This window comes from Staurois parvus, unplaced genomic scaffold (genome assembly GCF_062004578.1).
Source record: "Staurois parvus isolate SC_StPar_1 unplaced genomic scaffold, SC_StPar_1.0 ptg000154l, whole genome shotgun sequence".
Taxonomy (NCBI): domain Eukaryota; kingdom Metazoa; phylum Chordata; class Amphibia; order Anura; family Ranidae; genus Staurois; species Staurois parvus.
In genome coordinates, this window is record NW_028317950.1 from 7,407,469 (window position 1) to 7,551,647 (window position 144,179).

The 144,179-nt window shown below is 43.0% G+C and overlaps 2 protein-coding genes across 2 annotated transcripts in view; one reads left to right on the forward strand and one right to left on the reverse strand.

Annotated features, from left to right (window-relative positions):
• Positions 1 to 3,658: 3,658 nt before the first annotated feature.
• On the reverse strand, positions 3,659 to 94,638 carry LOC149463463 (metabotropic glutamate receptor 6-like). Its single transcript, XM_089674998.1, has 10 exons — positions 93,509 to 94,638; positions 25,588 to 25,804; positions 25,299 to 25,434; positions 23,314 to 23,468; positions 23,092 to 23,232; positions 19,407 to 19,607; positions 19,117 to 19,256; positions 17,837 to 18,772; positions 17,282 to 17,541; positions 3,659 to 4,057 (listed from the first exon to the last, which is right to left on the reverse strand). The coding sequence occupies exons 1-9, from the start codon at positions 94,118 to 94,120 to the stop codon at positions 17,293 to 17,295; spliced, it is 2,787 nt and encodes a 928-aa protein (XP_089531124.1). The 5' UTR covers positions 94,121 to 94,638; the 3' UTR covers positions 3,659 to 4,057; positions 17,282 to 17,292.
• Positions 94,639 to 120,091: 25,453 nt separating this feature from the next.
• ABT1 (activator of basal transcription 1) overlaps positions 120,092 to 144,179 on the forward strand; it is a 25,624-nt gene continuing 1,536 nt past the window's right edge. Inside the window, exons 1-4 of the mRNA XM_089675000.1 lie at positions 120,092 to 120,153; positions 126,357 to 126,761; positions 133,795 to 133,970; positions 144,088 to 144,179. The exon at positions 144,088 to 144,179 is cut by the window's right edge and continues 1,536 nt beyond it. Coding sequence (XP_089531126.1) covers positions 126,365 to 126,761; positions 133,795 to 133,970; positions 144,088 to 144,179 — 665 coding nt within the window. The 5' untranslated portion in view covers positions 120,092 to 120,153; positions 126,357 to 126,364. The remainder of the gene's footprint in view (positions 120,154 to 126,356; positions 126,762 to 133,794; positions 133,971 to 144,087) is intronic.

The window sequence follows — 144,179 nt, forward strand, 5'->3', positions numbered from 1 at the left end:
GGGAGGTTGACCCAACCGGGAACACTCACAACAGTGTAGAGACGGCGGTATGAAGACTCAGTACTGCCGACAGCGCCTGTCATGAGAATCAAAGTGTGGCCTGGCTGGTCTAACCCAAAGAAGAAGCTTCCTAAGAAGGTAGACGTAGTCCCTGCTCTCTCCCTACTCCACTGGAACCTTTCCCTATCACTAGTGCTGTCCCTGACAGACGGGGTACCTGTCCCTACACTAGCCACTCGCATAAAGCACCCAAACCCAGGTCAGAGTCTTAAACAGACTCTGCTTGACCCAAGATGGGGAACATGGGGCAAGAGCATCCAACCGGATCGCTGTCCCATGTGACTGAGGAAGTCATAGAGAAACCCATTTTCCCTCCACTACAGTCCAGTGCCACCTGTAGTGGAGAAGATAGACTGCACCTGCCTAAACTCGTCCAGTCCAGCAGGTTTCAGGTACCGCCTCCAAAGCTAGTGCTAAGGAGCTGGCAATCAAAATTGTTGCTATGTGGAGACCAGCTCAAGCAGCTGCATAGCATGAAGGAAAGGGTTTTCTCTATTGTATGGCCTCTTATCCCCTAGGGTATGTGCCCCTCAGTAGCCTGGTCCTGTTTTGTTATAACGTGGGAGAAGGAACTACTCTGGGTCCAGTGCAGACAGAACAGCAGGATTCAGGTCTGGAGTGGGAGCACTTTCCCCACTAGAAGAAAGGGGATGCATTAGTCCTAAACCCTGGAGTGGACATGACCATGGACCTTATAAAAAGTGGAACAACACTGCATCTGAGCACCACAACCCAAAAATGTTATTGAATTTATTTATAATTTTCAAAGTAAACTCTCCTATCCATCCATGTCACCAAGCTTTATTTTGCTGAGAAATCACTTTGATAAACACCCCCTACCATTTCTGACTGCGGGCATCTTGTAAAGGGCAGATGACTCATGCTTTTTCTTCTTGGAATCCATCTGCCCTTAGCTTAGACATACAGGCAGGAGAGTGCTTAGCTGAGAAAACCCCTTTTCCCTTCCTGAAGATTCCTGGGGTGTATGACATTTGCCTAGGCCTGGACACCCGGAAGTAACTGGAGAAATGTGAAAAAATGTTTAAAACAAGTAAATATGATATACTTTCCTATCTATTTACTAATGCTAGCAGCAATGTCGATTGAGAGAGTGAAGTTCCACTTTAAGTAAGCACAACAGCAACACCTCCTAATTAGCATTAGTGGGACTTTTGGGAAAGTGGGTAGTTGACATGGATGTGTATCAGGGGATGGGGTGAAAAGTGTTTTTAAAAAAATCCATTTAATTCATGTGTGTGGGTTCTGCTTTGAGCACTAGGACTTGGAACTGGTTCACAATTCAGTTTCAGAGTGAATTGTTTTACTGTAGGGCCCCAGATGTAGGGTTCGGCCACATAGAGTGGGTTCCTATAAGCAAGAAGTCTTGAATGAAGTCACCAACGAAAGCAGTGTAGCAGAAAAAGCTAGCAAAAACTGATTTTTTCAACAGGGCTGAAAAGTGTTGCCCTATGACACCAGCAAAGAACTGAGGCATGCTGGGTGGAAGGAGAATGGGGTTATACTGGGGTTAGCTGAAGAAGTTTTTTGTTCACCAGTGTCCCATCCTCCTGTGGGCTGGACTGTATTAGCTTTCCTATATCTCTCAATGAATGATAAAGAAACCTTTTTTATGCACTTGATCAGGGTGGTCCATGTTTCCCTACCTCAGACACCATTAAAGCTCAGAGGACTTCCTAAAATCTGTCCAGTATATGACTTTGCTAAACTCTTATGGGAACCAGCCCCAAATTACATTACAAGCACGTATCAGTTGAAACTCATACATCTATTATATACCCACTACAAACTCAGCTCATTTAAACTAAACTATGGGACACTATGGGTTTAAGTTCTCTGGTCAGTTATCTATACAGCAGGTTTGTTTTGAATGTATCCATTTTTCTATCAAGACCTCTTTGCTCCAACCCAACCCATCCCTTTCCACCATTTCACTCACTAATGGTAACGGTTTCCATTTTGTTAATTGTGATAGCAATGATATCTTTGTTAGAAGTGGTTTACCTTGACAGTTGTGTCACATGAATAGGATCACAAATTGTATAATTCATACTTCCTTAGACACATGCATCTTTCTGAATCCAATGCACTTGAATTAATCCTTTAAATACATTTAACCAAAAGGTGCAGGCTTCGGGGCCATCATCCCAATTATTCATATCAACAGGTCACTCAGCTGCATCAAGAGTGCAGCCAGCAATGGGTTAAGATACCTGTGCACATTTGATCCGGGTCAGTGAATTATCAAATAGTGAATTCATGAACAGAATGACAGCCTAGAGCCTGCATTTCAAAAACAAGTCAGCAACGGCAATTCCATATTTTTATCCTTACAGAAAACTTTTAAAGAGGAACTGCTGGCAAGAAAAGCTCCCATTTGTTTGGGTACATACTCCTTAAAATATGATTCATTGAAACATTGCTAGTGTAAACTTTTGAAAATTATTGGGACTGGGACATCATAGAATGTGAGCCTCTTTTGCATTCTTCTGTGCTGTCAGCCTAACAGATGTCAGGCACTGGGGGCCTGAAAGGAGTACCTTATATCCCATGATGTATTGTCTAGGTAACATACAAGAGATTGAAAGCAGATTGAACACCTCCAAAGTTTTGTCACTCTCCTGACAGTTAAACAGTGTTGTGAAATTCAAACGAATTACTGAATGGAATTGCAAATATTTTGCCAGTTATTATATATAATGTATGTGTTTCAATTGGGAATTGAATAGTTTGGCTTGCATTCTACCTGAAAGTTTTATAGAATATATCATGTTGTAGTTCAGGATCTTAACACCAACATTTTTCTCCCATCACACCTAAGATATGTCATTAAGCAATTCAGAATGTATGGTAAGAAAGTCATATACAAATGTATTAGGATTTTAGCACTATGTTTACATTGTGAAGGCTAAATCTTCTTTTAGAGTGTTAGTGGGGAACCACTAATGTCCTAAAACAGCCCAGCTTACCGTAGTGGAACAGGGGATAGGAGACGGTATGACAGTATGTGATACCATATACAACTTTGGCAGTAAAAAAATAAAAGCATGTGGTGGCACAAGGGCAAGTGCTGATGAATATGGTACTAGGCAAGAATATAGCACCAGAAGAGTTAAGTTCTGCTGTGCATAATTCACTCAGTAAAAGAGGAGAGTGTTGTTGGGTTTGAAGAAAGTACACAATCTATTGGCTAATGAGAAAAATGAGAATATAGCACCTAAACGTCTGGTGGGCACAATTCACTTCTAGTGATGCTAGCCCTGACTGTGCTGAGAGGATGCCTCAGGGGTCCTGCACGGGTCTGTCAAGTGTAAGCACAGGAAGGAAAAGGGTAATAAATTCATTCAAAAATGTCTCTGGTTTATGGTTTTCAGTTGCTGCGCAGAACTTTCTATGTAAGGAGAATGGATGATGCTCTGAATTCTGGAAGTTGAGTGGTTAAATGATAGATTCTATCAAGGTAAAAGATGATGGGTAGAATTTTAGAATGCAATGCATGCACACAACTGTGGGGTAAGAAATGCAGGGAATTCTGTCAGAAGAGAGGTGTGATCCATGGTTTTCAAGTAATAAAATCAGCAGGATTTAGGTAAAATGTATTAGGGGTTAAATGATGGAATCAGAGAGGCAAATGATGAATTATGTTGAACAGTGGTGGAATAAATGCTGTGTCGATTTCTGCCAAGAGCAGGGTTAACTAATCTGCCATGCAGGATTCAAAAAGAAGACTTCTGTTGGAGATCAGTTACAATGTTCTTTGAACGATTCTGTTAAGAAATGAGTCAGGTAAGATACTCTCAGATGAGTTTTTTGAGGTTTTTGTGCATTTTGTCATGTTGACAATTCCCCCTCTGTGTGCTTCCAATATGCCTCGGTAAAGAACAAACACGCCGACATTCACTTCCAGTGGTGCAGCCCAGGGACATCCTGAAGTATAAAACTGTTTGCAAAAGAACCAGAGGTGCGTGACCCATCAAACCTGTTGGTGGAGATACAGTAGCAATGTCATCACATTTCTACTTATTGCATATTTACAGTTTATTTACATCTGTTTTCAATAATTAAATATGTGCACAAATCAGTTGGTTTTGCTCCCAAGAACAAAGCACTGATTATTTTGACTCGGTAATTCCAGCGCTTATACCAAGGAAGGATAGAGCAATATGTTCAACAACAAGTTATGTATGGATTTTAAGGGGTTAAAATATTGTAAAAGCCTGGAAACTGAACTTTAAGTTTACGTTATGGTAAGACTGTCCTTTTTAGAAATAATGCAACAGCAAACATTTAAACATGTTAGAGTTACATCAAAAATGGCTGCCTTGTAACTTAACAACAACAAGCAACATATGCTTTATACGCACTGAAAATGCACTAGAATACGCTAGATGCTAGAATGGATCACATTTGAGTCTAGAGGAAAAGCAAAGAATGTCATCTCCAATGACAGAGGTCACAACACACAAGCCTTTCCTGTTCTCATAGGTGCTTGCTCCTTTTCCCTTGATCTCAGACATGGCTTCCACTTCAACTTCAAATATTTATCAGAGTGTGAATAGGGCTGTGAGTGCTTTCATACTATTTCCCCAGTCACAGGTAGTGAGCAGGAGTAGGACCATCTTGTCGAGGCTTTTTCAGCAAAGAAGCCACGGTTGCTAGGCAACTGGTAAAAGAGCGCTTAGGAAATTGGAATTTTTCCATACTCTTGTAGACCAGCAAAAGCCTGAATGTGGTCTTTGTAAAAAATTTGTGTGCCACGTGGGACTAGCTCTGGAATCTTGAATTGGGATTTTGTATCTAATTAGTGAAATTACACAGATTTATGACAAACGCCTGTATTAACTCATCGCAGTTCAATTTCCATGCAGAAGCGGGTTGAATTCAGGCAAGTCTGTGCACCTGCACTTGCAGTATTCACTGTATATTTGCTGTACTGTACTGTACATCTGCTGCTGTACTATATTCACTGTACATTTGCTGGATGGAGAATGCGAGTGGAGTAATGTGCAAGAACGTTTTGGAAAATGTAGAGCAGAAGACCGATGTATCAATAAGAAATCATAAAATTTGCCAACTCAGAAAGGCAAGTGTAAATTTGCAAAAACTTTTGCACAACAAACAGAGCACAATGACACTGTGCACAATGTAAGGATAATTTTAAATATCATTATATTAAATGTAAATGTGCACTCTGAAAGGATGATACCCCACAGCACGTCTTCAAATGACCACTGATGAGTCAGCATGGAAGGAATCCTTCATTATAGTGAGCTCACTGTGCTAGCTTGCACCTAGCTACTGATGTCATTGCTGTCAGAGCACTGAAAGAGGGATGTTATACCCTGAAACATGTTGGGTTGACCTCAATAACTAGGTGAAAACGAGCACAGAGAGATCACTAGTGCAGATGTTTTCAAAAGATCGTGGGATCTAAGGCATTCCTTTCATACATGCTTGTCATAAGTTTGGGTTTCCCCTCATCATATTTAGTGATCACATCATTATGGTTTACATTTTAAAGTGTGTGTGTGTAACCAAAATGTTTTTCAATTATGGATAGAGTAAAAGAAGAAAATCCTGGTCAAGTTTTTATAATTGCTGCCTGTGTCTCTACAGTTTCATCTTTTCTCATTTTCCTGGTGTAGCACCCTCCTAGATAGGTGCTAGGATAAGTAGATTATAGTTGGTTCCTCTGCTTAACAGGAGAACTGTTAGGAAAATCTAATTAGACTTTCTGCTAAACAGAGAGCTGCAATTGTTAGTAGTGCTTGACCAGTGTGTTCAAGTGCTGCTAGTTCTGCCTCTGACTTCCTCTGTTTATAAGTAACCTAGGAAAGTTCTGCATGTATAGGTGTATAGGTGGAACTCATGCACAACACAGTATGAATATTAATGCCACTCCAGCCAATCCCAGGGAGTGCAGCCCTGAGAAATTCTGAGAGAGGGTATTTGTTCTTGGGGCATACTGAGCCCTGGGTCTTTCCTGAAGAGGATTGTACCAGCCTGGGGGAAGGCATGCTGCCTCCAAAGGCTCCTGTTGCCATTTGGCCTCAGGTGGGCCACCGAAGGGCCTGAAGTAAGAGAGTGACAATGGTTCTTCAGTAAGCTGACTGAGGGGAGCTGTCTGCCAAAGATCTGTCAGGTATCTCTGGAGGGTATCGCTTGGACAATTGGAAGGAGGCTACCATTCTGTCTGTGAGCCTTTTGAGTAAAGACACTGAGGGATCCTGAGGACTCTGTGTGCTTTAGAGTCAGCACAGATCTGAAACAAGGCAAAGCTGGATGGAGTTCTGAAGAGCACTGTCCGTTTAATCCCTTCCTGACATTGGGGCTTTTCTTCAGGCTGCTACTTAAGAAATTTTTGTCCTTGTAATGTACATGTAAGATTTATTGTAACGGACATGTAAGATTTGAGTGGAAATATGGTATCATAGCCATGACAGGTTGAGAAGATTAGATTATGTCAGGCCTTTTCATTGCAAAGGTGTGTGCAGGAACAGTCTGGTCATTAAGGATGTACATTGAGCCCCCTGGGCAGTAGGAAAATGAATAGAAGGTACAAACAAATGATCTGGGATCAGATGTGTATTATACACAATTCCTCAATAGGCCTTACAGACTCAATCATCATTTAGCATTAATTAGTCTAAAGCCAGGTTCCTGGAGGTGACAACTTTTGTGTGTCAATCAGGTTATCACCTTCTGGGAAAGCCAGTGACAGCAGACAGACTGTCTGCCTTTTGTAGAAAGTTCTATAAGTAATATTCACATCAAAGAAGTATGTTTAATCTCTTATAAAAGCCAAAATATTAGTTGGAGAGATATGAACAAGCTTCCTTTGTGCAGACCATTCTGTACGCTACATTTACATATAAGAATGATATTTGTGGCTTGGGGAGGAAGCCAGGGAAATGCATGGAATGGTTAGATGACGCGGGGGTGCGACAGTCGGATGGTGTTTGGTACTGTTGCGATCGGGCTGACGCGCTGGTGTCAGAAATCCAATCCCCGACTTGGTGTTCAGGCCAGTCTTGGCCCAATTGAACTTGGGCAGGTCCATGCACAGTACCTCTTGTGGGCAGGTCAGGACCACCTCCCCCAGAGTCAATTGGCCGAAGACTAATATCCCGCCCATGTCCAAATCGCAATAAATTGAACGCACGGACATTTGGACAGGGTGATCCGTACGGAGCTGGTTCGATTGACCAATGGATTGCTAAGTTTCTGGCTTGCTCCAGCCGCAGGGTAAAGTGTTATTCTGTCTTTTTATTCCCTTTTATTTTATAGTAATTAGTCATTTGTGTGTCTTCTTATATCTTTGTATTTGCTGTAACCTTTTATCTTTTGTACATATTTTATGCACTGCCCACTTTGGGAAATTAAATCTTAAAATTAATTAGTGAACTTCTGTGTATTTAAGCACGTGCTCATATCTTCGGAGAGACTAGATCAGAGAGACTAGATTGGAGAGATTAGATTGGGTTATATTGTATTGTATTTTAGTGCCTTTAAAACGCTCGGTTAAGCTCATTGCCAATCTGTATGCAACTGCACTGTGAGTGGGCAGATTGCACGCAGATTGCAAAGGTAACAGATCTGCCAGACGGAGATCTGTATGTGTGTGGTGTCTCAACAGACCATTCTGCGGATAAACTGTTGGGTGGTGGCAGGCTACCTTTATGGTGCGTCTGGTGTGGGGGTGTGTGGACAGTGGAAGGGTTATCAACACCGGGGTTCAAGCTAGGATAGCTGAAGGGACCTTTAGAAGGGTGTGTGATTACTAAGCTGGTCCTCAACTCTAATCAGGGCATCAGGTTGTATGTAAGATCGTATCTGCCAGTGTGTGGCCGACCAGCTGGATTGGAGTGGAGTCTCCATCTGGTGGTGGCCAGAGGTAGTGCGGGCTGTGAAAAGGTATCACGGCTGATCTTATATACGGTTTGAGATATTTAAGTGTAAATCCTTTATTATCCCCTCTTTACCACCCTGTCGCGGCCGCACGCGTGCGTCACGGTTAGCTAGTCGCTGTGGGCGTGGCGTGTAGTGGACACGTGACAGGGTGATCGTTTTTAACGGAATCCTTGACAGTTGGCGGCAGCGTGCGGGATCTGCTTAGTACATTAGTGCATGGTTTATTCATTTAACCCGTGTACTAAAGGTTGGAAGCTCGGTAGAAGTGACTGACCTACAGAAGCTCACTCAGTGCATAATAATTGTTTTGTAGAAGACATACTTGGCTATTTGCGCCCCCCCCCCTTCTTTTTTGTGCAGACCATTCTGTACGCTACATTTACATATAAGAATGATATTTGTGGCTTGGGGAGGAAGCCAGGGAAATGCATGGAATGGTTAGATGACGCGGGGGTGCGACAGTCGGATGGTGTTTGGTACTGTTGCGATCGGGCTGACGCGCTGGTGTCAGAAATCCAATCCCCGACTTGGTGTTCAGGCCAGTCTTGGCCCAATTGAACCAGCTCCGTACGGATCACCCTGTCCAAATGTCCGTGCGTTCAATTTATTGCGATTTGGACATGGGCGGGATATTAGTCTTCGGCCAATTGACTCTGGGGGAGGTGGTCCTGACCTGCCCACAAGAGGTACTGTGCATGGACCTGCCCAAGTTCAATTGGGCCAAGACTGGCCTGAACACCAAGTCGGGGATTGGATTTCTGACACCAGCGCGTCAGCCCGATCGCAACAGTACCAAACACCATCCGACTGTCGCACCCCCGCGTCATCTAACCATTCCATGCATTTCCCTGGCTTCCTCCCCAAGCCACAAATATCATTCTTATATGTAAATGTAGCGTACAGAATGGTCTGCACAAAGGAAGCTTGTTCATATCTCTCCAACTAATATTTTGGCTTTTATAAGAGATTAAACATACTTCTTTGATGTGAATATTACTTATAGAACTTTCTACAAAAGGCAGACAGTCTGTCTGCTGTCACTGGCTTTCCCAGAAGGTGATAACCTGATTGACACACAAAAGTTGTCACCTCCAGGAACCTGGCTTTAGACTAATTAATGCTAAATGATGATTGAGTCTGTAAGGCCTATTGAGGAATTGTGTATAATACACATCTGATCCCAGATCATTTGTTTGTACCTTCTATTCATTTTCCTACTGCCCAGGGGGCTCAATGTACATCCTTAATGACCAGACTGTTCCTGCACACACCTTTGCAATGAAAAGGCCTGACATAATCTAATCTTCTCAACCTGTCATGGCTATGATACCATATTTCCACTCAAATCTTACATGTCCGTTACAATAAATCTTACATGTACATTACAGTCCTCAACTGTAATTAGTGAAGAGGATATTGGAAGAACATTCTTCAGACAGGCTGGGAAAGAGTTGGGTCATGGAACATTAAGAAAAAGTTTGCTAATTACAAGCCCTATAAGGTGGAACCATATCTGGATCTGGAGTATCCATGTATGCTGTGATCTTGGAGCTGTTTCTTATGGGTATGTGAGCACAGTGTGACCTGTGTGTGAGCAGTATCATCCTATGTGTCCACATTGAGCTTGTCAACCCTGCAGCCTTAGACCAGACCTAGATGACCCCATAGAGGATACATCTTTTTTGCGCATTTATTATGCGCTTCTGGTAAGTGCATAGTTTTACTGGTTCTCGTCACTTGAAGTTACCAGCACGGAGCACAGATCACCGTATTATATGGACCTACGTTACAGTTGTTGAATGAACTATCTGTCACTCAACTTTATGCTCTTGTCATATTTAAGCGTCACCATAAGACGTACCTATCACATCACCATATATGCGTGCCTCAGCAGCGCTCACTCTTTATTTATATTTAATATTGCTATTGTGTACTATATGTTATTATTCAGCGCTGCATATTTACTACTATATATTGTCTTTTAGAGGTGCAGAGGTTTACCTTTTATATGCTGGCTGCTTATATGTTTTTTGTGCAATTACCTCCATTTATTTTGTAATTAGTTCTACTCCTGGAGTATACTACTAAATTCCCCATCCCTACCCAAGTTATCCAATAATAAAACAAAAAAAACAACAACCCATAGACTGATTATTGGAGACAACAAGTGAAAGTGTGTGTGCACCTGGCTGTGAAACTTTCTTATGCCTGGCTGAGGGGCGAAGTTAGGGAAGACCTGGACATCGCTATAGCGGCTCCTACAGGGGTAAACGCTACATGTGAGGGCTCATTTCAGGATATTCCTTGAAAATACAGCAGCGGTAGCTACCAGTAACAGCCACGAAAAGTGCACTAGAAACTGTCAAGTGTTACACTATAGATTGAGGGATGGCAATCAGAGTAGAAGAGTATTATGCCTTGGGGAATATCTACTCTACAGTAGCCAGTGCAGAAGTATTTCCAGGAGTTGGCATATAAAGAGTTAATGCAGCGTGACGGAAGCGGCGCGCTGGAAAGGTCTGCCTGGGAAGAGGTAGGGTTACCGCTGATATGCATGTTACTATCTGCGTTACAGCATGGACTGTTAATGTCAGTGAAAGTATTACAGCATGGCTTGCTAATACTGAAGTTACTGGTGGCGGGGAAAGAGTTAGTGTCTGTCTGTCTGGTGTGAATGATGCTATCTGCATTACAGCACAGCTTGTCAATGACAGAAAAAGTGTTACACCACGGATAACATGGAGGCGACAGGTAGTGGTGAAAGAGTTAACTAGGGGGGCTGGAGTATGAGCACCAATAACACCTGTTGGGAGGCAGGGAAGGGAGCCGCCGGTATGTGTGTTGCGATCTGCGTTACAGCATGGTCTAATATTGGTGGAAAAGTTACAGCATGGCATGTTAATTCTGAAGTGATCAATGGCGAGGAAGTTGACTTGGAGCGCAGGATAGAGCATGCTCAGAGAGTCTTCCCAACAGAAATCATGAACGCTCGTAAGCCAGCCTATCATGAACAGTGGGCAGAGCAGGGGCCTGTGGTTAGCCAGTCTGGAGAGAGGGGCGGAGAGTGGTCACTGTTTCCAGATGTAGCGGAGGAGAAACCACAAGGAGTGAGTAGCAAGATGGCATATGCAGACATAAGCTTCAGCATCGGAGCTACTTTGGCTAGTGGTGGGCAATGGGAAAGGCTGACGAAGCTGCTGATTAGGATGCTGACAGACACCAAAGTGCGGCTGCTACCCCATGGGAGTTTGGTGCTGTGCAGCAAGGATGACACTGAATACTTTAATCTGTTATGTGGTGGATGCCATGGTGTCACTGTTAAGCTGCGTGCCTCGGGTCAGTGTGGTCATTGTGGCGAGATGTTCATGAAGCTTGTACACAGTGATAGTCAGCCAGTGGTCCTGCTGGTGAACTGGGAGACAGGTTACTGTGCAGAAGTACAGATTATCTACAGCTCACACAGCAGACAGTAGTGTGGTGGGGTCATCGCTGGGGCAAGGACCAGTGTTATACGCCCAGACCACAGTCTGTAAAATCAAGGAGGCATGCATTTTCACCATGTGGGGCATCCAACCAGCCTGGGGTGGTCAACAAACTACAACCACCAAGGCAGCCAAAAAGAGAAACCAGATCCTTTGTTACTGGAAACTTTGAGAAGATCCTGTGTTACTGGACACTTTGAAACGATCCTTTGTTACTGCTTAAAGGGGCAGATGTTCCTGACACCACAGGGAGCGGTGTTGTTGCAGGTGTCGGGTGAGCTAAGCTCCCATTTCTCTGCTTGACACCTGGACTTTGGTTAGCATAGCCTGGGCCTCAACTTTGAAAAAAAGGACTTTAAGATTGTTTGCTGGGTCTATTTCCACTACATGCTTAGGTAGCCAGATTAGTCTACCTCTGTTTTCTTTCAGGGCTCTGAGAATCGATGTGTCAAGAGTTTGCCCTTAGGGAGCAGTTCCTGTGGATTTTCTGCTATGAGAATGTTTAGCGTAGATTCTGTAGTTGCTTATACTGGAAGGGTCACCTCTTTAGAGAGGATTCTTCCATGCTTAGGTTGCAGATAGGATGTATAACCAGTGTGTATATACAGGTGAAACTCAAAAAATTTGAATATCATGCAAAAGTTCATTTATTTCAGTAATGAAACTTAAAAGGGGAAACTAATATATGAGATAGACTCATTACATGCAAAGCAAGATAGTTCAAGCCATGATTTGTCATAATTGTGATGAATATGGCTTACAGCTCATGAAAACCCCAAATCCACAATCTCAGAAAATTAGAATATTACATGCAATCAATAAAACAAGGATTGTACATAGAACAATATCGGACCTCTGAAAAGTATAAGCATGCATATGTACTCAGTACTTGGTTTGGGCCCCATTTGCAGCAATTACTGCCTCAATGCAGTGTGGCATGGAAACTATCAGCCTGTGGCACTGCTGAGGTGTTATGGAAGACCAGGATGCTTTAATAGCGGCCTTCAGCTCTTCTGCATTGTTCGGTGTCATGTCTCTCATCTTTCTCTTGGAAATGCCCCATAGATTCTCTATGGGGTTCAGGTCAGGTGAGTTTGCTGGCCAATCAAGCACAGTAATCCCACGGTCATTGAACCAGGTTTTGGTGCTTTTGGCAGTGTGGGCAGGTGCCAAGTCCTGCTGGAAAAAGAAGTCAGAATCCCCATAAAGCTCATCTGCGGAAGGAAGCATGAAGTGCTCCAAAATCTTGTGGTAGACGGCTGCGTTGACCCTGGACTTAATGAAGCACAGTGGACCAACACCAGCAGATAGCATGGCTCCCCAAATCAACACAGACTGTGGAAACTTCACACTGGACTTCAAGCATCTTGCAGTGTGTGCCTCTCCATTCTTCCTCCATACTCTGGGTCTTTGGTTTCCAAAAGAGATGCAAAAGTTGCTCTCATCAGAAAAGAGGACTTTGGACCACTGAGCAAAAGACCAGGTCTGTTTTTCTTTAGCCCAGGTAAGACGCTTCTGACGTTGTTTGTTGTTCAGGAGCGCCTTGACAAGAGGAATACGACATTTGAAGCCCATGTCCAGGATCCGTCTGTGTGTGGTGGCTCTTGATGCACTGACTCCAGCCTCAGTCCACTCCTTGTGAAAGTCCCCAACACTTTTGAATGGCCTTTTCCTGACAATCTTCTCCAGGCTGCGGTCATCCCTGCTGCTTGTGCACCTTTTTCTTCCACACTTTTCCCTTCAACATAACTTTCTATTAATGTGCTTTGATACAGCACTTTGGGAACATCCAACTTCTTTTGCAATTACCTTTTGAGGAGGGTGTCAATGATGGTTTTCTGCACAACTGTCAGGTCAGCAGTCTTTCCCATGATTGTGATTCCTACTGAATCATACTGAGAGACCATTTAAAGGCTCAGGAACCCTTTGCAGGTGTTATGGCTTAATTAGCTGATTAGAGTGGGACACTTTGAGCCAAGAATATTGCACCTTTTCACAATATTCTAATTTTCTGAGATTGTGGATTTGGGGTTTTCATGAGCTGTAAGCCATAATCATCACAATGGTGACAAATCACGGCTTGAACTATCTTGCTTTGCATGTAATGAGTCTATCTCATATATTAGTTTCACCTTTTATGTTGCATTACTAAAATAAATGAACTTTTGCACGATATTCTAATTTTTCAAGTTTCACCTGTATATGGTTCTTTTTTCTTTTCCTGCAGGACTTCAAAGAACTACTACCTTGGCTGAGGCACTCTACTGTACTACAATGTATATTTCTGAATAATGCTTTAGGTATTGCTAGCTAGCTTAGGATGTAGCTAGGTATGAGGTTGTTTATTTCACTTCACCAATTATTTACATTTTTGGTGGGGGGTGCACAATCAGTTGCACTTGGTAGGGCTCTACCAAAAAAAACAAAAACCTGTGTATATACTTGTACAGCAGCTACCATATTTTTCACCACTAATTAATTTGTATTTACTGGCCACATTGCCCCTTTACATTTGGTATTTCCCTTTTCCCCCTCCAAGTTTGTGGAATACTCCAACTAGGCTTTTTGTAAAAATGTTTTAACACATTACTACAGCGGCTCCTATGGGGGTAAGCGCCACAATGGTGACAACTGTCACTGCGACAGAAAGTGATGGGTGATCAATAATTTTACAGTTGCCACAAAAACTGGAGATGAGGAGAATCTTCAATGAGTACTTTATAAAGATTTACTTTTAATTCCTGCTTTGTCTCTGGGACATGAAATAAAGGGAAATTTTAACCAATGTAACACAGATAACCAGATATACACTGGCAAAGGTTTTAACACTTTCCTATTCTATCCAAAACTAGAAAAAAAATGCCTACACTAATGTTCTAAAGCAGACTAAATACCCACAATATAAAACTACTAGCTAGTTTTTTTTTGCAAAAGAGACATGCAAGACCTTTTTTTCTAGAAAAAAAAAGTTTTCACTGGATCATAGCAGTTTTTTATCCTCTAGGTAAATTGCATGACACGTGCAGGAGCAACATAATCAGTGGCTGCCCAATGGCTGATGAAGGTCATGGGACCCAGGAAGCAACTGCCTAAGGCATGACAGGGGAAGTATCAGAGACTAGTGCCTAAACCCGTCATTGTTAGAGGAGAACACAGTATGAGGTAAGTATGCCATAATTGCACATTATGACAACAGCCAACTCTCACACAGAGGACATCCCTTTTGCTTTAATGAAGTGCCCATTTTCAGTGATTTACTGTATCTTCCATCTGATATGAGGACTAGCTAACTACATTTTTTATACAAATGAGCAATTTTTGTGACTGAATCTTTTGGAAAAGCTATATTGACTTTTTTTGCCGAGAATCTTTTCAGCATATGCAATGGGGAATATCAGCATTTATTATGAAGACAAAGATGAATTCAAATACTAGCATGTGGCAACTCTCTTTTAAAAGGAAGAAGAACAATGATGATAAATGTACTGTGTAAAACAGGTGAATGATTCCTTGACATATGTATTGTGAATTCAGTGGATAGCAGATGCTCAACCTTTCAAAAATAGTCTGCTTATGATATCGTACACAAAGGAACAAAGAGAATCAGTGTCAAGAACTTTACCCGCTTTCCAGTCTTGAAATCAAATGCAGAAAACTGCAAATTCACAAAACTGAGACAGATCTAGGACAGCCTCTCCTCTGGCCACAGAACATGAAGCTGTGAATATTGTCACTGGTGCACTAGTTTATAGTATGTCCACATTAATGCTCTTTTATCAGTTTATAAGCATTAGGATTGCATGTAATCTACAGTATATTAGTTGTATGCTTTTTGCATAGAACAAATCTGGTGAATTGGAATTTAATTTCAAAGAGAGGGAAACTTCGATGCCTTTACTCTTGCAGCAACATTCATTTTCGAATATAGTATTGGATGTGAACAAGGTCTTATGCCACATGGTAAAAAATTGTAAATTCAAGAAAAAAAAAAAAAAAAAGAATTTACAATTTTTTACCATGAAAAAAGTACACAGAAAAGAACACAGTTTGAGGGGCCTACATGCCTCAGACAATCGGTCATATAAAGAAGTAGGGTTGAATTCACAACTGTGGTGGTAATGCACAGGTAGGGAAGAATTATATTTATATGCACATTTATGCAGTAAAATTCATGAGTTTTACTCCAGGAAGGCGAATGAGTGTGAACAGGCCCTTAAAAAACCATTGGGGCTGGTATGACCCCCTCTAGTTCGTATGTCATAGTTTTCAATCCTGGAGGCAGGCATTTACATATATGGCTCCCTCTAGCTCCCACTGGCTTTAAGGACCCATTCACCAGTGCCATCTTAGTAGCATCATAGGCCCCTGGGAAAAGTAATGCACTGGGGCCCCTACCAGGGAGACTGTGACATAGCAAACAGTGTTTGTGGCTAAATAATTGCGTTCAGTTAACACAGATCGGTAGCTATCACTCACTATGCTCATTTAGAAAAGGTAGGGGGCGGTAAACAGGGCATATGTGCTGGCCCCTTCCCCTGCTCTCCATCCTGAAGATCCCCCTGTGTGCCTGGAACTGCTGGCAGTAGAGGAGGGAAGCAGGCAGCGCTGCAGGGAGGGGGAATCAGTGCAGCAGGTGAGAGAAATTACTGGAACCAAACTTCTGTTTCTCACCCTGCAGCAACTGAAAGCCAGCAAGAGAGAGGAGGAGATCCTGGCTTTCAGCTGCTACAGTGATAACCAAACAGAAGATTGTTTTCAGTTATTTCCTCCACCCACCACACTTATCACTTGCTCTGCCCACCTACGATTCCCCTGCTCAGGGGGGCGGAAGTGCAGGAGCCCCCAAGGCACCTCGGTATAAGCATTTCAGCATGGGTGGAAACACACACACGTAAATGCGCTTGTACTGTTTCCTTTTAAAAACATACTAAACATTAGCGCATATATGTGGACTGGCCACACAGGAAAAAACTGGAATTTTATTTGCAATGCATTTTCATGCAGTAAAATTTGTGTGGTTTACTGCAAGAAAAAAACAAGTCTAAAGTATTCTGGCGTCTGGTTTAGAAGATCAGTCTTTTTTAGCAGCACACCCAGCTTTGGAGAATAAGACAGAATTGGCCTGGACATCCAGCCAAAGCTTTTTTTTCTCTTTTGTTTTAAACGGTATTTGAATAAGTTAGAAACATTGTCAGGTTTTTACTGCTTTCCCTCGTTTCTTGTGTGGTAACTGGGGCAGGAAGAGGGCAGAAATCAACTCAATGGAGACAAAGGTAGCAATAATAACCAGACAGAGGCTCTTACCCTTACCTCTAAGGCACTCAAGGCTATGGGATCTTGATGGTGAGTTATGAAATGCTGTGTAAATATCTGTGGATAGTAAATTGCTCTGAATTTGAAGCCAAATTCAATGTATAGATAGATGACTAAATACAAGCTGCACCAAAAGGGTCTGTGCTGCTGCATGAACCAATTGTATATAAGCTGACTTTTTGTAAGCAAGCATTTGAAGTAGATATAAGAAGCTAGAAAGTGACAGAATACCTGGCTCTACCAGAAAAGAATTCAGATTCCCTTATGATGATAGGTTTGCCTACTAATATTTATACCAAGAATTTCATTCCAATCCTAATAGCATCCTATTATTTTTTCAAAACTATTACATACAACTTTTATTTATTGATTGGCCTGTCAGGAACCATGACATTTTGTACTGGCAAAATGACACTCGGAGATTCAAGAATGAAAAGGATGGGCACCTGTGGTCTACTACATATAAAACATTAAGACTATCTTATTTCCATAAATACCTTGGATTTAATCACTTGCTCTCAGGCAGGCTCTTCTCAGGTGGTTTACTTTCCCCGTTTTGCCGCTCACTGTTTTTCTGGGACAGGCGGGTGGACATAGTGGCTGCTGTCGCCACAGCCTTGAAGCTTCGCTTGCGCTTCTGCACATTTTGCTCAGGGTGGAGGAGTATGATGTAAACCTTGGGCACGTAGAGCATTCCAAGAGAGACAGAAGCACTCAGGCTCATCGATACTGTCAAGGTGGTGGTCTGGATATAGATCTAAGTGGGTGAGGTAAAAGAAGACAGTTTGACTTCACTGCTGAATGAAGAACAATGTGAAATGACTCCAAACAATGAAAACACACTGGATAATGGCTCATGAATTCGACATGACCTGCAGAATGAAGATGGATTTCAAACAAGGGTTTTTTTCCACAGAACACAGTTAATGAGCACAGGCAGTAACTGAATTGGTCATATGACATGATGAAGTTCCATTTCATAGTGCAAAATGAGTTGTTGGCAGGAATGAGTGTAAAAAAAAAAAAGGTGAAGACCAGGTAATTCTCTTCACCTTTTCAGCAGACTGTGCGGTGCCAAAAAAAATGGGTACAAAGGCCAGCCAGACAATACAAGTTGTGTACATAGTGAAACCGATTGGTTTGGCCTCATTGAAGTTCTCAGGCACTCCACGGGCCTTCACTGCATATACAGTACAGGTGACCATGAGAAGAATGGAGTACATTAAGCAGCAGACTAAGGACAAATCAGACATGTCGCATTTCAGCACCCCCCTAGCTAGCTCGGGGTTGGGTGTTCGCTGTTCCTCAAAATCAATCACACTGTGTGGAGGCAGGACTGCTAGCCAGGTGGCTGTGCCCACCAGCTGTACAGAAATGAGGCTGAAGGTGATAACAAGCTGTGAGGCTTGACTAATGAACCGAGGAGGAGACACTGAGCGCTTTCCCTGCTCAAAGATGCGGTAGATCCTGTTGGTTTTGGTCAGGAGGGCGGCGTAGGAAATACACATGCCAAGACCAAGGAAAAGCCGCCGGAGAGCACAAACTGCAATTCCAGGTTCTGCCATCATCAGGAACGTAATGGCATACATTAAAAAGATTCCAGTGAGCAAAACATAACTTAGCTCTCGTCCAGAGGCCCGTACAATTGGAGTATCATTAAAACGTATCAGGGTGCCGACCACAAAAAGGGTACTGAGTATACCCAAGATTGACAAAAAGAGAGGCAGTATGGCCCATGCTGAATGCCACTCCAGTTTTACAATTGGTGTTGGGCGACAAGCAGTCCGGTTGAGATTGGGCCGCATGTCAAAGGGACAAGCCTGACAGTTGAAGTCATCCAGCTGGAACTGGTACCCATCACACAGTTCACAGTGCCAGCAACATGGCACCCCCTTTACCATCTTCTTTCTTTCTCCAGGTTGACAGGGAAGGCTGCATACAGATGATGGAATTTCATTCTGTCCACCATACCACTGCATCTCCTCAATCTGTAGCAGGAAAATTTAAAAAATAACATTAGTATTAAGCACACATGGATAAAGAACAGCACATTATTGCTGCATATACATACATTTGAAAAAATTAGTTTAGTTATAACAAAGTTTTTTGATGTCTTATACAGTGTCCCAATGACAGGTCAGTGGTGAGGACAGGTGCGAGAAAAGGGAAAGGGGAAAACCTAGGAATGTAAAGAAAGAAAAACAAATTGTATGTTTTATTTAACTTGTAGAACATGGACAATTCAGTTAACTGAACGGAATATACTGTATATCAGCTATAATAGCTAAGACTTAACATGAATTATCATTTCATCTAACAGGGCCATTCTTACATTAAGTCGTAGGTACTCTGTCCACTGTCCAATCACTCTGTAGGATGGAGCAGAAGCATTGGTCATCTGATATTGGAATATGTCATATCGTCCTGGGGCATCTCCATTTTCATTGAACATGACAGGAGTTCCAGCACTTCCTAATCAATAAGAAAAAAGTCTATGGTATTTACCAAATTTCAGCACAGCGCTTCATAGTTTAAAACAAAGGAAGCTTTAATTAGAAGATAAAAGGTGTATTAAAAAGCACTCCCTGTTTAGGCTGGGATCATTGACAGAATTGCTCTTACCATTGAAGTTCACTCTACGTATATACTGTAATAGCAGTCGCCCATCCATAGGATCCATCTTATCACAGACCCCAATGCTTCCCTGGCAGAGATCACTATGCATGCTGTGTAAGGCATGAGCCATTGAATACACTGCATCAATTACAAACTGTACTTTTCCCTCTTGTTCATACGTGGAGTCTCTGCTAATCCTTTCCTCCCCTGTAATACAAAAATGTAGGTTAGCATGGCCTAATACAGGCATTGCATAGCCATTAAAAAAACCATTAGACCACACTCCAAAGACATAATGGTAGGTTAATTGGATCCTATCTAAATTGGCTCAAATATGTGTATGTATGAATGTGAGTTAGGTACCTTAGACTGTAAGCTCTTTGAGGGCTAGGGACTGATGTGAATGTACAATATATATATATATATATATTTATATATATATATATGTAAAGTGCTGCGTAAATTGACGGTGCTATATAAGCACTTGTAATAAATAAAATAAATATTTAGATCTAAACAAAACCTATCATGTAAAACAGTGCTGTGCAATGTTATACATTTTTATTCCATCCAGTGGCAAAAATTTTCATCACAGTTGCCTAATTATGCTAGTTATACCTGCTAAATCAGCATTCCTGGTACCACACTGAAAAATGTTGCTTTTAGGCAGAAGTGGACAGGAATCTTGTTTGATACTAATGGCATATAGAATATCAATGCATGCATCTTCAAGTACAATGGAAGTTGTGGTCCCGTGAAACTGGAATTATTAGATCATGTGGTCACATGTGCACATCAAACTCGGGTATATGGGTAATTTAGAGAGATGTGTCATCATATTTAGGGCTGAGGTGTGTAACATATGCAGCAGCAAGGGTTTTGTGGAAAGTGCTGAATATAAATCCCATGCTAAGACTGTACCTTTAGGCAAGGAAGCAAGCAACTGGACAAGCAGAAAGGCAATACCTACCAAAACTCTACTAAATGGCAGCTTATTGCTAAAATTATTTTTTTCAAGACAGGTTTACTATTAAGGGTTACTCTAGATAAACTTACAATTTTACATACAAAATTTAGCACAGAAATACATGCAAGGAGCCCTGGCTATCTGTCACAACTAATTTAATATAATTCAGTAACAAACAACCTGAACTTGATCAGTTTTATGTTTATTACATAATCTGGGGTTTCCAGGAAATGAATCATCTACATTTGCTACTAAAACACATCAAACACACATTTAAGAAGCATCAAAAACCACAACATTTAAAAATTAACCCAACCAAGCACATTATATACAGTTGTGTTCAAAATAATAGCAGTGTGTTGAAAAAAGTGAATAAAGCTCAAAATCCTTCTAATAGCTTTTATTTCCATACACACAAATGCATTGGTAACACTACACATTCTATTCCAAATCAAAACATGAAGAAAAATAGATCAAATTTGTATTGTTCCTCTAAAAAAATTGAAGAAAAGTGAATACTAGACTGTTCAAAAAAATAGCAGTGTTTGTATTCTTCTTTACAAACTCAAACATTCACTATATAAACCGAAAAATGTTTGAAGATTTTGCTTTCCTTTGAATCACTTAATTAATATTTAGTTGTATAAGCACTGTTTCTGAGAACTGCTGTACATCTGTGTTGCATGGAGTCAACCAACTTCTGGCCCCTGTGATCAGGTATTCCAGCCCAGGATGATTGGACTACATTCCACAGTTCTTCTCTATTTCTTGGTTTTGCCTCAGAAACTGCATTTTAGATGTCACCCCACAAGTTTTCTATTGGATTAAGATCCGGGGATTGGACTGGCCACTCCATAACGTCAATCTTGTTGGTCTGAAACCAAGATGTTGCACGTTTACTGGTGTGTTTGGTGTCGTTGTCTTGTTGGAACACCCATTTCAAGGGCATTTCCTCTTCAGCATAAGGCAGCATGACCTCTTCAAGTATTCTGATGTATTCAAGCTGATCCATGATCCCTGGTATGCGATAAATAGGCCCAACACCGTAGTATGAGAAACATCCCCATATCATGATGCTTGTGCAACCATGCTTCACTGTCTTCACAGTGTACTGTGGCTTGAATTCAGTGTTTGGGGGTCGTCTGACAAACTGTCTCCGGCCACTAGACCCAAAAAGAACAATCTTACTTTCATCAGTCCACAAAATGTTGCGCCATTTCTCTTTAGGCCAGTCAATGTGCTCTTTGGCAAATTGTAACCTCTTCAGCACGTCTTTTTTTCAACAGTGGGACTTTGCGGGGGCTTCTTGCAGATAGCTTGGCTTCACATAGGCATCTTCTCATTGTAACAGTACTCACAGGTAACTTTATACCTTCTTTGATCTTCCTGGAGCTGATTGTTGGCTGAGTCCTTGCCATTTTGGCTATTCTTCTATCCATTCGAATGGTAGTTTTTCGCTTTCTTCCACGTCTTTCAGGTTTTGGTTGCCATTTTAAAGCATTTGCGATCATTTTAGCTGAGCAGCCTATCATTTTCTGCACTTCTTTATATGTTTTCCCCTCTCCAATCAACTTTTTAATCAAGGTAGGCTGTTCTTCTGAACAATGTCTGGAATGACCCATTTTCCTCAGAATTCCAGAGAGAAATGCACTGTAACCAGCATGTACAACATTTGCTGCCTTCCTTCCTTAAATAATTGCCACCTGTTTTTCAAAGAATGAATGACCTCACTAATAGAACTCCACACTGCTATTATTTTGAACATGCTCCTTTCAATTAGTCATTCAATTACACAGAATCAGCAGCATGCATGTCATGACTGTTGGATCTGTTGGATTTCTATTACTCTACTACACCTGCTAGTAAATTATTTGAAATGTAGAAATATAATTTCTACCAAAAACAGTGATTGATCATTGATCAGGCTAGTGATGTCTGACTGCTATTATTTTGAACACAACTGTGTGTATATATATATATATATATATATATATATATATATATATATATACACACACACACAGTATATATTAGGAATACACTGATACCGAGTATTTTCATGTAACTCGTGAAAAAACTCTGGATGCAAATTGCACCACACAGATTAGCATGCGATTTGAACAGGAATGTGATCCCTGTCCAAATAGCATGCAGTTTCCCCACTGCTCCTGTGTGAACCCCGGCTTGTCATAGCCCGAGTCCACACAGGAGTGGTGCGGGAAACCTTCCTGCAGGCATCCATGCGGAGTCTCAGTAGTAGGAAAGGAGAAAGTTGCAGGGATTTCCATGTGACGGTGCTGACCAATCAAAAGTCCTTTAGCCCGAACTGTCATCGCTGCAAGGAGATTTCAAATCCCCTCCGCTTTCTCTCCTACTACTGAGACTCAGCAAGGAATGCCTGCAGGGAGGTTTCCCGCACCGCTCCTGTGTGAACTCGGGCTATGACAAGCCTGGGTTCACACAGGAGCAGTGGGGAAACCGCATGCAATTTGGGCAGGAATCATATTCCTGTTCAAATCGCATGATATTCTTTGCGGCGCAATTTGGGTCCATTAATGCAAATTGCACTGCACAGTATTGGTAATTGGTATTGGCAAGTACTTGACCGAAACTATTGGTACTCATACTCACCGTTAAAAAAACGGTATTGGTGCATTGCTAATATATTTGCAGTGCTAGAAGCACTAGTCAGTTTACTGTCTTCTGTACATATTGTAAACATACCGGTGCACTTTCTCCTGGAATCTTCTTGTGAGGATGCAGATCTGGTCAGTTTGCACTTAAAATCATCTTCCCAAAATTCTGCAAACCAAATATTGCGCCGGTTGTTTTCCAGTGTCCGGCTGATAAAATACTGGTCAAACCCTAAATTGTAGATAGATACAGTTGTAACTTGTTGAGAACTACAGCACTGACCAACAAAATGTTTACAACAAACCTACTCACCATCAATGGAGGCTCTTTTTGGCAAGATAGTTACAGCACCTTCTGCAACTTCTTCCAGCCCCAAAACAGGGGATGTCTTGGATCCCCAGCTGTCAGACCCCACCCACAAGAAATGTCCTGTTTGGTTGTTTCGTTGTGCTGCATCTAAAACTCGCCTACCAGCAGGAAGAAAATTTGCAGTCAGGAGACCTTACACATATAACAAACAGTGGTTTAGATACAATCACTTGATGAAATCATCACAAACAATTTTGAGTTAAAAAATCATGTAACACTCCCAGCCTCAACAGCCATTTTGAAAATCAGTGTTAATAATTAACTAATGAACATTCCTATATCCATAAGTGGGAGAGAGATTTATGGGAGGAATTGTCTTTGAAGGTTTGGCAAATCTTATTGTCCCATGCGCTAAAAGTTCGATTTGCACCTGCTATATGGAAAACCTATATAAAATATTTTATTACTGCTCCACTCCATACACCCAACTGTCAGTGATCATTGTTGGCGATGTAAGAAAGAGCAAGGCTCTCTTTACAACGTATATTGGCAATGTCCCTGCATTAAATGCTAAGTTTACTTTTCTTTTCTACAGTATATTCCAGCTCCCATATATACCAATATACCTTAATGTACCTCTGTTGCAAACAACTAAAAGCTTTCTTTGGTTTTGTGAACAAGGTCTTACCTTAGTCCTTGCTGTATTTTTTTAGATGCTTCATCAATTTCTGGTATGCAAATTTGGGTCAGGTAGGGGCTCTGAGGAAGAGGGGATTCCCTCCTCGAAATGCGTCAGAACATTTGTGAGCATCCTCTTGCATGTGGAACTCGCGCAGTATTCCAGACCATGGACTCATGTCGGATATGATATGCCTGTGTCTATTTGGCATTTGTGAGTATATATCTGCAACTTTTTATAAATAAAGTTTGTATTGATATAATGAGCAAGGCTGGTGTGCGCCTTTCTTTTTCTTGTTTTACAGACCTAAAATTAACTAGTTCCATTAATTGTTAATGGCACCCCAAACACAGAAGCAAACATACACTTTGCCACATGAAAAAACGGGTGATATACGCAACAAAAAGCACACTAAAAACATGCAACTCGCACTACACCAAGTTGTTCCATGAGCTACTTTGCTGCATCCAGGTGACCACTGGTGGCCATCTTGGGTCAGCAGAGACTTTATAAGTCCTTGCCCCCCCCCCCCAGGTTTTGGCATGCTTTCGCGTTGTGGGTAAAGTAGGGAAAGAGCACTTGTCTTTGAAGGAGAGTATTAGCGGCAGGGAAAGGTTCCTGACTAGCAAGGACAGGCTATGGACATGCAATCTTTCTATGGAAGCCTTCCTTTTGGGACTTGACCAGCCAGGCCCCATTCCACCCTCTGAAAGCAGAAGTGCATCTTTACCTGTTGCATCTCTGCATTGAACAGAACTGCGAGTTTTACCCAAAGTGGTGCTATCTTGCTGGGGTTGTTTGTAGTTGAGCATACCCTGCAATTCAAGTTTTGAGCTATCTGCAATTCTGTGTCATAACTGCTGCCGCACCACGGTGCACCCTCCCACATGTGTACATTCTGTAATGTTGTATATGTACTTTAGATGTACTACGCACTAGGTTACCCTAAGCTAAGTCAGTCTACAGTATTGCATTTACATTGTCTGTAAGATGTGGAAGAATGCTTAGTAGCTTTCTTGGTACTGTTTCCAAATTAACTCCTGGACCTTACCTTGTGCTACGAAGTGCTGTACAAGATATTGTATGATGAGAAATTAATAAAAATTGATTTTTATAAAACTAATGTATCTGTTCATTGAAAATTACTTTCAGAGTTTCACTGTAACTAAGATAATTAAAAGGTGAGTTTTCAAGAAGAAAAGCAATGTTTACTTTGAATGGCACATAGAAAGATACAAAGAAACCAAATATTAAATGTTGGAATGAATATCTGAACTGAAAAAAAGAAAAATTTGCAAAGTTTTCTCACTTGATGTCATCCTCATTGGCAAAAATTATGATGCCACGAGCATTGGGAGTCTCTAGTAACCTTCTTATCACCTTATCGAACTCTCCAGGACGTGGCTCTCGAGGGATCTTAATAGACTGGGCAATACACACTCCTCCTACAAAATGAGAGTAACACAATAGACAGCACATACATATTCAAGATGATTGGTCACAACAATGTCTAAACTTATGTCATGTGTACTACAGATTTTAAATCAATAAAAATAAAATACTATTATTTTTTGTTATGGCTGAAATACAAAACCCACCAGCTTCCCGAGAAATTTGTACAAAAGCTTCAACTCCACTCTCTCCATAGTTGCCCTCAGATGCCAGCGTGGACACATAATTCCATCCAAGAGCTTTGACGATATCCACCATGGCCTGCGCCTGGTAGGAATCTGGTGGCACCACACGAGAAAAGAAGTCATACCGGTTGTTGTCACTGAGTTCCGGGGCTGTTGAGGCATAACTTATCTGAGGAATCTAAAAGGCATAAAGGTTGACAATTAGTTTATATAATCAGATATTGAAACACTTTCATGCTACAACAATCAATTGGTGACAGTAAATGCACACAGAAAATATTGGAGGAACGACTACACCTGACAATAATTTATCTAGCTCTCTTTATCCCAGGATATGAAGGCAAGAACCATCAGGGCCCATAGGCTGCACCTTCTACCAGGGGGACACCGGCAGCACTAAGGGGGGACCAGGGGAGAACAGGGGGGCCCTGCACTAGCACGAAGGGAAACCTGGACAGGGACGGCAGCATTTACTAGAATCCATCCCCTATATTTTCCTCCTGCAGCAGCTGAATGCTGACAGGAGGGAGAGGAAGAGAAGCAGGCTTTCAGCTACTGCAGGAGGAAAATATAGGGGATCTGCTCTAGTAAATGCCATTGACAAGAAAGGCTTGCAATCTGCACATCACCTTCTCATGCTCAGCGGATAGATCGCGATCAACGGGTTGCCTATCCTCGCTGTACAGTATTGACTCAAATTCCATAGAACAAGTATTAAAGGCACATGAAAAACAATGGGGTGGATTTACTAAAGGCAAACAGACTATACACTTTGCAAGTGTCATTTTTGTCAGAGCTAAGTAAATGGCAAAGCTCTGCTGATTTCCATCATCCAATTATGTGCAAGCAAAAATGCTGTTTTTTCCTTGCACCTGATTGGGTATTCTTTACAAAGTGACACTTTACCACATTTACTAAGCTATGGGGAAAACAAGGGCAACTGCGCTGCACTTGCAGGGTGCAACTGCACTTGGAAAGTGCACTGTCTATTTGCCTTTACGAAATCCACCCCAGTGTATTTGTTACACGGTCATATCAAGAAGGCCCTGCTGTTCCAAAACGGTAAGTGTCAGTTAGCTAAAACAGTGATGTCATAAGAGGACCATTACAATAATACTGCTGAAGAGGGAATAGGCCAAAAAATGCGGAGGGGCAGGGTCCTATTTCATGCATAGGTAGTGGAAGAACTGGGGAAGATAGTAAAGTAAAGGGGAAAGGAGAAATCAAAGAAGCAGGGAGAAGACATGAAAGGAGTGGAAGAAGAAGCAGTGCGGAGGCTAGGTATAAGGAGGAGAGGAAAAGGAGGGAAAAGGAGAAGGGGTAACCCAGAAGCCATCTACATAGGCATGGGAATTACCATAGGTTCCTGTTACAACTCCAGAAGACTCACCAACTCTCTAAGTTTTCCACATGGTATAATGAGCAGTTAGACAATAACTTTAAACACCTAAACAATTACATATTTTCTGAAAGCAGAGGTGGTAGTTACAATGGTTTATGTCTCAAAATATTTATACACATCTGCAGTCACTCTTGTTCACAGGGCGACAAGTTTGCTTTTACATTTTTTTATTATATTTAAATTAATTTAACACTTTTTTTTACATTTAACTTTATTGCTAAAATATGGGGGGGGGGGGGGGGGTTAGTGGGCAGTGTGGGGACGGCACAGTGCAGTATAAGTAATCGGGTGACTTTGACTTTAAAGCAGACTGGAACAATTTTACTGAAAAACTGGGAGCCAACTGAATAAAATTTTAATCAGTTGAAGTCTAAGTAATTTCTAGACAGCCAAGGAAGGCAAATGGTTGATGGTACAAAAGACTTGAGCTGCTTATACTGAACTTTCTTTGATATAAACTATATTGCCAAAAGTATTAGGAAACCTGCCTTTACATGCACATGAACTTTAATGGCATCCCAGTCTTAGTCCGCAGGGTTCAATATTGAGTTGGCCCCGCCCTTTGCAGCTATAACAGCTTTAACTCTTCTGGGAAGGCTGTCCACAAGGTTTAGGAGGGTGTCTATGGGAATGTTTGATCATTCTTCCAGAAGCACATTTGTTCTGTCAGGCACTGATGTTGGATGAGAAGGCCTGGCTTGCAGTCTGTGTAGGCCAGTCAAGTTTCTCCACCCCAAACTTGCTTATCCATGTCTTTATAGACCTTGCTTTGTGCACTGGTGCGCATTCATGCTGGAACAGGAAGGGGCCATCCCCAAACTGTTCCTACAATGTTGGGAGCATGAAATTGTCCAAAATGTCTTGGTATGCTGACTCCTTAACAGTTGCCTTCACTGGAACATAATCCCCCTCCACCAAACTTTACACTTGGCACAATGCAGTCAGCAAGTGCCGTTCTCCTGGCAACCGCCAAACCCAGAAATGTCCATCGGATTGCCAGACAGAGAAGCGTGATTCGTTACTCCAGAGAACACGTCTTCACTGCTCTAGAATCCAGTGGTGGCGTGCTTTACACCACTGCATCCGACGCTTTGCATTGCACTTGGTGATGTAAGGCTTGGATGCAGCTGCCCGGCCATGGAATCCCATTCCATGAAGCTCTCTATGCACTGTTGTTGTGCTAATCTGAAGGACACACGAAGTTTGGAGGTCTTTAGCTATTGACTCTGCAGACATTTGGCAACTTCTGCACACTGTGCGCTTCAGCATGCGCTGACCCCGCTCTGTCATTTTACGTGGCCTACCACCTCGTGGCATAAGTTGCTGTTGTTCCCAGTTGATTCCACTTTGTTAGAATACCACTAACAGTTGACCGTGGAATATTTAGTAGCAGGGAAATGTCACGGATGGACTTATTGCACAGGTGGCAACCTATCACTGTACCATGCTTGAATTCCCTGAGCTCCTGAGAGCGACCCATTCTTTCACAAATGTTTGTAGAAGCAGTCTGCATGCCTAGGTACTTGATTTTATACACCTGTGGCCATGAAGGTGATTGGAACACCTGAATCCAATGATTTAGAGGGCTGGCCCAATACTTTTGGCAATATAGTGTACGTCTTAACCAATGATTGCATCTTACATCCTTGCCCACACAGAATTCTCTGTCAGTTATACACAGCTATGTCTGTATTGGATTATCAGTTCTACAAGCCAACAGAGAGGATCTCTAAACTACATAAATCCTAGCTGCAAACATTTTGGAACATGTGAACTTTGTATTTGCAATCAAGTACCCTAAGGCTACGTTCACACTAGCCTTGTTTGCAAGCGGCAGACAGGCATTTGGGAAGCGTTTTTACCGCTTCCCAAACGCCTGGGAAAATTCTGCACATTGCAGCACATGGTGCTGTTCACACAGGAGTGTTAGCGTCGCGGCGAAATGGATGCCTCTGGTTGAGTCAGGAGGAGTTGAAGCCTCCTATTCAAGTCTATGGTGCCATTCCGCAAACGTCTGGCTGGCGTTTGCGACGCGGTAACACCATTCAAACTTCATTATAGGCGTTTGTGGGGGCGTTTTTAACGCTTTGCAACCGCTGCTAAACCACGCATGCGGCGTTTGCGGAGCGTTAAGAAACGCTTCAAAAATGCCAGACCAACGCTTGTCAAACGCTATAGGGGCGTTTGACAAGAGTTGGAAAAACAGTCAAGTGTGAACGAGCCCTAACAATGGGACATAGCATTAGCCAAACAAAAAGCATGGAACATACACCAATCAGCCATAAAATTATGGCCACCCACCTAATACTGAGTAGGTGCCCTTTTGCCATCAAAACAGCTCTGTCCCATCAAAGCATGGACTCCACTAGACTTCTGAAGGTATGCTTTTGTATCTGGCACCAAACAGTCTGTAAGAGGTCCTTTAAAGTGATTGTAATGGCTACATTTTTTTTTTGTTAAAATAAAAAAGATGTTATACTTACCTGCTTTGTGCAGTTGGTATTGCACAGAGCAGACCCTTACCTCCTCTACTGGAGTCCCCCCACTGGTGCTGTCCACTGCTTCTTCCTCTGGGTGCCAATTCAGCAAGCGTAGTCCTAAGGGTGCCCCAGTGCGGGCATGCTCTCAATCCTGGCTGTGTGAGTCCATAGACACACACAGTGCTGGTAAGTCTCACCCCCCTCTCACTCCTCACAAGAGTTTGGCTTATGGTTCCTGCTGCTGATTGTGTCTCCTGTGAGACCTGGAAGAGGAGAGAGTGGGGCTTCATCCAGGGACAGTGCTGGATCACATGATGTTTAGGGATGGGGGAAGGGGGAGGGGGGGAACAAGTAGTGGGGAGTTATTTACCTTAATGCAGAGAATGCATAAAGGTAAAAATCTTTTTGACTTTAAAACAACTTTAAGCCTCTGCTAGCTTGCCTTAGTCCATCCTGGTGCCATCTCTTCCCCAGGTAAGCGATGCACATGTACTCGACCATCCACATGATGTAAAAGAAAACATTCACTTGCTCATATTTCACTTTAAACACATCAACTTTATGGCAATATGTTCACTTGCTGCCTAATATATCCCATCCACTTTCAGATGCCATTGTAACAAGATAATTCATGTTATTCCTGTTAACCTGTAAGTGGTCATAATCTTATGGCTGATTGCTGTTCATGGAGGGTACTGTGGTGGAACAGGTTTGCAGGGGGGTACAATGGCCAAATAGATGTTCAGGGGATACAAAGATGGAACAGGTGTGCAGAAGGGTACGATGGAGGAAAATGTGTGCAAGGGGTTCAGTGTTGGAATAGATGTACATGGGGTGTCAGGGATGCGGGTGTGACCAGAGATGTGTGTACTGACACAGGGAAACACAGGCTCCAGATATGGTATAAACAAGACAATTTATTAAGACTAACAATACAAACATAAACGCAGTGTACCAAACCCCAAGCTAACACAAATACATACAACAAGGTGAAACAAACCCAAACCTAAACTGATACAGATACACAGGTACATACACATATAGAGCACAACGTAGTCAGGCAGGCCGGGTGGATAACTATCGGGCAGGTAGGTACAGGAGGAGCAGGCGGAGAGAATGGTCAGGGTCACAAGCCAGGGATCAAAACAGGAGAAGTCAGCAGAGGTCAGGATCAGGCAGGGTCCGCAACAAGTCAGGCAGGAACAGGAACGCAGGTTACAAGATACAGGGGCCCATGGAAAAACACACACCAAGACCCAGACTGCAGGTCTGGCCATCCCTTAAATACACCTGCAATCAGCCCCAGGTGATGGCTAATTGCCGAAGTGAACCTTTGGTTGTTGAGAGCACCTGCTGCAGCCCACAAGGCAGGCGAGTCCCACCACTATTGGCAAGTCCATTCCTGACAGTACCCACCCCCCTCAAGGAGTGGCCTCAGGACGCTCCAAACAGTCCTAGCTGGGCAAAATGTTCCACCACCCGGGTCCGGTGACTGGCGGGATATCAAAGACTGGCACATCGGGCTGGGCACTGGACGGAGGCACTTCGGGCTGGGCACCGGACGGAGGCACTTCGGGCTGGGCACCGGACAGAGGCACTTCGGGCTGGGCACCGGACAGAGGCACTTTGGGCTGGGCGCCGGACGGAGGCACATCAGGCTGGATGCCGGATCACCAGGCAGAGCAGCGGGCACCGGGCCACCAGGCAGGGCAGCAGGCACCGGGCCACCAGGCAGGGCAGCGGGCCCCCAGGCAGGGCGGCGGGCACCGGGCCACCAGGCGGAGCAGCGGGCACCGGGCAACCAGGCAGGGCGGCAGGCACTGGGCCCCCAGGCGGAGCGGCAGGCACCGGGCCCCCAGGCGGAGCGGCGGGCACCGGGCCCCCAGGCGGAGCGGCGGGCACCGGGCCCCCAGGCGGAGCGGCGGACACCGGGCCACCAGGCAGAGCAGCAGGCACCGGGCCACCAGGCGGAGCAGCAGGCACCAGGCCCCCAGGCAGGGCGGCGGGCACCGGGCCACCAGGCGGAGCAGCGGGCCCCCAGGCAGGGCGGCGGGCACCGGGCCACCAGGCAGAGCAGCAGGCACCGGGCCCCCAGGCGGAGCGGCGGGCACCGGGCAACCAGGCAGGGCGGCAGGCACCGGGCCATCTGGCTCGACAGCGGGCATCGGGTCACCAGGTACAACAGCGGGCACCGGGTCAGACATTGGATCGTCTTGCTCGACCGCGGGCACCAGGTCATCTGGCTCAACAGCGGGCATCGGGTCACCAGGCACGACAGCGGGCATCGGGTCACCAGGCATCAGGTCATCTGGCTCGACAGTGGGCACAGAGTCATCTGGCAAGGCAGTGGGCACCGAGTCACCAGGCGTGACAGCTGGCTCTGAGTCAACTGGCACGACAGCGGGCATCGGGTCACCAGGTATGACAGCGGGCACTGGGTCATCAGGCATTGGATCGTCTGGCTCGACAGCAGGCATCGAGTCATCAGGCACGACAGCGGGCATAGGGTCACCAGGCATGACAGTGGGCACTGGGTCATCAGGCATTGGATCGTCTGGCAAGACTGCGGGCAGCGAGTCATCTGGCAAGACCGCGGGCACCGAGTCATCTGGCAAGACCGTGGGGTCCGAGTCATCTGGCAAGACCGTGGGCTCCGAGTCATCTGGCAAGACCGCGGGCTCCGAGTCATCTGGCAAGACCGCGGGCCCCGAGTCACCAGGCACAACAGCGGGCTCTGAGTCAACCGGCCCGACAGTGGGCTCTGAGTCAACCGGCGAAACAGCGGGCACCGAGTCGTCTGGCAAGACTGCGGGCACCAGGTCAACTGGCAAGACTGCGGGCACCGAGTCGTCTGGCAAGACTGCGGGCACCGAGTCGTCTGGCAAGACTGCGGGCACCAAGTCAACTGGCGGAACAGCGGGCATCAAGTCGTGTGGCAAGACTGCGGGCACAGAGTCAACTGGCGGAACAGCGGGCACCGAGTCGTCTGGCAAGACTGCGGGCACCGAGTCGTCTGGCAAGACTGCGGGCACTGAGTCGTCTGGCAAGACTGCGGGCACCGAGTCGTCTGGCAAGACTGCGGGCACCGAGTCGTCTGGCAAGATTGCGGGCACCGAGTCGTCTGGCATAATCGGATCATCAGGCTGGATCAGTTCATCAGGCTGGGTAGAGACATCAGGCTGGGTAGAGACATCAGGCTGGGTAGAGACATCAGGCTGGGTAAAGACATCAGGCTGGGTAGAGACATCAGGCTGAATTGTGGGCGCCGAGGCACCAGGTTGCACCACGGAAGGCGGGTTCTCAGATGGGAGGCTGACCGGTTTGGATACTGGCAGGATTGTATTGGTTGGAAAGAACTTTCGCCTTTTCCTGGTTTTAGTTACCGGAGCACTGTAAGTAAGCGCAGGTTTGTAAACGGATGGAGCAGCTAAAGACAGAGAAGAGCTGGAGGATGGAACAGAGGAGGGAGCAGTTGCTACAGAGGACTTCTTTACAGGGTTGAAAAAAGGATAGGTGCAGCGAGTGGGAGCAGGGGACTGGTATGTGGTAGTTAGCAGAATATACTGGGCCGTCACTGGGGGTGCTGTCGGGGATGCAGGAAGAGTGCCTTGAGCAGAGGAATGATGTTGCAAGCCGACTGAAGCTGGGTGTAACAAATCTGTCCATGTCTGCAGTACTGGTTTAACAAAACTCAGCTTGCACATAGCCTGTCTGATCAAAGACTGCACTGCATTTATGCAATCCATAAGCACATGTGATGGACATGCTGCATAGTGCTCACTGAAACAATCTGGATCATCCTCCAACAACCATACCAGTGATTCCACTTGATCCACACTAAATGGGGGAAAAAAGTCATTCCTGCTTTCAGGGGTACAGGACCGAGCCAACTCAGCACAAACCTGGATCAATGGCTGCACCTCAGAAAACTCTGTGCCCTGATCTACTAGACAATGAGCGATCCTTATACACTCTAGCAGTTGATCCCGGGTATACTCCTTCAGAGTCTGATAAGCATAATCCCTGTCATCAAACACTAGCAGAGATAAATACACCACCTCATCAAGATCCATCCTTCCCAGCAACAATAAGCCAAGATGGCCTCCCTGTGCAGCCACTTCTGGTCAGGTTTTTGGCCTTGGTGTAATGTCAGGGATGCAGGTGTGACCAGAAGTGTGTGGACTGACACAAGGAAACGCAAGCTTCAGATATGGTATAAATAAGACAATTTATTAAAGACTAACAATACAAACATAAACGCAGTGCACCAAACCCCAAGTTAACACAAATACATACAACAAGGTGAAACAAACCCAAACCTAAACTGATACAGATACACAGGTACATACACATATAGAGCACAACGTAATCAGGCAGGCCAGGTCGATAATTATTGGGCAGGTAGGTACAGGAGGAACAGGTGGAGAGAATGGTCAGGGTCACAAGCCAGGGATCAAAACAGGAGAAGTCAGCAGAGGTCAGGATCAGACAGGGTCCGCAACAAGTCAGGCAGGAACAGGAATGCAGGTTACAAGATACAGGGGCCCATGGAAAAACACACACCAAGGCCTAGACTGCAGGTCTGGCCATCCCTTAAATACACCTGCAATCGGCCCCAGGTGATGGCTAATTGCCGAAGTGAACCTCTGGTTGTTGAGAGCACCCGCTGGCCAGCCCTGGTACTGCAGCCCACAAGGCAGGTGAGTCCCACCACTATTGGCAAGTCCATTCCTGACATGGGGGATACAGTTGTGGAATATGCGTGCAGGTTGGGTTACAGTTGCAGGGACATGTGGGCAGGGAGGGTACAGTGGTGGAGCAGGTGTGCTGGGAGGTACAGGGATGTAACAGAAGTATGGGGGATAGAGTGGTGGCAGAGGTATATAGTGGTGCAGTGATAGGGCTGCAGCAGTGGTACAAGTGTTTTGGCAGAGCGATGGTGAACAAGGGATGCAGAAGTGAGGGGTGGAGAGGAGATGTCTGGCTTCCAGGGGCACCACCCCACCCTAGGCTGTCGAGTTCACAACTTAACCAATGGCCCACCCATTACCTGATATTAACGAAAAGGAATCGCAGGCAGAATCTAAGGACATCAGTTTGTGGAAAAAGACTTCTTGCACACCCATACATTTTCCCACTCTCTTCCTCCCTGCAGCAGTTGTGTTTCTGAAGCTGTAGCATTGGGGTCTAGTTGCCTCAGGGCTGATCTAAGCCCTGAAGGTGCAGAAATCAGAGCTGATCTCACATCTAAAGGTGCAGGAGTTGAAGTTGATTTGAGTTGTGAAGATGCGTGATTTATGACTGACATTAAGTATGAGGATTTAGGAATTGGGGCTGATCTGAGGTGTTAAGGTGCAGGAAATGGAGATGATTGAAGGTCTAAAGGTGGATGAATTGATGTTGATCTGAGGGGAGAAAGTGCAGGAATTGGGATTGACCTAAAGTGTGAAGGCACAGGAATTGAGGCTGATCTGATGTGTGAAGGTGCATGAATTGGAACCAATCTGAGGTCTGAAAGTGCACGAATTGGGACTGACCTAAAGTATGAAAGTTCAGGAATTGAAAATCTGAAGCTGCATGAATTGGGTTGGAACTGATCTGAGGTCTAAGGCTGCAGGGATTGAAGCGGATCTGAGGTCTAGAGGTTTAGCAATTGGAGCTTATCTGAGATTTAAAGGTGCAGGAATTTTTGCTGGTCTGAGTTTTGAAGGGGCAGGAATTGGGACTGACCTAAAGTAAGAAGGTGCAGGAATTGGGGCCGTTCTGAGGTGTGAAGGTGTAGGAATTGGGGCTCTCCTGGCCTGAAGTCTGAAGGTGCCAGAATAAGGTCTGATCTGATAGGCGAAGGTTCAGGAACTGGGTCTAATCTGAGGTCTGAAGGTGCAGAATTGGAGCTGATCTGAAGTCTAAAGGTGCAGAAATTGGAGATGATTTGAGGTGTGAAGGTTAAGAAGTTGGGGCTGATCTGAGGTCTAAAGGTGTAGGAACTGGAGCTGATCTTTGGTCCAAAGGTGCTGGAATTGGAGCTGATATGAGGTCAAGAGGTGAAGAAATTGGAGCATATCGAAGATCTAAAGTGCAGGAATTGGGTCTGATCTGACGTGTGAAGGTTCAGGAATTGAGACTGATTTGAGGTCTGAAGCTACAGAAATTGGAGCTGATCTGAGATAGTCTGTGTTCTGATTGACAAATGTCCCATCCTTGTCTGCCATTTTAGCCTAAGCTCTGTCACATGCCCTGCTCTCTGAACTCATGAGGTTGGATACTTTCTCCTAGGAAACAGTGTTGGAGATGACATCTGCATGTTGCTATGTGAGAAACCATTGTGTTAACAGGGCATTTTTTGCTTTCATCTGGTACATCCACTTGAGCAGTGAATGATCCATAACCAAGCAGAATTTCTTGCTCAAGAGGTAGTTACATAAGGACTTAGAAACGCACTTAATGATCAGGTACTCATGCTCCCTGATGGTGTAATTATTTTCTGCAGGGTTTAGTTTTCAGGTTAGGTAAACCACAGGGTGTTCTTCCCCATCCACCACTTGAGAAAGGACTGTGATGAAGCCAGCTGTCTGAACCACAAGTTCTCCTTTGAAGTCAGAAGCATCATACCAGTTCCTTATACTGTATAGTGCAACTTTCAGCTACTAAAATGCCCACTATTGTGAATGCTCTCCCTGTGTTAGGTCTGTCAAGGGGGCCACAATGGTGGTAAAATTAAAGATGAACCTCCTATAGATGTTGACCATATTCAGGAAGCTTTACACATTTTGGTCACTGGCTGTGGCTACTCCTTGATAGCTCGCAACTTGCAAATTTTTGGTTTAATAAGACCCTGCCAATGACATACCCCAAATACTGGTTATAGCACAGTTATTTAGATTGTCTGTCCAAATCCAATTGGCTTGAAAGGTTGCAGAGGTCCTTTGCAAACCAAACAGCATATGGACATACTGCTACACACCCTATAGAGTGGCATAAGTGTTTTTTCTTTGATGCTGTTTGTGAAGAGGAACTGCCAGTGACCCTTGGTAAAATACAAAGTGGATGTGAAGTAGCCTAGTCCTAGAATCTCTAATGATTCATCTACACAGGCCATGGAATTGGCATTAAAATTTGACAACTTATTCCGTTTCCTAATTGCAGAAGTGGATCAAGCTGTCAGATTTGGAAAAAATCACAAAAAGGCTAGGCCACTCACTCTTGCACTCCTCTAATATCGCCAGATCCAGCACTTTCTGTGTGTCCTCTCCTATTGCTTGTCTCCGAACTTCCAGTATTCAATAAGGCTTTAACCAAACACTTTGGCTTTGACCAAGCCTGGAGATCCGTGACTATGTTGTGTTTAATCACAGAGATGCATCCAGGAAGATTTGACAATACCTTCTTGGTTTTGTTGCAAGAATTCTTTTGCTTCTTCTTTTAAGATAAAGTGTCATCCATTTTAACTTCTGACACCAAACAACTGGATGACACAAGCTCTCTTTCCTTCAAAGGTGTGATTTTATTTACATGGTAAATGTGTTATGGCATCTGCTTACTTGGCTAGAGCACTTTTTGGTTTACTTCACTAATTGTTAAAGGATCTCAAACAGGCCTTGCCACTGAGACAGAAATTTACTTTCCATTGTTGGCTCCAACACCAAGATGCTGTCTCTGTTCTCCAAAATAAATGGTTCTTGCCAACCAATTGAAAATCCTGGTTTGAGCCACCTGTGCTCTTTGCATATACTAATGAACAACAGGCATGACTACTGAGATTTGGTTCTGAAACTGAGAGACATGTTAAATCACACTCCTGTGGGGGCATTGCTTTTTGATCCAGGGTCTTTTACAATATCCAGTAGGTTGTACCGTAGTATGATGAAAATGACGACTGGACACCTCAAAACTATGTGAGAAGACAGAGTGACAGGGCAGATTTGTTTCAAAATTCACGTCAGCAGTGACTTTTTTGCAGCCAAAACATATAACCCCAGGAATGCATCTCCAAGCCCAATAGTACACAGCTTTCCAAGCAGGGTCATAAACCTCACTTAGCTCAGACCTGTTAACAGCTAAACATTTAAAGTATAACTAAATTTAAAACTTTTTTTTTAAAATTTTGGATAGAATAAGGGAGGGTTGTAACCCCCGTCAGGCATTTTTTTTGCCAATTGTGTCTCATTGGGGAGATTTCCCTTCACTTTCTGTCCCATAATCAAAACAGGAAGTGAAAAGAAATCGTTCCAAAGTGAGGGAATCCCTTGCTGAAAAAATGAACACCGCTCGAAGCTGGTCTTCACCTATCCCACCTCCACTGCAAACTAGCAGGTGCTGACCCCGTTCATTGCAGACATCACGATGTGAGGAAAAGAGTCCAGGTGACTGCACATCTGTAAAATCACCTTTATTATGTCATAATCCACATAGACACTCCACAATATGATACACGAGGGAAGATAACACAACAGCTAATGCGTTTCACATGTGTACATTTCCCTTTTGTGTTTCTATGTGCTTTTTATGCTGGTTACGTTTTATAGGTGTGATCTCTATCAGGATTTTGGTGAGTGAGACACAGCTAATTTAATTGATTCATGGTGGCTGTGTCTCATGCCTAATTTGGGGCACAGACATCAACAAAAACATGGCATATGTTCTAATCCCTCCGTCCAAAAAAAAAGAAAACGTTTTGTGTTTAGTTTTATTTAAAATATTTAGCTATTGTAGCACAGACCCCAGACCAGGCTGGCAGTATGAAGCCGGGTTCCATTCCCTGATAGGCACATGGCACCAAGGCACACAGTAGTTCACAGTCACTCAAGTCAGAAAACAGGTTGTGAATGTCTTTTTTTCAGTTTATTAGCTGGTTTTACGTGGATAGAAGTAAGGGTGAACTTTGGGATACTGCAAAAGGAACTAGCACAAATGCAACAGAAGACACTAAAGCTGATCTGCTCCTTCAGGGTGTAACCACCCTCTTGAATGTGAAGGATAAATGAACTTCAGTGTAGGTACCCCTCAACAGAAGTATAGTCCTGAGTCAAATTGTAATGAGCTTTCTCAAAGGTGGCAAAGAAAGTCTGTAGGATCCACAAGACTAGTACTCGCAGTGCCCCAGGTGCTGTATAACCTCCTGTAGTATCAGCAAGTTTCAGTATTTGGTGCCTGCAGTCTAAATCCCCCATAGACCTTCCCACACTGCTTTGGGATACTCTGGGCAGAGGCCCCCAAGCAATAACTAAAGCTAGGACCCCAAAGGGATTTCTTCAGTGCTGTAGCTGGCAACCTAGGGGTGCCTCAGGCCAGGGTGCCTCCCACAGGAACAAGAAGGTGCTGTTCCAAGTCCTAGCCTACTTATACCCTACCGGTTAATCATTTTCCTGACCAGGGATTGGCTGAGAATGCATGGATATGCAGGTTAGGGTCAGACTCTCCCATAATTCAGTGGAATACAGGGGAAAGTAGTTGAGCCTGTAGCAGCAGAACCCAGAACAACCAAAAGCAAAATGACCACTACTCCCCTTACTATAGGGAAGCCAAAAACTAAATTTACCTAGACACTAGCAGCCTAACTAGAAGGGTAACTACACACAAAGATGAGGGAATAGTTTTACAATTGACTGCCTAATCGCTTGTTAAGTGTTGCTGTCTTAACCATAAATCTCTAGCAATAAGAACAAAATCATCCCGGCAAACAAGGCTTATGTCAAAAAATATATATTGGATTACTGAAAAATTTGATTATCGAAAGATAACATTACAGTTTCACATAACGTTTTAAAGGATAGGTTCATCTTTGGAACCTGTTACATGTTCCACCCGTTTTTGAGGTGGAACATATACCATGCTCCCATAGCCACAGCCATGCGCAACCCCCCCCCCCTCTCCCCATACTATCTGTCAGATTTGAAAACACATGGCAGCGTCACTAACTCACAGTGTTCTGTGAATGAGTGCCTACAAGTCCCGACAGCCTTAGCGGCTGTGGGCTAGTAGTTTTCAATGAACTACCATGGCGCTGTCAGTATATCTGCTTGCTCGTACATCCCGTACGGCAAGCAGAGATTCTGACAGGCCTGCAGGAGACCTGCATGGCATCAGCCATCTACTGATCGCTGATGCAATGCTTTACAGGCTCCTTTTGACAAAAATTATAAATGCACATTTTTTTACCTGCAAAAAAATGTACATTTATTGTTTTTGTCCAAAAGGTGAACTTATCCTTTAACGCACATTGCTCAATACTCATAGTGTACATCACATAACAATAACTTAAAAACAAATGTCACTAAGTAGATGTCAATTAAATTATATATTGTGCAATGGCGTGTACAAATGGATGCTTATCCCTAACAATTGTCTTATAAGCCGATATTGCAGGATAAATATGCCCTGGGGCCCATATAGCAGCCACTCAACTAATTGAAGATAAAGAGTCAAGAGTGGGGACCTCCAACCATAAGAGAAAAACACCATAGTATTGCTCAAAACAAAAGTCCGACTTCAAGTATATTGGCTGATAGGCAAGGCAGAAGGAACAATTACTGTGATGATGAAGTCATACTGTGATAGACAGTCTCTCAATGTAAACTCCAAAGTTAGTGGTATCCAGACCATGAATTCGCCATTTACTTCAAATAGCTTAGTAGCAAGGTCGAATTACTAATACAATGAATGGTTGAATATCACCAGGCCCACTAGCGAGAAGCAGCCAGCATATGTTAGTAGTGGAATTGTAAGCCAGGGGATGGGGAGGGTGCAAAGAGAAGCAAAGCAGTTCAATAATAATCTACAGGCATTGAAGCCGAAAGTAACAAGCGTTGTAATGTATAGGCTGAGCAGTGTGGCTAGAAACAGTTTAATTGCAATATGTAGACTTGTAAAGAAAATATATAGCATAAACCAGATCATTTAGATAAGCACAATGACTCAACCCGTATGTCAATCCATCTGGTGAGCAGGACCAAATGTGTCCCTAGTGTGTACTGACAGCAGGTCTGTTCTGTGTAGCTATGTCCAAGGATAGTTGCTCCATCTCATCCAGAGTCATGCTGTACAATCAGTGTAAAGGTCTTATCACGTTTCAGCACCCTCCAGGTATTCCCCTCATTAGCCCACCAGTGGACGTATTCCAGCTCGTAATACTTGGAGCTATAGCCTGCCCACCACTCTCACTCCTCATGGTCCGCCACCATGGTATTGTCATGTGACGCTCTGGCTTTTACATAAGCGAAAGACAGAGCGTCATGTGACGTCACATCACCATGCCTGAATACCATGGCTACATATGGTATAATAAAAATTTTAATGCAGTGTTTTTCAATTGGGGTGTCGTGGCACCCTGGGGTGCCACCAAGAGTTCTAAGGGGTGCAGTGGCAATAGCCAGATGTTAACTTCTGTATATAGAGCAGAGGCAGAGAGCCCTGTCTGCACCTTCTGTCAGCTCTCTCCTCCTCTCTGTACTATTGCAAAATAGAAAACTGTGCTGGTTGCCCGACCGTGTTCTATGCTAAGGACATTTCCGGCAGCCCGTACAGCTTTCTGTTTTGCCAGCAATAGTACAGAGAGGAGGAGAAAGCTAGGAGGAGGTGCAGGCAGGGTGCCAGCCTCCACTCTATACACAAGAGTTAACAGTGTTCTCCTTCCACTCAATCACAGGAGTTAACAGAGGCTCTCAAATGGGAATGTACAGGAGGGAGAGAAGTTGTTGGGGGGAAAGGAGTGGAGAGAGCACACAATGTACACCTCCTGGTTCTCTCCTCCTCTCTGTTTCTGTCACATCCGTAGGGACAGAATTTGTGCTAGGTGGGGGGGTTGTGCTAGAAGGATGATTTGGGAAGGGGGGGGGGTAATTTGTGCTAGTGGTAACACATGAAAAAATGCCATACTGCACAAAAATTTGCCACCTTTTGCACACGCATGTGGGTGACATTGATTCCTAATGACACCCCATGCATATAGAAAATGCATGTATGTTCGCACCTGCTACAACACATGGTACCGTGGTATCATGTGTTTTGGTGCTGCACAATTGTAAAATCATGCCGTTTCATATGCATAGAGCAGCTCATTAAAAAAAAATGTGACGTGCGGGAGCGTGCAAAAAAGCGTGCATGCTCGAATGTACCTCCTGACTGGGATGCCCCAGGATTTTGCACAACTCCAAAGGGTGCCTTGACTGCACAAAGGTTGAAAAACACTGTTTTATGCATTTAGAAAACTGTCTCAGGGAGAGGAAGCAACACAATCATAAAAATCTTTTACAGCCCTTCAGCCACTCATCAGACCTTTTTAATTGGTCGGCTAATTTCTCTTAACATCCTCCTCAAGCACCAGAAAAAAGTGGCTGCATAAACAGTCTGGAGCTATCTATTACCATCAAATGAAGATTATAAGCCAAGAGCCTTTTTGTATAAGAACCAACACTCTGATCCTTTTTTTGCCCCACTGACAGAATCCAAAGTACCCAGGACTTTTTTTTTTTAAGTATTTTCATCCTTGATCCCTTGTTTTCTGTTGTATTTTTGTTTGTAAAACCTTGTTCTGTAAACACTCTATTTGTAACGTTTTTTTCCTTTTCTCCTATTAAATGGTATTTTTAAATTCTATCTAATGCAGGACTTAAAGAATCCCTGTCTCTTTGAAGAGGGCTACTACGTTGCCTGTGGTGACAGTGTACACTACAGACGTTTCTTAAAAGTTGTAGCTGTTATTGCAGATAATGTGAACGGTTTGTTTCCAATGACACACGGTGGCAACTGCTTCATGTGTAACAGGTCAGCTGTGTACTTAACTAAACCCAGTGTTGATTGCTGTTAAGCTGGCCATAGATGGTTTGAAACTTGGCTGGTTCAGCAGGGACTAGCTGAGATTTGAACCATCTATGGGCAGGCTGATTTTACCCAATTTGATTGTTGTATGACTTGGGTAAAACCAGCCTGTTGGATTTTTCATGTGATTATTGCCAGCAGAAAACACTGTATTTTCTGGGTACGGACAGCCCCCCCCCCCCCCCCCCCCCCGCACTGCTCCCCCACCTACCGGGAGAACCGTAGAAGAGATTCCATTGTTGCAGGAAAGAAAATCAAATTGTCTATAGCCTGCCTTAGTCTGCTGGCATTAAGATTGTGGTAACCTTTCTTAAAACAGTCCTTAGAGATAAGCCAGTGGATATTTTTTGTATAAGGCAACAGTTCCCTCCATATCTTGTTTTTCTATCCTATCTTTCATTTTTACAAAGAAGCCTGGTCTGGCAGAATACAAGAAAATAAGCAAAGATGATCTGATTAATGATTGCCAAGCAAAGCAGATTGAAACATGTTGCAAAACATGGGAGGACATGATTCTTTACCTACACAAGGCAAATACTCAGGCAGAGCAGAATCTAGGGGAACTTAGAACAAAAGGGATTCTGTCTGCCTCAGGTACAGTCCAGCTTCTCAAGCACCAAGCTAGCAGGGAGGCTGCAGAACCACAGGTTGAGCAAGAGGCTATGCAGATGGGAAGCTGATTGCCAGAGTGAATTGGAGCTGGCCAAGCTCCAGCACAAGCAGCATGATCAGAACCTCAGTTCCCTGGAGCACAGAGAAGCACCTTTGGAAATCAACCAGACAGGCAAAGAAATTTCTGGTAATGGAAAGAGACAGTGACATTTATACATACAACCTACTTGCTATTCCTTGAAAAAAACATGCCATCAGTACCACCTGCCATAAACGCAGTGGGCCTGGTATTTGACAACAGGGCTAAGAGACAGAGCCCTTAGGCTTAGGAGCAGATTATTTAGAGTCCCTGGAGGATCTCATGGCATAGAATCAGCTGCTACACATCTGTCTGTCAGACAGTTTGAGTCAGAACATAAGCCTGAACCTGCCAAAGTGGCAGCAGAATTGACAGATACCTACATCAACACTTGGGCATCTGACCACCACAGGGTTCCTCCTAATGGCTGAAAGGAGAGAAATCACCCACAGCAACCATTGCTACACTTGTAAGCCAAATTTCTCAGAGGCCAGTACCTGGAGCTCCTGGTGTCAATCCAGCCTCAGCTGACATGAGCAGGTTACTACACTTGTGGTAAGTCTGGACATTCCAGGAGTCATTGTTCTGAGCAGAAGAAGGTGACATAACCAGGCCAGCACTCATTCCTCTGTGCTGTTCATCGGCAAAAATGCAGGGGGAACTAATGCTAACCTGAAGTCAGTTGTCATGGGTAATCAGACCGTAACTGGCTTCAGAGCCATCGGCATGGAAGTCACACTAGTTTGCCCAAAGCTGACAGAAGAAAAAGACATCATCCCAGAGAATTTTCTTACCGGTGTCAGAGCGACCTGTCCACATGTACCCTGCACATGGGTTTATGCCAACTGGGGTGTAAGAAGTGGAATGAGAGAAGCAGGGGCGGACTGACAACTCATGGGGCCCCCGAGCAATAGGGGATCATGGGGCCCGTGTCCTCACCCACACTCACACCCAAAAAAGCCTATGAAAGGTACCAGGGACATCTCATGGGGCCCCCTACTGACCCCAGGCCCTCGGGCAGTGCCCGAGTTCCCCAATGGTCAGTCTGCCCCTGGAGAGAAGTCAGACTCTCTAATGAGCTTCCCACTCCACTTTTGTTAAGTGAAGATCTGGGGAGCCTAGTTTCCTTCTCAAGACACCCTGGATTCATCCACTTGATCCCCTAAAGGGTACTGTGAACAGATGTTGTGTTAATATCTGAGCAAACTGAGGATGGACAGAAAGAGGAGGTGGGTGGAATGGAAACACAGGTTTATCCAAGGGGAGGAGAACCCTGCATGGACCAGTATCAATAACATGTTTAACTGATGCTGAAACTGTAATTGCTGATGTGATGATGATGCATTGCAAATATTGATGATCATGTACAGTGCTGCAAAGGCAGCTGAGACACAGGCTCTGGTCACAGAACTGTGGGAACAGTAGGATTTGGCTTGCAGTCTGACCCAGTGTACTCTGCTTCAACAACTGTCTTTGCCACAAGACAGCTGGCTGGGACTTGTAGTGCAGCTTTTGAGACAACACTACCAACTGACCAAATACTGGAGCAGCTCAGCAGTCTAGCTAATCATACCCCACAGATGATGACAAACAAAAGATTACTGTGACAATAAAAGGCTGTACAGGGAGGTGCTGCCCACAGAAATGAAAGAATCAGAAATGGATAAGAGGCAAGTCATTGTACCTAGTCAATTTAAGGGATATTTGTTGAAAGTGTACATGACATTTCGCTAGAGAGGCACTTAAAGAGGAGTTCCAGCCCCCAAACTTCTCATAAAAATATTAAAAGTCAGCAGCTACAAATACTGTAGCTGTTGACTTTTAATATTAGTGCACCTACCTGTCCATGCATCCAGTGGTGTCCTCACCTCGAGCCGATTCTTCAAAAGGTGCCAAAAGTGTCAGCAGACGGGGGAGGAGGCAGAAAAGAGCTTCCACTTTTTGGGTGGAACTCCACTTTAACGTTTACTAAGACTTAGGCTGGCTATACATTATACAAATTTATTGTACAATTTACCAAAATTATATAATTGAATGAGAAAATTGTATAACCTATGGCCAGCTTAAGGCCCCAGTTATGCATAATTTTTACTAGCCTACCATGCTCACTGACAGCTGACTACTATTGATCCTGTGTTACTTTACAGTGGATTGGCAAAGCTGGAGATGTACACAAAACGCTGCTACAACCTTTTCCTGTAATTAACCTTTTAGGAGGGTAGCAGTGGATATTATTAGGCCTCTAGCCATCCCTAGTAGTTTAGGCAAATGTTATATCCTGTGTAAAGTAGTAGACAGTACCCAAAGGCTATGGCCCTCATCCTTCCATGTGGACAAGGTCTCTGATGCTTTGCTAGGAATCTTTACACAAGTTGAATTTCCAGGGGAGCTTGACGCAAACTCTCTGTCAAAATAAACAGATGATGCATATCATGGCCAGTCATTGCTATCTACAAAGGAATGGTCTGTGCGTGTGTTTCAAAGGAACTTTGAAACAGTAGCTGAGCAAGTTTGTCAAATTCCAAGGAAGGAAATGGGATCAGCTGCCTCACCTGCTGTTTGCATACCGAAAGATACCCTAGGAGGGAGTCCACATGTTTTTCACCATTTGAATTTCTGTATGGGCAGAGGGCAAGGGGGTCCTTGGACTTAATCTGGTACTTGGGAAGGCTAAATTGCTGACCCTGACGTCTCCGTGATGGATTACATCCTTTGGCTCCAAGACAAAATTTTATTGATTGGAATAGTACAAAAGAACACAGCACAAAGTCTAGACCAAACATGAACATTGGTTGGATTGTAATGCCATAGAACAATAGAACAATGTTATACAAGAATGTACAATGTTGGTCAGCAAGTGTATGTTGGGTTAGGGTGTACCCAATTACCAAGTGTCTGAACGGTGGTACCTACCTGGATAGTTTAGGAAAAGGAGGTAGATGGTAGAAAGCTGTTCACATGAACATGCGTAAAACCCCACCATGAGCGTACAGCTTGTGTCATCCAAGTTTACAGCAAACCTGAGTCAGAAGAGACCAACACACACCTTTCTTCCACCTAGGTACCTCACATGCTGGGAGTGCTGGTGGTATGCCATGTAAGGCTCTCAGGGAAATCCAGGAGGAGGAATGTTACAGCTAGGGGTCATTCAAATGTCCCACAGTGCTTGGGTGTCTCCAGTAGTCCTGGTCCCCAAAAAGAATCAGACAACCACCTTCTGCATGGTTTACAGGAAACCGAATGCTACCACTGATGCCAATGCCAACCCCATGGGCCGGATTAATGAATTGTTGGATAAGCTAGCGGCTGCCCATTATGTAACAATCATGGACCTGAGCAGGGGGTATTGGCAAATTCCTCTAGGAATTTAAAGTGTACCCAAAGACATAATAGCCAAAATATGAATTAAGAGAAAATCCCTCCAAAGTGAGGTAATTCTGGGGTGTCGTCAGGATCACCTGGATGTCCTCGTTGGAAGATTTCTCCTTTAAAACTGTTCTGATGTCATGCAAAAATTTTGGAATTTTTTTTTACTTTCACTTTTAATTGTAAACAGGACAAATATAGAGGGTGAATCTCCCTAAAGGGGAAGTTTTGACTTTGGTTACACTTTAACAGAAAATTGAAGCATACAGAAATTGGACTTATAAGGTGCAATCAATAAATCCAGAATTAGTAAAAATACATTATTCTAACATGAATCATTGATTAAAATACATCACAGGAAGAAATTTAAATGGTGGTTACCACCAAACACATCCTATACACCATGCTTTACCACTCAGTACAGCTTGTTAGGCAAGTGTGTCATATTACAATATCAAGTTGGAAATCACTGATAAATAGCGGTGATTCAAACAGCAAAAACAAAAGTTTCTGCACTGTCCCTACACGCCTCAACTCAAACAGCTCTATATTTGAAAGATATTAAACACATTATATACAACATACAACCTAACCCCTGGTTCACATCTGTATGGTCATGCGGGACACGATTTGCACAGGCATGAGAGCCCATTCATGGACTCTCGTGCCCCAGGACACGCGGGGAAGAAGTCCCTGCACTACTTTGGAAATTGCAGAATTAATGGCACCCACCTGCGGGTCCCGCATTCCTCTGTGTGGGTGGTGCGGCTGCAGGTATTTGTGCGGGTCCCGCAGCTGCACCACCCATACAGATGTGAACCGAGTGTTACTTAAAATTAAATATGTACAAAACTAATAATTAAGATCAGCCTTTTCAATCAGGGTGCCTTCAGGTTTCTTCAGGGGTTCCTTGGCAAAATGCCTAAAAATTGCCCAAACATTGTATACAAGCCACATGTTTTCATTGTGCACCATTACAATTTTCTAGCCACTGGCGGTCTAACTACCAATGATGTTATCAGTTGATAAGGATATTGGGTTCCACAGCATCTTTGTTTGCCCCTCCCCCTCCACTATCAGCACTAGGGTCACATTAGCTGAGTGAGGGAGAGAAACTGAGAAACACTGGAATAGTAGTCAGTACCAGTGTTCAAAGGTGTGTTTACTATGGGAGAATAAATCATCTCTAATGTTGGGTGTTCTATGTGTATGGATGTTACATGTAAGAATGGTGTGCCTTTAAATTGTGCAAGAGTTTAACTACTTGCCTTCCAGAGGATTTACCCCCCTTCCTGACCAGGTCATTTTTTGCTGTTCAGCACTGCGCTATTTCAACTGGTAATTGCGCTATTTCAACTGGTAATTGTGCGGTCATGCAATGCTGTACCTAAAGGATATTTAAGTCCTTTTTTTCACACAAATAGAGCTTTCTTTTGGTGGTATTTGATCACCTCTGCGGTTTTTAATTTTTGCGCTATAAACAAAAAAAGACTGCAGATTTTGAAAAAAAAAAATTATATTTTTCACTTTTGGTTAGAAAAAATATCCAATAAACTCTAAGATAGTCATACAGTGGGGATCGAAAGTTTGGGCACCCCAGCTAAAAATTTGTATTAATGTGCATAAAGAAGCCAAGGAAAGATGGAAAAATCTCCAAAAGGCATCTAATTACAGATTAGACATTCTTATAATATGTCAATAAAAGTTAGATTTTATTTCCATCATTTACATTTTCAAAATAACAGAAAACAAAAAATGGGGCCTGCAAAAGTTTGGGCACCCTGCAGAATTTATAGCATGCACTGCCCCCTTTGCAAAGCTGAGACCTGCCAGTGTCATGGATTGTTCTCAATCATCGTCTGGGAAGACCAGGTTATGTCAATCTCAAAGGTTTTAAATGCCCAGACTCATCTGACCTTGCCCCAACAATCAGCACCATGGGTTCTTCTAAGCAGTTGTCTAGAAAACTAAAACTGAAAATAGTTGACGCTCACAAAGCTGGAGAAGGCTATAAGAAGATAGCAAAGCGTTTTCAGATGTCAATATCCTCTGTTCGGAATGTAATTAAGAAATGGCAGTCATCAGGAACAGTGGAAGTTAAAGCAAGATCTGGAAGACCAAGAAAAATATCAGACAGAACAGCTCGCAGGATTGTGAGAAAAACAATTCAAAACCCACGTTTGACTGCACGATCCCTCCAGAAAGATCTGGCAGACACTGGAGTTGTGGTACACTATTCCACTATAAAGAGATACTTGTACAAATATGGTCTTCATGGAAGAGTCATCAGAAGAAAACCTCTTCTACGTCCTCACCACAAAAATCATCGTTTGAACTTTGCAAATGAACATATAGACAAGCCTGATGCATTTTGGAAACAAGTTCTGTGGACGGATGAGGTTAAAATTGAACTTTTTGGCCGGAATGAGCAAAGGTACGTTTGGAGAAGAAGGGGCACAGAATTTAATGAAAAGAACCTCTGTCCAACTGTTAAGCATGGGGTTGGATCAATCATGCTTTGGGGTTGTGTTGCAGCCAGTGGCACAGGGAACATCTCACGAGTAGAAGGAAAAATGGATTCAATAAAATTTCAGCAAATTTTGGATGGTAACTTGATGCCATCTGTGAAAAAGCTGAAGTTAAAGAGAGGATGGCTTCTACAAATGGATAATGATCCTAAACACACCTCGAAATCCACGGGGGATTACATCAAGAGGCGTAAACTGAAGGTTTTGCCTTGGCCTTCACAATCTCCTGACCTCAACATAATTGAAAATCTATGGATAGACCTTAAAAAAGAGCAGTGCGTAACAGACAGCCCAGAAATCTCAAAGAACTAGAAGACTTTTGTAAGGAAGAATGGGCAAAGATACCTCAAACAAGAATTGAAAGACTCATGGCTGGCTACAAAAAGCGTTTACAAGCTGTGATACTTGCCAAAGGGGGCAGTACAAGATATTAACTCTGCAGGGTGCCCAAACTTTTGCAGACGCCATTTTTTTTGTTTTCTGTTATTTTGAAAGTGTAAATGATGGAAATAAAATCTAACTTTTGTTGACATATTATAAGAATGTCTAATCTGTAATTTGATGCCTTTTGGAGATTTTTCCATCTTTCCTTGGCTTCTTTATGCACATTAATACAAATTTTTAGCTGGGGTGCCCAAACTTTCGATCCCCACTGTACATTTAGGCTAAAATGTATTCTGTATATTAACTGGTTGGTGTGAAATTTATAGCGTCTACAAACTATGGTATATATATTGGAATTTAGGTAGCTTTTACTTTCTGACTGCCTATCACATTTCTTGAGGTGCTAAAATGCCAGGGCAGTACAAACCCCCTCCAAATTACCCCTTTTTGGAAAGTAAAACCCCAAGGGTTTTGCAGAGAGGCATGTCGATGGAACATTTTTTTTTTTGCCACACATTTTTTTGAATATGACAATTTTTTTTTTTTAGCAGCCCAAAACACATTCTCCTACTTCTTCCGAGTATGGGGATACCATATGTGAGAGACTTTTTGGCAGCCTAGCTACATACAAGCCCCCAAAATCGAATGACCGATTCCAGTCTTTCAAAGTGCATATTTCCCCACTACCTATCACAGTTTCGAAGGCTCTAAAATGCCAGAATAGTACAAACCCCCCCCCCCCATGACCCTTTTTTGGAAAGTAGACTCCCCAAGGAACATAATAAGGGGCATGGTGAATATTTTAAAGATATCATTTTTGTTACAGGGTTTTGAAAAGGAAGAAAAGAAAAGAAAAAATACATTTTTTGTTTTCTTTCGTTTTCCAAAAACATGTGGCAACAAATGAGATCTGCAAAACATTCACCATGCCTCTTAGCAAATACCTTGGAATGTCTACTTTCCAAAAAGGGGTAATTTGGAGGGGTTGTTTCTACTATCCTGGCATTTCAGGGCCAACATTAGAAGCTTATGCCACACATCACCCACTCTTGAGGACCAAGCCTTTTCTGACACTTTTTGTTCACATGAAAATACTGTTTTTTTTTGCTAGAAAATTACTTTGAACCCCCAAACATTATATATTGTTTTTAAAAGCAGAGGCCCTACAGAATAAAATGGTGAGTGTTGAAATTTTTTATGGCACACAGCAATTTTTCAAACTCTTTTGGGAAAAATACACTTTTTAGAATTTTAATGCACAAAAACACAATATATTGCCCAATTATTTGAAGAAATGTAAAAATTATGTTATGCTGAGTAAATAGATACCAAACATGACATGCTTTAAAATCGCGTATGCAATGGCAACAAAGTACATACATTTTTATTATCGATAGGCGACGCTTTAAAAGCCTTTACAGTTCACCAATTTATATTTACACAGGAGGTCTGGTGCTAGAATTACTGCCCTCGATTTGACGTTCGCAGCAATACTTCACGTGCATGGTGCAACTGCTGTTTACATACCGGCACGGGGTCAACGCTTGCGCACGCTGGGCAAGGGTGTTTTTTTATTTAATTATTTTGAATTTTTTAATTATTTTATATAGATATCTCCTCTGCCCTTACATTATCTAATCTCACCAAGATTGGTATGATCAGATGCTTTCCCAATTTACAAATGGCGCTGTGTATATCCTGCAAAACTGAAGTGATTAAATGCTTGTAACTTCCGGTCTCTTAGACTATAAAGATGATTGGAGCCATTCTGGTCTCTGACCAGCTCTATGGTCAGCCAGTGGACTGCCAGCTGCATTCTCGGAATCCCCTGTGGGACAGGAGAGCCCAAGAAAACTGTGGAAGACAGCAGGAGGGGGGGGGGATGTCCCTTCCTGCTGCCCGTAAAAACAATTCAGCAGCTAATTGGCCACTAGGATTGCTTTTACATGAAAGCCGACCAGCTGAAAAAAAACAGTACCAGAATGATGCCTGTAGCTGCAGGCATCATCCTGGTATAACCACTCAAAGTCCAGCGATGTACAAGTACATTGCTGGTCCATGTTGGGCATATATGTAACAGCAGAGAACATGAGCATATGATGAATCGGGTCTGTGGATCAACATAACCCATGTTGAGGGTTAGGCCCAAAAAAGTTTTAAATTCAGAAACCGAGATAGGTTTCCATGCGAATTGTCTGGCAGGAGCTGAATTTCGGTGGGCGGTCATGTATTGTTGTGCGTATAAATTGCCTTGGCCCATAATCAATTGGTACAAATCTTCAATGAAAAACAGCGGAATGAAATCTTCAATGAAAAACAGAGGGACTAAACGCTAGTGCTGGCAGCCAACGGGCCGATCCTGCTAACTCTGCGTTTTTGAGGACACTATAAATAAGAGGCAATAGTATAGTTCTGTACGTGATCAATATCTTGATCCATACAAACACTAAACTAGTAATGGCGGTGATCAGCGACCTATAGCGTGAATGTGATAGTGTGCGGGCAATCTAACGCTAGCTGACCCTGGCTGGGTGGGGCGCTACTTAACCCAGATGTTATCTGATGTCGCTAGTGGCAGGAATGCAGTGATCGGTGAAAAATTCTATATACTGACACTGTACTAATGGCACTGGTTGGGTGACAGTGTGATCAAAGAGTTAATAGGGGCGATCAAAGGGTTAAACGTGTAATCTAACGTGTGTGTATAAAATGTAGTGGTGCTTTTACTCGGTGCGGTGTTTTCACTTCTTTCCCTGGACCGATGGGTGGGGGGGGGCGCAGGTGCGTTCACACACCAAAATAGGAAGTGACGCAAGATTACGTCGCTTTGCCAAGAGTTCCTGCTTGCCCGCAAAATGTGGGTAAGCAGTTGGCAACTTATCAGAATAGTACAATGTTACCATAGTAACACTATACTACTGTGTGTGTGTGTGTGGGGGCGGGGGGGTTATCAGGGATTCTTTTTATTTTTTTTACACTTTGCTTTACAGGAGAAGTAAAGAATTTCTCCTGCAATGCAAAGCTTGCTGCCAGAACCAAACTCATTCATGAACTGTCATGAATTTTCATGTGAAAGCTGTGTATCATGTGACAGCTGTGGGCCAATCACAGCTCACTAGAAAGAGAAGCAGAGTTGTTATGAATGAGATTGATTCATAACAGCTTTTCTTGCATAGCGATCACACGATCACCGGGATCTTCATTTCGGTGTATCCGCTGGACACAGCAGTCGCAAGGGGGAGCGGTGCACACCCATTCGGGCGCTCAGTGCCCCCCTGTGTTAGTAAAGCCAGAGCGACATACAGCTTTGCCTGTAGCTGCCGCTCTGCCACAGTACATTGTGGGCGGGCTGGAAGCGGTTAAATGTTACTAAACCCAGGACCCTGCATTCACTATATCTGGTCTCCCGCAGTACACAGAACATGGAAATGCAATTATTTTAGTAAATATAAATTGCTAAATATCTTTTCCCATCCGCAGTTAGAGCAGTCTTGTGACTTTTATCAGTGTCCAGCTGAGCACTGGTTAAAGCTGGTAGGAAGAGTTTTGCATTCTCCTCTCAATGCCCAATGAGATTGCAAGGTCCCTGGCCAGTATGGACAGTGTTGATTGGCCTTGTGCTAATCACATACACCCTCCCAAGAAAAAGAAAAAACTCTCTAGCAGTACACGCCAAACTGAGCATGCGCAGAGTGTGCCTGAGCCTGTGTTCTATCAGGCGATGACATGGGGAACATGAAAGAAGGGGAGAACGTGAGAAATGTGATAGCAGGTCTTAAGTGTGGTAAAGTGCCTGTGCTTTACATCCTTCAGGATGCACACCAATGGTATAACTGACCTCTTGATAAAAATGGTCAAACAGCACAGGCTCACATTGCTCAAAAGTCCAAGAATCCCTTGGTTTCTAAGATCTTCATACCATTCATGAAAAGAAGATTCCATTCACAAGAAAATAAAAAAGGAGAAAAACAACTTCTTGATTAAACAGCCAGATTAAAAATAAACCAGATGTACTCACAAAGAGAGTGCTCAGCCCAGTACTAAGAATCTGATAGCAAAGACATAAATCAAATACCGCACCTGTGCACTTCTTGCTCTGCAAGCTACCTCCTGTCAGCGTGTTGACATCACAGTACTCCAGCCCCACTCAACATGATTCATTTATACAGACATCATCAGGAGCTATATTTTTTTGCGATTTTTTTAGTGAGTAGTGATGCATGTTGTACCGTCATGACTAAATATATTGGCACCCCTGCATTTCTGTCAGATAATGCACCACTCCACCCAGAAAATTGTTGCATTTCCAAATGTTTAGGCATTCTCATGTTTAGTTCTTTTGTTTGTATTGGTATGACAAAAAGTGGAAAACACAAAAAGCCAAATCTGAAACATTCCACGCAAAACCCCAAAAATGGACTGGATTATTACTTACCCTCAATTCAACCACTTTAAGTCCGCCCTATAGCAGGATTACTGCTACAGGATAGACTCTCTGTGCAAAATCACGTATATATATTTGATTTGTGCTCCCAATGACCCGGCGGTGCCGTGATTCAGTGCCCGACCGATCAATTATCAGATTTAGGCCAGTGATGTTCGGCCTGGATCTGCTGATTGATCTCTGCCCTATCACAGATCTTCCTGTACCTGTGTTTGCATTTACACAGGTAGAGGAAATGATGCAATCTTCTCTCCATGGGCACATTCCGTTCCAGAGAGAGAACGCAGATCCATGTGAGTAAAAACAGCACACCTTTACAGTAAAAGCACAGCTAGGTCACATTTAACCCTCTGATCGCCCCTCAGTTAACCCCTTCACTGCCCTGTCACCAGTGTCATTAGTACAGTGTACAGATTTTTTTACTGATCAGTGCCTTAGTGTTACTGGCAACTTCAGATTGCGTTAGCACCAGTTAGCGTCTCTTCCAGATAGCGTCAGACTGACCACCACTACATCAGTCATCACATTTAACAATTTGATTGCCAGGAACATGCTCAAATACACAATAGATGTCTATTGTGTATGGTTGCTAGTATAGTGTCTGAACGGATCAATATCTTTGATCAGATCAGAACTATACCAGTGTTCACAAAAGTATAGTGTCCCCAAAAATGCAGCGTTAGCGGGATCAACACCGGCACCTGCCAGCACCTGCGTTTAGCCCTTACACTCAACCCCCTCCCTTTCTCCCCCAGCAATTGCAGGGTCAGTAGATCACTGTCACTTGATACATTGCACACAAAACTGCAGTGTTAGCAGAATCAGGTCTGATACCTGCTAGCACTTGCAGGTAAATTTTTTTGTAGCGGTTCAAGCAGTCCCTGACAGCCAGGTGCTCTTTTTCCTGTGGGTTGAACTAGGTACCTATAAATTTAGTGGCCAAAATGTCCAACGAAAGGTACTCTAGTGAAGAGGCCTACAGCATTCTGACCATGTCAGATGAGAGTGAAGGGGAAGCCTCACTGACAGAATCTGCCTCAGAATACGAACCTGTAGACAGCAGCGCCACCCTGACAGATAGCTCAGACAATGGAGTAAAGGTCCTTGCTAAGGTCAGGCGTACCTGGCCCTGTTCCCAGGTTGCTGAGGTGGTACAATTGCATGCAGCAGAGTGTCAGTACTAGTGCCGCTCTACCTTTTGGTAAACTGGCAAGCACCAGCGGCCTAGTACATCCTGGTCTTATATGTATGTACCAGTCTTATGTATGTACCAGCAGTGCAGTATCACTTGGTGACGTGGCAAGTCCCATATGTGCAATACAAGCTGGTGCAGTGGTTAGCACAAGTAGCGTCCCGCAGCCACCAAGAATTCGAACACAAGCCCGTAGAGCCCATAGTGTCCTTCCGGATGTGCTTGCAAATCCTGATTGGCAGACCACAAATTCTGCAGCACCCATACTTCACCCATTCACTGCCCAATTCATTCAGGTGGAAACAGCAAATGTAACTACTCCCCTTGATTTTTTGGAGCGTTTTGTCACGGACGATCTGTATGGATTGATTGGGGATCAAAGCAATTTATATGCACAACAGTTTATCGCCGCCAACCCATAATTAAACCTTGCCAGACCATTTGCATGGAAACCTATTACGGTTCCTGAATTTAATTTTTTTTTGGGCCTAACCCTCAACATGGGCATTACTAAAAAAAAAATGAATTGTGGTGTGTTGGTCCACAGACCCGATTCATCATATGGCAGTGTTCTCTGCTGCCATGGCCAGGCATAGATATGAGAATATAATACAATTCATGCATTTCAAGGACAATACACTTTGTTGTGCTCGGGGTGACCCTGAATTTGACCGGCTCCACAAAATTCGTCCCCTCGTAAATCACCTTAACCAGAAATTTGCAGATCTCTATACTGTATTGATGAGTCCCTCATTAGTTTATCTGGCCACTTGCATTCAAACAATTTCTCCCCAGCAAGAGTGCCAGATATGGGGTTAAAATTTATAAGACCTGTGAGAGGGCAACAGGCTATAGATGTAAGTTTCTGATTTAGGAGGGAAAAAATAGTCACGTGGAGCCCCCAGGATGCCCAGACTACATGGGGAGTAGTGGCCAGATAGTTTGGGACTTGGTGTCAACCTTTTACCATAAAGGGTACAACTTATACGTGGACAATTTTTACTCAAGCGTGCCACTATTTAGACATTTATACAATCTTGGAATTGGTGCATGTGGCACAGTACAACCTAATCGCCAGTGTGAAGAACGCGGTGCCTGACCCCTGCCTTTCTCACCAACTCCAGACACAGAACCAGCCAATCTCACACTGTGCTGTCAGTTGCACAACAATGCCACTCCCAGATACGCCCTGCACAAAGATTTTGTCTTGTATGTGCCAGCAGCCTGAGAGCAATTGTCAATGGGTTAATTACACAATAAACCCTTCAAACTCCAAACTGCCACCAGACAGCTTTGGGACTATCAACCTTTCACAACGTTAGCAAGAACTGATATGAACAATAAACATCTGTAACACAAACTGTCACCACAGACAAATATATTCAGAGGATTATTATATTCAGTAGCACTCAAGAGACAGGGATTCTTTAGTTTGCATTAAATGCCTTAGAGATAATTTTAACACTTCAAAACAGAGTTTATTAATGAAAAGGTCAAATAGTGCAATTAAAATATTTACAGAAAGGGATGTTACAAAGACAGAAAGAGAACAAGAAAGCAACAGAGAAATAAAAAAAAGGAGTTAAGAAAGCAAAATACTTGCAAAGTCCTTGGTTTTAGCAGAGTCCAATTGTCCAAGCAAAAATGTTGCCCTGGCTCTGAAGTCCGTTAAGATCTTTCTTGGTTGATGTTAATCAAGAGCTCATACTAGATTCGGTCAGTCTCTTTTCTAGTTTATCAAAGGGGTGTCGCCAGTGACCAACTGACCAATAATCCGGTTTAAGGGATGGGTGCTAGGAGGTAACAAAATTTATGACCAAGTCTAAAATACAGTTTTACACTAATATTAATAACCTCCAATATGTGCAGGTGGTATTCTAGCAACTGGCAAATTAATATTCAGAATTAAATTTCGAACCCAGTGTACTTTGTCACCCAGAAGGGAAGAGACTGCTTTCTCCCCTTTCCTATGTGCTAACATAGTCATGTATGACCTTGATTTGTTCGGTATGATATTCCCTATTCAAATATATACCTAATACTAATGTGCCTTGTTCCTGTTGAGTGTTATGAATTGTATGTGGAATTGTTACATGTGGAATAGACGTTTTATGGCACGCTCTGCATTCCTAGAACCTTAATGGCCTTACAGGTCATGTGTGACGGTTTGACTGAGTTATTATTGTTTTACGATAGGGCAGAGGGAAGTGTTTTCCATGGTTAGTGGAAACAGACATCCTGCCAAGACTAATTAGCTGTTTACAGGCTGGTCAGCTCTGTGTTTTACTTAAGATAAAAGGTTCTTTTGAAGTTTGTTAAAAGCTACAGCTACAAATGCCATAGTTTGCAAGGGAGAGGGGGAAGGGAGGAAGATCATTGCTTATGAAAAACAAAAATGTCTGTCATGTACAGGTTCCATGTCTTTTGTGTACAATCGTTACAGCCAGGGCTTCCCCCAATGGCTTGTAAATACTTGTCTTAGAAAGGGGGAAAAAGCCTGCTTCAAAAATGATGAATTCCTCGCAGTGAAGTGGAAGGAAAAACGGGATGTTTTTATCCTGTCTTCCATCCATGGAGACACGGCCATCCACATTTCCACGGCAGCTGGTGTTGTTGAGAAGCCCCTCTGTGTCCACGACTATAAATTTAAAGTGTTTCTAAACCCAGGACCCTGCATTCACTACAGATGATACTCGAAAAATTAGAATATCATGCAAAAGTTCATTTATTTCAGTAATGCAACTTAAAAGGTGAAACTAATATATGAGATAGACTCATTACATACAAAGCAAGATAGTTCAAGCCATGATTTGTCATAATTGTGATGATTATGGCTTACAGCTCATGAAAACCCCAAATCCACAATCTCAGAAAATTAGAATATTGTGAAAAGGTGCAATATTCTAGGCTCAAAGTGTCCCACTCTAATCAGCTAATTAAGCCATAACACCTGCAAAGGGTTCCTGAGCCTTTAAATGGTCTCTCAGTCTGGTTCAGTAGGAATCACAATCATGGGAAAGACTGCTGACCTAACAGTTGTGCAGAAAACCATCATTGACACCCTCCATAAGGAGGGAAAGCCTCAAAAGGTAATTGCAAAAGAAGTTGAATTTTCCCAAAGTGCTGTATCAAAGCACATTAATAGAAAGTTATGTGGAAGGGAAAAGTGTGGAAGAAAAAGGTGCACAAGCAGTAGGGATGACTGCAGCCTGGAGAGGATTGTCAGGAAAAGGCCATTCAAAAGTGTTGGGGACTTTCACAAGGAGTGGACTGAGGCTGGAGTCAGTGCATCAAGAGCCACCACATACAGATGGATCCTGGACATGGGCTTCAAATGTCGTATTCCTCTTGTCAAGCCGCTCCTGAACAACAAACAACGTCAGAAGCGTCTTACCTGGGCTAAAGAAAAACAGACCTGGCCTGTTGCTCAGTGGTCCAAAGTCCTCTTTTCTGATGAGAGCAACTTTTACATCTCATTTGGAAACCAAGGACCCAGAGTATGGAGGAAGAATGGAGAGGCACACACTGCAAGATGCTTGAAGTCCAGTGAAAAGTTTCCACAGTCTGTGTTGATTTGGGAACCATGTCATCTGATGGTGTTGGTCCACTGTTCTTCATTATGTCCAGGGTCAACACAGCCGTCTACCAGGAGATTTTGGAGCACTTCATGCCTTCCTTCCGCAGACGAGCTTTATGGGGACGCTGACTTCATTTTCCAGCAGGACTTGGCAACTGCCCACACTGCCAAAAGCACCAAAACCTGGTTCAATGACCGTGGGATTACTGTACTTGATTGGCCAGCAAACTCGCCTGACCTGAACCCCATAGAGAATCTATGGGGCATTGCCAAGAGAAAGATGAGAGACATGAGACAGAACAATGCAGAAGAGCTAAAGGCCGCTATTGAAGCATCCTGGTCTTCCATAACACCTCAGCAGTGCCACACACTGATAGCTTCCATGCCACGCCGCATTGAGGCAGTAATTGCTGCAAAAGTGGCCCAAACCAAGTACCGAGTACATATGCATGCTTACACTTTTCAGAGGTCCGATATTGTTCTATGTACAATCCTTGTTTTATTGATTGCATGTAATATTCAAATTTTCTGAGATTGTAGATTTGGGATTTTCATGAGCTGTAAGCTATAATCATCACAATTATGACAAATCACAGCTTGAACTATCTTGCTTTGCATGTAATGAGTCTATCTCATATATTAGTTTCACCTTTTAAGTTGCATTACTGAAATAAATGAACTTTTGCACAATATTCAAATTTTTCGAGTTTCACCTGTATATCTGGAAGTGCAATTATTTTAGTAAATATAAACTGCTAAGTACCTTTTCTCATCAGCAGATAGAGCAGTCTTGTGACTTCAGCTGAGCACTGGTTAAAGCTTGTAGGAGGAGTTTTCTTTCTGTTCTATAAGAATGCAAAACTCCTGACCTCTGTCTGGACAGTGCTGATTGGCCCTGTGCTGATCACATACACTCTCCCAAGAAAAAAAAAAAAAAACCTCTTTAGCAATACACACTAAACTGAGCATGTGCAGAATAGCTATGGGTTCAGTCTGTCTTATCAGGAGATAGGACGTGGACATTTGAAAAAGAGGAGGGGCCGAGAAGAAATGATCGAATGGCATTTTTTAGGATTAACCGCTTAAGTTCCACAGTGAGTAACAAGCAAGCTCTACTGCATATACAGACTGATTTTACTGTTGTGGGTGTAGTAACACTTTAAAAAGGGAGGGGTGGACCAGATGATGAAGGCGTACTTGGCTCTATATAACGCTTTTGTGCTTTATAAAGCAACTGGACATAGTGGATCCTCTCTAACATTCCAGGAAGAGATTATCATGGCCCTTTTGTATCCAGAAGGTGCTGTGGCCCAAAAACCCAAACCAGATGAAGTTAGCCGGCTGCATGAGAGGCATTTTCCTGATGCCATTCCTGGTATCCTAACCAAAAAGGCACCCCAAAAAGATGTGTTTGTAGCAGACATGGAATTAGGCATGACACCTGCTTTTTATGTCCCTCCTGTTCTGGCCAACCTGGTCTCTGCCTCAAGGACAGCTTCCGTCGCTACCATACCATAGTGGACTATTAGTATAGGGTACAGCATGGCACAGTCTAGGGTACACATTTATACAGGGTCTCGAAAGAAGTTAGGTAGTCAGGAAACTGGCTATTGCATTTTGAGAGGCCCTAACATCTGGAAGTTCAAAAAAGCGGAAAAAAAAAAATAGTAAAAAAGTAAAAAAAAAAATAAAAAGCGAAAAAAAAATTAAGAATTAAAAAAACAAAAATAGTTGTCATTTTATTGTTGTCGAGTTACAATTTTATTGTTAACCATTGCTGTTTTCTTTGCAGGAATGCCATTCAGCTGCCACACCGATCTGATTATTCTGACAGCAACAGGGTCTTGCGCTCAGAATATACAGAAGTGTGTGCAGTGCTGTTGGATGGGATTTTCCATCTGCAGTTAAAAAAGAGAATATATGCCCCAGCATGGGGGCCTGGGGTGGCCAGTGGGTGGATGGCCCCTATGCTTCAGCATATATATTTTATAATATTTTGGCACATATTTCAATAAAAAAAAATTTCTATTTAGTTACTGTTTTATTGATACTGTTTTATGTTTAATTTCTTTATTATGAAGTATGAAGTAGTTGCAAGTAGTACAGAAATACGTAGCATTTATACAAAGCATATGAATAACTGTGCCAAAAACATAACAACATCACATGATCAACACAATATAATACAATATAGAGCAGCAGAAGAGGAAAATTCACTAGAGATGACCAAAACATTGGGAAAAATTAGGCTATCATATTCAGTTCAATTAAGAAAGATATAATCAGGGAAGCATGTGAAATATCAAATCACCCTGTAAAATAAGCGATACCAACATACTATGAAGCCATTATTGGATAGGACAAAAGAAAAGTAGGAAACAGAAAAGAAAGAGAGATATTAAAAAAAAAAAAAAAACTCCATGGGGGGATGAGGAATTAGATTAGCAAAAAGGACTGTTGACCTAAGCAGAAATAAAAGAGTCAAAGCCCGTTGAAAATCTGAAGTGAGACCACACTGTCCACATAAGCTTGAATGATTCGGATTTATCCTCGTCCCATGCAATCATCCATTCCATATATTCAATCTTGTCAACCTCACAAGTACATTCAGCTGTAGACGGAGCCTCAGTCTAACGCCAATGTCTGGCGATCACAGAATGAGCAGCTGTAATAAAGTGTCGTATAAAACTTCTTTTAAATTGCTTATACGAACCTGGCAGCATAGACAATATGGTAATCCAAGGTTCATTTGGAATGTTGTCTCCCACTAATGTATTAAACAAATTGAGTATTTTCTCTCAGAAAGGTAAAATTTTCGAGCAAGTGCCCCAAATATGGGTCATGGTTCCAGGTTCTTTTAAGCATCTCCACCACATCTCAGGGATAGATGGGTCAATTTTATGCAAAATCCTAGGGCAACGATACCATCTAGGCAGGAATTTGCAATTTCGCTCGTGAGCATATGAAGATACAGATAATTTGTATGTTATAGCCAGTATCTTGTCCCAATCCAATCCGTCCACTGATGTGTGCAGTTTCTTTTACCACTTAGAAAGGAACAGAGGGGGATACGGATATGTCTCTAGCAGTAAGATCTGGTATACCTGCGAAAGTGTATGGTCAGGTCTAGACAATGGGGATAGGAGACATTTGAAAGTCAAGGAAGATCGTGTCAGAAGATCTGTATAGCACCGCTTACTCAGATAATGTTTCAATTGTGTATATTCCAACCATGCAAGTGCTGCGCTATGACAAGAGGGAAGAATTTGGAAAAGAGGTAAAAAGGTCTGGCTACACAAAGTGTGGCACAGTAGAGGAATGACGCTAGCCCAAACAATGGGGTCAAAGGGCTTGGCCTAGAGGACACTAGTCCCATTCATAAGTAAGTATCCCAAATTTGTAAAGTCGCATTAAGTAAGGAGTATTAAATTTATCTGAGGCCTCTGTCCAGGTTCCAAACAAGGAAAGGATGTAAGGTCAGGGGTCAAAAGATCATTCTCCAACTGAGTAGACTCAGTAACTTAATAACTTGGTAGATTGACCATGGTACTAGTCAATCATTCTGAGCAGAGAGGCTGCATCACAGAAAAGCAGGAAAATGGGCAGGGCCACCCCACCCCTACATTTCGGTATTGATAGAATAGTGGATCGAGTTCTAGGTTTCTTATGGGCCAACAGAAACGTGCGTATCGCCCTGTTTAATGACAAAAAGAAATCTGGAGTTGGAGGGATTGGGATAGCCTGAAAAGTGTATTACAATTTCTGTAAGATGTCCATCTTGATGCCATTCACTAGACCAGCGGTTCTCAACCTGGGGGTCGCGACCCCTTTGGGGGTCGAACGACCATTTCCCAGGGGTCGCCTAAGACCATCGGAAAACACATATTTCCAATGGTCTTAGGAACCGAGACACCGCTGCTGTCTCCGGCGATGTGTGGGCGGGATGATACGCTGCTCCTGTCACCTGGCCACACCTCCGGGATCGCTCAGCAGCTCCGCCTCCTCGCCGCTGATTGGCCACCGGAACTGTAGCTCAGGAGAGGCACACAGGCGGCCAATCACCGGCGAGGAGGTGGAGCTTGGAGAGGAGGAGCCGAGCGGCAGCGCGCGTACATCAAAGAAGACCGAGGGAGCTGCCGGAGCGAGTGAAGAGGAGAGCGGCCAGAGAAGGAAGACAGCTGACAGGTAAGTGAGAGAGCGAGCCCAGGCTGTCACTAATACCAACGATGGGGCACTATTCCTCCCCCCACTGACACCAACGATGGGGCACTATTCCTCCCCCCACTGACACCAACGATGGGGCACTATTCCTCCCCCCACTGACACCAACGATGGGGCACTATTCCTCCCCCCACTGACACCAACGATGGGGCACTATTCCTCCCCCCACTGACACCAACGATGGGGCACTATTTCCCCCCCCCTGACCCCAATGATGGGGCACTATTCTCCCCTCCACCACACTGACATCAATGATGGGGCACTATTCCTCCCACTGACACCAATGATGGGGCACTATTCCTCCCACTGACACCAGTGATGTGGCACTATTCCTCCCACTGACACCAGTGATGGGGCACTACTCCCACTGACACCAGTGATGGGGCACTACTCCCCCCACTGACACCAATGATGGGGCACTATTCCTCCCACTGACACCAATGATGTGGCACTATTCCTCCCACTGACACCAGTGATGGAGCACTACTCCTCCCACTGACACCAGTGATGGGGCACTACTCCCCCCACTGACACCAGTGATGGAGCACTACTCCCCCCACTGACACCAATGATGGGGCACTACTCCCCCCACTGACACCAATGATGGGGCACTACTCCTCCCACTGACACCAATGATGGGGCACTACTCCTCCCACTGACACCAACGATGGGGCACTATTCCTCCCACTGATACCAACGATGGGGCACTATTCCTCCCACTGACACCAACGATGGGGCACTATTCCTCCCACTGACACCAACGATGGGGCACTATTCCTCCCACTGACACCAACGATGGGGCACTATTCCTCCCACTGACACCAACGATGGGGCACTATTCCTCCCACTGACACCAACCATGGGGCACTATTCCTCCCACTGACACCAACGATGGGGCACTATTCCTCCCACTGACACCAACGATGGGGCACTATTCCTCCCACTGACACCAACGATGGGGCACTATTCCTCCCACTGACACCAGTGATGGGGCACTATTCCTCCCACTGACACCAGTGATGGGGCACTATTCCTCCCACTGACACCAGTGATGGGGCACTATTCATCCCACTGACATCAGTGATGGGGCACTATTCCTCCCACTGACACCAGTGATGGGGCACTATTCCTCCCACTGACACCAGTGATGGGGCACTATTCATCCCACTGACATCAGTGATGGGGCACTATTCCTCCCACTGATACCAACGATGGGGCACTATTCCTCCCACTGATACCAACGATGGGGCACTATTCATCCCACTGACATCAGTGATGGGGCACTATTCCTCCCACTGACACCAATGATGGGGCACTATTCCTCCCACTGATACCAATGATGGGGCACTATTCATCCCACTGACATCAGTGATGGGGCACTATTCCTCCCACTGATACCAACAATGGGGCACTATTCCTCCCACTGACACCAACGATGGGGTACTATTCCTCCCACTGACATCAGTGATGGGGCGCTACTCCTCCCACTGCAAAATTACAGTTATGAAGTAGCAATGAAAATAATTTTATGGTTGGGGGTCACCACAACATGAGGAACTGTATTAAGGGGTCGCGGCATTAGAAAGGTTGAGAACCACTGCACTAGACCAAACCATGAGATGTGTGGCTTGTCATATGTTTGTGATACTGTTTTATTGTTAACCATTGCTGTTTTCTTTGCAGGAATGCCATTCAGCTCAGCATTGATATGTTTATTCTGACAGCAACAGGGTCTTGCTCTCTGATTATAAGTGTGTGCTTGCAGCGCTGTTGGATGAGATTTTTCATCCGCGGTTAATAAAAGAGCATATATGCCCAAGCATGGGGTGGCCAGTGGGTGGATAGCCCCTATACTTTGGCATATATTTTTCAGAACTTTTTTGGGCAGAGATTTCTTCATCTACATTGATCAATGTGAATAGAAGAACCTGATAGGTTCTTTTTTTTTTTCATTCAGCCCACAGGCTGAATGAAAAAAAAAGAACATTTCATGTGTGCCCACTAATAGAAGTGGGTGGATTATATTCTAATGGTGAGCATACCACACACTTTTTATGGAAAAGATTTATTCTCCTTTTTTTCATTCAGCCCACAGGCTGCATAAAAAAAAACATAGCATATATATCCATATATACTGGTCCCATCACTGGACTTTGAGTGGTTATACCAGGATGATGCCTGCAGCTGCTAATTTGTGTGGGGATTGTGTTATCTTGGAATTTTAGAGCCTCTGAAACTGTGATAGGTAGTGAGGAAGTGAAATGAGGAATTTACACATGATCAGGCTTTCAAAGGACTCATTGGATTTTGAGCTCCTGTATGTGGATAGGCTCCCAAAAAGTCTCATATGCGTGGTATGTATATTTTGGAGTGTAATTCCAAATATACTCATGGAATGTGTGAGAAATATACCATATAAATGACAACTTTGTGTCAAAAAATAAATCTTCCATGGACTCAACATGCCTCTCAGCAGATAGCTTAGAGTGTCTACTTTCCGAAAAGGGGTCATTTGGAGGTGTTTGCACTGCCCTGGCATTTCAGCACCTCAAGAAATGTTATAGGCAGTCAGAAAGTATAGGCTGTGTAAATTCCAGTATCTACAGTTGCAAGAAAAAGTATGTGAACCCCTTGGGATTACGTGGAGTTTTGCATGAATTGGACATAAAATGTGCTCTGAACATCATCTTAGTCACAACAATAGAAGAAAACAGTCTGCTGAACATAATACTACACAAACATTAGATGTTGCCATGGTTTAATTGCACATAACATGTAAACATTCACAGTGCAGGGAGGAAAAAGTATGTGAACCTTTGGACTTAACTGGCTGACCCTCCTTTGGCAGCAATAACCTCAACCAAACGTTTCCTGTAGTTGCAGATCAGACCTGCACAACGATCTGGAGTAATTTTGGACCACTCCTCTTCACAAAACTGTTTCAGTGTAGCAATATTCTTGGGATGTCTGGTGTGAATCGCTCTCTTAAGGTCATGCCACAGCATTTTAATCGGGTTGAGGTCAGGACTCTGACTGGGCCACTCCAGAAGGCGTATTCTGTGCTGTTGTAGCCATTGTTTTGTTGAATTACTTGTATGCTTTAGGCCATTGTCCTGTTGCATCACCCATCCTCTGCGGAGCTTCAGTTGGTAGACAGATGGTCGTACGTTTTCCTGCAAAATGTCTTGATAAACTCTGGAATTCATTTTCCCAACAATGACAACAATCCGTCCGGGCCCTGAGGCAGCAAAGCAGCCCCAAACCATGATGCTCCCTCCGCCATGTTTTACAGTGGGGATGAGGTTTTGATGTTGGTGTGCTGTGCTGTGCCTTTTTTTCTTCACACATAGTGTTGTGTGTTCTTCCCAAACAACTCAATCTTGGTTTCATCTGTCCACAGTATATTTTGCCAGTAGTGCTGTGGAACATCCAGGTGCTCTTTTGCAAACTTCAAACGTGCTACAATATTCTTTTTGGACAACAATGGCTTCCTCCGTGGTGTCCTCCCATGTACTCCATTCTTGTTTAATCTTTTCCTTATTGTAGATGTGTCAACAAAAATGTTAGCATGTGCCAGAGATTTCTGTAGGTCTCTGACGCTCTGGGATTCTTCTTTACCTCATGCAGCATTCTGCGCTGTGCTCTTGCAGTCATTTTTACAGGACAACCACACCTAGGGAGAGTAGCAACAGTGCTAAACTTTCTCCATTTGTAGACAGTCTGTCTTACCGTGGACACATGAACATCAAGGCTTTTGGAGATACTTTTGTAACCCTTTCCAGCTTCATGCAAGTCAACAATTCTTGATCATAGGTCTTCTGAGAGCTCTTTTCTGCGAGGCATGGTTCACATCAGACAGTGCTTCTTGAAACCAGGAAACCCAAAACAGGTGTGTGTTTTTTAAGGGCAGGACAGCTGTCAGCAACACATCCAATATCATCACACTGATTGTAGTCAAGGTTGGCTCACTCCTGGCTCCAATTAGCTCTGGGAGAAGTCATTAAGCTAGGGTCTCACATACTTTTTCCTCCCTGCACTGTGAATGTTCACATGTTATGTGCAATTAAACCAAGGCAACATCTAATGTTTGTGTAGTATTATGTTCAGCAGACTGTGTTCTTCTATTGTTGTGACTTAGATGACGTTCAGAGCACATTTTATGCCCAATTCATGCAAAACTATATATTTTTTATAACCAAAAGTAAAAAATATCGGGTTTTTTTTCAAAGTTTTCGGCCTTTGTTTGTGCAAAAAATAAAAACCCAGCGGTCATCAATTACCACCAAAAGAAATATCTATTTGTGTGAAAAAAGGACATACATTTTGTTTGGGAACAGCATTGCATTACTGCATAATTGCCAGTTGAAATAGCACAGCACCATAATGCAAAAATGGCCTGGTCAGGAAGGGGGGTAAATCCAATGGAGGGCAAGTGTTAATATTTAGTAGCACATCCTTTGGAAAAAATAGCTGAAATCAATTGCTTTCTGTAACTATCAATGAGTTTCTTCCACCTCTCTACTGGAATTGTGGACTACTCTTCTTTTGCCAACTGCTCCAGATCTCTCAGATTGGAAGGGTCCCTTTTCCTAACTGCTGTTTTGAGATCTCTCCACAGATGCTTTATGGGGTTGAAATCTGGACTCATTGCTTGCCAGTTCAGTACTCCCCGGAGCTTTTGTCTGCACCAATTTCTGGGTGCTTTTTGAAGGGTCCTTTGGGTCATTGTCCTGCTGTAAGACCCATGACCTCTGATGGAGACCCAACTTTTTGACACTGGGCCCTATATTGGAACCCAGAATTCTTTGCTAGTCTTCAGATTTCATAATGCCATGCACACAGTCAAGACATCCGGTGCCTGAAGCAACAAAGTAACCCCAAAACATCAGTGAACTTCCACCATGTTTGACTGTAGGGACTGTATTCTTTTCTTTAAAGACCTAATTTATTTTTCAGAAAAAAGTAGAATGATGGGCTTCACCAAAAAGATGCAATTTTGTTTCTCCCAAAAGGAGTTTGGCTTCCTTAGGTAAGTTTTGGCAAACTCCAATCTGGCTTTTTTTTTTGTTTCTGTGTCAGCAGTGGGGTCCTCCTGGGTCTCCTAGCATATCGCCCCCTTTCATTAAGATTGCAATGTATAGTGCAAGCTGACACAGTTGTACCCTGAAGGTCAGCCTGAATTTGTCTGGAAGTTGATGAGGTTCTTTATCCACCAAACAATTCTTTATTGCAATCTTTGATCAAGTTTTTCTCTTTCGTTCACATCCAGAAAGATAAGCTACAGTGCCATGGGTTATAAACTTCTTGACAATGTTGCGCACAGTGGACCCAGGAACATTAAGATATGTTAACCGCTTCCCGACCGCCCCATAGCAGAAATACTGCTACAGGACGGCACGGGTGCGCAAAATCAGGTATATATGCATGATTTTGCATTTCCAGGTAGGGGGTGCGCGCACTCTACCCGCGCCACCATTCATGGCCGCGGCTGTAAATCACCGGGTCCCAGCCGATGCTTACCGAGCATCTCCGATGGGGAGGAGGACTGTTTTGTTTACTAACCGTTTTCATCCCTGTCAGCTTGGGCACACTGCTCTGGATGGCTGAGCAGTGTGAGTACAGTGAAGCACACAGATACCGCCCCCTAGTAAAACAAACCCAGCACACAGTTAACCCTTTGATTGCCCCTCATGTTAACCCCTTCCTACCCAGTGCCATTTGTACAGTGTCCGTGCTTTTTTTTAGCTTTGATCACTGTATTGGTGTCACTGGGGATGTCAGTGACACCAAGTCAGTTCCCCCCAGTGTCAGAATGTCTGCCACAGTCCCGCTATAAGTCGCTGATTGCCACCATTACTAGTAGAAAAATAAAATTCTTGTATTTATACCGCCATTTGTACATGCTATAACTTTCACGTAAACCAATTAATTTACATGTATTGGGATTTTTTTCAGCAGACATGTAGTAGAATACATTTTGGCCTAAATTTATGACAAAGTTGATTTTTTACTGGACATGTTTAATAGCAAAAAAGTCAAAAATATAGTTTTTTTCACAAAATTGTCTGTCTTTTTTTTTTATAGCGCAAAAAATAAAAAATGCACAGGATTTCAAATACCACTGAAAGAAAGCTCAATTCATGGGAAAAAAAGGACGTAAATTCATTTGGGTGTAGAGTTGCATGACCGCACAATTGTCAGTTAAAGTATCGCAGCGCTGTAACGCAAAAAAAATAGCCTGGTCGGGAAGGGGGTTAAATCCTCAGGAGGGCAAGTGGTTAATTGCTACAGGTGAGTCTAATTACAAATTACAGGAGTATCACAAACTTGGAATGCAATTATTTCTTACAACTTTGAGAAGGGGCCAATAATTTGGTCCAGTCCATTTTTGGGGTGTTGCATGGAATGTCTCAGATTTGGCTTTTTGTTATGCTGCTTTTTTGTGTCATACCAATACAAACAACTGAAATAAACATGAGAATGCCTAAACATCTGTAATTGCAATAATTTTCTGGATGAAGTGGTGCATTATCTGACAGAAATGCAGGGGTGCCAATATTTTTGGCCATGACTGTATATAACAGTTTTAAAATATAAATAGCAGTGATTACGCAACATAGTCTGTATTCTTCAAAATGTTTTGGGATGAGCTTCATCAGGAAGAAATACTACATAACATACCGTATATTTGTTATACCTCACTCCCGTGACACGTTACCAGTAACAAACCAAGGACAGCTACCACCAAAACTCAATAGAAGCCATTGGTTGTCTGCAGGGAGAGGAAACAGGGAAACACACCAGCTTTCAAAAGTGGGAAGATATGCATAAGGGGGGAAGCAGTAGAAACATAATGATAATGGGAATGGTTTGTGTTTCTGATAAAACACATGGTGGTAGCTGTTTGGTGTGTAACAGTGAGAGTGTCACAGTCATGTACTGGTGGCAGCATGGTGAGATCTCACCTACCATTTGTCACATATTGGTGAAATTGTATGGAATCTGACACCGCTGTTGTCACATACAAGCCATCTCTCATACAGCAGCTCAAAGGGTGAAAACCCCATGCAGACTTCGTGGATAGGGAACATGAGATAGGCAAGAAGGCAATCCCAGTCCCAACTTTTTCAATTATTCCTGCAACACACTTTTAGCATTTTTTTTTTAAACTGCCCCACCTCATTTATCTCGGCTACATTCTCTCAAGCTTTCTGGAGGGTTGGTTCATTTAACTGGGCAGTAGCAAAATGTTCTTGATATCTCCCAAAGGAGGAACATCAGGGTCAAGCTGTTGCTTTTCCATTTCTTCCAGTAACACATCTAAAGGAAACATATCAGTATCATGAACTAGGGATGTTCAATTTGTATTGCCCGATGCTCGGCACATGTGGTTCTGGGCACCGGGCTGGTAGTTTCTTTTAATGTTTAGCTCTGCTGATTGCTTCCACACAGCCCCCTAGAGTTCCAGCCTCCTAAGACACCCGCCCCCCATCCCTAGTCCACAAACCGCCATCCTGCCCGCTGTCTCCCAGGCTCCGCTTGCCCATCTGCAGGTCCAGGACCTGTTCAGGGAGTGCCAGTGGGTAGAGGGGAAGGAGGAGAGCGGGCACTCGCTCCCCTCCCCTTCTTGTCCTGACGTTATGTGGTGCAATGTTCACTGCATTACATCCAGTGGTGTACAGGGGAGATATCCAGGGTCTTTTAGACCTTCAATAAAGAGAACCTGTCAACAAAAATCATCACATAGGGGACTTTTTGTCTCCTTTCTGATGAAAAAAAAAACTTTTAAGTCATAAAAAATGAGTTACACCCAAGCACATAATCCCGTCTCCCCAAAATTTGAGGCCCCCCCACCTCCACATATACGCACGAACAAACGTAAAAGCACACGCCTGGGTACCTACGCTTGAAAATTTCAATTGTGATACATGTTACATATGCCAGAATGAGAGCCATAATTCTAACACCAGACCTCTAAACTGATGACCTGTAAGGGGCTTTAAAAGCATCACCTATAGAAGATATAGGGTACTAAAGTTTGTCACCATTTCACAAGGGCACGCAAATTCAAGGTTTGACATCTTGGCTATCTATTTACTCAGTGCAACCTCATCTTATATAGTTTACAAAAAATTGGGCAATTGATTGCTTTTTTGTGCCGGTAAATTAAGTGCATTTTTTACTGAACTTTTGCGTTTCCTAGATCTTTGTGGTAATATCATGTGACATAAAAAATGTGAACTACCACTATTTTGTTCTCTAGGGTCTCCGGTTTCAGAAAATATATAATGTTTTGGGGGTTTTATATAACCTTCAGGCCTAAAATGATTTTTTAAATGTGTGCAAAAAAATGCAAAAATGACTCTGGCGGAGAAATGGATAAGCCTGACACGCCCTTTTGCTGACGAGCACCCAATCGGTGCTCATTACACTGCAAGGTCTCTTCCCTCGCTGCTAGTCCCTGGCTGCAGTGCTGGAGACAGGCAGGGAGGTGAGGAGGAGATAAATAGTGCAATGCTAAAATTATTACACGTTTAAGTCACCATAAAGCCCCTTTTGTTTTTAAAAGCCCCAGACATTCCTAAAATCACCTCTGATTTAAATACGGTTTTGGTTAAATTTTTTTTCTCTTTTTATCTGGACAAGTAGATTGGAACGCTGATTTTGTCCCTGAACAAGTAGTTTTTTCAAAAACTTCCACACCCCTGTGAACCTTTACTCCCAGCATATGTACCTCTGTACTGCGTACCAAAAGCTCGGGAGTAAGCATGGCAATATTAACAATATGGCAATATTTGGGGCAGTGATGCCACCACTATTCCTGCCCCCCCTATTATATACAGTAGTGGATGACAGCTAGGGGAGCTATCGTTTGGCTAGTGTCCTCAGAGATTGGTTATAAGCGGCAGGCCGTTGAGTTTTTTTTGGTGAGCTGCTGGCAGCGGGCATTGTGATTGACGATTGGCCTTTGTCTTCATTAATATGAGAACAAGTTGCTATGCCAGGGGAAGTCCCCACTGGTTAGTCACCCCCGTATGTTGGGGGCATGTTGCCTGTTATGGTTCAGGAGGGGGTGGCTGCATGCACCTTTTCTTCCTTTCCTGGCCAGCTAGGCTGTCAGGGTCCTGTCCACGGTAGAAGTTCTGGAAGATCTGGCATTTCTGCCAGTAGCAGAAGCACACATCAGCCTCAGTTTGGTGCCAGACGGCCTTTATAAGGAGGCTCATCACTTCCTCAAGTTGCTGGGTGATCTCTAGCTCCCCGTGCCTTGTTCCTGTTTCCTGTGTTATGTTTTACCTGTGATTTCCTGATACCAACTCGGCTTGCTCTTGGACCTGTCTACTCTGCTTAACCCCTGATCTGACCTCGGCTTGGCTTATGGATACTCTCTCTCGCTCCTCTGTGTATGACCTCGGCTATCCCATCTGACTACGTCTGCTCTGATTCCCACCTGGTACCTGACCTTGGCTTGAACCGGCTATCCAGTAAATCTCTAAATCCCGGAAGGGTTTGCATACCTCGCACAGGCGCTACCTGTCTGCAGACCTATCTCCGTACATAAGCTGTGCTTCTGGGTGGACCACCAACCAGCACTCCTACAGATGACCTGTGACACTTTGGGCCTGACTCCCGCAGTCCCACTGTCAGGGGAGCCTGGAACTTAGCTGCAAGGGAAGCCCTCTCTCCATTGGCCTCCATCACCAGGTACGTGATATAGGCTGCATGCTAAGATTAAGTATCTGGTATAGATGTTAGAAGTACCAAGCACATTTTTTTTTTTGTGTGGATTCCCCTCTAAAATCTGTAGCAGAACTTAAGGGTCTGGTATGGATTTCCTGGGGAACCTCACTCATTTGTTTTTTTGTGTGTGAGCTACCACCTTAAAATCCATACCAGACTGAAAGGGTCATTTTGCATTTTTTTCATTATTGCTGTAGTATGTGACACTTATAAAGAAAAAAAATTAAACTATTTAGGTTGCTGGCAAATAACATTCATTGTCCGCTTTATTTCAAACAAAAACTGCACACAAAAACCTCAAAATATTCTTCAAAATACATAAAAGACTCTTGGAGGGGGGGCGCTGTTTTTTTTCTAAACAAAGAAGCTGGCAATGACAGTAAGTTGCTGGCAATTTTAAAAGTTTTTCCTTTGTAAATGGCAGCGTTAAAAAAATCACTTCTCCTGGCTGCATGGAATTGTTGAAATTGTTATTTTTCATTGGTACATGTTCCTCAGGGCAGTGCCCACCCCAACCCTCTCCCCATGCTATTATTTTAAACCCCTTTGCATAATAACCCAGAAAATGGGCATTCTTTAATTTGGCAGATTGGGCTCCAAATGATTTCAATTCGGTTCAGGTTCGGCATCCAAACATCTTTGAAGTTCAGCGAACCCCTACTGAACTGAACTCAAGGCTGTTTGGCTCATTACTATTGGTCACTGTGTCAGGGAACTCCACTTTTTTGATATTATTACATTCTTGGCAAATTCGGGGGACCTCAGCATCCAACCACACATTTACCTTGGGAAGGCTGCATGTGTATTGGTAACGAGTACTGTGCCCTCACAATCCGCAAGGACGCCATGTTGTTCAGCTATGACAGTTTTTCGGTGAATAGCAGCAGTGGATCAATAACTCTTCATCCCCCCTGCAAGCCTCTGGTGAAATACACAAACTGTTAACTGATGCCAGGATCTTGTTATCCATCCATTGATCAGACACACAGACCTCTCCATTACACAGTTCCAGTCTAAAAACCCTAATAAAACTGACACCCTTGCAAGCTGGAGCAATCCAGAGACCTTACAGACAATGGGTCATAAATACCGTAGTGGAATACACATTTCTGATAGACGGCTTACCAGCCTAGATTCTAAAACGTTAGCATATTTCATAATTCATGAAATCATTACAGCACCGCCAGAATACAGACATATTAAACCCAAATACCCCTATGCTAGTAGAAAGCAGAGTGGATTAGGCCTCCACACCCCTCATATGAGAAATAGATAGCTGAGACCTGTCATATCTGTATCCATTTTGAAGCTATAAATTCATGCTGAACAATAACCTGCATGGTAGCAGACTGTAAATTGTAGGTATTCAGAAATATGAATACTTTTCGGAAACTGTATTTGGGACTTGGTCATAAACATGATGACCTCCCAGCAGCCATCCCTTAATAGTTGGATGACTGATCAGATGCTCTCTGTCAATACCCTTTGATATGACAGAAAAAGGGAATGACCGGACATGTGGGCAAGTTCTCATTTTACGACCAATGAAGCAATATATGTCAAGTTATGTCAAGAACACGTTGCTTATTGACTGAACTCTGCTAAACCCAAGAACTTTTGCAAGTATTCTCCATTTTCAACTCCTTTTTAATTCTGTGTTACTTTATGGTTTTTATTTCTGTGTAACATCTTTTTCTGTAAATATTTTATTTGCACCATTTTGACCTTTTCAGTATTAAACCCTGTTTAGAAAAGTGTTGAAATTGTCTCTAAAGCTTTTAGTGTAATCTAAAAGAATCTGTCTCTTGAAGAATGCTACTGTATATGATAAATATCTGAATACACCTGTCTATGATGACAGTGTGTGTTACAGACGTTTATGCTAAAATTATAGTTGTTATTGCTAAGATTATGAGTTCCCCCTCTCATTAAAAAGGGGGTGGTGGTAACTTAAAGAGTTAGTTGCTTAACTAACTTAACCCAGTGGCAATCGCTCTCAGTCTGCTGGTACAGAGACTGTGGTCCTGCGAGCTGGAAAATCTTTGTGCATTGTGCAGCTGAGAGTGGAATTGTTACACAAGTGACAGCGTAGTGTGAGATTGACCGGTCTTTTGTCACCAGTTGGTGACACCAGTCAGTTGATGAGAAGAGTAAGGATTGGGTACTGCATTCATCACACCATGATCCTTCTGACACTTCAGTTTCAGGGATCAAAACAAAGGAGACACTCTCCCACAATCTTTAAAGGATAAGTTCACCTTTTGCACAAAAAATAATAAATGCACATTTTTTTTGCAGGTTTATTATTTTTGTCTGCAGGAGACTGTAAAGCCTTGCACCAGTGATCAGCAGATCGCTGGTGCCATGCAGGTCTCCTACAGACTTGTCAGTATATCTGCTTGCCCGTACGGAATGTGCAGGCAAGCAGATGTACTAACAGGAAGATTCAATAAACTACTACGGTGCTCCACAGCACCATGGTAGTTCATTGAAAACTACAAGCCAACAGCCGCTAAGACTTTCATGACTTGCAGTTAATTTATTCACAGAACTCTGTGAATAAATGATGTGGGCGGAGCCCCGCACAGCTGCGTTGTTTTCAAATCTGACAGCTAGTGCAGAGAACTTCTCCCCGTACTTCTGTCAGGGGGAGGGGGCAGCAGGCAGCAGCTACAGCAGTGGGAAGATGTTAAATGTTCCACCCTTTTTTAGGGTGGAATATGTAACAAGTTCCCAAATGTAAACTTATCCTTTAAGAAAAGTTCCTTTCAATGATAATTTTATTTATTGCTTACTGATGGATGGCTCCACTGGACGTATATAAAGAAAAACCAACCACACGGAGGGGAGCAGCTTTCTAGTCCTTGGAACCCAAGGCAGTATGACACAATTAATATTTAGAACAACGCTCCTCAACACCTTATTCTTATGACATGAATATACAGACCATCTTTATATGTGAAAAATGTGAAAATAAATAAAAGAGAATTAATAAAAATCTCTAACGTGCAAAATTTAGCAAAAATTATTGATCATTAATTAAAAAAGAAAAGTGTAATGTGCAAAACAAACCCTTATTAAAATATTAAATATCTCCACCTACTTTTTTCATCTCATAATCTTTACCAATAATAGAACACACCCCATATATTAATAAATACACAAAATATATATGTATATACCAACAATTATATATTAATAACAGTGTGTCCACCCAACCAATTTAACTGTGCCAAAAAAGTCCATAAAGTAATGTGACAACACACACACACACACACACACACACACACACACACACACACACACACACACACGGAAATAAGCATTTGATCCCCTGCTGATTTTTAATGTTTTTCCACTCACAAAGAAATGATCCGTCTAAAAATCAAACGGTAGGTGTATTGTAACACTGAGAGACAGAATAGCAACAAAAAATTCAAAAGAAATGCATGTCTAACAAATTATGCACTGATTTTCATGTTCATGAGGGAAATAAGTATTTGATCCCTTCACAAGACATGACTTAGTACTTGGTAGCAAATTCCTTGTTGGCAATCACAGAGGTCAGACGTTTCCTGTAGTTGGCCACCAGGTTCGCACACATCTCAGGAGGGATTTTGGCCCACTCCTCTTGGCAGATCCTCTCCAAGTCATTAAGGTTTGGTGGCTGACGTTTGGCAACTCGAACTTTCAGCTCCCTCCACAGATTTTCAGTCGGCTTAAGGTCTGGAGACTGGCTAGGCCACTCCAGGACCTTAATGTGCTTCTTCTTGAGCCTTTGTTGCCTTGGCCATGTGTTTTGGGTCATTGTCATGCTGGAAAACCCATACATGACCCATTTTCAATGCCCTGGCTGAGGGAAGAAGGTTCTCACCCAAGATTTGACGGTACACTGCTTCGTCCATTGTCCCTTGAAGCAGTGCAGTTGTCCTGTCCCCTTAGCAGAAACAACCCCCCAAAGAAGAATGTTTCCACCACCATGTTTGACAGTTGGGATGGTGTTCTTGGGGTCATAGGCAACATTCCTCCTCCTCCAAACATGGCGAGTTGAGTTGATGCCAAAGAGCTCAATTTTGGTCTCATCTGACCACACCACTTTCAACCAGTCCACCACTTTCAATAACGTCAATCTTGTTGGTCTGGAACCAAGATGTTGCATGTATACTGGTGTGTTTGGGGTCGTTGTCTTGTTGGAACACCCATTTCAAGGGCATTTCCTCTTCAGCATAAGGCAGCATGACCTCTTCAAGTATTCTGATGTATTCAAACTGATCCATGATCCCTGGCATGCAATAAATAGGCCCAACACTAAAGTATGAGAAACATCCCCATATCATGATGCTTACGCAACCATGCTTCACTATCTTCACAGTGTACTGTGGCTTGAATTCAGTGTTTGGGGGGTGTTTGGGGGTCGTCTGACAAACTGTCTCCGGCCACTAGACCCAAAAAGAACAATCTTACTTTTATCAGTCCACAAAATGTTATGCCATGTCTCTTTAGGCCAGTCAATGTGCTCTTTGGCAAATTGTAACCTCTTCAGCACGTCTTTTTTTCAAACAGTGGGACTTTGCGGGGGCTTCTTGCAGATAGCTTGGCTTCACATAGGCATCTTCTAATTGTAACAGTACTCACAGGTAACTTTACACCTTCTTTGATCTTCCTGGAGCTGATTGTTGGCTGAGTCCCTGCCATTTTGGCTATTCTTCTATCCATTCGAATGGTAGTTTTTCGCTTTCTTCCACGTCTTTCAGGTTTTGGTTGCCATTTTAAAGCATTTGCAATCATTTTAGCTGAGCAGCCTATCATTTTCTGCACTTCTTTATGTTTTCCCTCTCCAATCAACTTTTTAATCAAGGTACGCTGTTCTTCTGAACAATGTCTGGAACGACCCATTTTCCTCAGAATTTCAGAGAGAAATGCACTGTAACCAGCATGTACAACATTTGCTGCCACCTGTTTTTCAAAGAATAAATGACCTCACTAATAGAACTCCACGCTGCTATTATTTTGAACACGCCCCTTTCAATTAGTGATTCAATTACACAGAATCAGCAGCATGCATGTCATGACTGTTGGGTCTGTTGGATTTCTATTACACCTGCTAGTAAATTATTTGCCATGTAGAAATATCATTTCTACCAAAAACAGTGATTGATCAGGTTAGTGATGTCTGACTGCTATTATTTTGAACACAACTGTATATATACAGTGGGGCAAAAAAGTATTTAGTCAGCCACCAATTGTGCAAGTTCTCCCACTTAAAAAGATCAGAGAGGCCTGTAATTGGCATCATAGGTAGACCTCAACTATGAGAGACAAAATGAGAAAAAAAATCCAGACAATCACATTGGCAAATTATGCAAATTGTTGCCAAGGATACAGACAACCTTGCTATGTCCCTGCTTATTCTCTAGGTTTTACCAGGTCCGCCTCAATCAAGGTGTTTATACTACTGGAGACCAATAGTGCCAGGGTAGACTTCCTCCCAATTTTTATCAAAAAGCCAGGCAGGTTACAGTTTACAGAACATAGTGGCCAGGCATACAGTGAGAGGTGTCTGGTGAGGATGCAGTCCATATGCTCCCCCCAGTTTTGACAGGAGGCAGCAACATGATCTGGCTCACCGTAGAGCCAAAATACATTTAGGGTCAGGACCATTGTTCAGTCTCAGCGCTGCAACCTTGGGTTGCGGTCTTTGACTTTGGATGTAGTTTCTTGGGTGGCGGTGGTGGCTTCTGGCGCTGTACTTATAAAAGGCTTCAAATGATAACTATCCTTAAATAAAAGACAGTGTTTTGGCATGACCAGTGATAATTTCAAGGGCAAACTGTGTCCTGTGTTCTAGGCACCCTGTGGAAACCAAACAGCAGCCACATGTTGAGAAATGATGATTAAGCCTTTTACAGTCCAGCATTTTAAACATTGTGCTTCATATACAGATATTTTGTCTCAATTGAGTAACTGTGTAGGAAAATAGCAAAATCCAGGTAAAAACCTGTTAAGATAACATTTTTTAGCCACACAAAGGGGAGGTTTACTAAAACTCTGCACAGCGAATCTGGTTCAGCTTCACAGAGTAACTAATCAGCTTCTAACTTCAGCTTGTTCAATTAAGCTTTAACAATAAGAGCCCATTCACACTTGTGCAACTTGACTTGGGGTTCAAAGTCATATGAAAAGTCGCACCCCATGTTTCCCAATGAGTACCATTTATATCTGTGCAACTTCAGCGACTTGAAAGTAATTCCTGCACTACTTTGGTCTGACTTTCATGTGACTTGAGGACAATAGGCTTCAATGTAAACCCTCCAAGGTCGCATGAAAGTTGCACCTGAATGATATACATGCGACTTGTGGGTGACTTCTGCGCAACTTTGTAAAGCACACAAAATCATCCTTGGTCAAAGCCAAATTCGCACCAAAGTAGCGTCAAGGTCGCATCAAATCGCACTGTGAAGTCGCAATGAAAATCACACGATTTTGAAGTTGCACAAGTGTGAATGGAGCCTAAAACCTGGAAGCAGACTGCTTTCTATGCACAGCTGCACTAGATTCTGTGTGCACCAGGTTTAGTAAATCTCCAAAGGGTCAGGTATTTGGGCCAGATTTGGCAGACTGATACGCTGAAAGAGTATTAGTAAAGCACTACCTCTACATCACTATAGAGCTTGCATGTAAAGGGAAACATGGCTGCTTCCAAGCACAGGTACCATATATGTTCACTGATACAGAGAAACAAGAATTGAAAACCATTACCTAATGCTAAGAAGATAAAGTACTCCAAATTTATCACATTCGCATGTTTAGCTGATATAAATGATTATTGCTCCTTTTAATAAACTGAAGTATCTTTCCCAACAAACATTCAGAACGAGTGAGCCTGATAAATTCATAGATAAAAATTGTCTATCATCTGTACATGAGGCTATCTTTGATCTGACACATGCACATAATCCAGAGTACAAAATGCTGCGGGTGGGTGTCATGAACCGCCTACATAATCCCTAACCTTGCATACTGCCAGTGTGGCCCGACAGAAGCCTTACAAATTTAATTTGATTACTGTGAGCATCTCTGGCCTAAATCATTACAAGGTCTCTGTTCTGACACACACAGATAATCTGTGATCTGGCACACAAGCTTTGCTCTCTAGCCAGAAATTAAACGGTGTCATTATCGCTAGTCTAAGTGCAACTATCTTTGGACTTGCACAAAATAAACATCGGCAGGGTATAATCATCTCTAGCTTGGAATGATAATTATTAGTAGTCTTAAAGCAGTGTAATCATGTCTGGCCTGATACAGAATAACTGGTTCACAGTCTTTACAGTACCCAGTCTTAAAGGGATCGTGGCACCTTAGACCTTAGGCTTAAAAAGAACCTTTAATGAAATCCAATATATCTATTACTATTTCAATAGCTACAGTCAATTATTAGTAATTCAAATGCAGCCACGAACAAACACAGAAGTCCAATATTGACCTAATTAAAAGAGAAGGGTGGTGCTGCGCAAATATCTTGCAACATAAAATATTGTAACAATGACCATTTTATTCTCCAGGGCCACTGCTTTCAGAAAATATATAATGTTTGGGGTTCTACGTAATTGTCTTCCAAAAACATGCTAATTTAAACATGTATGTGAAAAATGTTAAAATGAACCTGGATGGCAAGTGGCTAAACACATGAAGTGAGTGTTATATAAGGTAAATAACACACCAACTGTTTGCTATTCTTATTAGCAGCCTCACTGGTGACTAGTTCTGCCTCACCCTTATACATGGCAGAATCTTAGACTCCAAATCCATAGATGTCAGTCCTCAATTATTTATTATAGGGCTGCGAAAGACACTGCACAGTACTATAGGTGGATGGAACAATGGTCACTATATATGCTGCATCGATCGCAAGCTGACCCACCCTTATGCCGCCAAAATGTTATATGGGGGTTGTCTCTTTTAGAGTAACGCAAGTTGCCCATAGACTCCTGAAGGCAATCAGACAACCATGATACTACTTTAACCCCTTGACACCGAGCGCATGCAAGTATGCGGCCTCTCGGCGTCTGGGCCTTGACGCCGAGCGGCTGCATATTTGCACGCAATTAAAAAATACATATGTGCCGAGAGCGCGTGCCCCCAGCACATATGTCCGTAACTCACGGAAAGGTCCCAATCCCCCCTTTCGATCGGGACCTTTTCCGATCATGTAACCGCCGTGACGGCGAATCACGGCAGTCACATGACCCTAAAACCCCGCTCACCTCCCGGCTTCTGAAACTCTTAAAGGGCCAGGAGGCGCCAGCACAAAGTGGTTAGGCTCTGGTTCACACTGGATGCAACTTTGAAATCATGTGACTACAACTCCTGACAGCCTTAGCGGTTGTTGGCTTGTAGTTCTCAATGAACTACCAAGGTGCTGTGGAGCACCATGGTAGTTCATTGAATCTTCATGTCAGTATATCTGCTTGCCCGTACATCCTGCACGGGCAAGCAGATATACTGACAGGTCTACAGGAGACTCTGATGATCACGGCGTCAGACCCCAGCCCTTCTCACCAAACTCGTGACCAAAGGACTAGCCAATCTAAAACTGCGCTGTCACGTGCGTAACAATGCCACGCCCAGCTGCACCCTGCACAAAGATTTTCCAGCTAATGGACTACAATCTGTGTACCTGCAGCCTGGGAGCGATTGTTACTGGGTCAGGTTAATTATGTTCTATTTGAAGATATCATCTTATATGAAAAAGTGAGATTTTTTAAAAGTAAGTCTGTTTTTACGACCCCTTGGAAGGTCTTTTGAAGTTCAGTGAGGGACTTGGTTTAAACTTTTACAATATCCCAGATTGCGAGCTAATGGGTACCTAGGCACCAGCTGAGCTGGGGGGTTTTATAGTCCTGACGCCCAATGAGCTTTGCTGCCTGTGATCTCTAATAACACACCGACCACATTCCTGAGGGAGGGGGGAAAATCGGAGGAGGGAGAGAGAGAGAGAGATACAAGATGGAGGGGTTTTGAGCAAAATGGATGACTGCGTCCATTTCTGCATGCCCAATTGCTACAGAGACCTGCATGGCACCAGCGATCTGCTAATTACTGGTGCAATGGTTTACAGGCTGCTGCAACATGAAATAATAAATGCACAATTTTTACCTGTAAAAAATGTAATAATAAATGTGCATTTATTATTCTTTAGCAAAAGGTGAACTTATCCTTTAAGTCAATGGATCGAGAAAGAGGGAAGATACTCCCATTGTTGCATTCCTCAAGAGAAAAAGGGGGAAACATTAGGAATAAGGGCAATTTTTCGAACCCATGCAACCAATGCTCTCTCCTGCCTAACAGCAGCAAGTTTTGAGCCCTGTGGAAACACAGATCTTTATCTTTTACCTGCTAAAAGGCATAAAATGGTAAATTATTTGATTCATTATAAAAATCAATTTTTGGTCACCATTCACTTGTTTCTTTATTATCTGAAACAGTTTTAACATACATGTACAGCAATACAATGCAAAGATATCTAGTATGACATATCACAGTCAAATCTAGACTGACACAGTGCAGACATATCTAGTCTTGCAGCAATTTTTGTGTGCCAGAGTTAAATTCTCTAGACTGACACACTGATTGCACATATATCTAATATGACACTGTAAAATCGTAAAATGCTCCTTGACCCATCATAACAAAGACTGGCATATTTCTTCCTTCAGTTTCATGGTTTACTTATTTCTTAAAGGAGATCTCTATGAAGCAATATTTGTTATCATAATTGGCAACAATATTTAGCATAACTATAACTTTTTCTACAAAATATAATAGGATTCTTGACTTAAAGTGGTTTTACAGGATGAAAGTTTATCATGTTCATGTATTCTATGCATGAAGGTAAAAAACAATGCATGAAGGTAAAAAAAATTCAGTGTGAAGCTCCAACCTTCAGCGCCCCCAATACTTACCTGAGCCCAGTCACAATCCAACGATGTGCACAAGAGCAGAAGCCCTCCTGGCTCTTTCCCTCCTCATTGGATCAGACACAGCAGTAGGAGCGAGCATGCATGAGTGCACTCAGCAGGGGGAAGGAGGGGGGGATCCAGCAGAGTACCTGAGAAGAGGAGGATCAAAGCTGCTCTGTGCAAAACCACTGCACAGAGCAAGTAAGTATGACATGTTTGGTTTTTTTTTTAAAACAAAAATTCTGACTTATTGCTTGGAGTATCTAGGCCTTTTCCTGGATACTTCCCTGTTCAGAGTCTTCCTTCCACAGGCAAGCAAAGCCCCAAACAGTGTTTGGATGCTATATTCCAAGGAGCCAACCAACACCAGCACGAGGGTTTTGCATGAGGGTCCTGGGCTTAATAATGTCCTCCTTCAAGGCAGTTACATATGCTCAATTTCACTACAGACTGTTCCAACTGAACATACTGGCCACAGGGGACCAGACTATTTCTCTGCACCATCACTCGTGCCTGAACCTCAAGACCAGGCTTGCCCTTAACAGATAAGTCACAAGCCCAGTCTTGGAGTCTGAGAAACTTTCTATCACTGGTCGTGAAGTTTTTAACAATAGATTCCAGCCAGTTAGGCTGTAGAGGAGACTTGGAAACTCTGCAGTTCAAGGGACTAAGTCACTAAAGGGATCCTGGCTATCAACATTCTGGAACTATTTGGTTATCCCTTTAATGCTGAGCCTCCCAACTTTGTGCATAAAACATCCTTTGTGTATTCTCCAGTGCCTCTGTGGGATCTCAGGCTTGTCTATGCTCACTCACAAGGTTGCCTTCCTTGTTGCCAAAACCTCAGAAAGATGAATTTCTGAGTTGGTGGACTTAATCTGCAGGAAAGATTTATTGAGTTACACAGAGGTTGTTTTGAGGCCTAATCCCTCATTTCTGCCCAGGGTTGTTTCATCCTTAAACAGGTTATTGTTCTTATGTCTCTATGTCCTGCTCCATGACATCCCAAGTATATTTGCCTCCACTCTCTGAATGTGGTATGAGCTGTTTGAGTGCATCTCTCAGCTACAGCTTCTTTCAGACAGACTGACTCTCTTTTGTAATTCTTGCAGATCCCTGTAGGGGACAACCTGCTTCTCACTCCACTATCTCCAGGTGGATTCGTGAGCTCACCAATTGAACGTATGGTCTTAGGGACAAGGTTTCACCTCTCCCTGTCAAAGTGCACTGCACTAGAGCAGCTGACGTTTCATGCTGCCGCCTGGTCTCATATTATATTATTCACAGGTTTTAGCAGGTGGGTGTTCAGATCAACTTTAGTCAAGAGGCATTTTGAGTGGCCTGTAAATTCTTTTGAGCACCTTCGGTTAACTTGTTTTTTTGGACCTGTTAGCCATTGTTTGCTTTGTTGGCACACCCCCCCCCCCAGTTAGAATGCTTTTAGACTTACTGTAAAATCCTTTTCTTGGAGTACATTATGGGACATAGGTCCCTCTCCACTGTTCTTATAATCCATGGCATGCTGGTGGTGGGAATGGCTATACTTGGTCATTCTTATAGCTTTGTTTGCCAGTGTCTAGTCTCCTGAAAGGCAGCTGCATAACCCAATCTATCTGAATAATCCACTTTAAAGGGTAACTCCACTTTCATGGGGAAAAAAATTAACAACAACAAAAAAATATAGTGTATGCAATTGCGACTCAAGTCATATTGTAATTGCATGTTATTAAAAGTTACCTTTACTTTTCAATCTGCAGTGTTGTAATTTTCCGTAAAATGCAATATGGCTACCTGGAGGTGTTCTGTACAGAGAGTGTATACTGCACACCCCCTGAAAATGTGATTTCCTGCTTATATAATTGGCTCACTAATTTTCCCAGAAGTCTACACTACAAAATACAAGTCAGCTTTTGGGCACCCCCTGCAACAAAAATGTCATTTTTGGTGAGATATTCCCAAAGAGAAATCACATCTAAAAAGGGATGCAGACCTTGCCAATTTCCTCATCAGAGCCCTGCAGGTGCAGCAGCTTACTCTTGATTAGAAAACCACTCCCTTACAGATTCACTCTGCACATGGACGGTGACAATTTAAAATTTTTATTTGATTCATTATTTTTTACATTGTCCCTTTCATTTTTTTCCCCTTTTATTATTATCACAGGGAATTTAAATATCCCCTGTGATAGCAATAGGCAGTAACAGGTACTCTTTATGAGAGATCTGGGGACTATTAGATCCAATGCTTTTTTCAGACTCCTATCTCTGGTTTCACACCAGCCCGAAGGCTGTTGGCTGGTTGCGGTTGCAGGAATCACCCGTTCCCGCACCTGCAACCTCCCACAGCCAAATTGCACTGCTCTTGAGAAGGGGCACGGGTCTGCCATTCATTCTGAATGGCACCACCACGCATCTCAGCCCGCATCGCGATCGCAGTTGCGGGAACTGCAGGGAAACCGCATGGTCAAAAAGACCATGCGATTTCCCTGCATCTGCGATTTTAAGAAGGTACATGCACCTTTTTTGTGCATAACATGAGGCACATCAGCCTATTCAAATGAATCAGCTGCCATGCCTGAGTAAATGTGGGCCGCATGCCCCGCACTAGTGTGAACCAGGCGTAATGGTTTGTTTACAACTGCAAAACTGGAAGTGATGAAATGCTCATGGCTTTTGTTTTTTTTAAACTATAGAGATGATAGGTCACCAGTCAGCTCTATGGTCAGCCGGCAGAATCGCCAACTGCACTCTCAGGTTCCCCAGTGGGATGGGAGAGCCACAGGAGGTGGGGGGGTGCATCCCCTCCCGCTGCATGTAAAAACAATTCAACCTCTAGAACTGCTTTTACAAGAAAGCCGACTGGCGGATGAAGAAAAAACAATACCGGGAGGCATCATCCCCATATAACCAGCCAAAGTCTCCAGCAACCTATGGATACGTCGCTGGTCCACAAGCAGATAAGTTTACCTTTTGGAACATGTTCTATCCTAAATATGGTGGAACATGTAACATGTTCCAAAAGGTGACCATATCCACTTGTGAACCAGAGATGTGTTACATGTTCCACCATATTTAGGGTAGAACATGTAACATGTTCCAGCTCCTGCTACCAGTTTGTGCGACTTCACCTGGTATGACAGAAGGCGGGAGATCTCCCCACACCCGCTGTCATCTACACAGCCACGTCATTCATTCACAGTTTCCTCTGAATAAATCAACTACAACTACTGTCATCCACTACGGCTGATGGCTTGTAGTTCTAAATGAGCTGTGAGGGCACTGATGAGCACCCTTGTAGTTCATTCACAAGGCTTGCAGCTTTGTAACTGACAGCCTGTATGAAGGTACAGACAGAAAGCTGGAGGACCTGACCCACTGATCACTGGTGCAATGCTTTCCAGCCTATGCAGGAAAAAATCATAAATTCACATTTTTTTTTCTGCAAAAATGTGTGCATTTATTATTTTTTTATCTAAATTAGTGAACTTAGACTTTATCGTACTCAAAGGTTTTGACCTTAATAAAGTGATACTAAAGGTTCAGAATTTTTGTTTTAAAAATAACAAACATGTCATACTTACTTGCTCTGAGCAGTGGCTTTGCACAGAGCATCTCCGATCCTCCTCTTCTCGGGTCCCCCCTTTTTCCCCCTGCTGATTGCACTCCTGCATGCTCGCTCCCACTGCTGTGTTGACTTTTTGAGTTTCAGGATCCACTCAAACCTGTGTAGGGTTCAAACAATCTGTTGGGAATAGACTGCTAGAGTCTTTGGTGACCTTTCCCTCAGATCAACTAGGCTTCCAGATTTGGGAATGCCCCAAGCATTAAACAGAGCAAGTAAAGGGGAAATCACCTTGGTGCAGGCCTGAGGTACAATGGAAAGAGAAGGACAATAGGGCAGCACAATGGCTAAATGGTTAGCACTTCAGCCTAGCAGTACTAGGGTCGTTGGTTCAAATCCCAACCATGGCACCACCTGCCTGGAGTTTGCATGTTCTCCCTGTGCCTGCGTGGGTTTCCTCCCACTCTCTGGGTACTCCGGTTTCCTCCCACTCTCCAAAGACATGCTGGTAGGTTAATTGGCTTCTGTCTAAATTGTCCCTAGTATGTGTATGTATGAATGTGAGTTAGGGACCTTAGATTGTACACCCCTTGAGGGTTAGGGACTGATATGAATGTACAATATATATGTAAAGCGAAGTGTAAACTGACGGAGCTATATAAGTATCAGAAATAAATAATATTAATAATAAATTGTTAATATCCTGGAATCAGGTAGCTGCATGGCCAACAGACATTGTCCCACTCTGACAAATGGAAGATGTCCATTCATTGTGAGGACTTGTTCGCTGGTTTAGAGGACCTGGGGTCCAGGACTTGCAGCAGAATGAAGTTCCAGACTTTGTCCTGGATTTGGAGGTTTAGGAGAAATGAAAGAAGCTTAGGGTTCTTTTTTGGTGTAAAAGGTTGCTCTTCCCCCAGTGACATTCTTAAATAAGGAGTCCAAGCATTTGTCAAAGGGAATGCACAATAGGTACTTGTTACACTGCTGTTCTGCAGACCAGCATTTGGACAAAAGGTCCTTCACATGTGTACCAAAAGGAGACTCATTATGAATATTAGGCATAAAATATCTGCTGACCCATCAACACAGTAGAGCCATGCGCATGAGTTCCAGCTGCTGGAAGACAGAGAGAGCCATTAGGATAGATCCAGGATCCTGAAACATATCCTATAAACAGATGGTCAAGGTCTAATAAATCCTTGGAATTGGCTTTTAGCACCATCTTTAAAAACCAGGATGCACTCAACAGAGTAATTCAAAGTCTTGGAAAGAGAAAAAATGGCCGGTTCCACGATGGGGAGAGCCCACTTACTACAGGTTAATGCCATCTAATTACTCACTGGAGGCAGTAGGTTAGTTTAAGTGCTGGTCTATGTGTGCTCTGGAAATGACAGCGCAGCGTTTCCCTCACAAAGGAGGCAGTGCAGGCGCAGTAGCAGTCCCTATTGGAGGCCTTACATTATGGCTCCAATCTTGAAAATGGCACCACACCCAATCCTAAAGCTGACATATAACTGTAATCTGGCACAGCATTAGCAGTTGGAGCTCTTGAGTTAACCCCTAATGGGGCCCAGCGAGCTATCAAGCACACTCAGGCTCCCATAAAGGAAAATCCCTAACTCACCACATTGGTGGTGTAGTCCCTACCACTCAGGCTAGAGACACAGATAGGATTCAGGGGAAATGCCCCATCCAAACATTCTTCGCCTCTTTGGTGGGCATAGACCCCCAGGGGGTCTTCAGGACAGGCTTTCGACAACGGCTGCAGTACAGCCCTGGACCTGTAGTGCACTCTTTGTCTAACTAACATATTACACTAAGGGTGTCTAGGAGAGCACTTAATGCAGGGATTAGTGCCCAAAGTCACATTACAGGTTGGCACTGCTACTTCTATACCTATGCTGAGGATTAGATGATCCAGAAAGCCACAAAATGAGCCCCAGTGGCTCTGCAGCAGCTCACAAATATTGTTAGTAGATAAAAAATCTTGGACCAAAAATAATAAATGATTTGCACCTCTCAAAGCAGAGAAAAGACATTTATTCTTCCAAGGACATTAGCAAAAAAGGAGGCACACTGTGAGTGGGATGGGTTAAACTGAGATGCCCTTACAGCTTTGTCTGCCAGTGTCCAATCTACTGCAAGGCAGCTGCATAACCCAGTGTACTTGAATACTCAGCCTATGTCCCATGATATACAATTAGGAAGCATTAACTTTATGAGGTATGAGTAAAGTGACAAAGAGATGAGCTCATCACTGTGCTTCTTCTCCTTCCACTGTCCAGTCAAATGCTGTGGTGTGTCCAGGATAGCCTGGGCATAAATGAAGGAGGTTAAATGATATTGGCCATCAGAGAGAGACATGCTGGGGAAATCTCAAAATAAACATTTTGTTCTGCGCTGAAGGTCTATAACTAATAAACAGGCTGGCATAAAGAACTCTGAGCTGTGATAAATATCGTTATCCTTTTGACTAACACTTGTCTTGTATATTCAGTCTAAGACAAGTTTTGTACTCACCATAAAATACTTTTCTTGGAGTGCACTGAGCAGTCTAAAACATTTGGATTATACTGCTGCCTACAAGAGGATTTGAACAAAACAATAATGTGGGATCTGTGTCCTTTAATTAACTCTTTTTTTGTGAGTAAAAAAAAATCCTGTTTTCTTTCTCAGTTATTGAGGGTCACAGATTCAACACAAAGGCAGTCCAGCTGAGAGGTGGACAACAAAGCAAACTAAATGCGAACAGGACCAACTGTAAACAAACCCCGGGAACTGTCTGAAGTTGCTTACGCTCAAAACTCAAATGATGCCTAAACATCTACCTAGGAAAATTTTGAGAATGTGGGAACTGAAAACCAGATGGTAGCCTTTGTTACTTAATGCGGAAAAGCCCAAAAAGCACTCAAAGATCTAGTAGTGTGCGCCTTGACAGAAACTTTTGGGACCAAATGAAGCGATACTGGGCCTTGATATCTAAGATAGAGCAGATGCCCCCTTTTGGGTTTTGGATCTGTGAAAAGGTTTGTGGGCACAGTGTATGCATTGAAACTGGGCTTCTAGCTTGGGGTTGGCCTTGGAAGCTGAAGTCTGGGAGTAATAAAAGTAAGTCTTCTTTGCCTCAGAAAAAGGTTGATTTTTCTCAACTTGAGGCCTAGTTTCTTTTTTTGGAGTATGAGTACTCTTATACCCAGTAACATCCTTGACAAGGATGTCTAAGGTAGCTCCAAAAAATATGCTCATTCTTGAAAGGCACACATGGCAAACACTTTTAACATGCCTGCTCCAAAGCCCAACATTTCAACAGAAGAGTGCTCCACATATTCACTGATAGGAAACTCATACGACAGATTACACATGAGAAATCCACTAACCTATCTATACAGTATTCATGTCAACATGAACTCTAAACACTCCACAAATAGAGCATTAGCATGTAGTAAAGCTGGATCCCTTGCCATGAGTTTAGTCCATTCCGATAATGTTTGACAGACTAAAATCACGGCCATGGCATTTTGCATTGCAATCTATTAGTGAAAACAAGGTTTTGGAGAGAGCCTTCAGCTGTTTATCTCTAGGTTGTTTTAATACTGGCACATCCTCTACTGGCATGGTCAGAGCTTCATTAAGATGGAACACCAGTGAATCTACTGCACAAACACTTCCTTATAAAGGCTTCCTGAAATGGGTATTGGATCGCAAAATGTTTGAGTTACAGGTTATCAGAAGTTTTACAATCAGTGTGCAGAACATTTGGACATAGCAAATGCATGAAAAAAGTTTTAGTTACGCATTATAGGACAGCCGAACAGTGATTGAAATGTTTTCTCTAACTCCATGCTGGTCCTCCTTAGTTTTGATTGGAATTTTGCTGTTTTAATAATTCATGATGCCTACGTGTGCCTGTTTTCATACATGACTATTTAGCTCTACCCCTGCATGGGCTAACCACGAGCTTATTATGTTTTCTCTGAAAATTCAATAAACATATTTAAACAGAAAAAAAAAATTTAGTTGTTTATGGACCTCTTAGAGACCCCTGATTAGTAGCAGCACTAGTATAAGCTACAGGCTGTACCTTCATCTATAGTTGGCACACACTTCAAAAAGAGCAGAAATTGTCTCTCTAAGCTTAGGATTTGTGGTGGCTACTTATGCCTCCTCAGTCACAACCTCATCCAGCAAGGATTACTAAGACTCTTCATCAGACAGAGCTAAAGACTCAGAGACCCTTAACGCTGCAGGCAGCTCAGGTAATAGTTTTGCCTCTGTGTTTAAATCAACAAATTAAATTGCTTTTTGGCCCATAAATTCTTACATAACTACAGTGAGATCCTCCAAGGTTATAACTGAGGAAGGAGCCAAGAAAGACTCCAAAGAATGTAAGACTCAAGCCAGAGACTTTTCAGGTTGACATTGTCAGGTTCTTGAGAGGGAATATTGCAGGTGCAATAATGGCAACCAACAGTTATAATACATGAGGACACTCCCAATGCTCAGCCCACATAGTCTAATCATTAATAAGTCTTCAAAGACTGGGCTACACCAAAGGCTGTGCCACAGCTCTGTACCTGAAAAGTGCTCTATGACTAACACAGTAAACAGAAGTCTGGAAAGCACCACAAGAAGAGCCCAGAAAATACCCAGACCGGATGGGCCCAGGTTCAGGCTCAAAAGCTATTGCAAAGACTATACCAATCCGGATAGCTGCATAAGAGTGAAGCTCAAGCTGAAGAATAAAATAAGTGTGAACAAAAGGAAAAGAAATGCTAGAAAAACAGAAAACTTTTCTAAGTAGAGAAGACATCCATTCTCCTTGGACAGGTAGGCTCAGAGTGGGAAGGGTTATACCAGGCTCACCACTGGTTTTTGTTTGCCAGTGTCCAAATCCTCCTGTAGGCACAGTATAACCCAAATGTGTCACATGATCTCATCCATACAGCACAGAATTAAACAAAATACAAAAGAACCATGGTAAATATAAGACCTCCATCACACAATCGGTTTGATCAAGTCCACCTATTTATTTTCGGACCCTCCATTCACTTCTATGGAGCAGTGGATGTAAATGGCCTTGGGTCTGTTTACAACTGCCTACCTCCATTACGATATGATCAGAAAAAAAAAAAATCATCCGTCCACTCTTCTCAGCGGAGAGCCTCCACTTATGCTCACTGAATAGTTACTTTGAATTTTTTTTAAATATACCTGCAGTAGTCTGTTACTAATCTGCTGTCTGAGCCAGCTACAGGTGCCTGCATGTGCCTTTTTTTTAATAGTTGACCAAGCACCACTGGGGCTACAGATCATGCTCATTGGAGTCCTGGGGTGGAGACTTTGTAGGACAGTGACACACTGAGCATACAAAGACTAACCTATTGTCTGTAATGCACAAGAAGGTGACAGCACTTTTTTTGAAGACTGAAATCCTGCAGACCATGTTCCAGTGCCTGGACTCCTGCCTGCTCTTTGGGCTACTAATATTTAGAAGGAATGTGTTAGCGCACTTAAGGTTGTTTTTTAATATTTGTCTGGAACTGTTTTTTAACAGTCTGCCACGTATAACTATAAAAATTATGAGTTACAGGCAAGACTAATCTGTCATAATACAGCCGTATGTTGCACTATTAAAATGTGATGAAACTGATAAAATGGAACACATTGTGCTTTTATGTATAGCAGGAACAATGCCTTGCCTTTTCCTCTCTAAATCTGAACTGTGGTTCATGACATGCCGCAAGGGTAATTTATGTTATTTTGGGTACATACTTCAATTTTATGCTCTGGTTCAGCTATCTGTTAGCATAGCATATAATAATAATTGCCCATTTTCTAGCTTTCAGAATTGCCCATTAGTACTCCTGAACATGCATTAAACTGTAAAAATGGTATTGCTCAGTCTAATCAGTTAACATTTTTGACAGCCACATTGTTACTGCGTTGCAAAATACTATTCAATATTGAAACCAATGTGCTCAAAAATATGAACGTTCCCAAACATAATGTATACAATAAACCAACTCCTAAATCCAGTATTAATAACAAGTGCTAAAATAATAAAAAGTAATAGAAAATCAAATAGAGTCCATTCTAATAATCTACTTCACCATCCAACATGAATAAATGGAAACAGAGGTGAAAACGTGTTCACTCCACCACCATCAACTCTTGCGGACAAACTCTCACCTTCCACGTTGGACCTTAAAATTATAAGGTCCAAATAGCTGGGATGAGCTTTAATCTATTAAAAGAAAACATATTCAGCTATAATTCACGTTTTAAAACGGCAGAAATCACCATATACAAGCTCCTTGACTTGAGAGATCAGCGAATGTGAAATCCAGTAGAGAAAATGTTGCGTCTTTGCCCTCTCTTTCCAGCACATCATAGTGACTGCTTTGCATATATAAAGTAAAACATTGTAAACCAGCATTGAATTTTTAAATCCCATTTTTTTCTGATTCAGTCTTGTTTAGCCATGACGGAAATGTGAGAACTAGTGGTGACAAGCAGGAATAAATGCTCCAAGTTGCCCATGTTTCCTGAGAGATGGCATCACAGGGAGAATATAATACCTATGTTTGGAAAAAAGTTGTGGTTGTCATTATTTTAAAACTATAATGGGGCTGGTCTACGTGGCCCTAAAGTTACCACTTCAAAAAAGTATTCAAATAACACAAAACACCATTTTATGCAGACAGCCTTTTCTGTTTTTACAGATTCTATATGAAAACTAGGGTGGCAGATTCAGGCTCAGATCTGTGCAAGTTTAAAAAACACAACCACCTTAAGCTATATGCCGACACGAGGCAACATGGTTCTCAAAATTCACTCACTGTCTTTAGGGTAATCAATTAATAGAATTTAAAGCTATACATATGCCTTTAAAAAATCTAAATACATAATTTGTGCAGCAAGGAGCAATGCATATCAAGACTGAGCAGTTCCTCGGCATATATTAACATTAATTTGAATATTGCAATGACTCAAGATGTAGTGAATGAATCCTGACAACATTGTTGCCTTCTATTAGATTATGCCAAGCAGAGGTGGTTTGTTGGACTTTAAAAGAGCAAGGGAAGGTACCTAGAAGTGCCTATACATACCTCTGCACAAGGGAAGCTCAATATACAAATACATTCAGCCACAACCCCTGTGATCTGCTCTTCTGTATTCAAAATGCTCATACTCACCAGTTTTTAGGTTTTTCGTGCTATTTAAACACCTTTATCAACGTGAAACGTTTGCTTCAGGGTCCATTTACACCACCTTCTGTTTTATAAGGAAGCGGCTAGTGTGTAATGTAGTCCAGCAATGTACCGAACTGTTTTCTGGTGTGAATGGACCCTTAAGATACACCTTGCTTATTGTAGCTCTGCATTGATGGTTCTGCTAAAAGCAAAACTGATAACACAGCTCAAGGGAGAAAAAAGCAGGCAGTAAGCCAAATATATTTGCCTAGCATTCCAAATCACTTTAGGAAAAAAGAAATATAAATCAGATGATCTTACAGCAAAGAGTCTCAACACGTTGGCCACCATGATGGAGACTGAGCTAGCTGAAGCACCAATCACTCCCACAACCCTCTCTGGACGGCTGAAAATGGCTGGCTCTCCATTGGAACAGCGGATATCTGAGGTATCTTTCTGAATCAGTGCTTGAACAAAGGTAAGGGACTGTTCCAGAGCATAGGTGTCTCGAGAGCAGGTGTCTAGAATACGAGCTCCAAGTGTGAGGTTTGGAAGAAGCTCGGGATCCCCATTAATTTGGTCCAGGGCATATAGCATAGCCTCCATTCGATGTACCCCAGCTTCTTTTTTCACTTCTCCACATGGAACCCCAGCTGGGCCCTTGGCATGGACCGGGAACAAGCCTCCCAAAGTGATGTCCCCATCTATCTTAATAGAGTGAGGCTGGGTATTTTGCTGAGACTCAACTCCCCTCTGCAAGAGAATGAAGAAGAAGAGGGTTCTGGGAGCTGGAGGAGGTCCCATGTCTTTGTGAGTTCCTCTCCAGGGAGGACTGATGGATTTGTAGACTCTGTCATTCAGGCTGTATCCAAAAATATATGACCGGGTGCTGTCTGCAGAAAGAGAACATGGAGTTAGGACAGTGATCAGCATTCCATCATAAGATAACGACTCATATTAGCACACAGTTTAGACTCAGTGTGACAAGATGGGCTGTAGGGGTCAAAATGACATATATAAGGAGCATGTTGACAGAGGACAAATGGAAGCATGCAGAAGACAGAGAAAGAGGGCACAGAAAGGAAGTATTTGTGAAAAAATGTATCCAAACCTCCACAGGATACAGAAAGAGGGAGAAGAGTAAAGCTTACAGTCAGCTCACAGTCCTGCCAGTGACAGTACGCCCCAGGCCATCTCTGCATCTATTCTTTAAATCCTATTTATAACTAAGAGAACAAGCACTGAACCCACACAAACACACACTGCAAAGCTCTAGCATGGAGACCTCAGACTAATCTGTATTCTAGTAAGACAAGACTAGACCCCCTCTGATGAATACAATAATGATCTAAGGTTTAAATGCAGTTCCTATAAATCCAACCAATGACAAACACCAGTAACAAACATATACACCCAATAACAAAAATCCAAATTGAATCTAACCCTTTCATATTACCATCCTCTACACATACAGCATAGAAATACAGAACTCACATATCATCTCCCGGTGCACACAAATACCAAGTACAAGACTGATACTTCCTTAAATAAACACACAAATATGATTTAAAAGTATGTAAGGTCCAACTAATGTCAGCTAACGCATAAATAGCAGATAATGCATTATATACCGTATCAGGGGTGGACTGACCATTTGGAAACTCGGGCACTGCCCTAGGGCCCGGAGTCAGTAGGGGCCCCATGAGATGCCCCTGGTACCTTTTTCATAGGCTTTTTTGAGTTTGGGCAAGGACACAGGGGCCCCATGATCCCCTATTGCCCGGGGGCCCCATGAGTTGTCAGTCCGCCCCTGTACCGTATACAAAGTAACATGTACACTCTGTTGATACCATGGAACAAGTTTACAATGCAGTAACCACAGTTTGGAGGCTATTGATAAATACTCAAAACTAATTTTTCAGCGGTTTGCAATTATTAAATGTGAAAGTGAAAATCCGGCACCACAACTTCTCAAAAATATAAAAATGCAATTTAATTTTATCAGTGATATAAAAGAATTATTGTAATGTACAGCGCTGAGCAAACTATTGGCGCTTTATAAATACTGTATAATAATAATAATAATAATATTGACGGGTTTAAGCCTCCTACAGAGGCCTTACTTATGAGTCATAATCCTATTTTTGTTTTCACATTGGATGCCATAACACTATAGTACTGCGGTTATCCAGGCACGCTCCTCTCTATACCATCCTGATGATTGCTGTGGGCTCTTGGGGTTGCAGCACTACTTTTGTGCCGTATCAGCAATAATTACCTCGCACTTTAGTTTGTCTCAACAATCCATTAATGTGCCACTAATGTCTGCTGGAGTATATGTTGGTGATTGGATATTAGAGACATATCTCTTTTTATTTTAGCACCAGCTATTGATAAATGTTTAACAAGATGGCAGCCATATATGCTTTTAATACTTTCAAAGAAAAAACTGGATATCTGCATGATTGACTTAGTTGCATAATCTTCAAGCTGTATTAAAGCCAAATATGTATTATATTGCAGAATGCCAATCCTTAGATGTGGTGGCTGCATTAGTTTTCTTTTTTAGGATTTTTGTTCCCTCTGTTTTCACTTGGTGATCTGGTCAGTAACACACCTCCTGTTTGTGAGACACAACTCTGGATGAAGGCGCAGCAGAGGTACCTCTGGACAGAAGCATTGTAAATCTAGGGAAAGGGAAGTGTTAGATGAACTAGAAGATTTAAAAGGATAAGTTCACCTTTGGCAACATGTTACATGTTCCACCCGGTTTTAGGGTGGAACATGTAACATATTCCCACTGTTGCAGTTGCTTACTGATTCCCTCTTTCCCTGTGACAGCAGTATGGAGAGAAGTTCCCTGTACTAGCTGTCATTTTTTGAAAAGAGAGCAGCTGTGCGGGGCTCTGCCCACATGGCCATGTCATTAATTCACAGAGTTCTGCGTATGAATCGAATACAAGTACCGGCATCCTTTGCGACTGTCAGCTTGTTGTACCATGGTGCTGTTGCGCACTGTGGTAGTTCATTGATTCTTCCTGTCAGTGTGGAACTGCCTGCCTGTATTATGTATGGGCCAACAGCTTACACTGATGGTCTGCAGGAGTCCTGCATGACACCAGTGATCTGCTGATTGTGGGTGCAATGTGTTCCAGGCTCCTACAAAAATAAAATATTATTATTATTATAGTACAGAATTTATATAGCGCCACCAGTTTGCGCAGCAGTTTACAAAATAGTATAAATGCACATTTTTTTTACCAGCAAAGAAAAAAATGTGCATTTATTATTTTTTCTTTCTAAGGAGAATGTAGAGAATTCCCCCTGAGATCTCCAGATGGCAGGTGCAATCTCATGCTGATGCAGACTCTCAGCATACCTGTCTGCCCGTACCTTGTACGGGCAGGCAGTCACCTGAGAGCAGGAAGTTCAATGGACTATGAGAGCGCTCACCAATGCCCTCGCAGATCACTGAGAACTAAAAGACGTCAGCTGCAATGTCTGACAGTACTTGTGGTAAAATTAATTCACAGGAAACTGAAAATGAAAGACACGGCTGTGTGGGAGGAGCCCTGCACGGCCACGTTATTTTCAAATTGTGACAGAGGGTGCAGGGAGAAGATCCCCCACCCGCTTTCACAGGGAGGGGGATCAGGGGAAAGAGGTGGCAGGAGCAGGAACATGATACATGTTCCACCCTAAAAACAAGTAGAGGAGCTGGCACCAGAGGAAGCAGACAGCTGTGGAGGGAGCAGGAGCTGCATAAGCCGACGCTTCCTCTGTAGCGCCAGCTTCTGTTCCAGGCGGAGTGATACCAAGCGCACTTCACCTAGGACCTTTCAAGTAGCCTAGCGCTAGCCTAAATGCACGCATTTTGGTGAACTTTCAGAAAGTGCACCACACCTCCAAGATATATTTCAAGTCTATGGCAAAGCACAACTAACCTGCAGGAAAGCCGCAGGTACAGTGCATCTGCAGTGCAGCTAAACAGCAGCGCATCATTGTTAAAGCAGCCTTTAAGGGGGATCAGGACAGTATGTGCTTATTTACATTTGCAGTTTGGGGAGCAGTGAAAACCCATAGTTGAAAGGTGTTTTTACCATACACCCCCCCCCCCCCACCACTAATGTTGCGTTAGGGGTCGCAATGGCGATCCAGACCCATGCTCTAGGGTGCCCCTGCAGCCTCCCAGTCACATTCTCTTTCATACTTGGAAAGGAGGGGCAGTGGGGGCAGCATATACAGGAACTGCTCCTCTCCATTTTCCTCCTGCAACCACTGACATTCAGATTTTCCTCTTCTTCCTCCCGCCAGCATTCAGCGGCTGCAGAAGGAAAATGTTCATTGTGCTATTCAAGATATAAAAATGTGAAGTTATGAACCATTGCATTTCATTCTGGCCTGCGACCGGTTACCAAATCATTTAAGTGGCCCTCACTCTTCAAAAGGTTGAGCACCCCTGATTTAGAGATTGCTTTGCATTTTCCAAATGAATGTAAAATTGTCGGATTGGACAAAGGAGAGACAGGGTGGTGACATCACCTTCGCTGACTCATCAAACCAAAGAACACTTTGCATTCATTAAAACAAGCAAAGCATTCTCTCAAAGGTGCCCATGTTGAGTTGCTGACCTCATGTATTCCCAATGCATCAGGCCGGCTGCTCAGCAAAGGACCCGGAAACAAATGGAGATCACTGGAGTAACAGTGCCTACTTCAGTGATTTCCAGCTTCCAGGGGAATTAGCCAGGTATAGAATATACATAGTTACATTGGTCCAAGCTGGGCCAACATAGATATGTGTAAAATAGCCATGCCTTGAATTCTTCTTTTACCCTAGGTTCATACCTAAGCGTTTTCTGCAGCATTTTGCAGAAACGCAGTACAGTCCATTTAACATAACTTCCTATGAGACAGGTTCACATCTCTGCGTTTTCACCCAGTGCTTTTTTTGGTAAGGGTCAGAGACTTTTTTTAAGGCAAAACGTTGCGTTTTTGGTTCTATAGACTTCAATGGGAACGCTGCAGAAAAGCATGTATTGCGTTTTTGCTGCCTTTTTGCCGTGTCAAAACGCATCAAAAATGCAAGTGAAAAAATGCAAAACGCAATGCAGAAATGCATCAAACGCAACCTGCATAGGTGTGAACCTAGACTAAAGCTGAACCACAAACTGACCCGTTTGGCTGAAGCTGAATCAAGGACAGATATGAAGAACAAATAATTTATTTGGTTATATGTCCTTTTAAAACATAAATACATGTTTTAAGGTAGTATAAATGTGAATTTGTATTCATATTAGTTTCAGAAGAGTTCAGAGAATAGAATAATGCCAATTTGGAGACTGGGAGTGGATTGTAGCCATGCTTGATTACTTGAGTGGAGAGAAGGTTACAATTATGGCTAGGTAGTCTGACAGGGATTCCTGGATCACAAGACTGGCTGAACAGAATTACAAATCTTAGGCAGGCACAATATTTCACATATATTCATTACATTTCACTGGAGTATACTAATCCTATTTAAAGAAAAAGTTCACCTTTCTCAGTATGTTACACCTGCATCTAGCGTATAACCCGTATCTAAAGTGTAACATGTTGAGCATCCACCACCTCACCCCCTGATTGTCCCCGTCCTTGTGACCAGGGGGCAGGGGACCTTCTCTATGCACCCAATGTCACCATTTGAAAACAGCATGGTCATGCGGCTGAGCGCAACCCACATATGCAGAGTTCTGTGAATGAATGCCCACAAATACCGTCAGCCATTGCAGCTGACAGCTTGTACTTCTCAATGACCTGCGAGGGCGCTGGTGAGAGCTTTCATAGTGCATTGGGCTTCCTGGACTTCAGTAACTGCCTGCCCATATTGGAGGTACAGGCAGACAGTGTACTGACAGTCTGCAAGAGCCTGGCATTGCAATGCTTTACAGGCTATCAAAAAAAAAAAATGTATAAATGCACATTTGTTTTTACCTGCAAGGTGAACTTATCCTTTAAAATAAAAAGCACATTTTAGGGGGAATGCTGTCAGAAGAGATTGACAAATGTATAAAAAAAAAAGGTTATATACAAATGGTTTCCCTGAATTTTACACATCACAATTTTCACTGTTCCTAGACAAATGTAAAATGGAGTTTTTACTGACTACATTGATGTGTTTCCCATAAAGAGATGTGACAGCTAGACTATTCATGGCTGGCCACAACATACTAACAGACTGACAGAAAATCCCTCTTCGCTACAGACTAAATTCCTCACCCACCAGTTCCACTGGCAGATTAATCCCTGAATAAAATGTGGAAATTCAGATATGGAACTTTATATTTTCATAAATAGAAGTTATAAAAGCCAAGACACTGAAATCAGATTGTACACACTTTGAAAATCTGGCCATAAAACTTGCAACCAAGCCACCATCACCTTGATAACACAATCAAAATCATTATTTGCAGCTTTTCTTTCTCCATTCTTTTTTGCATATTTCAATAAAATATTTCCATAACATTCTACACATAAATATTGGCAATTTATGAACATTTTCACACAATTATTTTCACCCAAACTGCACACCACCCAGGACTTCTTGTAACACATTCTTTTTAATAGAGAGAAGATGGCAGAATGGGTTTTCCTCAAGGCAGCATCAGTTTTCTTCAATTTTTGGCTACAGTGTTTCTTCACAAGTCAATCTACTCCCCACCATTTTATACAAAGCATGAACATTCCATGCTAAAGTTTTATGAACTGATGAAAAAACTGTACTAATAAAATATGTCACAGCTGGTTAAAAGATATCTACCGTACTTTGCCAGCCTTTTTAAATGGGCCCCACAACAGTATAAAGTGACCAGACTAAAGCAAAAAACAGTAAGCACTACATACAAGCAACAGTATAGAATATACAATCAAAAAAGAACTAAATTTCAAACGCTATAGAAATATAAAAAATGTAATGACTACGAAAATGCAACTGGCAAACAACATGAAAATGATGATATTCATAAATAATACAACACAACCAAAATAAATAAAGCTCTTGCATGAAACCCTGACAGATATAGACATATAGATGCAATAATACTTACAGGAAATGTTGGAAAGTTTGAGAGAGAAAGGGAAGTTTGCAGCTCCTAAGTCTGCCAATAGAAAACTGTAATTTGTGACAGTGACAGGTACTGCCTACTCTCTCCCTAACTAGGTTCTCAACAGCAGTTTGCACTTGCATGAGTTAATTGAACTCTTTCCTACCTACCAAAAGTCCCCTCCTTCTGAATTTTTACTAATACTGTATGTAGTCTTAATACAAGTAAGTGTCTTTCTGTAGTATAGCTTCGGTCTGTCACATTATTGTGTCACTCTTATTCTTCTGTGTCCCTCTCCTGACGTCTCTCTCGGTCGATGTCTCTCATTCACCAGTGTGGATCTAAGCGTCTGGGCTGTGAAGCTGAGTGTGCACTCCCCCCCTTCCCTCTGAGGTCACTTTACGATTTGAGTGCCACTAAATCCTTTAAAAGCTGCACAGATTTACCATGGGCAAAAGCTGATGTTCTTCCATTATATTCTAGTCCCAAAGCACTGGCACGGTTGATAGCGTAGGGGTGGGGTGAGATGGAAGCTATGGGGATGAATGACACAGGGGATGCACAGGTGGGAAAACATCCAGTGCTTGAGGTAATAATTCAATGGGTGGAACATGTTTTGGGTGCACTGGCTCCCCAACTTTAGTGATTTTTCTAGTCCTATCGGAAAGCATTATATAAGGACACAGAATAGCTGATTTATAAAAACTGCAGCAGAATTTCGGTTACTCCCCACTTCCCAGAAAGACTTAGTTCATTTTCTCATTGCACATTTGAGAATATAAACTACATCATTAATTGTTACCAGCAACATCTCTATTTTCCTTTGATATATTACATACCTTTTAAAATAACCTTTAAATATCCAACACCTCGGCTAAAGAGAACTTAAAGGATACCAGTCATGAGAGAACTATGTAGACAAAAACTATCCAAAATACTTGTTGTCTTACTGACCCTCTGGCTTTGGAATTTTCAGATTCACTAAACCCAGAAGTAGTTTGAAGCCAGTTTAGTCAGATCTATTTATCTGCATTCATGGGCTCTGAATGTGTTTATTATGCGTTTATGTGGCAAGGGGTGCAGAGATCTCACACTAGAGCCCCTGAGAGAGAACATAATCCAGCAAATATAAATAATTAAATTTGTCACTAAACGCCCACAACTGCAATGTGCTAGGGCTGGCCCTTCAAACACTTGGCAATGTGATAAGCTGAGACAATATACCGTCTTAAATTTTAATGAGGAAAAGAACATGAAATATTTGCAAATCAAGGTCATTGATCATAAGAGAAAACTTACATGCTTGGATTGGAGATGATTGTCCTAAATTCCCATGAAATTTCGGAACCTCTCAGACAAAGCTGGCCTCCGATCTTACATCTTACTGAATAATGTAAGGTGATTTTATGTGCAAGTAACATGCAAGAGGTGTTTTAAGCCAAGAGGCAGAAATTACTCATAGGTTAGTATAGGGGGCACTGAGGCAGCAGTAACAGCCACTACCAAAGGCCAGAGATAATAGGCTGTAAGCAGCCTGCGGCCCTGGCTTAGCCAACTCTGGCACTGAGTGGCTTCTTATTGTCTGGAACAAATGAGACTACAAAGACCCAGAATAAAGACGAACATAATTACTCAAAAAAGCAGGCCCAAGGGCAGGGTCCGTACTGGAGTGGCAGACAGAGACATAAAACAGTCTAGGACAGTAAATGTTTCAGATGTAAATGGAAGTACAGTAATGATGGTGGAAAATATAGGTCAGAAAAACTCAATAGCTTGGACAGCAGTTGCTGAATTTACATGATTTTAATGCAAAGCATCATAGTGGCATGTGGTGTGATTTTTGATTGCAAAAGAAAACGCCATATTAACAAATAATCATTTACCTGTCATCTTTGCAAGAAAGATGACAAACTGCTTATTGGCAATTGGTTGCTATGTATGATGCAATTGCCTTTCCACTAGATCTAATAAGTGACTATGTTAGCAAAAACGATGGATACAAAACTACACTGGGAAGGGGGAGAGACTTGGTTCAGAGGAATCAATAGCAACTGTGCCAATGAGAACTAATACAGCACTATAACTTTAGATGTATGTAACACTTTGCTGAGCATTTACAACAATAACTGTTTCTAAACCATGGAAGTCAGGAGCTATTAACTGTAGCAAGCAAGCTGATATATTTGATTTTGTAGTCTTACCTTTGCTGTGTTCAGGTTCTGGAATAACTTTCCAAATACGGAATCTACATGGAGTGTGTATAATCCTCTCCAGGAGTTAAGAGGTAACCTGCACTTAGAATAAATGTAATTTGCTATTACTGAATTCTCCTTTTGAAAAACCTAGTTTTCTGTATGTTATGCTTATCCAAAGGCTTTAAAACTTTCTGAGTCATTGTCTAGATAGGAGCAGGCATGCAGGGCAGGAGCTTAGACTTTGATAGCTAAATACATGTTCCAGATGAATGCCTCAGAAAGTATTGAGGCCTGAGTCTGCCTGGGAACTAGCATTTTCAGGATGTGCTGTCTTCATATGTCTTCCATTACAGGTCTTTTCTATTGCTCCTGTCCTCAAGCACACTATTAATTATCATCTGTTCAGAATTAGCCATACATTGTGCATGTGCAAATGTGTAGTAGCAACATGAGCACCTATGGGGCAGGCACTGATGAGAAATAATTCTTGGACTGTCAGCACTATTTATTAATATTAAAGCAGAACTTCACTCCCCCACACAGCACTGACTATTTTTAATCCTTATGCTGCTAGCATTAGTAAATAGATAAGAAAGTATATCATATTTATATCACATCACCAATCTTGTCTCCAAATATCACCCAAACCGTACTCTCTGCTCCTCGCAGGACCTCCTACTCTCTAGATCCCTTGTCCCCTCCTCCCATGCTTTTCTCCAGGACTTCTCCAGAGCCTCCCCCATCCTCTGGAACTCTCTACCCAGATTTATCAGACTATTGCTGACTCTACTCACTTTTAGGTGATCTCTGAAGACCTCACTCTTCAGGGAAGCCTATCCTGCCTTCAGCTAATAATGGAATCTTCTATTCCTCCTACCAGTCCATCCCCCACAGTTATTACCTTTTGTACCACTAGCCCCTCCCTCTTAGATTGTAAGCTCCAAGGAGCCGGGCCCTCCTAACCCTCTTGTAGTGAACTGTATTGTTGCTGTATTTTCTCCCATTATATTGTAAAGCGCTGAGCAAACTGTTGCTGTATAGAAATCCTGTATAATAATAATATTTATTTGTTTTAAACTTTTCTTTTTACATTACTTTCTGGTTTCTATGCCTGGGCAAGTGATGTCATACATCCCAGGAGTCTTCAGGAAGGGAGGAGGGGTTTTCTCAGCTAAGCACACCCTCCTGCCTGCATTCCTGAACTAAGCGCAGATGGATTCCAGGAAGTAACTGCTACATGAATCATCTGCCCTTACTCAAGACAGCCACGGCTAGAAATGCTAGGGGGGTTTTTCATAGTGATTTCTCAGTAAAATAAAGCATGGAGACATGGATGAAGAGGTGTGTTTGCTTTGAATATTAAAAATGAATTAAACAGTGTTTTTACTTTGTGGCGCTCAAATGCAGTGTAGTTACACTTTAAATATAATAAAGTGTGTAACCTAACAAGTGCTGCAATATTATGAAAAATTACAAAAACAATAAACATAACTAATGCTGTACTGGAATCCACACAGACTGCAGTGATGGCTTAATTAAAACTGGAGCAAAGTCGATCAGTTACAAAGCTTGACCAGTAGTCCTGTTTAGAGGGTAAAATCTGGTTCATGTATGCATCAGCACCACCCCTGCTGCAGTGTTCTCCGCTCTGTTGTTGTTTATAAAAACACCTATAGGAGGTATTAGCTACACTTGCTCTTTTTCCTCTACCTATATAAATATGGTTGCAGTTAGTTAACATTAACATTTCCAAGCAACCAGCAGCAGAGAACTGGAAAAAGGGCAGTGTCTGCCTGAACTCACAGATGACAAGCAAGATTCATGTATATGCCAGTAACCAGAAAATCATAGACGATGGAGGTGGTGCCAGCACCGGGTCATGTAATAATGCATAATGGATGGAGGCTTTGTGTGAGCAGTACCAATCTGTGCTTGTAATCCTTGGATAGGAGGCAGCTGCCTGCGCCCGATTAACATCCCCCAAATCCCTGCCTCATCGAATGTTGTGTATTCATATTAATTATACCCCACAGCCTGCATGATACTACATGGGCCCCCACCTCATCATCTTGCTTATAATTAATAAGAAGCTTTTTAATTTGGCAGCAAGGGATCCAGAAGCTCATACAGTGTTACATCTGTAAATCAGATCAATCCTTTTTGTGTACACAGCCACTGTAACCCAACATGTGGTCTCTGTATACACAGGCATTTTAGACTGCAAAAACAATCTGTAAGGCAAGGCAACCCACAGCGATCAACTAAAACTCAACTTTCAGTGCCTGACTGTGAAAAACTATTGGGAACGGACTTGTTGATGGGGGTTATTGCATAGACTGTTATTTTGTAATCTCATAGTAAGCCTTATTGAGTGCATAGCCCCATAATATATGTACTTTGCTTTAGATAGATAGACACACTGATTTGCAGACGGGAACCAATGTGCTGAGAACACTTTACTTTGGAATTATCATCCTGGATTTGATTCGCTAAAGATAACAAGTGAAGCAGTTTAATGCAACATACACATTTCATGGGGTTCCTTCTTAAATTACTCAATCCATTCTCTTGCAAACATGAATGAAAATGAGTTAATATATTTCTAACATGTAAAGTGTAGATACAAAAAATGGCAACCGTCCCAACCTATAACCAGCGTCCCTGCGTCCAATTTAGCCAATGACCAAAAAAAAGTGTGCAAACAAAACCCTCTGTTTTTAACGCATACTGTTAGACGGAACCGAATCGGTTGTTTCGCAAGCTGGCTGGTAAGTGTTGCTGGGAAATCTTTTGTTTGTTTTGTGATGTCCATGTGCACCTTGCTGCTAAGGCTGGTTATAGATTGGGACGGTTGCCATTTTTTTTGTAGTTGCCTAAATTGGACAAAGGGACGCACTGGATGCCTGTGCTGTCATTTTGGTATAGCTGGGCATCACATGCATCCCCGTACCTTTAGGAGGAATGGGCTCCTCAAGGCACACCTGCCCTTAACCTATCCATTGATACATGTGCTCCCACTATGGAGGCTTTGGAAATTTTAGTTAGGTCCACAGTATATAGAGGACCCTTGATGTGGGACTGTGGCTTACGCATGTATTTGCAAATGTGTGCAAACAAAACCCTGTTTTTAACGCATACTGTTAGACAGGGCCAAATTGGTTGTTTCGCAAGCTGGCTGGTAAGTGTTGCTGGGAAATCTTTTGTTTGTTTTGCAAAGTGTAGATACAGTAGATAAATGTAATTCAATGGTGTATTAAAACAAAATTAAAGTCTGCAATACTTACCTCTCCATCCATAGTCCTTCATCAACACCTACTACCTGGCTTCTTCAGGGTGCTGAGCTGCCAATGCACAGGAGTTCTCATCCTGGCCCACAGGATCTGTGTGAGAATGTTTTTGAAATTGAGACTTTAGTTCCACTTTCAGCAGTTTGCCTACAACTCCACTTAAAAGGGTAACTTCACTTTAGTGGGAAAAAAATGACAAATAAAAACAAAAATAGCATATATAGTACTAGGGGTGTGAACATTTTTGAAAAACTACTTGTCCAGGGACTAAATCGGTGTCCCAATCCACTTGTCCCTCATGACAATCTACTTGTCCAGATAAAAAAAAAAAAAAAAATGTAACCAAAACCGTATTTATATCGGAGGTGATATTAGAAATGTTTTAAAAACAAAAGAGGTTTTATGGTGACTTAAACATTTAATATTTTTAACATTATGTTGCATGATATTACCACAAAATTTCAGTAAAAAATACAAGTTAGTTAATTTTAGGGCACAAAAAAAAGCAATAAATCACCCTATTTTTTTGTAAAATATAAAAGATGAGGTTGCAGCGAGTGAATAGATATCCAACTTGTCAAACCTTAAATTTTCCTGCACTCGTGAAATGGCGATGAACTTCAGTACCCTATATTTTCTATAGGTGACACTTTTAAAGCCCTGTCTAGGTCATCAGTATAGTTCTACATAGGAGGTCTGGTGCTAGAATTATTGCTCTCATACTGGCATACACGGTGATATGTAACACTTGTATTGCAATCAACGTTTTCATGCGTAGGTGCCCCATTTTGTGCTTTTACGTTTGTACGTGCGTATATGTGCGGGGGGAGGGCTCAATTTCTTTTAGGAGGGATGTTATGTGCTTGGGTGTAACTTAAATTTTTTATGATTTAAAGAAACAGGGACCTGGAAGTGACATTATAATGTCACTTCCGTGTCACGACAAGAAGGGGAGGGGAGCAGACGTGTCCACTCACCTCCCTCCCCTCTAGCCGCCGGCAGTGAGCCGGTCCCGGGCCCGCAGATGTGCAAGCTTAGCCCAGGAGACAGTATGCGGGGGGAGCTTCAAACGGGCTAGTCACCTGACAGGTGCTTACCCGCAGCAGGGCTGGAGGTTAAAAAAAAACCTACCTGCCTGGCGCCCGGAACTACATGTCCCAGGCGTCGGGCGATAGGAATTCAACATCCCTGCAGTACATTTTGCTACACAAGTCATATTGTTATTGAATATTATTAATGGAGAAGTGCAGGATTCTAATAAAAATAGACATTCATACTTACCTATATAGATGCAGCATCGAGAGACTGAGCAATCAAAGACCGTTGACTGCTCAGCTCTGAGGTCTGCTCCGAGTACATAGTGGTGATTATCAGTCACCGCTCTGTGCTCTGCCCCTCGAGCGCTCGCTGGAGCGCCAGGCTGTGGAGGGGGCGGAAGCTGCTAGCTCAGGCTTTTAGCGGCACCCTGAGAGGCTGAGCCAGCTGGCAATCAGGCATCTATAGCAGAAATACTGCTACAGGGTGGCACAGGTGCGCAAAAATAAGGTACTTATACGTGATTTTGCAGTTCCAGGTAGGAGGTGCGCACTACCCATGCCGCCATTCGTGGCTTCAGCTGTCAATCACCGGGTCCCGACTGGTGATTCCCCACCAGCAACCAGTATCACTGACGGGGGAGAAACCTGTGTATAAACAACACAGATTTCTCCCTTATTAGCTCCTGCACACTGCATAGTAGAGCCATACAAAGCAGTGTGCTAACAGTGTAAAGCACACATACACAGCACACTGTAAAACAGCAGTGTTAACCCTTTGATCGCCCCAGATGTTAACCCCTTCCTGCCCAGTGCCATTAGTACAGCGTCAGTGCTTTTTATTAGCACTGATCACTGTACTGGTGTCATTGGGGATGTCAGTGACACCAAGTCAGTACCCCCAGTGTCAGAATGCCCGCCGCAGTCCCGCAATAAGTCCCTGATTGCCGCCATTACTAGTAAAAAAAAATTCCAATATATATACCGCCATTTGTAAACATTATAACTTTCACGTAAACCAATTAAATTACACGTATTGGGATTTTTTTTTTAGCAAAGACATGTAGCAGAATACATTTTGGCCTAAATTTATGACAAAATGTTTATTTTTTTGTTTTTGTTACTTGACATGATTAATAGAAAATAAGTAATAAATATAGTTTTTATTTTTTGCAAAACTTTTATAGCGCAAAAAATAAAAAATGCACAGGTGATCAAATACCACTAAAAGAGTGGTTTTTCCGAATATCACTCTAAATCATCTCAGGACCTGCATATTTAGGTTATTGAGTCCTGATTGTCTCCCCCAGGCTGAGCATTTCCAACAGCTCTGCCGACTGGAAACATATTGGATTTTCATCTTGGATACCTTCACCCCTAAAGGTCTCAATGAAGAAATCGAGATCCATACGATTATCTAAGTCCTCAATAAAAGAGTCCCAACTTTTGGTCTAACTTTTTTACCCATTTTTCGGAGTCCAGTACATATGTGCACAATACATGCGAATATGTGCACATATATACATATACATATGTATAGATATAACACAATTTACAAATATAGATAATTTTGCAATGTTTGCCTTTTTACTTACCGCTGCTTCACATATTTTAGGTTCAGAGACACCATATTTCCCCACCTTCATCTCATCTGGGTGGGTAAGTAAAATTTAATAAGGGAACACATTATATATATATATATGTGCGTATATACGCACATATATTTATGTGTTGCAGCGCATGTATTTAAGTTATAAATTATTCTGTATATCTAATGATTCAACACAGCTTTAAATATGATTAATATATACATGCATGTGTTAATCACAAAATGAGATCCCATATGACCATATGTCTGTGTATACTCAAAACGATACACCCTCTTAATTTTAATTTAATTTCTTATTCATTTAATTTTATGTACTCATTTGTTTTATGCAGGCGTAATGTTTTTAGTCCTAATGTTTAATTCCACAAAGGTTTTAATTGCACCTATAAGTAGGTGCCCTAATTAATTTGTTATTCACTAGCATTTATGCAGACAACATTCACATGCTATTGTTGCTTCTTTTTTAATTTGATGCCATTTTAATTCTCTTAATTCTTTTTGTATTCATGGCATACTATGTGATACAATTAGGTCCATATACAGTGGGGCAAAAAAGTATTTAGTCAGCCACCAATTGTGCAAGTTCTCCCACTTAAAAAGATGAGAGAGGCCTGTAATTGGTATCATAGGTAGACCTCAACTATGAGACAAAAAATCCAGACAATCATATCGGCTGATTTGGAAAGAATTTATTTGCAAATTATGGTGGAAAATAAGTATTTGGACACCAACAAACAAGCAAGATTTCTGGCTCTCACAGACCTGTACCTTCTTTTTTAAGAGGCTCCTCTGTCCTGCACTCATTACCTGTATCAATGGCACCTGCTTGAACTTATATGAAAATACACAGCAAAAACAATCCCAATCCAATATCCCAAAAAAGTTATCCACCTCCACCCTTGAAGGCCAAACAAACAAAATATATAAAAGTTTTTCTTTTTTTTACCCAAATAATAAAATATGTCCGCCAATCCCACCTAACAAAAAGTGTCCAAAAAAATATATATATATAGTGTCCCAAATGTCTCAATTATCAAAATAAATCTCCAAACATGTAGATCATTAAATTCTTTCTTTTTCAAACTTGCAAATCCTGATGACAATTAAACCTCAAAAGAAAAAAACTTAACATAGTGTCATACCATTTAAATAATAAAACACACGTGCCACTCTCTGTGCAACATGCAAAATCTATGTACACGTGTATACTCTATAAGTGAGTATCTCTATACAAGCAAAATTTATATTAATGGACGACACTCACATAAAGTGTCAGCTACAAACAAACGTGAAAACTAAAGATATCACTCCAAACGATGTGTATCACCACACTCTGTATATAAGTGTACACCTTAGACATAAACCCACAATCTCCACCTCATGTGCTGATGGATAATTACCCTATGCAGGAAAATATAGGGCATCACATCACTCTGGGTTGCTATCTCTTCATTCAGATATCAGGCTTCCTCCAATCCTAAGATTATTCCTCCATTTCCCTCATGAGGAAATTCACAATTACCAATCGTGGATAAAAACACAATTTTCCTTTATTTGCCAACTTACATTAAAATAAGGGTGAAGCAGCTCCTCCTCACAGGGATACAGATACAAACAAGTTTTAGGGAAACATTAGCCACATGTTCCCACTTCCAAGATGGCCGCGATCGCACTTCCGGTCAGCGTCGATACGTCTGACGTCACGTGTCCCTGACGCGTTTCGTCACTTCCTTTGACTTTATCTGAAGTTATCTGAGTTCAGATAAAGTCAAAGGAAGTGACGAAACGCGTCAGAGACACGTGACGTCAGACGTATCGACGCTGACCGGAAGTGCGATCGCGGCCATCTTGGAAGTGGGAACATGTGGCTAATGTTTCCCTAAAACTTGTTTGTATCTGTATCCCTGTGAGGAGGAGCTGCTTCACCCTTATTTTAATGTAAGTTGGCAAATAAAGGAAAATTGTGTTTTTATCCACGATTGGTAATTGTGAATTTCCTCATGAGGGAAATGGAGGAATAATCTTAGGATTGGAGGAAGCCTGATATCTGAATGAAGAGATAGCAACCCAGAGTGATGTGATGCCCTATATTTTCCTGCATAGGGTAATTATCCATCAGCACATGAGGTGGAGATTGTGGGTTTATGTCTAAGGTGTACACTTATATACAGAGTGTGGTGATACACATCGTTTGGAGTGATATCTTTAGTTTTCACGTTTGTTTGTAGCTGACACTTTATGTGAGTGTCGTCCATTAATATAAATTTTGCTTGTATAGAGATACTCACTTATAGAGTATACACGTGTACATAGATTTTGCATGTTGCACAGAGAGTGGCACGTGTGTTTTATTATTTAAATGGTATGACACTATGTTAAGTTTTTTTCTTTTGAGGTTTAATTGTCATCAGGATTTGCAAGTTTGAAAAAGAAAGAATTTAATGATCTACATGTTTGGAGATTTATTTTGATAATTGAGACATTTGGGACACTATATATATATTTTTTTTTGGACACTTTTTGTTAGGTGGGATTGGCGGACATATTTTATTATTTGGGTAAAAAAAAGAAAAAGTTTTATATATTTTGTTTTACCTGCTTGAACTTGTTATCAGTATAAAAGACACCTGTCCACAACCTCAAACAGTCATACTCCAAACTCCACTATGGTGAAGACCAAAGAGCTGTCAAAGGACACCAGAAACAAAGTTGTAAACCTGCACCAGGCTGGGAAGACTGAATCTGCAATAGGCAAGCAGCTTGGTGTGAACAAATCAACTGTGGGAGCAATAATTAGAAAATGGAAGACATACAAGACCACTGATAATCTCCCTCGATCTGGGGCTCCACGCAAGATCTCACCCCGTGGGGTCAAAATGATCACAAGAATGGTGAGCAAAAATCCCGGGACCACACGGAGGGGCCTAGTGAATGACCTGCAGAGAGCTGGGACCAACGTAACAAAGGCTACCATCAGTAACACACTACGCCGCCAGGGACTCAGATCCTGCAGTGCCAGACGTGTCCCCCTGCTTAAGCCAGTACATGTCCGGGCCTGTCTGAAGTTTGCTAGAGAGCATTTGGATGATCCAGAAGAGGATTGGGAGAATGTCATATGGTCAGATGAAACCAAAATAGAACTGTTTGGTAGAAACACAACTTGTGTTTGGAGGAGAGAGAATGCTCAGTTGCATCCAAAGAACACCATACCTACTGTGAAGCATGGGGGTGGCAACATCATGCTTTGGGGCTGTTTCTCCGCAAAGGGACCAGGACGACTGATCCATGTACAGGACAGAATGAATGGGGCCATGTATCGTGAGATTTTGAGTGCAAACCTTCTTCCATCAGCAAGGGCATTGAAGATGAAACGTGGCTGGGTATTCCAACATGACAATGATCCCAAACATACCGCCCGGGCAACGAAGGAGTGGCTTCGTAAGAAGCATTTCAAGGTCATGGAGTGGCCTAGCCAGTCTCCAGATCTCAACCCCAGAGAAAACCTTTGGAGGGAGTTGAAAGTCCGTGTTGCCCAGCGACAGCCCCAAAACATCACTGCTCTAGAGGAGATCTGCATGGAGGAATGGGCCAACATACCAGCAACAGTGTGTGCCAACCTTGTGAAGACTTACAAGAAACGTTTGGCCTCTGTCATTGCCAACAAAGGATATATAACAAAGTATTGAGATGAACTTTTGATATTGACCAAATACTTATTTTCCACCATAGTTTACAAATAAATTCTTTCCAAATCAGCCAATGTGATTGTCTGGATTTGTTTTCTCATTTTGTCTCTCATAGTTGAGGTCTACCTATGATGCTAATTACAGGCCTCTCTCATCTTTTTAAGTGGGAGAACTTGCACAATTGGTGGCTGACTAAATACTTTTTTGCCCCACTGTATATTTGGACACAGGCACAATTTTAGTTTTTTCAGGTATTGACCAAAACATATTCAAGCTATAGATCTATAATGGATATGGGCTGAAAGTGCACACTCTCAGGTTTAATTTGAGGGTATGTACATCCACATTGGAGGAAGGGTTTAGGAATTACAGCTCTTAAGATTAGCCATTCCCCCTTTTTCAAGGAACCAAAAGTAATTGGACAATTGAATCAAAAGCGGTTTCATGGCCAGGTATGGGCTACTCCTTCGTTATTTCTTCATCAATTAAGCAGGTAAAAGGTCTGGAGTTGATTCTAAGTGTGGTATTTGCATTTGGAATTTATTGCTGTGAACCTACATCATGTGTTCAAAGGAACTGTCCATGCAAGTGAAACACACAATTGTAAGGCTTCAAAAATTAAACAAATCCATCAGAGAGATCGCAGCAACATTAGGATTGGCTAAAGCAACAGTTTGGTACATTCTGAGGAAAGAAGAATGCACTGGTGAGCTCAGCAACATAAAAAGGCATGAACATCCACGGAAGACAACAGTGGTGGATGATCGCAGGATCCTCTCTATGGTAAAGAAGAATCCATTCACAATATCCAGACAAGTGAAGGACACTCTCCAGGAGGTGGGCGTATCATTGTCAAAGTCTACAATCAAGACTTCACGAGAGCAAATACAGAGGGTTCACCACAAGATGCAAACCATTTATAAGCCTGAAGAATAGAAAAACCAGATTAGACTTTGCCAAAAAACATCTAAAAAAAAGCCAGACCAGTTCTGGAAAAGCATTCTTTGGATGGATGAAACTAAGATGAATCTGTACCAGAATGACGGGAAGAAAAAAGTGTGGAGAAGGCTTGGAACAGCTCCTGATCCAAAGCAGACAACGTCCTCTGTAAAACATGGTGGAGGCAGTGTGATGGCATGGGCATGCATGGCTTCCAGTAGCACTGGGTCATTGGTGTTTATTGATGATGTGACAGAAGAAGATGGATGAATTCTGCAGTATTTACAGGTATACTGTCAGCCCAGATTCAGCCAAATGCAGCAAAGTGTACTGGACGGCGCTTCACAGTACAGATGGACAATGATCCAAAACACACTACAAAAGCAACCCAGGAGCTTTTGAAGGAAAAAACGTGGAATATTCTGCAATGGCCAAGTCAATCACCTGATCTCAACCCAATTGAGCATGCATTTACTTGCTGAAGGCAAAACTAAAGGCAGAAAGACCCACAAACAAAAAACAACTGAAGACAGCTGCAGTTAGAGCCTGGCAAAGCATCAGAAAGGAGGAAACCCATGTCCATGGGTTCCAGACTTCAGGCAGTCATTGCCAGTAAAGAGGATTCTCAACAAAACATTAAAAATTAACATTTTATTTATGATTATATTCAATTGTCCAATTACTTTTGGTCCCTTGAAAAAGGGGGGGGGGGTGGCTACTCGTAAGAGCTGTAATTCCTAAACCCTTCCTCCAAAGTAGATGTACATACCCTCAAATTAAACCTAAGAGTGTGCACTTTCAGCCCATATCCATTATATAATTATAGCTTGAATATGTTTTGGCAAATACCTGAAAAAAACTAAAATTGTGCCTGTGTCCAAATATATATGGACTTAACTGTATATTCAGTTCATCATGGAATAGTGTCTCCCTTAAGTATGGCCACACCTTTTGTTCCCATACTCCTACTTTCATCCCACCTCATTCCAATCTAAATAAGATGATCACTGGCCAATCAGGTCTGAAGAAGCGGAAGCTTCTTCTTCATGTTACCACCTATTTACGTCATCACGCTCCTCGCTGACATCACATCTGGTCCAGCGTCATCTTGCGTTCCACGCTGGGTGATGTGGCGGTCGGCCGCATTAGGATGTTTCTTGCTCCACAACCCAGCCACGCACAGACCGCCTGGTATTGACTACCCACAGGGGATACATCCGGACAGAACACTGACATGCCTGTCTTTGTCTACCTTCCAGTGAGTTGCCAACTGTATGGTTTTTAATAATCTCCACTATTAATGCTGCACTTAGTCTGGCTTCCCTCTGATTTCTTCTACTTGCAGAGTTCCAGCTTTGCTTTAAGGGTGCTGCCACTGATTCCGCTTATTATGTTTCCTCTTGGACTTTCACGTGGTCTCCTGTATGGACTAATATATGGACTTAAATCAAAAATAACACCCCTCCAGTCAGGACATGCAGCAGTTTGCAACTTTTTGAAGAGGTGACCAAAATGGTAAGCCATGATAATGTGGGAATTAGTAATACAAACCTTCTTGGGGTGTTTTTCTTGGAGCACACAATCCATGGCACAATAGATCTGGAACTGTAGGCACAGCAGGATGAAGAAGATGTGAAAGAAAATGTGAGACAGGTGATGTGTAAGAACCTCTTTGCGACATGTTAGCTACAAGTGATTGCTGACTATATTGGGTCCAGGCAGAACTAAGGACCCCATGGACTATTGGTTGTCCAGCACAGACAACTGTTCAGGGCTTGCACAGTATGCACTGAAGCTTCTGGCTCCCCCTTTAGCCAATGTGTTGCCTGAGAGAGCCTTCAGAGAAGTAGCAGGTTTTATTACAGAGGTAAACCAGCCTGTCCCCTGATAGTAGGGACAAGTTCACTTTCATTAAAACAAACTAGTCTTGGGTTACCTTTGACTTCAACCCATTCTGGCGCTACAGACTAAACTTCTAATTGTCATCTTACCCCCCCCCCCAACCAAAGAAAAAAAAAATGATTCCTACCACTATTAAGAGCCTATCTTGGTGCCCAGGCACTGTAAAGGTAACTGTCAGGGCTCCGGGTATGACCAGAGCTGTGTGGACTGACACAGGGAAACGCAGGCTTCCGATATGGTATAAACAATATGATTTATTAAGACTAACAATACAAGACGCAGTGCAAAACTAGACATAAACACAGTGCAAACAAACCAAACCACCCACAGATAACAATACATACAATGCAAGAGTCGTCAGGCCGGGTCAGTAGCAAACGGGCAAACGGAGTACCAGGAACAGGCGGGAGAGTGGTCGAGGTCACAAGCTGGGTTCAGTAACTCACGGGCAGCGTGGTGCAGAGGGTCAGGCAGAGAATGGTCAGGGTCACAAGCCAGGGATCAAACAGGAGAAGTCAGCAGAGGTCAGGATCAGGCAGGGTCGGCAACAAGTCAGGCAGAAACAGAAACAGGACCACAGGATACAAGATACAGGGGCCCATGGAAAAACACACACCAAGGCCCTGACTGTGAGTCTGGCCATTCCTTAAATACAACCCCTGCAATCAGCTTCAGGTGTTTGGCTGACTGCAGGGGTGAGTCTCTGATTGCTGAGAGCACCCGCTGGCTAGCCCTGGTACTGCAGCCCACAAGGCAGGTGAGTCCCACCATTATTGGCAAGTCCATTCCTGACAGTAACACACAATTGCTGACTGAAATAAACATTGCTGATTAAAATAAAGAGATACTGTTAAAGCAGAAATCCGGCAAAACATTTTTTGGCCCGTACAGTGGGGCTGTGCTGACACTGCACAGGTCAAATGCTCGTTTTGTTCTAGGGGAGAGGACAGAGAAAATATACTCACGTGACCCACCCTGCGATCTTGTAAATGGGCTGTTCTTGACATCAGCATGCTCACCAACATGGAAGAAAAATATATTTTTTAAATATTCTTCCAAAATATATTGACATATACTTCAAATGATACAATTTTGGCCTTATTCAATGTATTTCAAAATATATATACAGTGCATCTAGAAAGTATTCACAGCGCTTAACTTTTGCCACATTGTGCTATGTTACAGCCTTATTCCAAAATGGATTAAACAAATTTTTTTCCTCAACATTCTACAAACAATCCCCCATAATGACAACGTGAATGAAGTTTGTTTTGAAATTTTTGCAATTTATTAAAGATAAAAAATAAAAAAACCCACATGTACATAAGTATTCACAGCCTTTTCTCAATACTTTGTTGAAGCACCTTTAGCACCAATTACAGCCTCAAGCCGTTTTGAGTATGATGCTACAAGCTTGGCACACCTATTTTTGGGCAATTGCTCCCATTCTTCTTTGCAGTACCACTCAAGCTCCATCAGGTTGGATGGGAAGCGTCGGTGCACAGCCATTTTCAGATCTCTCTAATGTTCAAAAGGCTTCAAGTCTGGGCTCTGGCTGGGCCACTCCAGGACATTCACATAGTTGTCCTGTAGCCACTCCTTTGTTATGTGGGCTGTGTGCTTAGGGTCGTTGTTCTGTTGAAAGATGATCCGTCCCCTCAGTCTAAGGTCCAGAGCGCTCTGGAACAGGTTTTCATCAAGGATGTCTCTGTACATTGCTGCATTCATCTTTCCTTCAATCCTGACTAGTCTCCCAGTTCCTGCAGCTGAAAAACATCACCACAGCATGATGCTGCCACCACCATGCTTCACTGTAGGGATGGTATTGGCCAGGTGCCTGGTTTTCTCCAAACATGATGCTTGGCATTCAGGCCAAAGAGCTCAATCTTTGTTTCATCAGACCAGAGAGTTTTGTTTCTCATGGTCTGAGAGTACCTCAGGTGCCTTTTTGGCAAACTCCAGGCGGGCTACAATTTACCTTTTACTGAGGAGTGGCTTCCATCTTGCCACTCTACCATACAGTCTTGATTGATGGAGTGCTGCAGAGACGGTTGTTCTTCTGGAAGGTTCTCCTCTCTCCACAGAGAAATGCTGGAGCTCTTTCAGAGTGACCATCGGTGCTTGGTTACCTCCCTGGCTAAGGCCCTTCTCTCTCGGTCACTCATTTTGGCCAGGTGGCCCGCTCTAGGAAGATTCCTGGTGGTTCCAAACATATTCCATTTACGGATGATGGAGGCCACTGTGCTCATTGGGACCTTTAATGCTGCAGAATTTTTTCTGTACCCTTCCCCAAATCTGTGCCTTGATACAATCCTGTCTCGGAGGTCTACGGACAATTCCTTGGACTTCATGGCTTGGTTTGTGCTCTGACATGCACTGTTAACTGTGGGACCTTATATAGACATGTTTATGCCTTTCCAAATCATGTCCAATCAACTGGATTTCCCACAGGTGGACTCCAATCAAGTTGTGGAAACATCTCAACAGGAGATGACCAGAGACTGCGGACATAGTACAGGAGATGACCAGAGACTGCGGACATACAACGGCGGTGGGAATACTGGGCCGGCCACTCCATAAGACGCACAGACATTTCCCCCCCAAGTGTGTCTTATGGAGCGAAATAGTGCCCTATCATTGGTGTCAGTGGGAGGGATAGTGCCCCATCATTAGTGTCCGTGGGGGGTGGAAAAGTGCCCCATCGTTGGTGTCAGTGTGGGGGAGGAATAGTGCCCCATCGTTGGTGTCAGTGGGGGGAGGAATAGTGCCCCATCGTTGGTGTCAGTGGGGGGAGGAATAGTGCCCCATCGTTGGTGTCAGTGGGGGGAGGAATAGTGCCCCATCGTTGGTGTCAGTGGGGGGGGGGGGAATAGTGCCCCGTCGTTGGTGTCAGTGGGGGAAGGGGATAGTGTCCCAACATTGGTGTCAGTGGGGGGAGGAATAGTGCCCCATCGTTGGAATCAGTGGGAAGAATAGTGTCCCATCATTGGAGTCAGTGGGAAGAATAGTGTCCCATCATTGGAGTCAGTGGGAAGAATAGTGCCCCATCATTGGAGTCAGTGGGAAGAATAGTGCCCCATCTTTGGTGTCAGTGGGAGGAATAGTACGTCATTGGTGTCAGTGGGGGGGAATAGTGCCCCATCATTGGTGTCAGTGTGGGGGGGATAGTGTCCCAACATTGGTGTCAGTTGGAGGAATAGTACCCCATCATCGGTGTCAGTGGGGGAAGGAATAGTGTTCCATCGTTGGTGTCAGTGGGGGGGGAGGAATAGTGCCCCATCGTTGGTGTCAGTGGGGGGAGGAATAGTGCCCCATCGTTGGTGTCAGTGGGGGGAGGAATAGTGCCCCATCGTTGGTGTCAGTGGGGGGAGGAATAGTGCCCCATCGTTGGTGTCAATGGGAGGAATAATGCCCCCTCATTAGTATCAGTGACACCAATGATGGGGCACTATTCCTCCCACTGACACGTAACTTGCTGACCCGTTCCAGCATGGTGCTGCTGCAGCCAGAATACCTGGTTGTAGCAGCACCATCTGCACGGCACACTTACCTGTCAGCTGTCCTTCTTCACTCCAGCCTCTCCCTCACTCGATGTTCATAGGGCCACTCGGCTCCACCTCCTCGCAGGTGATTGGCCGCCTGTGTGCCTTTCCTGAGCTACAGTTCTGGCGCCCAATCACCGGTGAGGAGGCGGAGCCGAGCGGCAGCGTGAACATCGAGTGAGGCAGTGGCCGAAGTGAATGAAGGAGAAGCACTTCCTGGACTGGATCGTCGGGGGACTGGGACCGGAGCCAGGTAAGATACAGCAGCCCCCTGCCCACCCCTGTACTTAGTGTCCCTTCCTCGCGGCAAATACGCCCCTGCCGGCGGGCCGGATAAATGTCCTCAGCAGGCCGCATGTGGCCCGCGGGCCGTAGTTTGAGGACCCCTGCAGTAGATCAACGGTATATGCCCAGTGTGAGGAAAGTACTGCAGATAACTAGCAATTGTTAGAGGACAGATCGGCACTGATGATCAGTGCCCTGATGATCGGTGTCCAGCAGTGCCACCCATCAGTGCCCAGCAGTACCGGCAGTCAGTGCCACCCAGCAGTGCTGTCCATCAGTGCCACCTATCAGTGCCCATCATTGTTGCATATCAGTGCCCATCAGTGCTGCCTATCATTGTTGCATATTAGTGCCACCTATCAGTGCCCGTCATTGCTGTATATCAGTGCAGCATCATCAGTGCCACCTATCAGTGCTGCCCATCAGTGCAGCCTCATCAACGCACATTAGTGAAGAAAAATTACCTGTTTACAAAATGTTATAATAGAAACAAAGAAAAACTTTTTTGTTTTTCAATTGTTTGCATTTTTTTTGTTTATAGTGCAAAAAATAAAACACCCAGTAGTGATTAAATACCACCAAAGAAAGCTCTATTTGTCTGAAAAAAAATGATAAAAATGTAATATGGGTACAGTGCTGCATGACCGCGCAATTGTCATTCAAAGTGCGACAGCACTGAAAGCTGAAAATTGGCCTGAGCAGGAAGGGGGTATAAGTGCCCGGTAGCCACGGGGTTAAGAGATGATCATCCGTTTACATCAGCTAGTCCATAGAAATACATGGATGTGCAGAAAAGGACAGATGAAAAACTGGCATACGCAGGGGCGGACTGACAACTCATGGGGCCCCCGGGCAATAGGGGATCATGGGGCCCGTGTCCTTGCCCTCACTCAAAAATGCCTATGAAAAAGGTACCAGGGGCATCTCATGGGGCCCCCTACTGACCTCGGGCAGTGCCAAACGGTCAGTCCGCCTCTGGACATACGGAACCCTGTGTGAAAGGGGCCTTAACCTGAATCAGCATTCATGAGGATTTTCTTTTCAAAAATCGTGACCAAATTGCTGACACCTGTGTGAAAAGGCCCTTGTTGATTTCCACGTGTCCATATAATAGTGCCATAAATGACATTGGTAACCCTCGCAGTATGAGCACTTAATGTAATGATATTATAGAACACATTGATATTTCTCACACTAATCACACGGTGGTCGTCGTGGCTCCTCTCTATAGCAGCGCGGATACATCTCCTAACAGCTCTGCTCAATCTTCCCGCCTTCCTCCGTCATGTGACTCCAGCACCGCCCACTACACCCAGAGCCTCCTGGTAGCTACACCCTGAGTGGCGACGTCAGCAGGCTGCGCCGGACAGCGCACGTTGTGTGTGGGTAGCTGGGCTTCAGGCTGAGTAAGTAGATTCGTCTCCGGTTATTTGTGCTTCCACCGGCTGTCCGGTCGGATTAGTATGATGAGAGGGAATTTCCTGAGCACAGGTGACCCGGACTATTAGGATAAAGGCAGCAGGGTTGTCACTTCATTCTTGTAAAACCGAACACATTCATTACACAGGGTCTGTGACTGATTAACCATTTGTCCTCCTAGTATTTACCCCCCCCCCTTTCCTGACCAGGCCATTGTTTGCATTACGGCGCTGCGTCACTTTAACTGACAATTGCGCGGTCATGCAGTGCTGTAACCAAATGACATTTACGTTCCCCCGCCCACCAATTGAGCGTTCTTTCGGTGGTATTTGATCACCTGTGTGTTTATTTTTTGCGCTATAAACAAAAATGACAATTTTGAGAAAAACTGTATTTTTGACTTTTTGCTAATAAACATGTCCAGTAAAAACTTACTTAAATACATGTAATTTAAATGTTTACGTGAATGTTATAGCGTTTACAAATGGCGGTATATATTCTGGAAATTTTTTTTATTCTCTAGTAATGGTGGTAACCAGTGACTTATAGCGGGACTGCGACAGACATTCTGACACTGGGGGGAACTGACTTGGTATCATTGATCCCCAGTGCCACCAATACAGTGATCAGTGCTAATAAAAAGCACTGACACGGTACTAATGGCACAGGGCAGGAAGGGGTTACCATCTGGGGGGATCAAAGGGTTAACTGTGTGCCATATTACATTGTGTGTTTGTACTTCACTGTGAGCCCACTGCTTTGTATGGCTGTGATATGCAGAGCCATGCAAAGTGGTGTGCTGGAGCTGACAGCAGAGAGAACTTTTGATTACAAACAGTTCTTCCTCCCACCCAAACCTAAAAGATGCTCTGCAATCACCAGGGAGGTGATTGACAGCCGAGGCCACGAATGGCAGTGTGAATAGGGCGCACACGCCCCCTACCCGTAACTGCAAATTCACGTATATATACATGATTTTGTGCACCCATGCCGCCCTGTAGCAGTACTTCTGCTGTAGGGCGGATGGGACGTGGTTAAGGTGCTAATTAAACTCGGTGCCTTATTTGCATTAAATTGGCATCAGAACCTGTGTAATTAAAGCGGAGTTCCACTCACACTGTAAAAAAAGTCAGCAGCTATAAAACTGTAGCTGCTGACTTTTAAAAAAAAAAACTACTCACCTGTCACGTGATCTCGTGGTGCCCCCGCCGCATCCCGTTTTACCAGCTGTCCTGTGTTCCAGGTGCCGGCATCTTCAGTGTGGACACCTGGCTGTGACAACTTGCGGCTTCACAGCCGGGTGCCCACTGCGCATGCACAAGTAGTGCTGCACTTCCTGAATGGCCCGTAGTCTTCTGGGACCTGTCACGTGTTCCACAAGACTATAGGAGAAGAGGATAGGAGGACAACTTCTGCTTCCGATCGCCTAGGCGATCACAGCGGAAGTGGGAACGGGTACCTGTCAATTTCGGGTACCCGCTCCCCAAAGGTGCCAATCCTTAATGGGGAGCGGGGGACCAATCTTTAAAGCGGAACTTCCCCTTTTGGGTGGAACTCCGCTTTAATTTGTGTTTAGTTTTAAAGGAATGAGGTGGAACCCCTAGCTGCACAGCTGCCAACATGACTCCCTGCACTGTAGGGTTGTACAGTCTTGGAACGAGTTGAAAACAGTTCCACTCCCTCTTTTATCCTTTTTAACGATCCACGGTCACATTGTTGTTACTATAGCAGTGAAGCTGACCACACACTATACAATCTCCTTTAGATCTACTGTCAGCTATCCAGTGCAAGGTCTTGCCTGATTGGATACGAATATAATGGATTGTTTAGGTCAGGGCTCGACAAATCCCAGGCACCAGGTCTCCATGGCGACTAGAAATTGCAAACTGGCGCCTGAGCTACACTGCAGCAGGGGTCTTCTCTAGCTTCTTGTCTGGATTTAGTTTCCCCATTTGGCCCCCCTGCAGGTGCTCAGCCAAAATTGGGCTGTCCTGTAATTGAGGCTGCAGCTTTGCGGCCTGCTGGAGCAGGATACAGCACTTGCTATTTTGTTTGTGGACATTGACATTTGCCCAGGAATCAGCTCCCTCCTTTGGTGGGCACGGCTGTGATGAGCAGTCATTGATGGCTCGGCGGCGCCCACCATTTTCAGGCTAGGTTTACATATGTGCAGGTGGTGCGGCTGCGGATCTGCACGAAAAACCATGCAGCCGCACCACCCACACAGAGGAATGCGGACCTGCACGGCCACATGTGAACCAGGGGTCACTGAGGCCTTTCTTGCCTGCTGTCACTGCCCGTCCACCTCCGATATCTCCTTTCCACTTTGACAGCTGGGCACTGAAGTTGCGGGCTTGATCTGCCACCCTTTCCTTGCTGGTGAGTGGACGGGGAGTGTGGGCAGCCTGCTACAGCGCTGAACCCACTTCAGTTCCATACCTGTACACAGGGGCCCCATCCCACCATACCTGATCTACCCCCATAGATAGGGACCTCCATCATCAAACCATGCTGGCCAGGATCCAGTACCCACACTCCATCAACCTCAGCCTGCACCAGAGTGACAACACCCCATTTACCTGTACACAGGGGCGTCCATACCCCCAAACACCCCACCTACCTACACACAGGGGACTCCAACCGCATATCCCCTGTAGAACACTACATCCCACTCCCTGTCCCGCTGCCCCCCACCTGTCAAAGTAAATTTGTCAAGCCCTGGTTTAGGTTTGTCTTCATGTCACACTTTTGGTAAGCATGCTGGATATTGTACATTCAAAGTGTAGAGTGTATGGACAGCTTAATGCTGATTTTCACCCATTTTTTTAAACGTTCTCTGATTATAATGCCCATCCAAAGTACAGTTGTAAATAGAGATTGTCGATTATTTTTTAAAATTATTATTTATAAATACCTTATTTTTAGGGATGCATCGAAATTTCGTCCACCAAAACATATTGGCCAAAAATATCCCTATCGAACTTTGCTGATAGGAAAAATGTAGCCGATAGAGGAGACTGTGAGGGGGGAGACAGTTGAGAAAGGCAGGAGAGGAGCAATGTATACAGCAACTGGCTGTCACTGTATGTCAGTGCCGGTTATTAAGGCACCATGCACACGGGACGTTTTAATACCGCTGTTAGCATTAACTGTGTAAAGTCATATTAAAATGTGAGGTTTTCAGCGTTTTTGTATTAGCGTTTAGCTGCGTTTTTAGAGGTTTTTTTGCCAAACCCAAAAAATTTTTTTAGCCCAAAAATGCTGGTTTGCTGTGATTTACCATGGCTTACCCGCATTTTACTGCGTTTTCCAGCATTAGAGCATTTTTACAGCTCCTCTAGAAACCCACCTTTTCTCAGCAGCAGTTAGAGCAGTCTGTGACTTCTATCAGTTTCCAGCCCACCACTAGCTAAAGCTTGTAGGAGGCGTTTTCTTTTTGCTCTAAGACAGGGGTGGGCAACTGTGGCCCTCCAGCTGTTGTAGAACTACAATTCCCATGAGGCATTGCAAAACTGACAGTTACAAGCATGACTCCCAAAGGCAGAGGCATGATGGGACTTGTAGTTCACCAGCAGCTGGAGGGCCACAGTTGCCCACCCCTGCTCTAGGAGGATGGAAATTCCCTGACCTCTGTCTGGACAGTGCTGATTGGCCCTGTGCTAATCACATGCACTCTCCCAAGAAAAAAACCCTCTCTAGCAATACACACCAAATTGAGCATGTGCATACCTATGGTTCATTCTGGAGATAAGAGGTGGTCACTTGAAAAAGGGGAGGAACAGAGAAGAAAGGATCAAACATCTTTTTTACATAATGCAGAGGATAACCCCTTAGGTACCACAGTGAGTATAACAAGCATGCTTTACTGCATATACAGACTGATTTTATTGTTGTGGGTTTAGTAACACTTTAAGTGAGATCCTGCCAATGTGGCAAAGTCAGGTCACAGCGTTTCTCATCCTAATATTAAGGGCCCATTCACATTGCAATAATGCACATTATGTGTGGTGGTGCCTTACACCCTGAGTGCCCCCCCCCCCCAACAAATCATAAAAATCCATGTGCACTGCAAAAAATGCCACCTATGCAGTTTCTCTGTAATTTGAGACATTATCTTTGCACACTGATGGACTCACCAGCAATCTTTGTCCGATTTAATCCATCAAAATCAATCAAAGTCCAGTCAAAGACATGTAGATAGTGCCAGTTATATGTCCAGTAAATTCTTATGTCTAGCATAAACAATGTAATAACGTCTCTCTTTCACTGTTGGGTCACTACCAGAACATTCAGGGTTCAACAGATTAAATGAGTGAAAACTCCTCTCCCATCTGGGACCATATATAAAGGAGATGAAAGGCACCTGAGAGTACAAACCATCTTCTTTCATCAAAACCATGCACTTACATGAGTGTGTGTCTCTACCCAACACTGAGGATAACTCGTTTGTTTCTCTGTGACAATGTCGGCTCCAGCAGCAAACATGAGCTGTGAGCAGATAGCCTTGACGGGATGATGTCACTCCAATGTGGCCCTTCTCGTTTTGATGTGATATCATCAGGGATGGTACCATCATACTGTCCCTGATGAAAACATCACATCAAAACAAAAGAATTGCACAGTCACAGATTTTCATTCTTTTTGCACTAAGCAGAGTTGTATTATTGATTATGCACCAGTCAGTTGTTTATAAGCTGAATAGTTCATATATAGCAGTAGGTTATATAAACATTATCAAAGGTTTACTTTACAGAGTATCTCCATTTTTGTTGAGAAAAAAAAATCTATGTCGGGGTATTGAATTAAAATTCAAGGAGGTCCAGTCACTAAAATTTTCTTCTGGCCGAGGTCCAAATAGGGTGTGCCCATCAGTGTTTCCCCTTACATTAGGTGTCGCCATCAGACTGCAACTTTACATCATGTATTCCCATCATAAGGTGTGTCCATCAGAGTGCTCTTTTACATCAGTTGTCCCCATCAGAATGCCCCTTTACATCAGGTATTCCCATCACAGTGCCACCTTACATCAGGTATTCCTGTCAGAGTGCCCCCTTACACTCAAAAGTACCCCTTTCCATCATATTTCCCCATCAGAGTGCTCCTTTACATCATATTCCCCATTGGAGTGCCCCTTTCCATCACATGTGCCCCTTTCCACAGTTTGTGCCCCCTTAACATAACACTTGCCCGTCAGAGTGCCCCCTTAACATAAAATGTACCTGTCAGAGTGGACCTTAACATAAAATAAGGGGTATGCTGATGGGCACATTTTGTTAAGGGGCACTCTGGGCACAGTTATATTAAGGGGCACTCTGATGGGCACATTCTATGTTGTGCTCATCAGCATGACCCTTTAACATTAAATGTGCCCATCAGAGTGCCCCTGTAAGACTACACCCTACTTTAAGGGCAGACAGGAGCTGTGCTGGGATCCTTGCTGAAGGATGCTTGTGTACAGGCAGGGAGAGGGAGCCGGAGAGACAGCTGCAAGGGGCGGGGCGCACGCTGGATGTTATCAGTTGCCATGATGACCGCCATGCTCAGTGGCGGATCTGTCATTGCGGGCTGGCGGTCCAGAAGGGAGCGCTGCTGGGGACACTCTAGGACTGCAGTCCGCCATTCAGTGATCTATGTACATGATAGGGATTTTAACAGGCTTTGCTGCAGATTTCCCTTTTGTTATTCTGAAGAGAAAGCTCTTTGTTTCTCTGTGTCCATATGGAAAGTGAATCTAATGGGAGTGATTTTAAAATGATCAACCAGCCACTGCACTTGCAGGGTTCTATGGAGGAAAGTGGTAGGGTCTGAATCCCTTTTTAGATGTGATTTTCCTTTGGGAGTGGCTCACCAAAAATGACATTTTCATTGCAGGGGATGCTCAAAATCTGACTTGTATCTTAGTGCAGACTTCTGGGAAAATCAGGCGTTTTGTACACCGTATGTGTACAGAACACCTCCAAGTAGACATATTGCAGTGCATTTTACCAAAAATTACAGCGCTGCAGATTGAATAGGAAAAGTAATTTTTAATATTCAATTACAATATGATTTGTGTAGCAATTGTATACATTATTATTTTTTTTTTATTTGATATTTTTCCTCATGAAAGTGGAGTTACCCTTTAAGTGGCTGCTATCATAGAATATAGACACATTTATTTCCTCAACTGTATTTGTTTTCTACTTTTTAGGGCAAAACATGTCAAAAAGAGAAAATGATGTAACTGGGAGTGACGAAGAGGAGGAGGATGGGACAGGTGACGAAGAGGAGGAGGATGGGACAGGTGACGAAGAGGAGGAGGATGGGACAGGTGACGAAGAGGAGGAGGAGGATGGGACAGATGAAGAAGAGCTGGATGCTGAGAATGGAGGGATGAAGACTACAGAGAGTAAGAATGGACAGGGAAAAGAGGATGCATCAGAACACCATACAGAGATGCTGGGTGAAGATGAAAATCTCGCTGGTACTAAAAAGAAGTCGGTTATTCCCGGCATCATATACCTGGGTCACATTCCACCTCGTCTCCGGCCTCGCCACATCCGAAACATGCTGAGTGTCCATGGAGAAGTGGGGCGTATTTTTCTGCAAGTAGAGGGTAAGAATACGTTGTGCAATTGTTACAATGCATGGGACTTTCTGGAATCTAAAATAGGACAGTGCTTATTCCAGAGAAACCGCACTTGGTCAACCTCTGTTTCTTCAGCAGAAATGGAACTCCGGGGCATGCCTGGATCTGCTGCATACTTTTTGGTCCATTTATAAAGTTGCTTAATAAAAATAAACAAATTGCACATTAAAAAGCAATGTGTATTCAAATGTGCTTAGTGGCTTCAGGGCACCTTAAAATCAATGGAGTTAAAAAAAAAAAAAAAAAAAAAAAAAAAATTCCAGAAGGATAACATGATCATGTTGCCTTCCAAATTCAAATGGCTGGTCTTTCATCCAGCCCTGACCTGTGTTTTTTGCATACTCTAAAATGCTGGCCACTGCGTCCAGCAGACAGCAATATTCTTTCTCCATTATGAATGGCGCCCTTCGTGGAATTAATTTGGTTTGAGGGCTTCTGTGCTCTTCATTTGGTTCAGGTGTATTTGGTATGTTTACAGACTGTCAACTACATAATCATTTCCCATTTCTCTAAATTGCTGGACAATAGGTGATGCCTAAAGCACAGTGTTTGTTCAGTTCTTTAGCACCAGAGTTGGTACAACAATAAAATTGCATTTTCAGTGAGCACATTTATTGATCCATTATTACATTGCTTGCCTTAGCATCAATTTTTCAAGCTTGCTGTTCCTTATCTTTGTATTTTGCTAAATATAGAGATTCGTCGATTTGCCACCAAATTGAGTTTCCAGTGCAGTCACTCTTCTTGTCCGTTTAGATAAGATATCAACCCAAGAAGTGCTTTGTTTTCAATAAATCAAACAAGTGCAGAGCCTACGTTTTAAAATGAGCAAATACACCAATCAGCTATAACTTTGAGACCACCTACCTAATGTTGCATAGGTCCCCTTTTTGCTGCCAAAACAGTCCGGACCGGTTGAGGCATGGACGGCACTAGACCTCTGAAGGTATGTGGTGATATCTGGCAACAAGCTGTCAGTAGCAGGTCCTGTAAGTTGCAAGATGGGACCTCCACAGATGCTCGATTTGATTGAGGTCAGCACGTCAAACTCTTTTGTGTTCCTCAAACCATTTTTGTATAGTTTTTGCAGTGTGGCAGAGTGCATTATCCTGCTGAAAGAAGCCACTGCCATCAGGGATTACCATTTCCATGAAGCAGTGTACTTGGTCTACAGCAATGTTTAGGTGGGTGGTAGGTGTCAAGTAACATCCACATGAATGGCAGGACCAAAAGTTTCCCAGCAGAATGATGCCCAAAGCATTACATTGCCTCCGCTGGCTTGACTTCTTCTCATACTGCATTTTGGTCCCATCTCTTCCCCAGGTTGGTGATGCGCACACACACCTGACCATCCACATGATGTGAAAGAAAACCTGATTCACCAGACCAGGCCCCCTTCTTTCATTGCTCTGTGCTCCAGTTTTAAAGCTTACATGCCCATTGTAGGTGCTCTTCGCTATGAGCACCTTGATTAGTCTGCGGCTACACTACCCCGTAAACAACAAACTGTGATGCCCATTTTTTTTCTGCTTTCAACACATCAGCTTCAGGGCAACATGTTCATTTACTCCCTTATATATCACATTGACTTTCAGATACCATTGTAGTGAGATAATCAGTGTTATTCATTTATAATTAAAGGCAATGTTTGCACTCTGTGACCCCCCCCCCCCCCATTAGGGAGATTTGCCCTTTCTATTTTCATGTTTACTGCTGTCATTGAAAGTGAAAGTAAAGATTTTGGGTTGTCCCCAGAACTGTAATGGATAGGAAATCTTCCAGTGGACACACTGGTTCTGGTGACAACTAGGGATTCCTTCACTTTGGAGGGATTTCCTCTCACTTCCTGATTTGGCTATGGGACAGGAAGTGAAGGGAAATCTCCCCAATGAGACAGAAATAGCAAACAAAATGAGGGAAAAAAGTTTTACCTTTTTAGTTCTACTTTAACCCCTACATGATGAAAGGTAAAACGTCCCTTAACTCCCAGACTCAGTTTTGCAACTTTGACATGTGTTAGTAAAACTGTACATATGATTGCAACTACTTTGTGCATCCAGGTGAATTATACCTTCTTTTTTTCAGGACAAATTGGGCTTTCATTTGGTGGTAAATAGTAATGGATATCTCCTATTTTTTTGTTTTTAATATGAAGGGAAAATTGGCCCAAAATAATAAAATAAAAATCCTTTTTTTTTTTGTTAATTTAGCTGTATATTTCTTACTATTACCATAACATACCACCGAGAAACTACTGAAAATAAATTCTCCTGCTCCTGATGATCACATTGATACCACATATGTCTATGTTGTTTGTACCCACAGTAGGGCCCAGAAACCAGAAGCAGCTCTTTAATTAGGCAAATTAGGTGGTCGCCTAAGGTCTCACGCTCACAGGGGCCTTGCGGCTGCCTAATTTGCCTAACTAATAGCAAGATTTGTTTCTGGGCTGGCCTGAAGAGCGGCCACAAAGTGAACTGATGGCCGCTGCACTGCCGCATAAGCCAGTGATAGGGCTTAATAGTCCCGGCTGCACTGCAGCCTGAAAAGAGTTGAAGGGAAGGCGGAGTGATATCAACTACACTCCACCTCTCCCTGCAGACTCTATGCTCCTTGGTGGCAGTCGCACTCAGAGCCCTGTGAAAGAATAGCGACGCCACATATAGCCTGACTGCTCAGTGATCACTGTGCTGCACTTCTGTGGAAACAATGAGTGAAGAGAAGTTGTATAGCCACCTTGGTAAATTGATTGACATATGGATTGGCAATGTTGCAGGACACAGGGCTTTGTCTATTAATGCTGCTTGGATGTGGGTCTCTCTGTGTCTCTTAGGTGGTTTGGGCTGTCTCTTAGCTGAGATTGCCTCTTAGCTGGATTGGACTGTGGATTGGGCTGTCCCTTAGCTGAATTGGGTTGTCTGTTAGCTGGATATATGTGGATGTCTCTTTGCTGGATATATGGAGGATGTTGGTTTGCTAAATATATGGAGCTTGTCACTTAGCTGGATTGGGCTGTCACTTAGCTGGATTGGACTGTCTGTTAGCTGAATATATGGGGATGTCTCTTTGGATCTATGGGGAATGCTTCTTTGCTTAATAAATGGGGCAATGTATACAGATAATTTTTAGCTGTATTGGGCTGTCTGTTAGCTGGATATATGGGGATGTCTCTTTGCTGGATACATGGGGTATGTTGCTTTGCTAAATATATGGGGCTTGTCTCTTAACTGGATTGGAATGTCTCTTAGTTGGATCGGGCTGTCTGTTAGCTGGATATATGAGGATGTCTCCTTGCTAAATATATGGGAGATGTCTCCTTGCTGGATATATGGGGCAATTTATACAGCTAATTTTTATCGCTTGAAATATTTTTCTCATTATGGGGCCTCAAGTCTAAGTTTTGCCTAAGGCCTCACAAAGCCTAGAGCCGCTTCTGCCAGAAACAATGGTGCGCATTTTGCTTACGTAAAGCACACAGACACTAATTTTAAAAATGCAGTTTTTTAAAAAAAAAAAAATCTAAAATATGCTAACCCTGACCTTTTGATCCTTGTTTACGTCTTTTTCTCCTGCAAGAAAAGTAAGATACAGCGTATCCTTCTCTCCATTCAGGAAAGAAAGAAATAAAAGAGAAAACACATGGGCATATTGCACAGTGCCTATCAGAGGCTATCACAGCAATCAGTTAACTGGGAGTCCTGGGTCCCGATCATTAGTAGGAAACCCAGGGCTCTTGGTGAGAGCCTTGTTTCTGTGCTGGGAGCGAGCTGTGCAATGTTTAAAGCCCACCTCCTGGTGTCGTTATGGGGTTAACCTGTCAGTCATAAAGTTATGGCTGTTTGATGTGTGTCCCGTATGTATGTATATCATTACAAATGCTACATGGAAATGGTTGTTAAAAGAGAAGTTTGAGGGGGTTCCCAAATTATACTTGCCTAGGTGGAACATATGAACCTTACCTCGGTTCAATGCTGCATTTGTCCCCAACATGCTTTGCGTGTGAGAAGTCACAAGTACGATCACATGTCCGCTAAGTGCCTTGAGTTCTCACCTTTGCTGTGAGCAGAGATTGGCTTGCTGAGAGGCTGAGCCAGGTGTCGCTCCAGACTCTGGGGTGGATCCCAACTTGCCCATCAGAGGATTTACCCCCTTCCTGACCAGGCCATTTTTTGCGTTACTTTAAATGACAATTGCGCGGTCATGCAACACTGCACCCAAATGAAATTTATGTTCTTTTGTCCGACAAATAGAGCTTTCTTTCAGTGGTATTTCATCGCTTGTGCAGTTTTTTTTTTTTTCTCTTCATTTTTTGCGCTATTAAAAAAAGACCGACAATTTTGAGAAAAAAACAATATTTTTGACTTTTTGCTATTAAACATATCCAGTAAAAAAATAAAAAAATCGAATTTCAGCATAAATCTAGGCCAAAATGTATTCTACTACATGTCTTTGCTAAAAAAAATATCCCAATACGTGTAAATTAATTGGTTTATGTGAAAGTTATAGCGTTTACAAATGTCGGTATATAAACTGGGATTTGTGTTTTTTTGTTTTTTTCATTTTTACTAGTAATGGCGGCGATCAGCGTCTTATAGCGGGACTGTGGTGGGCATTCTGACACTGGGGGGAACTGACTTGGTGTCACTGACATCCCCAGTGACACCAATACAGTGATCAGTGCTAATAAAAAGCATTGATACTGTACTAATGGCACTTGGCAGGAAGGGACTAACTGCGTGCTGTTATACTAAGTGTGCTTTGTGTGTGCTTCACTGTAAGCACACTGCTTTGCATGGCTGTGCTATGCATAGCAGTGTGCAGGGGCTGGGGGACAGGGGAGAGAACTGTTTCGTTTACAATCAGTTCAACTCCCCCCACGTCGGAGATGCTCGGCAATCACCTGGCGCTGGCAAGTAATTACTGGCCGGGACCTGGTGATTGACAGCCGAGGCCGCGAATGGCGGCGCGGGTAAGGCTTGTGCACTCCCCCTACCCGGAAATGCAGGTGTGTGTGTGTGTGTATATATATATGCGTGATTTTGCACACTGCTGCCACCCTGTAGCAGTATTTCTGCTATAGGGTGGCGGTAAAGTGGTTAAAGTCAGGATCTGTCCCCAGCCTGGACCAGGCTTCAGCCTGCTGTCAGCTGAAAACAGGTCACAGGAATGCAGAACGAACTGCAAAGAGCTTCTGCTGTACTTCTTTAAAATGTTAACATATATTGAAAAGGTTATTTTCATGAATCTAACCTCCTTGATCTATTTAGTATTTAAAAAAAAAATACGTTTAACTCTACAGCAAATCACACTGTGTTCACAATACAACATCCACCAAAAACTGAAATATCAATGGGTAGATACATTGCTGACACCTGCTTCTAGAACAAACATGCATTTATACATAAATAAAACCGAAAAGATACGAGCGCTGGATATACAACTCAAGAGCGGCTAGCATGAAAGGCAAACACCAGGAGCCTCAAAATAAAATATATCGAACAGCCATGCAGCGCTAACTAAGTATATTGATACATGCAAATGATCATACGGTGCACGTGATAACCGGTAAAGTGAACACCACTTAATACTAAGATAGATGGAAATTAGCTAAAAAAGTCCAGTCCAGGAATAATAATAATGGTGAATAGAATCTGCAACAAGAGTGTTCTTGCGGTGCATAATATATAGAATTTCAGGACAAAAAGGTGACATCATAAGTGACTTCTGTGACCATATTGCTCCCGCAGAAATGAGTGTAGATTGCACTAACCAGAAAGCGCAATGATAATGCGCATTTGAGTGTTTAACCAACTCCTGGTCATCCGGCTATTGAAAACTGGAACTGGATCACAGAGTAGTCATCTGGCGTGCATCAGCTGGGCAAACATCACAACCTCAGGAACACCAGATATCAGAAGGTATGTAGTCGTCTCGCCACCGGGGGGAGTCTAACCAACCATGGTGTGGCCACCAGATCATCCCAATAAGCCTTAGAGAAGGGGGGGGGGCTCGGAAATAGCGAGCCAAGACAACAGAAGGTGCTGATAGTGTAGTACTTTATTATCCACAACAATAAAAATAGACAAGTAGCTGAAAAATCCTACTCACCTTTGATAACGTGCCATCGCACGAAACGCGTTAGCGAGGTGCCTTATACCCTGCCTTACACCCTGTGACGTCACACCGCATGGCCCCTGTGGACGGCCGGCGGCCATTTGTGGAATTCCCTGTTACCAGTTGCTCACTACACACGTGAGTAGGATTTTTCAGCTACTTGTCTATTTTTATTGTTGTGGATAATAAAGTACTACACTATCAGCACCTTCTGTTGTCTTGGCTCGCTATTTCCGAGCCCCCCCCCTTCTCTAAGGCTTATTGGGATGATCTGGTGGCCACACCATGGTTGGTTAGACTCCCCCCGGTGGCGAGACGACTACATACCTTCTGATATCTGGTGTTCCTGAGGTTGTGATGTTTGCCCAGCTGATGCACGCCAGATGACTACTCTGTGATCCAGTTCCAGTTTTCAATAGCCGGATGACCAGGAGTTGGTTAAACACTCAAATGCGCATTATCATTGCGCTTTCTGGTTAGTGCAATCTACACTCATTTCTGCGGGAGCAATATGGTCACAGAAGTCACTTATGATGTCACCTTTTTGTCCTGAAATTCTATATATTATGCACCGCAAGAACACTCTTGTTGCAGATTTTATTCACCATTATTATTATTCCTGGACTGGACTTTTTTAGCTAATTTCCATCTATCTTAGTATTAAGTGGTGTTCACTTTACCGGTTATCACGTGCACCGTATGATCATTTGCATGTATCAATATACTTAGCGCTGCATGGCTGTTCGATGCATTTATACATGAACGTGTCAATGTGTATATTTCAGCAGCTTTAATATTGGGATGAACTTTAGGTTGACATAATACATTTCCTGGAATGTGTAAGTCATGTAATTTTTTGTGTTTTTTTTTTTTACTTTTTTGGCAGATCGTGCAATTCGCAATAAGAAAAAGAAAGCCGGCAGCAATGCCCGCGACTTTATAGAGGGCTGGGTGGAATTCCGGGACAAGCGTGTGGCCAAGCTGGTAGCTACAAGCCTGAATAACTCCCCAATGGGCACACGGAAAAAGAACCGCTTCCATGATGACCTGTGGAATATGAAGGTGAGGTTGGAGTTTCCGCCATTAGGGCAGTCATTTTGTGTTTTTGACCAGTATTTGAAATTCATTTTTTTTTTTTTGAGGTATAAAGTAGCCCTCTTTAACCTTTTCAAGGATTTTAGCACCCTGCATTCTAGGTTCATAACGTTTATTGTTCTAAAGAACTTAATGTTTGCTTTATCAGGTTCCTGCTCAAACTGACTTTAAATAGGAGGGTCATACTTTATTTTCACAATCTCTGATTTATAAGAAATATTGCATTTATTGTGTGTGCCTAAACATTGAGAGCATCTGCCCAAAAATAGAATGCCTTTTAGTTTGTTTATCCGTGCATCTAAACTGCTGCTCTTCTGAAAAGTGATCTTCGTTTAGATCACTTTCCAAAGCCATTCCTCAGGCCTGTTTTAACCCCATAATTGCGCACCATTGTGCAAACCCTTAGGGTAGTCTGTGGTAATCAGTAAAAATGTAGAGCTTATTTTCATTGAATTTATGGTTTTGCTGTAAAAAATAAAAAAAAAAATCTAAAAAACAATTAAGATTTAAAAGGGAGCATAGATTAGACCATTTTTAAAATGTAGTAAAAATAAAGTTAATTTTTTGGGCATTGCTCATAACTAGGCCAAATAAAATATATTTGCCTTGACTAGCATATAGTGGGTAAAGGTTAGAATCGGTTAGGATCTTGTCGCCGTTAGGAAGATATTTCCTCACCTCTGTGTCAGTGACTACATAAGTAGGGAAGACAGTGAAATCCCTCAAAAGGGACAAAACCAGCCACCGTTGAATTTTCTATTTATTTTTTTAAATCCCAAAGAAGGTTTATTAAACAGAACAAAGAAACATAGTCCAAGATACCTGTATCAACCGCATACAGTAAAGATATTAATCAGCATAAAGATACAAAATCTTAGAAATCGTACATTATGAAATGAGAAACCGTAGACTTTACAACATCCTCACCCTCCGCTGATAAGTAAATAGGGCAAAAGATAAAAAACATATTCAGAACAGTACTGTGACTACTCAAATACTAAATAAAAATGGATCCATCCTATGGAGAAAGCCCCACCACCAAGGAGCTGAACCATATCCTAACAAACGTGGCATCACCAGCTCCACTGGAGCCTAGCCAGGGACCATCAGCCAGCCATCCCATATTTTATCAAATTTAGCTGGACAACCCCTATGTTTGCACTATGAAAAACTCATATTCCGAGTAGTGTGCATAATGGCAAGCCAGTCCTGCATAGATGGGGGCGAAGTGCTCTTCCAGTGCAACAAAATCGCCTGTTGGGCTTGGAACAAAGCTCTAGATACTGCCGCCTTAACAAAAGCATCAGGGATCACTGAATCCAGAATACAAGACTGGGTCCAAGGTTAACTTGAGTTGATAGGCCTGATTAATTATACCTAGGACACCGACCCAGTATCTATGAAGCTTGAGACAGCGCCATAACATGTGCATCAAGTCCCCATGGTCCTTTCAACACCTAGGACAGAGGGGATCGGCCAATAAACCCATCCTGTACAGTTTTTTTAAGAGGGGTGTAGAGCACTTGAAGCAGTATATAAAACTGTGAGAAGCACTGCGACACATTAAAGGAACTGTAGCAGAGCGCCTCCAAAACCTCCCATTGCTCCCCAGTCAATTCTCCCACATCCGGCACCCACTGTACTCTAGCCCTACAGGGGTAATTATCCAAATAGGGTCCCAGGAGGTGTTGGTAACAATTCGAAATAAAGCCCTTAGTAGAGGAAGCTTGTTGCATCAGTCGAAACACCAAGGATGGGGGAGAGGCAGAAGTCAGGAGAAAAACGTTGGGCTATTACCACATGGCTATTACCACATGTCTCAACTGCAGTTAATAGAAATGCATCTGCAGTGGGAGACCACATTTAGATTTCAAGACTGCAAAGGATAACAATTTACCATGTTTCACATGGGTAATGTCATACGCTTGCCACTTGGACGCACATTGGAGCTTAGCTAGTTCGGAGTACGTGGGATTTTGCCAAAGAATACTGAAGCTGGTATATCCTGCAACCCCCTAGTGTTGTTTAGTTTTGTGCCAAATCTTATGCATCAACCTATAAGTGGGAAAAGACCTATTTGGTTTAGCAAAGGATTGTGATTCAAGCCCCTCAGGTAAAGAGGGTGCGTTAACAAAACGAAGGGTCGTAGCTAAGGTAGTATCATGGTACAGCTGGGCAGTACCAGTGGAGGGGACATGCCACTCGCCATATGTTGCAGTTGTACAGCCATATAATAGAGCCAAGGGTGTGGAAACGCCATCTTGGGGCGCTGGATTTGCTCTAGCTTAATCCTAGAAGGGCCCTGCTTTCATAAAAGGGAGTGAAAAAGGAGTTAACTGTACGAAAAGTCCTATGAGGGATCACCACTGGAGAGTTGTGTAGAAGGTAGAGTAACTGGGGCATAAGTATCATTTTAACCAAGTTGGCCCAGCCTATTAAAGAGATCCACAATTTCCACCATATCTGTATTTTATCTTGAAAACGTTTAAGCAACGGGTTAATATTGAGCCCCAGGAACTCAGTGACTGTTCTGGAAATCCCTATACCCAAGTATTTAAAACTAGAGACAATAGGTACCGGACACCCTGGAGGAAGGGTGGGCGTTAGTTGCCTATCAGAGTAACTACATCCATGAAATAAAGGTATCTCCAAAACCCTGCAGAGCCTCCCAAAGGTACCGCCACTCAACACTATCAAATTCCTTATTGGCATGCAATGATAATAAGACTCTCGATCCCATGTTGTCAGAGGGAGTTTGCATGTTCAGAAAGAGTCTGCGCAAATTGATGGTGGTAGATTTGTGAGGCATGAAGCCTGCCTGTTTAGAATGTATGACGCTGGCAATAACTTTGTTCAGTCGTCTGGCTAATATTTTAGCAAGAATTTTCATATCTGTCTTCAATAAAGAGATTGGCCTGTAAGAATTGGGATCAGTGGGGGATTTACCCAGCTTTAGTAGCAAAACCATAGTGGCTTGAGCCGTAGAGTCAGGCAATCTCCAAGACGGAACACCTCATTGTAAATTGTAAGCAAGTGGGGCAACACCGAGTCCGCATATTGTGAGTACACTTCCATAGCAAGTCCTTCTGTCCCAGGAGCTTTTGAGGTAGGGAAAGAAACCACCACCAACTGAATTTCCTCAGTAAGAGGTGAGTCTAGCAGTGCCCTTTTGGGTATTACAGTTGTGGCAGACACACTGTTCTCAGATAGGTCCGCAGGTCATCAGGGGTACAAGAAAACTTAGATTGGTATAAGATAGAGTAAAATGACGCCAGATCCGCCATCACCCCATCAGAAGTATTTAATAGAGTACCAGTTTGGAAGTGTAGGGCAGTGATGGCTGGGGTGGTAGATTGTGCCCTAACAAGTTTAGCTAGAAGGCGACCAGTTTTCTCCCTCCTCCTCACAGAACGTCTGTTTGGCAAAAAAAGTGTTTTCTCCGCCACCAAGCGTGTCACACTCAGGCTTGTGCAGAGATCCAAGCTGCCCTAGAGGCATCTGAAGCTTCTGAGAGATAGTCCAGTTCCTTTCTCCCCACCAGCTTCGCCAACTGTTTTTCCTGGCATTTACTGAGCCAGCATTTAAAAACATCCCATGTTAGTAAGGGGTCAGGGTAGTAGACATTATCAACGAAAAATCGAGTAATACGGGCTGCGATTTTAGTGTGGGAAGGAATTAAGAACCACCAAAATGCATTCATGTTCCAGGGTGATCTACTACGGGAGGTAGTAGGTTTAACATTTAGTACCACCACTAGGGAGAAATTGTCTGAGATTCCCCTAGGCACATACAGTGGATATAACAAGTCTACACACCCCTGTTTGAAATGTCAGGTTTCTGTGATGTAAAAAAAATTAGACAAAGAAAATTCATTTCAGAACTTTTTCCACCTTTTTTTAATGTAACCTATAAACTGCACAACTCAGTTGAACAACAAACTGAAATCTTTTAGGTGGAGGGAAGTAAAAATAAAAAACTAAAATAAACTGGTTGCATAAGTGTGCACACCCTTAACCTAACATTTTGTTGAAGCACCTTTTGATTTTATTAGAGTACTCAGTCTTTTTGGGTATGAGTCTATTACAGTACTCAGTCTTTTTGGGTATGAGTCTATCCGAATGGCACATCTTGACTTGGCAATATTTGCCCACTCCTCCTTGCAAAAACACTCCAAATCTGTCAGATTGCGAGGGTATCTCCTGTTCACAGCCCTCTTCAGATCACCCCACAGATTTTCGATCGAATTCAGGTCTGTGCTCTGGCTGGGCCATTCCAAAACTTTAATCTTCTGGTGAAACCATTCCTTTGTTGATTTGGATGTATGCTTTGGGTCGTTTTCATGCTGAAAGATGAAGTTCCTCTTCATGTCAGCTTTCTAGCAGAGAGCCTGAAGGTTTTGTGCCAATATTGACTGGTATTTGGAACTGTTCATAATTCCCTCTACCTTGATTAAGGCCCCAGTTCCAGCTGGAGAAAAACATCCCCAAAGCATGATGGTGCCACCACCATGCTTCACTGTGGGTATGGTGTTCTTTTGGTGATGTGCAGTGTCGTTTTTGCACCAAACATATCTTTTGGAATTATGGGCAAAAAGTTCAACCTTGGTTTCATCAGACCATAACACATTTTTCCATATGCTTTTGGGAGACTTCAGATGTGTTTTTGCAAAATTTAGCCAGGCTTTCTTAGTAAGAAGAGGCTTCCGTCTTGCCACTCAGCCCAGACATATGAAGAATACGGGAGATTGTTATCACATGTACCACAAAGCCAGTACTTGCCAGATATTCCTGAAATTCCTTTAATGTTACTGTAGGCCTCTTGGCAGCCTCCCAGACCAGTTTTCTTTTAGTCTTTTCTTCAATTTTGGAGGGACGTCCAGTTCATGGTAATGTCCCTATTGCGCCATATTTCTCCACTTGATGACTGTCTTCAGTTCACTGTGTTCCATGGTATATCTAATGCCTTGGAAATCCTTTTGTACCCTTCTCCTGACTGGTACCTTTTAACAGTGAGATCCCTCTGATGATTTGGAAGCTCTCTGCGGATCATGGCTTTTGCTGTAGGATGCGACTAAGACAATGTCAGGAAAGACCTCCCAGAACAGCTGAACTTTTATTTGGGGTTAGTCAGAGGCACTTTAAATGATGGCAGGTGTGTGCTGACTCTTATTTAACATGATTTTGAATGTGACTGCTTAATTCTGAACACAGCCACATCCCCAGTTATAAGAGGGTGTGCACACTCATGCAACCAAATTATTTTAGTTTTTTATGTTTATTTCCCCCCAAAAGATTTCAGTTTGTATTAAATTGAGTTGTACAGTTTATAGATCACATTACAGGTGGAAAAAGTTCTGAAGTTATTTCTTTGTCTCATTTTTTTACATCACAGCAACCTGACATTTTAACAGGGGTGTATAGACTTTGTATATCCACTGTATCTAATATAGTGAATCAGTGTTGGACTGGACCATTCCCAAACAAAGATCAATTCTGGATAGGGTAGTGTGCATTTTAGAAAAACAGAATTCAATTCGTAGTGGATTTCTTGCTCTCTAGATGTCTAACCAGCCCACCTCCGCCACGAAGTGCCGGCATGGTACCCCTACCGGCAGGTCCCATGGCCACAGGTGGATGTCTATCCAGTTGAGGGTGGACCACCTCATTAAGATACCCCCATGACAAAAAAAGGAAGGTCTGGTTTATCCAACAAAGTCTACAAGCTGTTGCAGAGCCAGGGTGGAGAAAGGAGGCGTTACATAGACAAAGGCCAAAATATATTGGATTGTACAGTGCCTTGAAAAATTATTCATACCCCTTGAAATTTTCCACATTTTGTCATGTTACAAAAACAAACGTATTGTATTGGGATTTTATGTGATAAACCAACACAAAGTAGCACATAATTGTGAAGTGGAAGGCAAATGCTAAATGGTTTTCAAACTTTTTTACAAATATCTGAAAAGTGTGGAGTGCATTTGTATTCAGACCCATTTACTCTGATACCCCTAACTAAAATCTAGGTGAACCAATTACCTTCAAAAGTAATCTAATAAGTAAATAGAGTCCACCTGTGTGTAATTTATTCTCCGTATAAATACAGCTGTTCTGTGAAGCCCTCAGGTTTGTTAGAGAACATTAGTCAACAAACGGCATCACGAAGGCCAAGGAACACACCAGACAGGTTAGGGATAAAGTTGTAAAGAAGTTCAAAGCAGGGTTAGGTTTTAAAAAAAATATCCCAAGCTTTGAACATCTCACAGGGTACTGTTCAATCCATCATCAGAAAATGGAAAGAATACGGCACAACTACAAACCTAGTAAGACATGGCCTTCCAGCTAAAATGACATGCCAGGCAAGGAGAGCATTAATCAGAGAAGCAGCCAAGAGGCCCATGGTAACTCTGGAGGAGCTGCAGAGAACCACAGCTCAGGTGGGAGAATCTGTCCACAGGACAACCATTAGTTGTGCACTCCACAAATCTGGCCTTTATGGAGGAGTGGCAAAAAGACAGCCATTGTTGAAAGAAAAGCCATAAGAAGTCTCATTTGCAGTTTGTGAGAAGCCATGTGTCTGACAAAGCAAACATGTGGAAGAAAGTGCTCTGGTCAGATGAGACCAAAATTGAACTTTTTGGCCTAAAAGAAAAAAGCTATGTGTGGCAGAAAACTAATACTGCATATCACCCTGAACACCATCCCCACTGTGAAACATGTTGTGGGGATACTTTCTTGGCAGGGACAGGGAAGATGGTCAGAGTTGATGGGAAGATGGATGAAGCCAAATACAGGCAACCTTAGAAGAAAACCTGTTAGAGTCTGGAAAAGACTTGAGATTGGGGCGGAGGTTCACCTTCCAGCAGAACAATGGCCCTAAACATACAGACAGCTCTAAAATGCAGTGGTTTAGATCAAATTATATTCATGTGTTAGAATGACCCAGGCAAAGTCCAGACCTAAATCCAATTGAGAATCTGTGGCAAGACTTGAAAATTGCTGTTCACAGATGATCTCCATCCAATCTGACAGAGCTTGAGCTATTTTGCACAGAAGAATGGGTAAAAATGTCACTCTCTAGATGTGCAAAGCTGGTAGAGACATCTCCAAAAAGACTTAAGGCTGTAATTGCTGCAAAAGGTGGTTCTACAAAGTATTGACTCCGGGGGGCTGAATACAAATGCATGCCACATTTTTCATATATCTGTAAAAAATTTTGAAAACCATTTATCGGTTTCCTTCCACTTCACAATTATGTACCACTTTGTGTTGGTCTATCACATAAAATCCCAATAAAATATATTTACATTTTTGGTTGTAACATGACAAAATGTAGAAAATTTCAATGGGTATGGATGCTTTTTCAAGGCACTGTATATAGCCTGCAGTGCACAAATATAAATATGCCATCATGGTCAATACTAGAAGAGAACACTTGAAAATCCCAGGATCTGTGAGCCAAATAACTCACCCCGAGAATAGGAGGTGTGGTAAGAGCAACAGCCCCATCACCAATACACTTCAGCATGTCCCTGGTTAAGTGTGTCTCTTGCAGCTCATAAATCCCTGGGTGGTATTTGCGTAGGGACGCATTGACCATGAAGCATTTCAAAGCATCATGTAACCCCCTCACATTTCTTGATATAATAGGTACTTTAGCCATCATAAAACAGAATTGTCAAGGTTAAGGAACCACCTTCTCTGTTCATAAACTCATATTAGCATAAACAGAGGAGAGTGAAATACAATTATTTTAGAGCATGTTTAAGTCCATCTGCACCAAGAGTCTGTTCATGACACAGTAATATCCGGTAATAGATAAAGGGAGAAAACATTAAGGAACAGACCCCAACGCAATGGTGCTGGGGTCAAGGTTTGAGAAAAATTTAACAGCCAACAGGAGTGGTAAGGCAGAACCAGCATGAGCCACCCCAAGAAAAACCATTTTGCCCTGTCTAACTTCTGGCGCTAAAAGCACCATGTAAAGAGCAATAGAAGCAAAATCCGCTTCCCCAAACAGTTGGAATACAGGAGCACGTTCATCCATGTATACAGATCCCAAAGCATAAAGCTATAGATTGGGTTAATTTGGCATAAAAAAAAAAACGAAAAGAAGAAAACTGTTCAGAAGCATATATAGCTCCCAGTCACCACCAGACAGGTACTGGAGAGGGCAGAGAAATAACATTAACACTTTGGGAGTAGAAGATCAGCCCACAGCATCTTGATGTGGCATCTTACTAGAGGCTTCATTAACATCCAACCACTGGGCAGCTTCGTCAGCCGTTTCAAAGAAGTGAACTCGGCCTCTCGCCGTGATCCGCTGGCAAGCTGGCTAGAGCATGGCACACTTGACGTTGGAGCCACCTCTTAACATCCGAAAATGTATTCCTCCAGCGTTGAACCTCCGCATAAAAGTCCAGAAAGAAGGACACTCTGACTCCATTAAACTGTATGGGTGCCCACTGTCTAGCTAGTCGTAGGATGATTTCTCTGTTTTAGTATTATTATTATTTTATGACTTTACAGGATTTATATAGTTATAATATAGTCATAAGTTTGCGCAGCGCTTTACAAAATGAAGGTAGACATTGCAGTTTCAATACAATTTGGTACAAGAGGAAACAGGGCCCTGCTTGTTAGAGCTTACAATCTAGGAGGAAGGGTTGAGTGATACAAAAGTTAATGGCTGTGGGGGATGAGCTGATAAAGGAAATAAAATGCAGTTTACTAGGTAGAAGCAGGATAGGCTTCTTTAAATAGAGAGGTTTTCAGGGATCGTATAAAGTTGGAGAGATTAGGTGAAAGCAGGACAGATTGAGGTAGGGAGTTCCATAGGATGGGAGAAGCTTGGGAGAAGTCCTGGAGGCGAGCATAGGAGGAGGTGACACAGGAACAAGAGAGCAGAAGGTCTTGGGAGGATCGAAGAGAGCAGTTTGGTTGATATTTTGAGACCAGGTTGTTGATGTAGCTGGGGCAGACTTGTGGATGGCTTTGTAAGTTGTTAGTATTTTGAATTTTAGTAACGTAACATGCACGCCAGGACAGGTCTGGGTACGTCTCCCAGTATAGCTCTAGCCGCAACACGGTGTGCTCTTTCCACAGCATACAGGGGGGTGAAAGTACCAACAATATCCTGCAGCCATGTTTCAATGAAGGTAGTTGAGTCTCTACCCTCAACTTGTTCTGGCAGCCTAACTATGCGGACATTGTTACGCCGCAGTCTTTTTTTCAATGTCATCCGTTTTATCCGTGACCACATGTAATTGGCAGGCCACAGCTCTGGTCTTAGCCACTAGTGGGGGCATTTGATCTTCCAGATCACTGATGCAGCCTTCAGCCGTGGTTGTTCGTTCTCTGATCTTTTGGATGTCCTGTCATAAAAAGGAGACCTTCTCTGTCAGACCCCCTAGTTGCTCCTTTACCGATTGTACCAGAGCTGTGCATTTATTCACAGCCTGTAAAATATCACTCAGAGTGGGTTGTTCTCCCCCTCCGGGGACTCAGTGTCTTCCTCAGCCGTGTCGGCAGCTGCTTCCTGTATGGTGGCCAGGTCAGAGCTGGGGACAGTAAAGGCCACATCTCCGAACAACCCTCCCCAGCGCCAACATTATTGTCAGTCTGCATATCAGAGAGTGAAGAAAAGAATATTACCATCTTTACCTGTGAAACAACTGTACTTTCCCGGTTTGCTAGCAGGTTCCTTAGATCTCTCAGAGCCATGAGGCGTTCTCTGTGAAAGCACTCCGGCGCCACGAGCCTCCTGGGCCACGGCATCCTCTTTAGAGTTGCAGGCCATTATATGTGCAGTTCACCCGTTTTAGGTATCCGCAGAAAGCTGAAACCAAGAGTAAGGCAGTAGTGGTGGTGGGAACACGGTAGAGTGCCAGAGGAAGGATCGGTACAGGATCAGAGCCAGAAGCCTTCAGAAGCAGGTCTGCTCACATGTCTCTCTTGGCCTCTCCCCGGTGCATTATTTTTAATTTAAATATATATGGTGAAAATGTAGAACCTATGTGGGGGTCTTTATTGGATTAAGTTCCACTAGAAGTAACTTTCATTAACCTTTTAATCTTCTCTGTCTACAGTATCTGCACCGTTTCAGGTGGTCTCACCTCAGCGAGAGGTTGGCCATTGAGAGGCAAGTGCGGAAGCAGAGGATGCGTACTGAGGTGTCTCA

Bases quoted from the DNA above. Each gene is read 5' to 3' on its own strand.
- LOC149463463 (XM_089674998.1), bottom strand. From the start codon at position 94,120: ATGCTGATCACTGTCCTAACTCCATGTTCTCTTTCTGCAGACAGCACC. The intron at 19,608-23,091 runs GTATGTTTACAA...TTTGTATTACAG, and splicing joins TTCCAGGAGAAAGTGCACCG to GGGAGGAAAGGATTAGCAGA. The intron at 18,773-19,116 runs GTAAGAATGGCC...TTCCTGCTACAG, and splicing joins CAGAGTACCTACGACTTAAT to ATTGAGGAGATGCAGTGGTA.